The sequence below is a fragment of the Lactuca serriola genome, chromosome 1, assembly GCF_051521515.1.
Source record: "Lactuca serriola cultivar US96UC23 chromosome 1, Lser_US96UC23_V15, whole genome shotgun sequence".
In the NCBI taxonomy this organism is placed as follows: Eukaryota; Viridiplantae; Streptophyta; class Magnoliopsida; order Asterales; family Asteraceae; genus Lactuca; species Lactuca serriola.
The window spans coordinates 19376280-19520458 of NC_136408.1; the positions used below are offsets into that span (position 1 = coordinate 19376280).

The 144179-nt window shown below is 37.0% G+C and overlaps 4 protein-coding genes, 1 long non-coding RNA gene and 1 pseudogene across 5 annotated transcripts; 2 read left to right on the forward strand and 4 right to left on the reverse strand.

Moving 5' to 3' along the window:
- Window positions 1–2563: 2563 nt before the first annotated feature.
- On the reverse strand, window positions 2564–4708 carry LOC145052216 (uncharacterized). Its single transcript, XM_079000013.1, has 4 exons — window positions 3791–4708; window positions 3455–3635; window positions 2960–3375; window positions 2564–2743 (listed from the first exon to the last, which is right to left on the reverse strand). The coding sequence occupies exons 1-4, from the start codon at window positions 4706–4708 to the stop codon at window positions 2564–2566; spliced, it is 1695 nt and encodes a 564-aa protein (XP_078856139.1).
- A 7458-nt stretch (window positions 4709–12166) lies between these two features.
- LOC145067706 (uncharacterized) lies at window positions 12167–13303 on the forward strand. The gene is made up of 2 exons (XR_013688872.1): window positions 12167–12562; window positions 12884–13303. It is a non-coding gene; the product is annotated as an uncharacterized LOC145067706 (long non-coding RNA).
- A 22358-nt stretch (window positions 13304–35661) lies between these two features.
- Window positions 35662–37994, forward strand: LOC145064474 (Adenine nucleotide alpha hydrolases-like superfamily protein). The gene is made up of 4 exons (XM_079011932.1): window positions 35662–36071; window positions 36164–36285; window positions 37174–37326; window positions 37767–37994. The coding sequence occupies exons 1-4, from the start codon at window positions 35826–35828 to the stop codon at window positions 37858–37860; spliced, it is 615 nt and encodes a 204-aa protein (XP_078868058.1). The 5' UTR covers window positions 35662–35825; the 3' UTR covers window positions 37861–37994.
- Window positions 37995–41578: 3584 nt separating this feature from the next.
- LOC145052226 (uncharacterized) lies at window positions 41579–42259 on the reverse strand. Its single transcript, XM_079000022.1, has one exon. It carries the CDS (start codon window positions 42257–42259, stop codon window positions 41579–41581), a length of 681 nt encoding a protein of 226 aa, XP_078856148.1.
- Window positions 42260–57051: 14792 nt separating this feature from the next.
- Window positions 57052–57519, reverse strand: LOC145052238 (uncharacterized). The gene has a single exon (XM_079000027.1). The coding sequence runs from the start codon at window positions 57517–57519 to the stop codon at window positions 57052–57054; it is 468 nt and encodes a 155-aa protein (XP_078856153.1).
- A 1495-nt stretch (window positions 57520–59014) lies between these two features.
- LOC145080627 (U6 spliceosomal RNA) lies at window positions 59015–59104 on the reverse strand (annotated as a pseudogene).
- Window positions 59105–144179: the final 85075 nt, after the last annotated feature.

Below are 144179 nucleotides of genomic sequence, written 5' to 3' on the forward strand. Positions count from 1 at the left end.
CACATGAACCTAACTATATATATATATATATATATATATATATATATATATATATATATATATATATATATATATATATATATATATATATATATATATAGGGTTAGGTTCATGTGAGACGGCCTAAATTTTTTTATTTAATTCAAGTTCCGAAAATAATATTTAAAAATAGTATGTTTGGATTTTTCCATTTATTTTGCATTTTAAAATTATTTTTTTAGAATATGTACAGTGTAATATTCTATTAGAATATTTTACGTATTTTTCAAAAAAATGGATTTTTTTTTAATTTTTTTTGGTTAATTAAAGTTCCGAAAATAATATTTAAAAAAATAATTTTTAGATTTTTCCATTTATTTTGCATCTTAAAATTATTTTTTAGAATATGTCAATATAATATTCTATTAGAATATTTCACGTATTTAAAAAAAAATGGAATTTTTTTTTATTTTTTTTATTTTTTTTAGTTAATTCAAGTTCCGAAAATAATATTTAAAAAACGAATTTTTGGATGTTTCCATTTATTTTGTATTTTAAAGTTATTTTTAGATTTGGTCTCACGGTCTCACAAAACTAAAATGGTCTCAAATGAACCTGAACCTATATATATATATATATATATATATATATATATATATATATATATATATATATATATATATTAAAATTCATTGTTTTTAATTCCCTATAAATAATGTATAATATTGATATATTATTTATATATATTTGAATATTAAAAGATATGAATGGAGTGAAAGATGATCATTTCCTATTAGAAATGTTTGTAAAAATCGTTCAACTTTAGCTAGTCAGTGGACTGAGGTTAAGAGATTAATCGTCTAGATGGAGATTAATCGGGGACCATTAATTGCTAATTTATTTAATTTTTAAAAATTAATTATGACTAATACCATATAAAAGTTCATAAATACCACTAATATCATAACAAAATAGGTTAATATAATTAATACAATATTAATCATTCCTTAAATAATTTTTATTGAGATAAAACTTCTTCAAAATAGGTTAATATATATATATATATATATATATATATATATATATATATATATATATATACACACACACACACACGTATTAAAATTCATTGTTTTTAATTCCCTATAAATAATGTATAATATTGATATATTATTTATATATATATTTGAATATTAAAAGATATGAATGAAGTGAAAGATGATCATTTCCTATTAGAAATGCTGTAAAAATCGTTCAACTTTAGCTAGTCAGTGGACTGAGGTTAAGAGATTAATCATCTAGATGGAGATTAATCGGGGACCATTAATGGCTAATTTATTTAATTTTTAAAAATTAATTATGACTAATATCATATAAAAGTTCATAAATACCACTAATATCATAACAAAATAGGTTAATATAATTAATACAAGAAAAAACATCATAAATGGTCCCTGTGTTTTCCCAGATTCTGAAGTTTAGTCCCTGTGGTTTAAATATCTCATATATGGTCCCTGTGCTTTCAAAACTTTTAACAGATGGTCCTTATCCCTCATACCGTTAGAAACCCACTGTTAACCCTTATTTCATTAAAATAATATAAGGGTAAATCGGTCTTTTCACTTGTGCCCTCTTCTTTATAACCAAATGCATGTATGCATTTAGAAAACCCTTCTCGCACCCACCCTCTTCTACTCTCACTCTACTGTCCATCCAATTGCAAAACGATTTCTGCGAGTGTACAAGATGGCGATTTGTAGATGTGGAATGGAAACAACGAAGTTGACCTCATGGACGGATCGTAACCCAAGAAGGCAATTTTTGAATTGTTCAAGATGTGGCTTCGTAAGGTGGTTTGACCCTCCGATGTGTGCAAGGGCATTGGTGGTGATTCCAGGTTTGATAAGATCAATGAATCGATTGGAAGAGAGGGTTGCGATTGCAAGTGCAGAACTGTGGAACTACCGGCTGATGTTGTTCTGTTCATGGATGTTTTTTTTTTGGTTTTATTTTAACCAGTAAGGATTTGGATGGTAACAGGATGGGGGTTTTTGGTTTCGTTTGTACGCATCTAACTAGTTTAGGGGGTTTTGGATTGTGATGGAATGGGTATTTTTGGTTTAATTTTTTGTATGAAGTGTAACACATTAAGTTAATGGAAATGATGATTATCTATTTTGTTATAAATCAGTGGTGTTGATGTGCATTTTCGTATGATACATTGTTATAACTACATCTTGCAAATGGTTAGGAATGGTATTTCAAATCTACATTGTTATACATGCATTTTTTGAGAAAGGTTTGGAGAGGGTAATACATAAGAAAAATGTTGATAAAATCATTACAAGTCTGTGTTTAACCCATACAAACATGAGACTTACTTTCAACATACTTACTGATGGAAGGCCTTAACCCATACAAACATTACAAAAGACCTAATTACCATAATTTAAACAACTAAACCACAATTTAAGTTTCAAAAGACCTAACTACCCAAACATCCAACTAACTACTTAACAAAATTTCCTAAATTACCCTTTCCCTTTCCTTGTGTCTTCCCCTTTGCCTGTGTATTCCCTTTTCCCTATGTCTTCCCCTTTGATCCAGCTTCACCAATGCCTCCCGGCCCTTTACATGTTTTGGAATTGTGCCCCTTGTTACGACACTTTGAACAAGTGACTGTAAGAAATTTCCTGCTCAATTTAGTTGTTTGGCTATTGGGCTCATCAAAACCTCTCCTTCTCTTCTTTTTTGGCCTCCCAACCTACACATATGCATTTATTATATTTAAAACATTAACATACATGGTGGGATTAAAAGTACATATCTAGCCTAGTTGACATAACAACCTGTGTGTGATGTTTTGGTGGAGTTAAAGTGAATGGACAATCACTTTTTGGCCACATTGAACGACCATTTATTGGATCAATTTTGTTCAGATACATGGCCTCCATGTTGATAACTTATAGCAAGGATGGACCCAATCCTCAACATCAGGGGCATATTCTCCATTTTCAATTTTGTTCCATATAGCAGAAACAGCATGCCTACATGGAAAACCTGTAATCTCCCAGAACCTACAAGTGCAACTTCTTTCATTTAGGTTCACCACATACTGATCCTGCCATGTGCTTGCAACTTGGTACTTTCCTGCCCTATTATACTTAGCTACATACATTGCTGCTTGGGTCTTAATCTCCTCTAAAATTATAGTTGCAGTAGTACTTAGTTCCCCTTGACACTTATCTATTTCCTTTTGCACAACACACAATCTCTTCATGAGATACTCTCTAATAAACTCTAAGCAGGTGATGATTGGTTTATCCCTACCTTCCTCTATCTTAGCATTGAATACCTCACAAAGATTATTCAACAAACAATCAGTGTGTGCCCTACCTGTGAAAAGCATATTCAAAAAGAGAAATTACAAATTTTATATTAAAACATAAAACTCAACAACTTCTAAATGAAATACCACTGAAGTGAGATTTAGACCATGTCTCTGCATGAATCTTACACAACCAAGCATGAGCTTCATCATTCATTTTCTTCAACTCATCCATTGCATATTTAAAGTGATTTAATGTTGTTGCTCTACCATATTCCCAAACCAAGTCACTCAACTCTTTTACTTTCCATTGTTTCTTCAAATTCTCCTAAATATGCCTCAAACAAAACCTATGTTCTGCATTGGGGAATACCTTTGCAACTGCTGGTATTATCCCCATAACAAATGCAAATACAGTCAGTTTCATTTATAAAAATAGAAAGTAAGCTACACTATCATGAGAAATAATTAGGTAAAACATACCTTTTGTCTATCACAAATGAAGGTAAATTTTGAATTTGCTCCCAAATCCAGGTCTTCTCCTAACAGTTCCTTGAACCAGGTCCAAGAACTAGTTGTCTTAGCCTCTACCACTGCATATGCTACAGGGTATATTCCATTATTTGAGTCTAGACTCACAACAGTTAGTACCTGCCCAGGATATGGGCCTTTCAAGAATGTACCATCAACTCCCAGGAAATCCCTTAACCCAGCTTTGAATCCCAACTTCAATGCACCTAAACATACATATATTCTTCTAAAAGTTCTTGTAGTAGTCGACAAGCATGGTTCAGGATACACATCTATCCTAACAGTTGAACCAGGATTAGTGTTTAGCAGTTCCAAAGCATAATCCCTCAGATACCCATATTGAAGTTGGTAGTCCCCACTAATCACACGTTCAGCCATTTGCTTTGCCCTACCAACCTTTTGAACTGACATACCAAGCTCCAGCTTCTTACACAGCTCCTCGTGTAAAGCTTTGATTGGAATTTTAGGGTTACTCTGAATTTGTGGAACAATTAAGTTTGCTAAATATTTGGAAGTACAAGCTTTAACTGATCTTGTCTGCAAATATTTATGGACATCATGTACTCTTTTCACCAACCAATCCTTATTCTCATATGGCCTCGAGATTTGGACTGCCCAAGGACATTTTCCTTTTTTACTAATCACATTTTTGCCCTTGCACTTTACCTTACTTCTAGTTGATGGCCCACCACATTCAACTTTTTCAGTAGATTGTCCCTTGCACTTTACCTTACTTCTAGTTGATGGCCCACCACATTGAACTGTTTCACTAGATTGGCCCACAACACCTCCACATTTGAACCTTATCCTGATTTTATCATTTTTTGCTAAGTATAGGGACCTCCTTGTATTTACAGCATGTGCATGCATGTAGTCCACAACTTCCTTCTTTGTTTTGAAACACTGTCCCACCCTATATGGTTTTAAATGGATCTCCCCATGTGAGCATGGAGTTGACCTACTCAACTCCTTAAGCATTTTGTCCTTTCATCTTCATAAAATCCTGCATACTGATAATCATCACTTTGAATAACTTCCAACTCTTCATCAACTATGTCATTACCTATAATTTCGGTTTGCTTGTTTAAAATTCCATGTTCATCTACATCCACGACAATTTGGAATTCACTCATGTCTACATCCACATCAAATTACAAGTTAGACTCATGTACAATGTAGTCACTATCATCAGAATCATCTCCACTAAAATCAAAATCATCTTCATTCTGACTATAGAAAGCATCTCCACTGTCATTACTTACCATGCCCTCTAGAATTTCCATTTCTACTTGATTGTCTTCACCGTTTGGTACACTGTACTCAACATCAAAGTCAGCATAAGTTGAATAATCATCTGTAAATGCATCAAATTCATCGATTCTTACACTTTGTTGTCCATCAATATCTTCACAAATTGGTTCCTCTGCAAGATTGCCTAAATTACCCTTACACACTTCTTCTATGTGGCCCATGATCAATCCTTCATTCCCATCAATGACATTACTTCGTTGGCTAACTTGAGACATAACACATGGAACAATAGTCTTTAAATGATCCTGACTTTCATCCATATCTATTACCTGTGACTGGTCAACAACATGGTTGGCAGGGTGGTCTAACTCAAGCTTTTTACTACACGATCCTACTTCTCTTCTACAAGGTTTTTTTCTATTAAGTTCCGATGACACACTCTCAGGTTCCAGTTCCTCAATAACAACTTTGGAAGGAGACTTAAAATAACTAGCTACCCTAGTCTGACCAATTTCAATATAGACCTTTACAAGTCTGTGCTTAGGGACATAGGAAACCAATTTAAGAACATTTTGGTCATTACCTAAAGGCAATAACCTGTAGTCTAAGGGAAATTCAGGGATACATAAATGGTAGTAAAGAGTTTGTTCACCTTTGTACCCTAATTCTCGAACCATGTCATCGAGTTCATGGACTGAAAATAAATTAGTGTCAACGTCATCTACGTATGATACAGTACCATCGACGTATTTCCTTCCAGGTGACTTGGTGAAGACACCACTATAATGTATCTTCAACGTGAAATAGTTATCATATCCCTCTGCAAACACAAAAATAGAAAGGGTAAAGAAGATGATTTATCTTCACGAATACATTCAAGGAAAACAAAAACTTAAGTTTTTTTTTTTATGAAAAATCGTACCGTATCTCGATTTCAAGTCCTTCAAGCACGCATTTTTTCACGCAAACACCATATTGACAGAACCATTGCCCTTTGGTGCTGTGTAAACCCTAAACCCCAATTCCGTTTCTTGGATGAGAGTGATCTGGTGAAGACGAAGTCACTGTACTCTTGGGAAATGAAGAGTGTTTGGGAGTTGACATGAAGAAGACAGTGGCATAATCATTTCCCTCAATAAAGAAGAAGGGCACAGGTGAAAAGACCGATTTACCCTTATATTATTTTAATGAAATAAGGGTTAGCGGTGGGTTTCTAACGGTATGAGGGATAAGGACCATCTGTCAAAAGTTTTGAAAGCATATATGAGATTTTTAAACCACAGGGACTAAACTTCAGAATCTGGGAAAACACAGGGACCATTTATGATGTTTTTTCTTAATACAGTATTAATCATTCCTTAAATAGTTTCTATTGAGATAAAACTTCTTCAAAGCGTTAAAATTTCATTAGGTTCTACTGCTTCAATCATTGTGTATGCAGAGATTAATCGCTAGACGTCATCTAATCGGTCGAGTAACGCCTAGGGATTAATCGAACATTAATCGGGTCCTAGTCGGGATGTTTACAACATTGCCTATTAGTGACAAAGTGAAGAGAAAATAAGGTGGCGATATGGTGACAGCAATAAGATGGCAAGCAAAAAGTGAAAATGTAATGAAAAGGTACACTCTTCAACCTTAATAGTTGGACTCGAAGACTATGTTGTAAGTATCATTAACTCAAATTTTCCCTTTGTTTTAAGTTTATTAATCATAAAAAAATGTATGGGGATTCAAAATTCCACTAAAATTAATAGGTTGTCCTGTAATATTATGTTATTTTACTGCTTTCATAATTTTTTTTAACTTTGTCATCATTTAAATGTTAAAAAATGACCATTATGTTTATGTCCATAGGGTTTCTTTTGTCGGAGGAAACTATAGTTTTTTGTAGAATCGATGGAATTAATGCAAGAAGTTGAAATGAAGGCATTTTATCAACTTCAATTTTTTTTTTCAATTTACATTTTTTGTTCAATTTTCATACAAATGGAACCGAATCGATCATCTTCTAAGCTGAAATAATATTGATCATCTTTTAAAAGTCATAAATTATGACTTTTAAAACCATAACTTTTACTTCTTGCCAAAAAATCATTTTAAAAAGACTTTTATAATTGACAACCAACTTTTCAAACTTTTAGTTTTTTGATCATCTAACTGAAATATCTTTCTTTATCTACCCCCTACCCCCCCCCCCCCCCTTCTTTTTTTTCTATATCAGCTAAATGCAATAAATAGCAACATATTTTTATTTACTTTTATTTTATTGTATCCTACTTTTCTTTATTTATATCAAAACCTTTTATTTTAATTTTTATTAAAACTTTCTACTTTGAAAGTACAATGTTATAACTGGGTAACAATAACTTGAAAGAACAATGCTATAATTGCCATGCTAAGAAACACGATGTGGCAGCCATATTTAAAATTTGTGCTCTTTGCCAAACAAAAGAGATATATGGTTGTAAACTTGTAATCACCAAGAACTCCTCAAAAAAAATAATAAATAAATCCAAATTCCCATCAAACGCAAAACACAAGTGAATTCTACATGGTTTCCTTGTATTTCATTTTGAAAATTGATTAGTTTTTTTTTACCATTACTTCATAATTAATGATTTGGTTTTGTATTCTTATTTGTTCGTTATTTATGACAGTTGAAAACTAGATGAATGCATGCATTCTTGATGTGATCTCCGGAGATGATACTTTATGGATTTGGAAGCCTTCTTACTATTGATATGGTTGTGCAGGTTAATCACTTCTTGATGTTTATTGATTCTCTTATCCTCTAATCCATCATGTTGCATCCTCTTTTCTTGCTTACGCCTTACCCTGACGGAAATTTTTCTTTTTTCTTTTATTAAACTTGGTGTTTTCTTTTGATTTTCATAGGTTGATTAAGTTTTGACTATTGTTATTTGATTTATGCATTTTTGAAAAATAGAATAAAATTAATGCATGTATAATACTCTCCAGACATGTGAAGATGGAGTAGTTTTCCTTTAATGATTGTGGGATCTTGATCCTGGATTCAAACACATGTAGAGAGAGTGGTTTTTGCGCAATGATATTGTTATATGATGGGTCCGATTTTAAAGATTAATGTGTATTGTTTCCTGAAAAACCACATTATAATTTGGTTTGAGGATCTAAACTATAGGTTATATTGGAAAATGATTTATCTAGGGAGCTAGAAAAGCAAAATTGTTTTGATTAGATATGGCCGGATATAAATTTAGAGGGTGTTTGACTAAACTTATTAAAACAACTTATTAACTTATTAGTGTTTCCACACTACTATAAATTAAAAAAATGTTTGGATGAAAATAACTTATTCTATTGGGAAACCTCTAATAAGTTATTTTTTCATAAGTTATGTAACACTTACTTATTAGCTTATAAGCTAATAAGTTATAAAGTAATAAGCAATAATTATTTTTTTGCCAAACACCCCCTTAATTGAGAAAGTTTGTATTATTCTAACAAATTGACGATATGATCATTCCAAATAGTTCATGTTTTACTTTTGTGCGTCAAAATAAATGTATGTTTGTTAGTAACATTCCATGAGATTAAGTATGAATATTAAAAAAGAAAAGAAAAATATATAATTATTTGTCGTTTCAAAAAAAATCATCTCTTCTTTCTATTATGAAATTACACAAACTACAAATTAAAATCAAAACCTAAACACTCATCCACCAAACCCAACCCACAAACAAATCATACATATTTATCATTTTCTTTACATCTTTTTATTTCTTTTCTATATTACACAAATACAAAAACTATAATAATAGAATCAAACCCCAACACCCATCCACAAAGACGGATTAAAAAAGAAAAAGATGTTACTATGCAAACTTCGTCACTCACATAAATTGACACCCTTTAGACACATTTATTTAAAATTCAAACATCTTTTAACATTAAAATCTATTTAACCCCTTATAAATTATTTTAGTCAAAGTAACTTTTTTATATGATATCTAACATTTAAATTATTATACATTTTTTTATTTCTTTTATTTTTTTAGGTTTATTACAGATTAATTAGATGATAATTTTTTTAAATCATGTAATCTAAATATTTTAAAATCATATTATTATTATTATTATTATTATTATTATTATTATTATTATTTGCTTTTCACTTATCTTATTTATATGGTAGAAATAATAAAGTTTTGCAAAATCATTATAGTTTTTTTTTTCAAAATAAAAATTATTTAGTTTATTGTATTTACACCAAAAAGTTTATAGGTTTTATTGGCTAAAAAGGAAATAATATGCAATATGGAAGGAAACATAACTCGGTCACAAGGTTTGCAGTAGGAAAAGAGTGAGTGAAAGGTTTCCCCATCGTGGAAGACCGTGGGTGGTGAGGGAGTCTATTCCTCACTCTCTCTCCTCGTGTGATTAGTCATTTTTTTTTCAATTTTTTTAATATTTATCAAAATTATATACTTATTAAAAAATTATAAAAAAATATCAAAATTTATGGTTTTTAATTTCCTACAAAATAAGTATAATATTTGTATGAAATATATATATTAAAAAAATGAAAGATTTTTCTCATATACACCTTGTGTTTTGGTGAGAAGAAATTCAAGTAAGGGAAAGGCTGACATGACACACAAAAAGTGAGGGATCTTTCTCGCACACACCCTCAGGTCTTAGGCTAAAAAAAGTGATAACACTTTTAGCATGTTGTCACATAGGATTTTTAAGTTTTTTCATGACACATAAGCTTAGCATGTCTAGCACAAAAAAAGTAGGGAGTGGAAGTGTGACAATTTAATAGGTTTAATTGTGGAGAAAAAAATTAAAATATATAAGAACAAATCAACCAATCACAACACACTTTCATGCTTTCTTTCTCCTCTCTCCTCTCTACCTTAAGTGGTGTAACACCTTTAGCACTTTCCTTAACACCTCCCTTGACACTTCCACTCCTTTTAACCTTAGCATTCTACTGTTGACATTTTTTATAAGCTTAAAAAACAAAAATCATAATTATCAGTATATCTGAAATTAAAAAGAAAACTGTAAGTATCAATATATGAAATTAAAAAGAAAATCGTGAATAACTCAAAATTAGGAAGAAAAACCCATTCATACTTTTGTTTTCCATTTATTAATATTGTTGGTATACACATCATGTTTGTATTTGTCATTTTTCATTATTAAAAAATATAAAATATATACGTGTTTATTAATATTTATAAATTATCGTTACTTGATTAGTAGGATGTTTTTAGTAAAATGTAAATATAAAAGTAATGTTAATCATTTTATATATATATATATATATATATATATATATATATATATATATATATATATATATATATATATATATATATATATATATATATTAAAGCGCATGGATGTAACATTAGAACTTTAGGTTTTTGACATCATTCTATGGGGTTTCATAATTTTGGTCCCTTCAATATTTTAACCATGCAATCTCCACCCAAAAGTATATCCAATTGTGCAGTCTTCACCCAGAAGTATATCCATTTGTCAAATTGATCCCTGGCTTTTGTAACATTATTCTATTTCAATACTTTTTTTCGCGTTATTACAAATTTGTACATTCCTCGGTCAATGAATAGTAAACCCTACTATACACTTTTAGAGTTAGTCTTCGCTATTACATGTTTTTGAAAACTTTGAAACTGTCGCTTTTTGGCCAATTTTATTTTTAGAAAACACTAAATTATTTCTAACTCATGCAACGCATGGGCTCTTTCCTAGTTATAAATTAAATGTAAACAAATAATATCTTGAAAAAAAATTAAAAGTAATAAATAATTATTATGTAATCATTATTTAAAAGATATTAAAAATCATTTAATTATTAAAAGAAATGATTAGTTGTTTATTTAGCCAAATGAAATGTTATCTTATTTAGCCGACCCCTAAATATTTATCTTTTATTGTTATCTTATTCTTTTCCTTTTCGATATATATTGTAATGAAAAAAGCATAGGATTCTTGTCCAGTATCCATGCGACAAATAATTAGCATTTTTATAAGGAACCTTCTTAAATCTTATAAAATTGTCATTCTTTATTATATTTAGGACGTACTATACTTGTGATTTTTGTTACTAACTAGAATTATCAGGGTCGTGATTTTCTATTTGTGTAGTCAGCCTCTTTTCTCATCCGTTCGTAAGAAACATTTATTTTAATTCCTCACCGATTGTTTTTTTATTGACGTCCTTTAATTTTAACTTTCAGTTTCACTTGTATAAACTATAAAAATGATTGGTGTGTAAGAAAGTTAAACCATGTTAGAATAAAAAAATCATAAAACAAAAAATAAATTAGTTTAGAAAAAAGAAAGTGTGCGAATATTATAAAACTAAAAGAATAAAGTGGTAGAAGAAGAAATAAAAAAAAAAAAGGCAAAAAGCGAGAAGACAGTGCATGAAGATCCAAGAAATACGCAAAGAACCACGCTTGCAACTCTGACCCTTATTCCCTCGTCACTCGTCACTTATCCCTATTTTAAAACCGTTTTCGTGACTCCCTCAAAACCACTGCACCAAACTTCCTTCTACATTTTATGTTTTTTTCTTTTATTGTTATTAATTTATTTGATTTTTTAGTATATATGTAACAGAAAAGATATCAAATACTATATCAACATTCTATTTGATTTGGTTGGATCAAAATTTAATAATTTTATTATTTAAGATTATTATGATTTCTAGAGAAAATAAAAACTCTTTTCTTTCTATGATAACTTTCGAGTTCATATTTATCTTAGTCAATGATAATTACTATTAAAAATAACAAAAAATCAAATTCGTTCGTAAGTTTACATTTTTTTTTTTGACTAAACTGTACAAATGGTCCCTGTGGTTTGTTCAAAATTGCCACTTTGGTCCAAAAAAGTTTGGACTAGCACTAGAGGTCCAAACTTTTCATTTTATTGCAGGTTTGGTTTGTTTCAAAATTGGAAGAGGATAAAATGACTTTTTTGCCCTTGTTATTTGTTTTTTATTTTCTTTTTATTTATTGCACTAGTTTTTAACTGAAAAATAGAAAAAAAATTAATTAAAAATAAAAAACAAATACATCTCTCTCTCTCTCTCTGTGATACATCATCTTCTTCAAAACCCACCATCAGGTCCTCACCATTGTTCTTCCTTCCAGCCACCACAAATCAACCAACAAAAAATACAACCCAACACCAGGTATGTTATTGTCCTCATATCCCTTTATTCTTCTTCTTTCTCTTCTCCCTTTCTGTTTCTCTCTTAATTTAAAAAAACCCAGATTTGGGGACACTCCAAACCTCTGTTATGTCGATGATGAGGCAACGATGGCACACCCATTCTTTCTCACCGGAGAAGATGAACAAAAACCAAACCAGATCCTAGCCTCAAGGTCGTTGTAAAATAACGATGATCAATCAGCGATGGTTACAAACGATGCCATACAAATCCAAGTAACATATTTCTCTCTCTCTCTCTCTCTCTATATATATATATATATATATATATATATATATATATATATATATATATATATATATATATATATATATATATATCATGCCCATTGCCTTCTTCCCATAGAATATCAAACACACACATTCTCTTTGAGAATTAAACACACACACACACACACTATCGTTTGCATTTATTTCCAGAAGTAATTTTAGGGCTTTTAGCCCTAGAAATTAGATACAAGTTCACTTACTATCCTTTTCATTTATTTCAGATGTTCAATTGTTCATAATAATCGATTTTGGTGTTGATTGTGTTAGATTGCAGAGGAGGTGATTGGATATCAGTGCTTCACTGGAAACCTCTTTTTGGATTCAATCGGTTTTTTGTGAGTTTTATTTATGTTTGGGTTCTGCTCTAATGTGAATCGCTATATCAGACTGTATAATGTAAAGGTGAAGAACAATAATTATAGATTTAGGGCTTCTCCTTTGAACTCGAAAATCAGGAATAAAAAGATGAAATCAAAGAAATCTTGATGCCTGTAACTTCAATAAACTCAGAAGCAGATAAAGGACCGATACCGATGAAGAGATCTGATCAGCCGTTTGTGTTTGTGTGTGTGTGTGAGAAAGAGAGAGAGAGAGAGAGAGAGAGAGAGAGAGAGAGAGTTTTTGCATTTTTATTTTCTATTTTATTTCTGTTATAAAAAAATATAGAAGGAAAATTTTCTTTTTTTATTTTTCTTTTAATCAGAAAAATCTTTAAATAATAAAAAAACCGAAAAAGAAAAAGGTAAGGGCAAATTCGTCTTTATGAAAAAGTTTATAGCAAATAGGACCAAACTCGCAACAAAATGAAAAATTTGGACCTCTAGTGCTAGTCCAAACATTTTTGGACCAAAGTGGCAATTTTCGACAAACCACAGGGACCATTTGTGCAGTTTAGTCTTTTTTTTTTACTTTTCTTACTATACATCATATTAAAATTTAGACAAAACTATAAAAATGGTCCTTGTGCTATGCATTTTTCATAAGTTTTGGTCCAAATCTCGATTTTTTTGATTTCGTGGTCTTTTTAAGCTAGTTTCGTTGTGAATTTGATATTTCGGTAAACTAAAATGACTTTAATACCTTATGTATTTATTTTCTATTTTTCTTTCATGTTTTTAAATCTAATATTTATTTATTTATTTAAATAATAAAAAAACAACTCTCTCTCTCTCTCTCTCTCTCTCTCTCTCTCTCAGGATGAATAAACACAAGAACATGAATATGATATGGGTTGAATTATACAAAAAAATGTGTGCTTGAGCAAAGAACATGAAACCATCAACCACAAATCCAATCTAAAAAATGATCTGTTGTTGAGTTTTTCATTGTGGATTTAGTCTTGGATCTAGTCGATTTTCCAGATCTCAATAACACTCATAATTTCCTGATTTCAAAGACAGGAACAACTTGTTTTTTCGAATCTGATGAACTACCCTCATCATCTTCTGCTTTAATTTTGAACCCGTAAACCATTCACAAACTACCCCTTCTAGTCTTACTTTGAATTAATTGAACATCTTCTTCATCATACGAACCCCAGATAACACACATCTGCAATCATAAGATTAATCTCTTGAATTCGTTACTAGTGAAAATTTTGGTAATTTATAGATAATTGCATTACTAATTTGATCTTTTCCCCTTGTTCATTGAGTAGGGTTCACCAACAATCACTCGATATGCATGTACATAACTTTGATCTCCGGGAGTGGCAGCAGTGGTGGTGATGAACCAAGTATAGACCGAAACTGCAACATGCCAACACCGGGTGGTAGAGCACCATCGCAGCCACTTTAGAGAATGACAGCTAGATGATTTTGACCCATGTTTTTTATTTTTCTTGTAAACTTCATATTACGTTTTCTTCAAAATCTTGTTCTTATTCCGGAGAGGATGAAGGCTATGCAAGAACTCATCCCAAATGTCAACAAGGTAAGGGAATTTGACAGTTACCCCAACCTCGATCTAACAATTTCAGCAACAAAGTCAAGAAGCAAGCACTAGAGAAGAAATAAAGAACCACAAGTCAAGAATCATGAAGAAATAACAAAATCAATAGCCAAAAGTTCAATAACTGAGTAACAAACAGAGGTATGAGTAAAGAAGTCGTCGACTAGCAAGATAAGGTATGTTTGAGAAAAGGAAGATGAGAGATAGGGGGAGGGAGGAGGATAGGTCCTCTTTTGCTTTTTAATTAATAAAATATAAAAATAAGTATTAATATATATATATATATATATATATATATATATATATATATAAAGGCATTTTAGTCTTTTCAATTTTCAGAGGAACCAAATACCTAAGGAAACTAGCTCAAATGGACCACCAATCCAAAAAAGTTAGGGTTTAGACCAAAACCCTGAAAAAATACATACCACAAGGACCATTTTTGCAATTTTTCTAAAAATTAAAAGATAAATAGATAACTTGAAAATGAAATTTTACCTAAAAGATAATTTATACATTTTTTTGTAAAACTTCACATAAAGCAAATTACTGTAAATTGTGTACCATACCCTTTCTCATGGGCAACCCTGATTGAAGCCCCCCTCTAGGTTTGAACTTGGGTCACCTACCGATGTTTATCAAGCCTTATCTAGTTGAGCCATCAGGTGATGGTTATATACATACATACATACATATATGATCTGAATCATGTAGGAACCCTAAATTTTCATGAGAGCCACAAGGAAAATTATTGGCCGATCGTTTCCTTAAAGACATAAATGTTATTGTGGTAACTTCGAAGAAGTCTCAGTTACTGTTTTATTTCTTGCATTTGCTCAAACCTTTACATGTGATCACCTCCTTGTTGCCTTCATCTTCATCACCACACTTGCGATTCATTTTCCTATATTTGATTGAACCCATAGCCAATCATCTAGTCATCTAATCTAGTAATTAGTTGTTGTGATTGTATAATTTTCACTTATTCATCCCATGGATTTTCTAAAGCATCACAAATGGGTATCAATACATTCAAGTTTGATGATGTCAAATGGTGGTCATTTGTAAATAGTAATACCTCTAAATATTATAGTTTGGTAGACCAATAATAGAAAGAGGATAAAGTTGTGACTTAAGGGAGTCAACCATTAAGCCAAAAGTCAACGTTTTAAAAGGAAAATACATTACTACGACATTTAGTAAATTCACAACAAGGTTCACAATTTTATGATCCTTAAGGGTCAAGTTGGGTCAAATGATCAAGTAAAGGGCTCTACATCAAGTTTAGGAGGTTGAGCTACTTTTTAAGCTTATGGGGATGGATTCTATTAATCTGATAGTAATTTTGTTTAATTATAAGTAGTGGGTAATTATTATCTTTTGGGTTTAGGTTATTCTAGATTATATAAAGGTGAAAGTCAACCAATTGCTAGTTTTTTGGTTGTATGGATGATTTCATGAATACATTACCTTTGTTTGTTAGTACTAATGTATGGATTGTAATTGTTTGATTATTGATTAGAATTAATCTGGAATTAGTTTGGGATTAATTGGAATTAATTAAAGGTGCTGGGGTGAATTGTAATTGTTTAATAGTGTAATACAATGAACAATTCTAGAATGGTCTATCATGTGGACGGTTTTGGAGTGTTATGGAAGGGTCTAGAAGCCTCCTGGTTACTGATATGGTAAAGATTTGAATATGATAAAATCTGATTATTTTATTATTCAAATCAAGGCTTATCTTAGATATTAACCAACTAGAAATAGGACCCTTTGACATGCAAGTTTCGTTCATATGCCTTTAAGGAAGATGTTATCCGATTTTCATCTTGTATCCTCTATCTAAGTTGATTTCAAGTGTTCTAGGGTTTGGGTGTGAACCATAAGAGACATCCATACTATTGGATGTTAGCTTTCCATGGAGCATTTGAGATTCTAGAGTTAGTATTTTTTAAGTATACAAAAATGTATGTATTCTCCTTCTATTTTCGATTTTAGTAAGTTAATGTTGTTTCATAAAGTAGGTTGATATAATACTGAAAAACTAAAAATGCCATAGAGTTCTAGGTTTCATGTGCCCATAAGAGCTTATGAGTAAAATCCGTTGTGCAAATCTTTTTATTGTAACCTAGAAAACCCATCAATAAACACTAAAACCCAATAGAACCCTAAAAGACCACTATATAAACCCTAAAACTATTTAATAGATAAATAAAGAAGAAAACCTAGCTACCATATAACATGAATTCGTATCATTTTGAAGTCGTCGGTTAAAGCTTTAAGATCGTTATTGATCACGATCCAAACCTTTGACAACTTCATAATCGTCTCTTTGGTTTGAGGTTCGTCCACAATGTGACCATGATTGTTGGGCTCCACATTGGCACATCACCATTTACTGAGGGGTTGATCGAGTGTGGTTAATTTGTATAGAGAAGCAACAGATGGATAAGACAATGTGAGTAACTGTTGAAGTGACAGATGGTTAATCGTCTCTCTGGTTTGAGGTTCGTCCACAATGTGACCATGATTGTTGGGCTCCACATTGACAAATCACCATTTACTGAGGGGTTGATCGAATGTGGTTAATTTGTATAGAGAAGTGACATGTGAATAAGACAATGTGAGTAACCGATGAAGAAGACTTTTTAATGTTTTTGTAACACCCAAAGTTTTGAAGGCCAAGAAAAGAAAGAAAACCCTAACTTTAAGGGGAGACTCGGCGAGTCCAAGGAGGAACTCGGCGAGCCCGAGCGGGATCCGGGTCGAGGAGTAAGTGACCGACTCGGCGAGTCAGCCAAGGGGACTCAGCGAGTCTGGTCTGTGCGAGGAAAACCCTAAATTTGGGACTTGGAGCCTATTTAAACGTCTCATTCTCTCCCCTAGGGTTCCTTTACTGCCTCTTTCACCCAGAACATCGAACCCTAAGCCCCATTGTTGCCCATTCAAGTTTCCAAGCCATTTTTGAGTGATTTGAAGGAAGAAGAAAGAGGGGAATCATTGAAGCTTCAAGGATTGGCCATAGATCTGAAGATTGGGGAAACTTTCTGAGTTATTGAAGGTATTAAGTCGTTTCCCTCCTTTAGATTTATTATGGTTGTGAGTTTTGGGGGCTTTTAGCCATGATTAGCTACCCCTTTTGAGTTAGAAGCCAGATCTGAAGTTGCTACTTCGGATCTAAGCATATTATGGTCTTGAGAAGCATTAAGTATCTACCCTTGAGTTGATTATGGAGCCTCTTTGCCTTAAACCCTAGTTTATGGTGTATTTTGCCTAGATCTCCTTCTCTACACATAAAGTTTGCAACTTTACGTGAGGAATAGGCTTGGGAAGGGTAGATCTACAGTTTGGAGTCCATGCATGACTCAAAAGTCCTCTGCATGTATGGAGATCTGAATGGACTCGGCGAGTAGCATGAAGATTTGGATGAACTCGACGAGTGGGATGAACAACTCGTCGAGTCAGATGAAGTTGGGCAGGAACTCGGCGAGTTGGATGAACAACTCGGCGAGTCTGTTAAAGGTTGTCTTGGATTCGGCGAGCCTGTTCTTGGACTCGGCGAGTCAGGTCGCGAAACCCCAAACCCTTCGAGTTAAGACTCGAATCAGTGAGTCGAATGGAGACTCGGTGAGTTGGACAGGTCAGCACTCGGAAATCGGTAGACTCGGCGAGACATGGACTGACTCGACGAGTCGAGTCGCGAATAGAAGGACTCTGAACATATGAACTCAGCGAGTCAATAGGGTGACTCGGCGAGTAGGGTTGACCTAGAAGGTTGACTTTGACCAGGACTTTGACTTTGACCAGAGTTGACTTGGTTGTCTTTCGGGGGTCAGTTAGACTTAGTGTTGCATTGATATTGGTAGCTCGGGGAGCGAGTGGAGCAGGAGTTCAGATGTCACACCCCCGAACCAGACGGCGGAAACGTCCGGGGGCTGTCGTGACTCAATTGAATACCATCACAATGAATATACATGAAACATAACATCATACAATACCAAGCATTGGAATATTACAACTGGTAGCGTTTACATTCAGTACATAGTTTCAAAATATTACATTCCCAAAAGTAAATTGTTCGATATTAATTAAACAACAGCAAAACGTCATAGTGTACAATTCTTCCTTCACTTTATCTGTTACCTGAGAATACAAGTATTTTGAAAAACGTCAACATATGAAATGTTGGTGAGTTCATAAGTAATGTTTGAAATCCAATGTTTTGTATCGTTTTGAAAACCACCAGAAAATCCGATATTTTCTGAAAATTGTATAGTATAAAAGGTGTGAAGATCCGAAAGTATGCTTGTTTGTTTCTATAAATGTAAGAGTACGATTTGTAAAAACTCGGTATGTAATTCGTAGGTGTAATAATTGAAAATCCTAGGAAAACCCGACGTTTTCCCATTACTTTGCATTAAATAATTTTATGTTTCGTTATTTCGTTACGACATGTGTATTCGTTGAGCTCCGGGGACGTTGGATTAATTGTGGATTGTGAATTGTTGTAAACGTACATTAATGAAAATGACCAGTTGACAACCGTACAAACGATTCCCTTAGGCGTCGCTCCCACTATTCACTTAACCCAACCACCCGGACTCATGTAGCCCCACGACCGAGGGGAAAAAGTGAGTGCGAAGCCCCAGGTAATTCCCTACGTCGTTCAAGGCTATAGTGAATGCGAAGGGCCCTTAGCCCAACTCACATTGGTGAATTCTCGACTTTGCTAGCAGTACCGAAGGACCCTTGGGGACCAGCAGCACGTTGCCATTGAAAGTCCTTTTACGCTGTGTTGGATCATGTAAGACCCAACAACTCGTAAGGTTGATGTCTTCGGGCCTAAAGATCAGGTCATTGGGCTAGCTAGGCCCAACAAACAAGATTTTACACTTTTGGGCCCAAAGATGGTGTATCGACGTCTGTGCACTCTCACGTGTGTATTGAATTCCCAAATTTTCCGTGTATGAATCGAGTTGTCGTCGTGTTAGTAGTTTCGGATTTGTTATTGATTCGAGACCGAATCAATTCGTTTGATAACGATTTTTGGTGTTGTTGTGTATTGTAATTCGTCGTTAGTCGCAGTGTCAATATTTGATCACAACGGATGTATTGAATTAACATTGAAATTTTTCTGTTTACAGCCCCTCTTTATTTTGTAAACTTAATTTTTCAACCCTTTGAATAAATTAATTTCCGGTTTAGTCCTTAAACCATTTTTCTTGGCATTCTAACACCAAAACTTATTGAAATTGATATTTTTCAGCACATTTTTAGTTGAAAACAGTTTTAGTCCCTCAAAATACAGTTTTCTCGGCTGTAACCTCTCTTTTTCGCAATTTTTACACTTTTGGCCCAAATTGGAAATTTTTTGCAACTTTGGTCCTTTTTAATTATGAAAAGCATTTTTAACCTTTGAAAAGGACTTGGAACACTAGTAGTCCACTGTTTTACGGAAAAACACAGTTTCAGCCCCTCAAATTGGAAAATTTCGCATATTGGGCCCTATTGGGCCGAAAAGTTCATTTTTAGCCCATTAAGTTTAGAAATTTACATTTTAAACATTCTAAAGTGTATATTTCTGGAAAAATTCCTTTATGAAACTGTTTTGACACTTCTTAACCTCCAGAATTTGTATTTTGACATTTTGGGCCCTTAAACTTCATATTCTTAGCATTTTAAGTCTAAAAATATGATTTTTAGCCCAAGATGTTCATCTAAACCAACTTGGTTATTTTTCTAGTAATGACTTATGTATAATGATATGTTTTAGCACTTGTTTCATGCATCATAACACAAATCTCGATTTTTAGGTCCTTTTGACTAGTTTCAACACCATAAACACACAAAAGTATGTAAATAAACATAGAAATCATACAAGGCATACACATAATGATAGATCTACACATTTGCTTGTATTCCCCCCCCCCCCCCACAAAACTTACAAAAACCGAAAATAAGGGGGTATGAAGCTCACCTTAGGGTGTGGTTTCGGTTTTGGAGGAGAAATGGAAGAAAGTTTGGTGATTTTCGGCCGTAGCACCCCTTGATGAAGATCTCGGCCTTGAGGTGTTTCTAAGATACAAGATCATGATTTCTCATGAGTTAAGAAGAGATTTTTGATAGATCAAGGAACCTAGATCATAGAATTTAGTATAACCTTACCTTGGAGGGTGATTTTTGGTGAAAAATCTCCTTGGAATGCCTTTAAATCTCGAAAATTTTAGGAGAGGGAGGGAGGAATGCTCTTCAAGACTTAGAGAGGTTTGGAATGAATTTTTTTTGATGAGTGTAGGAGGGTGTTCGGCCGAGAATGAGAGAGGGGAAGAAGAAGAGACGGTTGAGTTGACATACATAGATGTATGTTGGTCCATGCATGGAAGTATGGTGGACATAAATGAGGTGGCATGAAGAAGTCAACTCCTTTCTTCTTGGGCTTGTCTTGGGCCGAATTTTGGAAAGAAAAAGAGAGTATTGGGCTTTAATGCCCCTAAGCCCAATATTAGAGTTAGGTTGGATGATTTTTGGGCCAAATAAAAATATAATATGATTTTTACACTTTGTTGGGCTAGTTTGAGTTAATTATGATTCATAATATTTAATTTATTTCATTCTAGGCCCAATATGGCCCAAAATGTTGAAATAAATAAACGTGGGTCCAATTAGAGCCCATTTAAAGGTTCTAATTCCGTGATAGTCAAATTGGAAGCTTATTGGCCCATTGAGTCCAATAAGGAAATCCTAGTCCAAAATGGACCTAAACAAGAACTTCTAGGGTTTCCAATTGCTTATTGACTATTTGTAGCACTTGTATGGTGTATTTGATTGAAATTCTGTTGTCATAGAGTAAGCATCATACATGCTCTTTGAGTTTTTGATTTTACATTTTACTTGAGTGTAGTGATTACAAGACACAAAATTTCTAGTTGTGACATCATCCCCCCGTTAGAGGGAATTTCGTCCCGAAATTCTTTTTGAAAGCTAGATATGAGAATGCTAAAATAGGTGAGGGTACTTTTGCTTCATTTGACCCTCGCGTTCCCACGTGAATTCTGGCCCACGCTTCGCGTTCCACCGTACTTTCACGATCGGGATGCGACTTTGCTTAGTAGGCTTCACCTCCCTGTCCGTGATTTCAACCGGCTCTTCAACGAACAGGAGATTCTCATTGATTTCGATCTCGTCAAGGGGAATGACGAGTGTTTCATCCGATAGGCACTTCTTTAGATTAGAGACATGGAACACGGGGTGAACATTGTTTAGCTCTGCGGGTAGCTGCAGCTTATACGCCACTGGACCTATTCGGGCGACGATCTCAAAAGGTCCAATGTATCGTGGGTTCAGTTTTCCCCGTTTTCCAAAATGAATAACCCCTTTCCAGGGTGAGACTTTCAACAGTACTCGATCCCCGACCTGAAAGTCTAAGGGCTTTCGTCGTTTATCGGCGTAGCTCTTTTGTCGGTCGCGCGATGCTTGTAATCGAGCTCTGATTTGGACGATCTTTTCCGTGGTTTCACGAATGATCTCCGGTCCTGTTAGTGCCTTGTCTGATGTATGCGTTTTTGCTAGTTGGGTATCACCTACCTCAGCCCAACATAACGGTGATCTACACTTACGCCCGTATAGTGCTTCGAAAGGAGCGACCTTGATGCTCGAATGATAACTATTGTTATACGAGAATTCGATTAAAGGTAAGTGGGTATCCCAAGACTTCCCAAAGTCTATCACGCATGCGCGGAGCATGTCTTCGAGCGTTTGGATGGTTCGTTCGCTTTGACCATCCGTTTGCGGATGATAAGCGGTGCTCATGTCGAGATGAGTTCCCATTGCCTTATGGAGTGATTGCCAAAAACGTGACGTGAACCTACTGTCCCTATCCGAGATAATAGACACTGGTACTCCGTGGAGTCTCATGATTTCTTGAATGTATAAACGCGTCAATCTCTCCATCTTGTAGGATTCTTTGATTGGCAGGAAACGGGCAGACTTCGTCAGTCAGTCGATTATTACCCATATGGTGTCTAGTCCATCCGACGTTTTGGGTAGCTTGGTCATGAAATCCATAGAAATCCTCTCCCATTTCCACTCAGGAATTACCGGTTGCTGTAATAACCCTGAGGGCTTCTGGTATTCCACCTTTACCTTGGCACACGTAAGGCACCTACTAACATATGTAGCAATTTCTGCCTTCATGTTAGGCCACCAGTAGTGTTGTTTAATATCCAAATACATCTTGTCTGAACCAGGATGAACGGAGTATCGCGTCTTATGGGCTTCCTTCATAACTACCTCCCTAAATCCTCCGATTTTAGGGACCCAAATACGGTTCATGAAGTAGTATACTCCATTCTCCTTTGCCTCTAGGTTCTTCTCCATCCTGCGCAATGCTTCGCTTGCCCTGTTTTCCGCTTTCATGGCCTCCGACTGGGCCACCGCAATTTGAGTGACTAGGTGAGATTGAATGGTTATAGAGAGAGTTTTCGTACGACGATTTGAGTACTCCTTCCGACTTAATGCGTCGGCTACCACGTTGGCCTTGCCTGGGTGGTACTTGATCTCACACTCGTAATCGTTTAATAATTCAACCTATCTTCGTTGCCTCATGTTCAACTCTTTCTGGTTCAAGATGTGTTGGAGACTTTTGTGGTCCGTGAAGATGGTGCACTTCGTACCATACAGGTAGTGCCTCCAAATTTTCAAAGCGAAGACCACGGCTCCCAATTCCAGGTCATGGGTCGTATAATTTACTTCGTGCGTCTTTAGTTGGCGAGATGCGTAAGCTATCACCCTTCCATGCTGCATGAGAACACAACCTAAGCCCTGATTCGACGCATCACAGTAGACCACGAAATCTTCCGTTCCCTCCGGTAGCGATAGTACTGGGGCGCTACAGAGAGCTTGTTTCAGGGTTCGGAATGCGGCTTCTTGTTTGTCCGTCCATTTGAATGGTACGCCCTTTTGTGTAAGCGAGGTAAGTGGCTTGGCGATCTTAGAGAAGTTTTGAATGAATCTCCTATAGTAGCATGCTAGACCCAAGAACTGACGGATTTCCGTAGGTGTTGTCGGGATTGCCCATCCTTCAACCGCTTTGACTTTAGAGGGATTTCACATGAATTCCATCTTGGCTAACTACATGACCTAGGAAGTTCACACTCCGGAGCCAGAACTCACACTTGGAGAGTTTTGCGTATAGCTTCTCCGATCGCAGCGTCTCTAGGATTTGTCGGAGATGTTGGCCATGCTCTTCTTCGCTTTGGGAATAGACGAGGATGTCGTCGATGAAAACAATGACAAAGTTGTCGAGGAATGGTCGACAGATTCGGTTCATTAGATCCATAAATGCAGCAGGGGCATTTGTCAGACCGAAGGGCATTACGACAAATTCATAATGTCCGTAGCGAGTTCGGAAAGCGGTTTTTGGAACATCCTCTTCCCGGACTTTGAGTTGGTGGTATCCGGACCGTAGATCTATCTTAGAAAAATAACTAGCTCCTTAGAGTTGGTCAAATAGATCATCGATTCATGGGAGTGGGTAGCGATTTTTAACAGTGAGTTTATTTAACTCTCTGTAATTGATGCACATTCTAAAAGATCCGTCCTTCTTTTTAACAAAGAGGACTGGAGCTCCCCATGGCGAGTAACTAGGGCGGATGAATCCCTTGTCCAAGAGTTCGCTGAGTTGGCTGGATAATTCCTGCATCTCAGCAGGAGCTAACCGATAGGGTGATTTAGCGAGAGGAGTTGCTCCTGGAACGAGGTTGATTCGAAATTCCACTTGTCTCTCCGGGGGTACTCCTGGAAGATCTTCAGGAAACACGTCTGGGAACTCACATGCTACGGGAATGTCTTGAACGTTAACCTCTTCCTTGGTCTTATCAACTATGTGAGCCAGGAACGCCAAGTTGTTCTTTCGTAGATGTTTTTGTGCCTTGATGCACGAGATGAGGCGAAGGTTCATGCTAGGTTTGTCTCCGTAAATTACTAGGGTTTCGTGATTGGGAAGGCGAAGGCGAACGGCCTTCTCGTGACACATAATTTCAGCATGGTGGGGGCTTAACCAGTCCATGCCAATAATCACATCGAAACTCCTAATTGATACATGCATCAAGTCTATTCGAAAGACGTGTTGATTGAGGGTTAGGGTACATCCGATGTAGATTTCCCCGGTAGATTCGGTTTTCCCATTGGCCATTTCCACCGTAAAGGTTTCATTTAGCTTCTGGGGCTGTTGTTTTAATAAATGCTTAAACTTATTGCTTACGAAACTTTGCTCAGCTCCGGTGTCAAATAGGATGCATGCATAAGTGTGATTTAGGGGAAACGTACCGGTAACAACAGCGGGGTCCTGAATCGCCTCTCCCAGACCCATGGTCAGCATCCTTCCTGTTCCTCCGTTTCCTGGATTGTTGTTGTTAGGGCAGTCTCGACGGAAATGCCCAGTCCTTCCACACCCATAGCAGGTGTGGCTAGGCCCTGCATTGTTGTCGCCGGTGGTGACGTTGTTGTTGTTGCGATTGTTGTTGTGGTTGTTGTTTCCCTATTGTTGGTTCTGGGGAGGGTAAGCCCTGCAGTACTTCGCCGTGTGTCCCCTTCGGTTGCAACTAGTGCACTGTAACTCCTTGCATTCTCCATGGTGATGGAAACCGCACTTGTTGCACTTGGGAAGATTATCGGAATAAGGTCTTGAAGCATTTGAAGCAGCTGAGGCTGGAGCATGTGGTGCGGCTGGAACCGGTGCGGTGATAGCGTTAACCGCCACTGTCTGCTGCTTTTTAGAGGTCTCGGGGCCCTGGCGCCCCTTCCTCTTATTATTCTTCCCCTTCTTGCCATCACCTTCCTTCTTTCCTTCAGCCTCCGCTGGCTTCTCACACTTTTTGTTGTTATGGTCATATAGCTTCTTTGCCAATCTTTTTGCACTGTCATATGTTTCGGGGTTTGCAGCTATCACATTTCCTTGAATTGGTGATGTTAGTCCCCAGATGAATCGCTCAATCTTCTTTCCTTCCGAGGTGATCATACCCGGGCACAACAAAGATAGTTCACTAAATCTTGATATGTAGGCATCGATATTCGCATTCTGCACAATGAGGTTCCACAGCTCTTGCTCCATTTTCTGAATCTCACCTCGTGGGCAGTATTCAGCCATCATCATTTCTTTCATCTCCGCCCATGGCATAGAGTTGGCTACAGGAAGTGTCATGGATTCCACATGTCCGTTCCACCAGGTGAGCGCTTGATCGACAAAAGTGCAGGCCGTGAACTTCACTTTCATCTGCTCAGGACAATCGCATATCTCGAATTCCGACTCCACCTTCTCGATCCATCGCTTCAGAGTGATCACTCCTCCAGTGCCGTTAAAAGTTCGTGGTTTGGCATTTGTAAAGTCCTTGTAGGTACATGTTTTAGTAGGTCCTTGATTCATCTCGTTGTTCGAACTCCCTGCCCCTTGCCCGTTGCCTCCTCCGTTATTCCCTTGGTGGAGTTGTGCCATAGCTGCGGTGACCGCAGCAGACACGGCTGCCTGGAATGCAGTGGAGTCAACTTCGGGTGGGGTTGGTCCAGGGTTTCCGCGAGTAGGTCGGCGAGGCATCTTTCTGTCATGAAACGGAAAGATGTTGAGTGTTTGGGGTTTCTGGAAGGTTGTGACCCTACTGACTAGGTGCAATGTACGTACTAAAACATTCCTACCATTCAACATACAATCATAGATTCTCAACACATAGCAATTTGTAATATCATAACAAAGCACGTAATAGTTTACTAATATTATCCGCATTTGATATATGAAAAATTTGCTCGTAAGAGCATACATGAGTGACACAAGTTCGACAGCATAACGGCTCTATGAGTAGTGTAGTCACTTAAACATAGAGTCGGGGGTACATAGCATAGTTCCTAACGACCTACTAAGATATGTCTATCCCTAACCACGACGATCTGCGTCCTACGTATTGGCGGGGTCATATGCCGAAATGTTGCGCCAGTAACTGAGCCATCTCCGTCATGTCTCCAATAACCTCATCCCTCTCATGCTCAGCTCGCACTGCCCGAGCCTCCATAGCATACAGCTGTTGTCGCAGTGCGGCGATCTCAACTTCGGGGGAACGGTTCTTGTAACGCCCGGGTTTCAGGGCTAAGCATTTTTGTCAATGTAATAGTCTAGGTCAACTCTTGTAACTCTTTTTGAAGTAATAAAGATGAAATATTTGAGTATTATGTGAATTATATGTGTTTATTATTTAATTATAAATGTATATTAATAAAGAATAAAAATGAGCGTCAAAATTAAAGTGTGAGATAATCCCGATATCTCTACATAAAGTTGTAGAATATGTCTCAAGGTTTCCGTGCATATAAGGAACGCCGAAATCCGAGTTATAACGAAGAAGTTATGACCCGTCGAAGTTTCACGACAGAACCGGCACGATACCGGGAAGCGTGAATAGTGAATTTACGATAGAGCGAGATTTAGCCTTAGTGATCTAAATGAAAGTCGTAGAATATGTTAAACTAAGAACATCGATAAAAAGAACGCCCAAATCTGACTTCGTATGAAGAAGTTATGAGATTTTAAACAGACCAATCCTGTCCCGGCTTGTTAAAAATATAACTTTAAAAATAAAGTCAAAATTAGCCGACGGAGTCTAAACGAAAGTTGTAGAGTACGTCTTCACCTACGCGTGGATATAAAGAACGTCAAAAACGGAGTTCGTATGAACGAGTTACAAATTATAATAGCATATTTACGTATTAAAATAAAGTATAAATCATGTATATGTACACATATATATACATATGTATATATCATCAGAAAGGTATCGACGATGCGGTCATTATAAGACTAATGTTGAGTTCTTTCGACATTAGCTTAGTACAAATATCATTAAATCCATTTATAATAGTATTATAGAGGGGTGTTTAGTTGTTTATATAACTAAAAGGTCATTAAGTAATTATGGAGGGTAGTTTTTGAAAATTCAATTAATATAAATAAGAGCCTTGGGCTCTCATATTTCTTGCACCATTCTCTTGATTCAAGAGTCTTTCTCTCCTTATCCCCCGAGCATTTCGGTCCCTCGTGATTCGACTTCTCTTTCTGTAGCTTAGTATAGTAAGGTGAGCGCTGAAGCGCTGCACGAATCGTTCTTAGAAAGATTCAGCGACGAAGTTCTGCTCCTGCAGAGCCCGACTCCTAGCTAAAACCCCCTTGTAAGTAAGTTATGCTTACCTTATTTTAATATAGCTTATATTTAAAATTAATATTGTTATTATGAACTTATAATAAATATTTGAGCTATTATTATAACTTATATAAGTGTCGTTATAATATTTTTTTTTAACTACTCGCGGTACGGGGAATCTGGTTTAAAGGGCCGCATAGGGTTGTTGGATTTCAGAAGTGCTATATGCCAAAATGGTCCTGCCCTCCGGTGTTTTATGTCTGGCCCCTGTCTGTACATAGTGGTTGGAAAATATTGTTTTACGCTTATATAATAATAATAATACTAAGACTAATAGTTGGTCACGGTAAATATTAGACTAAAATTTAGCGATAATAATGCTAGGTTTCGTCGAAGGAAAATAGAATCGTTAGAAGCAAGCGCTGCCCGATTTTGGAATCATCACCTTAACAAGTGAGTGCATAGTTACTTTCAACTTACACATAGATATGAAGTATTTTATATAAATTACATGCTATGTGTGCATATTATCTGAATACTTGCTATCTATGCTAGATGAACGTTGTTATACATGTTTTCAATGATTTAAACTGTATATGTATTTTATATCTACGAAAATGTTGGGGTAAAACATGGGTAGATGCAATAGGTGATGTGTGATAAAATGATGAGAGGCCTCGATGTTGATGTTGTTGATTCTGTCATCTAGCGGAGTATGGATGACGACCACGGACTCTTCTAGACAGTCCAGTGGAACACTAGCAGGCTCGCAACCTGTAGGTGTTTGTGAACGATATGTTCACCGGTGTACTCCATCCCCCACATGGTTGCCTTTAGGACATTTATTACTGAGGAATCCCCTTAGCAGTAGTGTCCGTCCCAATGATGATCCTTAGGCTAGGTCCCTTATGATAGGTGTTTAGGGACGTAAAGTGAGGATAACGGGAACGGGTAATCGGGTTATTGTTGATCGATGAAATTAATAAACTTATTTATTGTGGGTTGAAAACCCTATGTGCTCACCAGGCTCCCAAGCCTGACCCACTCAGTTTTATGTATTACAGGTAGTGGCGCATGAGCATAGGTGTGATGTTTTGGACGAGGGATTACAGATATAGGCCTGTAGATATGAAATAATGTAGTAAAGCTTATATTGTATTGTTTATGCTTTTGATCTGTACGAACATGACATCCCGAGTCTTTTAATGAAATACATTTCTATGGAAATGCTTTTGATAAATCTTTATCATATTTTTGTTTTGGGACAAATTCCGCAACACTTTCATTTAAAATGTAACTCTGATTTTTAAACAAAGCATAAACAAACCGGTCTTTTCTGGCCGTGATTTTGGGGATGTCACAGTTGGTATCAGAGCATTAGTTTAAGCGAACTAGGAATTTGTAGGATTTCTAGACTTAAACTTAGAATGTTAAGCGATGATTGTGAGGTGTGAGCACTAGCTTATTTTAGGAATTGTGCCTAAAATGCTTTTATGTGCTAAATGCTTTGTGCATAATATGTTGTTAATTGTTCGGATCTATGGTCTGTTGCCGACCGGATCTGGAAACCTTATGTGTTTAGGATTCTAAACGTACGACTACGATATTAGAACTAGCATGTAAACGTTTCGAAGTGATAAGGACGATTTAAAACGTCTATCCTAAATAAAGATCTAAATTCACCTTATTCGGTGTATAGATCAAGATGGCAAGGACCCGTAGCGGAAACGTGAACGCAAATGGAGGTAGGAACCAACCCCCAGTGGTTCAGCAAATACTTGTTGTTGAAGAAATTGCACCTGAGCCAGTCACCATGGCTGGAGTTCAAGCCATGATTCAGGCTATGCTAGCTGAACAAAGGGAAGAAATGAGACGGATGCTCCACGAAAATAGGGACGAACCTACCATACATGTTGAACCGACGGAGCCAGTTCCCGAGCCATCTGAGGAAGGGAACTATAGCCGCCAAGTGAGTCAAGTAGGGACTCAAGGTGAGCAAAAGGATGGCCCAGAAGGGAGAAACAACAAGGATGGGCGGATGTACAAAAATTTCTTGGGTGCGAAACCACCAAGTCTCTCAGGAAGCCCAAAGCCTGTTGAGATTATGGACTGGATCTCCGAGATGGAGATGGTGTTTGAGAGCTGCGACTGCAGCGAGAAGCAGAAGACTGTCTTCGCTGTGAGACAATTGAAAACTGGAGTCTTGAGCTGGTGGAAGCTATTGGCAGATACAATGTCACGGGGAGAAGCTCTGAAAATGTCATGGGATGAGTTCTTGGAACAACTGAAGGCGCAGTACTGTTCAGAGATAGACCTGATTGATCTGAACAATGAGTTCCAAAATTTGAAGAAGGGGAGAATGAGCATCGATGACTATGATGCTGCATTTACGGAAAAGATGAAGTTGTTTCCATACCTAGTGCCAACCGAACTTTCCAAAATTGAGAAATTCGCAAACGGACTGCCGGCTGACTTTGGCCCAACAGTCAAGATGGCAACCACTCTGAAATCAGTTGTTCGAGCAGCTAAGAACGTGGAGACCCAACAAAAGGAAAGAGGTCTGGAGAGGGCTGAGGTTGGTGAGAAACGGAAGTTCAATGGATCCTCGAAGTCCAACAAGAAGAGTAGATTCTCGAAGTCTGGTTCGAGGGGAGGAGGATCAGAAGCGAAGTGGTGTGACAAGTGTAAGAAGAAGCACTCTGGGAAGTTTGACGGAGGGGTCACTTGTTACAAGTGCGGAAAGCCTGGGCACTACGCCAATGAATGCACCCTCAACCAGAAAGCCTGTTATGGGTGCAATGAAGAAGGGCACATTTTGAAGGACTGCCCGAAGAAGAAGGAGACAGGAAGACCCAACATACCACCAAAGCCGAAGGCGAGAGCCTTCCAGATGACGCTCGAGGCTGCAAAGGAGGCAGCAGACGTCGCTTCAGGTACCTTTCTTGTAAATGGTTTGCCTGCAAATATACTATTTGATTCCGGAGCCAACTACTCCTTTGTGTCGCATAAATTTGGTGGGAAATTAGAATTGCCTGTAGAAAAACTAGATAATGCCCTGATTGTAGAAGTTGCCAGTGGCAAATTCGTACCTGTTAGTAATCGTATTAGGAACATCGTCATTGACCTAAACGGAAACGAATTCCACGAAGAGCTATTACCCATAGAGTTAAACGGTTTCGACATCGTTTTGGGTATGGATTGGCTTAGCGCCAACGATGCTGAGATTCAATGCCGAAAGAAGATAGTAAAGGTAAACCCACCCGGAAAAGAATCATTTATGGTGTATGGGGACAAACGCAGAGTGAATTCTGGAATCATCTCCCTGATGAAAGCCAGGAAATGTTTGTCCAAAGGATGTGCATCATACTTGGCATTCGTAATCGATGTCAAGAAGGAGAAGAAAGAGGTGCAGAATATACCGGTTGTGTGTGATTATTCGGAAGTCTTTCCCGAAGATCTTTCCGGATTACCACCTGATAGGCAAGTGGAGTTTCGTATAGACTTGTTACCAGGAACAACACCGATAGCAAAGGCACCTTACCGATTAGCACCGACGGAGATGAAGGAGCTCATGACGCAACTTCAGGAGCTGTTGGACAACGGTTTTATTCGACATATGAAATGTTGGTGAGTTCATAAGTAATGTTTGAAATCCAATGTTTTGTATCGTTTTGAAAACCACCAGAAAATCCGATATTTTCTGAAAATTGTATAGTATAAAAGGTGTGAAGATCCGAAAGTATGCTTGTTTGTTTCTATAAATGTAAGAGTACGATTTGTAAAAACTCGGTATGTAATTCGTAGGTGTAATAATTGAAAATCCTAGGAAAACCCGACGTTTTCCCATTACTTTGCATTAAATAATTTTATGTTTCGTTATTTCGTTACGACATGTGTATTCGTTGAGCTCCGGGGACGTTGGATTAATTGTGGATTGTGAATTGTTGTAAACGTACATTAATGAAAATGACCAGTTGACAACCGTACAAACGATTCCCTTAGGCGTCGCTCCCACTATTCACTTAACCCAACCACCCGGACTCATGTAGCCCCACGACCGAGGGGAAAAAGTGAGTGCGAAGCCCCAGGTAATTCCCTACGTCGTTCAAGGCTATAGTGAATGCGAAGGGCCCTTAGCCCAACTCACATTGGTGAATTCTCGACTTTGCTAGCAGTACCGAAGGACCCTTGGGGACCAGCAGCACGTTGCCATTGAAAGTCCTTTTACGCTGTGTTGGATCATGTAAGACCCAACAACTCGTAAGGTTGATGTCTTCGGGCCTAAAGATCAGGTCATTGGGCTAGCTAGGCCCAACAAACAAGATTTTACACTTTTGGGCCCAAAGATGGTGTATCGACGTCTGTGCACTCTCACGTGTGTATTGAATTCCCAAATTTTCCGTGTATGAATCGAGTTGTCGTCGTGTTAGTAGTTTCGGATTTGTTATTGATTCGAGACCGAATCAATTCGTTTGATAACGATTTTTGGTGTTGTTGTGTATTGTAATTCGTCGTTAGTCGCAGTGTCAATATTTGATCACAACGGATGTATTGAATTAACATTGAAATTTTTCTGTTTACAGCCCCTCTTTATTTTGTAAACTTAATTTTTCAACCCTTTGAATAAATTAATTTCCGGTTTAGTCCTTAAACCATTTTTCTTGGCATTCTAACACCAAAACTTATTGAAATTGATATTTTTCAGCACATTTTTAGTTGAAAACAGTTTTAGTCCCTCAAAATACAGTTTTCTCGGCTGTAACCTCTCTTTTTCGCAATTTTTACACTTTTGGCCCAAATTGGAAATTTTTTGCAACTTTGGTCCTTTTTAATTATGAAAAGCATTTTTAACCTTTGAAAAGGACTTGGAACACTAGTAGTCCACTGTTTTACGGAAAAACACAGTTTCAGCCCCTCAAATTGGAAAATTTCGCATATTGGGCCCTATTGGGCCGAAAAGTTCATTTTTAGCCCATTAAGTTTAGAAATTTACATTTTAAACATTCTAAAGTGTATATTTCTGGAAAATTTCCTTTATGAAACTGTTTTGACACTTCTTAACCTCCAGAATTTGTATTTTGACATTTTGGGCCCTTAAACTTCATATTCTTAGCATTTTAAGTCTAAAAATATGATTTTTAGCCCAAGATGTTCATCTAAACCAACTTGGTTATTTTTCTAGTAATGACTTAAGTATAATGATATGTTTTAGCACTTGTTTCATGCATCATAACACAAATCTCGATTTTTAGGTCCTTTTGACTAGTTTCAACACCATAAACACACAAAAGTATGTAAATAAACATAGAAATCATACAAGGCATACACATAATGATAGATCTACACATTTGCTTGTATTCCCCCCCCCCCCCCCCACAAAACTTACAAAAACCGAAAATAAGGGGGTATGAAGCTCACCTTAGGGTGTGGTTTCGGTTTTGGAGGAGAAATGGAAGAAAGTTTGGTGATTTTCGGCCGTAGCACCCCTTGATGAAGATCTCGGCCTTGAGGTGTTTCTAAGATACAAGATCATGATTTCTCATGAGTTAAGAAGAGATTTTTGATAGATCAAGGAACCTAGATCATAGAATTTAGTATAACCTTACCTTGGAGGGTGATTTTTGGTGAAAAATCTCCTTGGAATGCCTTTAAATCTCGAAAATTTTAGGAGAGGGAGGGAGGAATGCTCTTCAAGACTTAGAGAGGTTTGGAATGAATTTTTTTTTGATGAGTGTAGGAGGGTGTTCGGCCGAGAATGAGAGAGGGGAAGAAGAAGAGACGGTTGAGTTGACATACATAGATGTATGTTGGTCCATGCATGGAAGTATGGTGGACATAAATGAGGTGGCATGAAGAAGTCAACTCCTTTCTTCTTGGGCTTGTCTTGGGCCGAATTTTGGAAAGAAAAAGAGAGTATTGGGCTTTAATGCCCCTAAGCCCAATATTAGAGTTAGGTTGGATGATTTTTGGGCCAAATAAAAATATAATATGATTTTTACACTTTGTTGGGCTAGTTTGAGTTAATTATGATTCATAATATTTAATTTATTTCATTCTAGGCCCAATATGGCCCAAAATGTTGAAATAAATAAACGTGGGTCCAATTAGAGCCCATTTAAAGGTTCTAATCCCATGATAGTCAAATTGGAAGCTTATTGGCCCATTGAGTCCAATAAGGAAATCCTAGTTCAAAATGGACCTAAACAAGAACTTCTAGGGTTTCCAATTGCTTATTGACTATTTGTAGCGCTTGTATGGTGTATTTGATTGAAATTCTGTTGTCATAGAGTAAGCATCATACATGCTCTTTGAGTTTTTTATTCTACATTTTACTTGAGTGTAGTGATTACAAGACACAAAATTTCTAGTTGTGACATCAGAGAGTTGCCGGGCAGCAGCTAGTGGGTTCATCAGCCAGTTCAGCCAGTGCATGTGAGTTTCCCTTTGTATGAATGGGTCTACGGCCACAATGCCGACCCATGTAGTTATGAGTAGAAGACCCGGGGGTTAGCCCTAGGCATAGTATGCTAGTATGATATTCGGGACAAGGTCCAATGATAGAGGGCGGGTGCCCAAGGAATGGTTTATGTGATAGTTTATACTTGTTGTCTGTATGATACTTGTATGTGCCTGGTAGGGAGGTGAGTGTGGGCGAGGTCCTATATCTCACCAATAGCAGAGTGTGGATGGTGTTCCACATCTCAGTAGCAGCAAATCAGGGGCGAGGCCCAAGTTAGGGAAGGAGTGAGGGTGGGCTGGGCCCGTACCTCACCATCAACAGGAGTATGGACGGGGTTCCATGACTCATTAGTACCAGGACAAGGGCGGGGCCCAGAGATAGGCGAGGCCTTAGGACAAGATTCGTTAGTATGTGTTTAGCTTATGTGATGTGATGTGATATGTTTATGTGCTATTATATGTTAGTGGGCGAGGCCCTGTGTCAGGCGAGGCCTAAGTGAAACAGATCTGTATCCGAGCGGGGCTCGAAGCCAGGCGGGGCCTGGAGCGGCGGGGCCGTTGTAGCGGGCGAGGCCCGAGGTAGGGGGCGAGGCCCAGGATAGCAGACGTGGCCCAGTATATGCAGTATGTGGTTATGCATGGTATGTGGTAGGGTGGGGAACTCACTAAGCTTCGTGCTTACAATTTTCAGTTTTGGTTTCAGGTACTTCCGGTAGCGGAGGGAAGGGCTCAGGGTGATCGCATGACACACACCATAGATTAGACAGCATGAGAATGTTTTACTCTGATAATGAACATGTGTTTTGGAAATTAATACTCTGATTATATTTGGATTGATGATTTTGCTTTAAGTAGTGTTTTATTAAAAGAAAATTTTTAGTCTTGAATTTTTGGATGTTACAGTTTTAATTTAAATATAGAGTAAATTATTGAAATCGTCCCTATGGTTTGGTAAAAATTGCACGTTTGGTGCCTAACATTATTTTTGCACTCTGATCATCCTCGTGATTTGATTTTCTTGCGTTTTTCGTCTCTTACATACATAAAGTTAGGGACCAAACTTGTAATTTTGACCAAACCATAGGGACGAAAAATACAACAAAATTAAACCACATGGACGATCCGAGTGCAAAAAAAAAATTAAGTACCAAACGTGTAATTTTGATCAAACCATAGAGACGATTTCAATAATTTTCTTTAAATATATATGTTAGAAGGATATGTGGAAAGACGAATCCCAAGGCACGTGAGGGATTTCTAATGGATTCCAGGTGGCGGTAATAGGGTACGAGCCAAATATGCTTGATTTTGAAACCATAAGGATGCTCTGCATCAATCTCCAAAATTTAGACTATACCTGCACACTAAGGTAAACCGTAGGGGCCATTTATGTATTTTAATCTAAAATAATATTATAAAGAATACCCGGGATATATTTTGGTCCACATAGTAAGTTAGACAATCGGCACCCACAAGACCAAGCCGATGCCCCGGCCAACAAGCAGACGGGAATACTCCAATTAATTTCGTCGACTTTGAACATAGTGGCAGCGGATTAAAAGGATTTTGGGGGAGTTTTTCTGTAAATAATTCTCGGAAGACAATCGAGAGGGGTGATGGAAATGGAGGTGAGGAGGATCGTTGTGGTGGTAGAAGAAGTGGAAGTAGCAAGAACAGCTATGGTATGGGCTCTTCATAATGTTCTCCGATATGGCGATTTAGTAACTCTTCTTCATGTATTTCCGGCGACCACCACCGCCGGTAGTAAATCGCGTAACAGAAAGAAGCTCAGGTTGCTCCGACTGAAAGGCTTTCAGTTGGCTCTTTCATTCAAGGACATCTGCATTCATAGTTTCCCAAACGTAAGCACATAACTCCTGATTTAAATCGAATAATTTGTTCGTCTTTTGCTTAATTGCTTAAATTGTAATTACGCAATTGGAATCGCTAACAGACGAAGATAGAGATCGTTGTGACGGAAGGCGATGAAGAAGGCAGTAGGATCACGGATTTGGTCCGGCAGATTGGGGCTTCAACTCTCGTTGCCGGCCTCCATGATCAGAGCTTTCTCTACAGGTAAATTTCCTTTACACTTATTCTATTCTTATTATCCATTAATCATTCGTCTTTTATCACTTCTTCAACAATCGATTCTTCATACGAAAACTCAATTTTCAATTTTCTCATCGTCCGAACACGTTGTTTGGTCAACGCAATTCATCTCTGCTTCAACACCGACCATGGAGTTTTCTTTTCTAAATTTTGAACGCATTAAATTAGTTTAAAAAAATTGACAGGTAATTCCAAATTGGGATTTCTTTTCATATAATATGAACAAAATCTGTAAAAAGTTAAAGAAGATGATTGATTCATGTCCAAATCATGTCATAAATATGACACATGGATGATTAAAATATACATTCTAGGATGAATGGCAGATTGTTCAAACATTTCCCACTATTTTTATCATTCATTTAGCGTCTGATAGCAATCGTTCAGATTTCTATGCTTACTGATCTTGTAAATGCCTGTTTCGCACAAAGAAATAATAACAACCGGTTATGGGTGGAGAGTGGTGGTGGACATTGAACACTATTGGTCACTACATAACATGTCCTGTTTTTGTGCAATTATTTTTTTTAATAATAGAAATCAAAGTAAATTACAACTTTACCCCTTTGGTACACCATAAGTTATGGTTTTGTCTCCATGTTTCATTTGTTGTATATTTTAAGTAAATTATTCTGTTGTGATTTAATTTGCATTTAAATGGAATATTCTCAAATTAATGAAACGCGATAAGGATGAAATGCAAATTAATTGTTGCACATTAATGCAACAATAAATTACTTTGCCTCCCATTTTATTAATTTATAGTAATGTCGAATTAAATTTGTTCATAACAGAAAACCAGTACAATATTTAAACAAAATTGTGATAATTTTGTTATGATTTATGGAATAGGTTAGCAATGGCCCACAAGAACATTGGTAACAATTTTAATTGCAAAGTTCTTGCCATCAAACAACCTACTTCACCATTAACATCAAGTGGGCCCACTTTGTCAGATAGTTCAACCAGCATGGACTTTTCTCAGATTGAAATTTCCTCATTAAGGTATTATTTCTTACTTACTTGATAACTTCTTACATATTGTTGTAATATATAATTTTTAGGATATACGTATTCTAATTTATTTTTATTATATCACAACATATGACATATGCATTGGTTCATGGTTCATTTATGTATATGAAAATCACATAAATGGACCAGTTTGTACATATTTGTCTCTTTTTAAAAATAAGATAGGTATGGTAGGAAAAATAGTACAGAAAAATAGGATAGGTTGTTCAAATTTCAAAACCACATAAATGATGAATGTACAGTTTATTTTATAGCAATTTGAAAGTAAGATAGTTTCACAATTTTGTTTTTTCTTTCATTTTATTATTTCTTTTAGTTTTTGGAGTGAAAATTTAGAAGAAAAATATTTTAACTGGTTGTGTGTAATTTTTGGATAAATGACAAAACCACCCTTTGTTGATTTGTTGCAGTGTACCGGAAATTCCTCCACCAAAAATTCCGTATCAAGTATGTCCAGATCCATCAGCCATTATATGGAGATCAAGGAGAAGAAGAAAGCAATGAATAACAAAGCCGGATTAATACTTTAGTTAGGGCCTAGGGGTGTGCATCGTTTAGACTCAAAACCATTGTGCAAAATTCGGCCCATTTGCTTTTAAAAAAGTCCACATAACACCACACAAAAAGTTGAAATTTTACTCTTCTTCTCAATTACAAGTTTTCTTCTCTCAAAGTTAGACAAGATTGTTGGGATGTGACTCAACAAGATTTTTAGGATTATTTTTTAGTGATAGGATATAAGGATGTCATTCCCATCTTATAAGACATGCGAGAAATTGAGAGCAAGTCATATCCTACCTTTTTGCTTTTTGGGTCTGACAAAAAAAAAAAAAAAGACAAATTTTTGTTTCATTGACATCTGGTCTGTATACCAGCGTCTATTCAGACACAAGCTAACACAGACATTTCTCTTGCACCAAAGGAAGCACATGTTGCAAGAATAAACCAAACAACGAGATTAAAATCAATATTAATAAATAAATAAAAGTAATATTATTGACATTCTAGGTCGAGGGTAACTCTATTTTTCTGGAATTTAGCGCTTAATGTGTTGGTGTTAGACTTCTTCAAGTTTTGGAATGTTTGCATGTTCAATCTGTAAGTTACTACTTGCATCATAGTTGCATCGTACATATTATGTTACTCGTGAAATATTGAGTATTAAGAGTGAGTAGAATAGTAGATAATGAGAATTAATCATGGAAAACGACTTGTTAATATCATGTTATAATTAAAAGAATTCAACACTATGATTCTATTTCCTAAACTTCTACCAACACCACCAAACTCTAGATGAAGTTATAGTGTATTATAAATCATGATGGAAATACTCCTCTGAATATTAACATAAAATTGGTACAAGATATGATGTTATTAGGCACTTTTTGGACTGTTCTTTGTCATGCAATTCGACTTATTATGTGTGTAACTGTTTGATCTCATCACTTTGTAGCTTCTGGTTTGACATCATAATTAAACAACCATATTACATGAAACAAAGTACAAGTTGTGATTTTAATTGATAGTTTTTGTGTTGAATATGTTTTTGGTTGTTATTTTGTGTTTTGACGTATATGTCAAAGTACAGCTGAGTATTATCTCTAATATTTTACTATTGTTATATTAAAATAATAGCAATTGTATTTGGGTGAAAAATGAAAAATGTTACATTTTAAGTCTAAAAATGAAATACTTTTGCAAGTAAAAACATAATAAAGGCTTCATTTTAGTGTAAAAAAAGGTAGTTTTTTTTTTTGTAACTATAAGAAAAAAAAAATTTGATTTCGAGTGTAAACAAGGTTGTAAAATTGGTAACTAAAAGCATGATATATAAAGGTTAAATTTGCAACTCTTTATGATAACCAACTGGTTGCTTTAGGTGCGTCGTTAAAGCCCCCATTGTGAAAATATTGGTTTAGGCGTAATGCATTAACCCAAAGAAGAACTCTGTTGGGCTAAATAGGCTTGGAGATGTAATCTTCAGCGGAGAGATGTTGGTTTCTAGATGTCCAAAAGTAAGGGATGTCAGAAATCCCTGTGGCTTTCCGTTTTCTTACGGGGTATTTTTAACGGACTACACTATAAGAGTCGTTACACCTATGGTAAAATTTTGAGATAAGGTGTTTACTATTTAGTGGATTAGAGTTTGTTACAGTGTATGATATTGTAGTTTATATATTTATGAACATGTTTTTTTTGGTTGAAAATTCATATGCTTTGCGAAAGTTAAAATAAAACAAAAATAATATTGAAATCCCAGTTTCTACTTATAAGGAGGAGATATCCTTGTCATAGACACCGAACTAAAATTTGCACGATTGCCTATAGGACCACATATCATCACTATAACTCTATAAATATTAAAAATAAAGATAAAACTATCTACGGATAACTTTTCGATGTAGGTATATAAAGAACTTTCTTTTTAAATAGTCTTTTGTAATGTTTATGAGAAAACTATAAATCTATCCATCTTATCTAATGATTTTTCGTTAATAACCAAAAATAATCTACCAAACAGTAGACGATTAAGGAACATATGATTTCGACTAAAAACCTATAACTTGGAGAGTTTCAGAGGTAACCTATGGTTTAGGGCTAGGGGTGTAAACGAGCCGAGCCGAGCCCGAGCCTGACCAAGCTCGAGCTCGGCTCGTTTAATTTTGAGGAAGCTCGATTCGAGCCTTAAAATGAAACTCGAGCTCGGCTCGTGAACAATTTAGTGGGCTCGTGAGCCTAAACGAGCCTATATATATATATATATATATATATATATATATATATATATATATATATATATATATATATATACTCGTTTACTAAATGAGCCTCATATTTAGGCTCGAGCTCGGCTCAGATTCGTTTAATTCGATCTCGAGTCAAGCTTCAAATGAGTTAATCCCGAGTAGCTCACAAATAGCTCAAATCATTTACACCCCTATTTAGGGCTAATGGGCTACAATTTTGGAACTCGTCTACAATTTGGGTACCCATTACCTAGAATATATGAAGTTAGAAAATCTCATTTAAGTCATTTTTAGGTGTTTGAAGTTATTAAAACGCCCTACAAGGCGACTCCGAAAAAATGTCTTCTTTATATAACGGTTTTGGAACTCATAGTATGATATTTGAGAGAAAAAAAAACAACACCAAATTTTATATTCCAAAAGAATACATTTTTTTATATATACTAATAAAAATATCTATGATATAATAGTCAAATCAATCCGAAATAGTAGTAAACTTCAACCAAACAACAGCCAACACCAAAAAAGAATGAAATAGTAGGTGATGGAGGGAAACAATAGGTTTGTAAGGCTCACCTACGGTTTTATTCATAACGAGCATGACTTTCATCTAAACCCGAAACAATACTAGTAGCTTTGTTGAAAGTATGTTGTATCTTAGTAACTTTACTTACGGTTTTGTACAATTTTTATTATTTATTTATTTATTGTAACAGGAGGTCAAACAGGAGTATAGTGACGAAACCGTAGACATCTTAGTCTAGGCTATAGTTTGGTTGGCTACTTTTAGGTATTGGCAAATTTTTGATGAAAATTAGTTAATGTCTTTATTAGATTAGTCATTTTCTCATGTTTTTTTTCCGGTGGGCTACCTTTTTGTTAGTTTCGGCTTAATAAAGTCGGTTGGTTGTAAATTATAAGACCATCCGTTATATTCATCACATACCACATATATGGTGGGTGCCACATCAACACCACATTCCACTACCACTAACACACCACTCCACATCATTATTTTTATTTTTTTAAATTCAAAAATACAATAAAATTACTTTTTTTTTTAATTTAAAAATTACAATAAAATTACATTTTTTATAATTAATCATATTATGCATTATAATACATGCTAGGACCATTCGTTTAATTTTTTCTTTATCCCAGAGTCGTGTAGCATATTTCACTACATGCCGTGTTTGCTTAAGGACTCCAAATGCCCTCTCGATATCCTTTCTCGCCGATTCCTGTTTTTTTGTAAAAAATTTTGCTTTTTCACTTCGAGGAACCGAGTATGCATTCATCAATGTAGAATAATCCGGGTATATCCCATCAACAAGGTAGTAACCGTATTTGTACGCGTGCCCGTTTACCGTGAACGTCATATCAGGTGCTTTGCCGGTCCAAATATCTTTGAAAAGTGGAGACTGACCAAGAACATTAAGGTTGTTGTTAGACCCCACTACTCCAAAAAAGGCATGTCATATCCACAAATCTTGAGATGCAACAGCTTCTAGGATGATAGTTGGTTCACCTATATCTCCTCGAGTGAACTGACTACGCCATGCAGTTGGACATTTTTCCCAAGCCACATGCGTACAATCTAGATTGCCAAGCATACCAGGAAATCCATGCCTCTCTTCATGAGCTGAATATAATCTCTCAATATCACGTTGAGTAGGTTTACGCAAATATTCTTCATGAAAAACCTCATAAACACATGCAAAAAACCAATCTACGCATTCAACTGCGGTCCTCTCGGATACTTTCAAGTATTCGTCAAATGCATCAAATGTTATACCGTATCCCAAATACCTAAGAGCAGCCGCACATTTTTGTATACTACTAAAACCCATTCTTCCTCTAGCGTCGGGTTTTTGTTTGAAAAAATCATAACGAGATTCTAAAACATTACTAATACGTAAAAATATAGCCTTATACAGACGGAAACGACGTTCGAACGAGTCGTCATTATAAAGACAATTATCGGCAAAGTAATCATGTACCAATAAGTCGTGTGCGACTTGGCGATCACGATTGATGACCGCCCTTGTACGCGCTGCATTCGAACTTTCTTCGGCGTGAACGTGTTGCACAACATTGAAGAATGTCTCGACGAATTCTACGTCGTCATCCGAGTCAAAACTTTTTAAAAATTCCATATGTATTGTGGGATCCATGTGTATGTGTTTTGTGGTTTTAGAGAATAGAATGGGGTGTAAATTTTGGTATAATAGAAGTGTTATTTATAATTAGTAAATTGTGTTTGAAAAAAAAACGGCCAAAATAGCCGTTCAACGGCCAAAAAATCGAACACCAATCAGCTTTCTCGTTTTAATCCGTCGTCAGGAACACGGAGAACCACGACCACGCCCGAACACGGAACGCGGGGGTGGTGTGCAGGATCCGTGCTCGTTGCCACATAGACCACGAGTGCCTTCGTGGTATGTATACCACAAGACCTAATAAATAAAAGGATGAACACGGCTTAAGAATCAATTAAATAGAATGTTTTTATGTTTTCTGTTTAGAAAGATGTTTTAAAATTATCTTGTTGGGTTTTACATATATACATAGTTGAGATATATATTCTCCATATTTAACAATCAAATGACATACATATCATAAAAAAAAATTTATTCTCGTTATCTAACATTAAAATGGCATACATGCAATAAAATGACTTATTCTCCATGTTAAATCCATATTTAACATGTAAGATGATTAGATTATCATCTCTAATAAATGAATGTTTTTTTGCGACATGTCATATTTTCACTTAATTTGCCAAATGTTATTTTTTTATTATTTTGAATTAATTTTTTTTCCACATGTCATTTTATGAGTTTTTTATTTTATTAAATTCCACATAATATTTTAATATAATAATTACAATAAATGTAGTAATAAATAGATATCAATTTTATTAATAGACTTACCTTCTAATTTCAAAATTCTCAAATTAAAGCTTATTAATTTCTTTTGTTTATTTATTAAAATTATTTGTTTAAATTTAAAATATATTAAAAAAAACATTTCAATTTTAATAGTCCATTATTTTTCTTATTTTCTTATAAATTTAAAATTCTCAAATATTTAAACTTTTATATCTAACGTTTTTTTTTTTTTTTAAAATTAACCCATGTAATAAATGGGTCTCACAACTAATTTTTATATTTTAACTAAGTGATTATTGTAAGAATTTTTATGAAGAAATTATGAGGAAAGGCTTTAAGAAATAACTAACTTTTTTTCTTTTTCAAACGTAGAAATAGATGTATATTGTCACAAGTCACAACCAAATGTTGACTGTGAAACGGTCTATAGCAGGTTGGTCAACCCTTTTTTTTTGGTTTCTTGGAACGACATCGTCAACCCTTTTAAACATTTGATATTTTAATAGTCGTCGTCACTGGTCAATTCTAACATTTCCAATGAGAGTATTTAAAAGACAAGAGTAAGAAATTTTGTCCACATGAAGTGGAGAAAGTCTAGGCTTTTTGATCAATAAACATGAACAACAAATAGTGATGATGAGGTTTTGTTTAAAACGTGTGGTGTATGTCCGAAAGTTCGATGTATTGTTACTTCCTTATTTTGAGCCATTTCCAAACATGACCAATAAGTAAAGATTTCTTTAAATTATTGTAAAACAAAATTGTTGTAAAGTATGAGGAATTATTTTATATTATAATATGAGTAATTTAGATAACTTTAAAATAATGAATGACACTGATACATGTTAGAATTTATCTAGAATCTTGAAAAACAATTGGAAACGGTCTATTGTAAAGTCATTGGTCCTTGGCTATCGGATTTGATTCAAAACTTATAGAAGACTTGATTTTGATCTTATATCATTCCTTGATGAATATTTGATGTTCATGGACTCGGTTTTTTAAAATATCTTTTACATATTTGAGTAAGAAAGTTATTAACAGTATAAAATTAAAATAGGTGATCAAATTTACTCTAATAAATAAAGAGTTTTTTTTTTTTTTTTTTTTTTTTTTTTTTTTTTTTTTTTTTTTTTTTTGACAAATATCATTTTGTGGTTATTTTGAATTAATTTCATTTTCACATGTCATTTTATGAGTTTTTCCATTTTAATAAATTTCACATAATACTTTAATGAAATAATTACAATAAATGTAGTAATAAATTAATACTAATTTCATCAATAGACTTACTTTTTTTTTTTTTCAAAATTCCTATACTAAAGTTCATTAGTTTATTTTGTTTATTTATTTAAATTTAAAAGATAAAAAAATCAATTTTAATAAGTCATTATTTTTTTTATTTTCTTATAAATAAAAAGTTCTTAAATATTTAGACAATTATATTTAATTTTTTTTAATTAACTCATGTAATACATGGATCTTACATCTAGTTATCCAATGTATATATAGTCCGAAGAAATAGCAAGATATAATAAAAAACATTATACACACACACACACACCCCATTATTAACAAGGAACCAATGAACTAATCATAAGCGTCGAAAATCATATTGATCAACAGCCAATGGAATGGATGTATACTTGTACATTGGACGCACATACACCGGATTATACCATAAACTCACCTAATTACCAAAAAAGTCACATCTTTTTTTGGTTTAATTTTTTCAAGCTACGTCATTTATCGAAAACAAACTTTTTTTTCCGAAAAAAACACACTTTATTTTGTTGTTTTTTTTTCAATATTTAAGTTTATTTTTATCCAAAAAAACTAATTATTCAAAAAATCTCAATTTTTTTCATCTATAATAAACATCAACATCAATTAAAAAAATTCAATTAATTTAAATTCACACTGTGAATTTAACATTTACAATGTGAATCTGATTTACTATTTTAATTCTTTGATCATTCACGTCAATATTGATATATAAAAAGCAAACTTTAAAAAAAAACCCACTTTGTTTTGTTGTTTTTTTCTCAATATTTAAGTTTATTTTTATTCAAAAAAAAACTAATTATTCTAAAAATCTCAATTTTTTGTCATCTATTAATAGACATCAACATCAATTAAAAAAACTCGATCAATTTAAATTCACATTGTGAATTTCACATTCACAATGTGAATCTGACTTACTATTTCAACTCTTTGATCATTCACAAATTAAGTGAAATTAATCTATGAATCGAAATATATTTCGATGTAATTTAATAATATTTTAACGTTTTGATTACTCATAAATTAGTTTTTTAAAATCAACAAAATTGATGTATTTACATTGTGAATTTGAACGGTATATAATTTAGTTTTCAGAACTCATAATGTAAATCTGATTTACTATTATTCACACTGTGAATTTAAACTGAAGTTTTTTTCTTTCTTAAACATCAATATGCATCTATGTTTAAAGAGTACCAAAAAATATGAATTTTGATATATTTTTAATTTTTTTCGATAAAAAATAGACCTTATCTTTTTAAAATATAAAATGGGTTTTTTTTTTTTTTGAAAAAAAAGCTCATTTTTTGTATATCAATATAGATCTTTATGGAAAGAGGACAAAAAGCATAAACAACGATATATTCGTTTTTTTTTTGATAAAAAACATGACCTAAAAAAGAAAGTAAGTTTGTTATAATCCGATGCATGTGCGTTAATTGTAAATAAAAGAGTAATTTTTGAGATCATCTAGACAACTATTTCACTGTCTCATTTTAGTACTTACTTTTTTTAGTTCGCATATCATCAACATAGCTTTTTATTTACATGTCCGTTGTTATCATTATTTTTTATTGTTCTTTTTGTTCAATTTTAGTCCTTATTATCAGCTTTCCATTTCCCAATCAATCAATTTTAGCTTCTGAACAACAGTACCAATATTTTTAATTGAAGTTCTATTTTTTCTTTAGAAAAAGCTCCTAAAATACAATGTCATCCTCATCGACCCCAATAAGCAACAACAATAAAACTTGATTTCAATGCAACTATCCACATTGGTATGATTGTGGGAGAAAATAAACACTTTAGATGGTTAGTTACAGAGAAGATAACCAAGTTGAAGTTTTAGTGATGCCCTAATTGAATGGTAATGTCGTCTTCTTATGTTTTTCATGGAATTTGTTAATTTATTACAAACTATGCAAGATCCAAAGAAGAAATGCAAGTTCTTTCATTGGATTGATTTCGAACTTCCAAATGTTGTATTTGAAGCTAGAAGTTACACAAAACAAAATTAATTTAAACAAAACTAAGGTTGACAATGTATTTAAAGAAATGATTGTGCACAGTTACAATACTAATATTAATCCTCAAAAATAAAAAAAGGGATTTAGAAGGAATTACGTTTAAAATAATTAGTAGTAGATGGATTGTATTTGGGAGTCTGGTTGTAATGATGTTCATTTACTTGTTTGTATAAGCAATTCATGTAAAGATGTAAATAATCCTGCAAAACCTTTTAGCCACATATACTACAAAATATATCCAAACATTAAATGATAACAAAATGTTAGTTTGTTTACTATGGAAATATTATTTATTTTAACATCCTCTCAAACTAACCATTTTGAAAACAACTATTTATAAGAAAAATGATCAAACAAACACAGTTTGTCACTAAGAATCTCATGCTGTGTAGACACTAGAGACTTAGTGAATATGCCTGCAACCTAATTAGAAGAACTAATATTAATCAATTTAACAACTCCTTTTATAATTTTTTCTCTTATGAAATGAACATCAATTTCGAAATGTTTGGTTTTATCATGAAAAACAGGATTCATAGCCAATTTAATGGCTGAATCATTGTCACAAAACATATTTACTGGAACAAGACTCTTAGAACCAATATCAAATAAAAAATTTCAAAACCCAAATTAATTTACAAGATAATGAACCTAAAGCCCGATATTCAGACTTTGTGGACGAACGAGATATAATAGATTGCTTCTTGCTTCTCCAAGAAATAAGAGAACCATAAAAATAAACCACATAACCACTAATAAACTTTCTAGAGAAAAGTCTCTTAGCCCAATCGGCATCTGAATAGCCTTTTAACAAAAGAGAATTAGACCGAGACTTTAGATAACTAACACCTATACCAGGGCTGAGTTTAAGATACCTTAATAGCCTCATTGCAACTTGTAAATGAGCTTTAGTGGGTTTGTTCATATACTGGCTTAAGACTTGAACAGAATATGCAATATCTGGTCTAATAATAGTAGGTAAATAAGTTTTCCAACAAGTTTTTGAAAATCAGTTATATTTTCCAATAAAACATCATTGTCATTATCAAATACAATATTTGACTTAAGAGGAGTCTTAACAGGTTTGCAACCTAGCTACCAAAATCATGATGTAGCTCCAAACAATATTCCCTTTGAGGCAAACAAACACCATTTGGAATATCCACAACTTCAATACCTAAAAATATTTTAATTTTCCCAAATATTTTATAAGAAACTGAGATTTCAAAAAATCTTTTACTTTGGTTATTTCAGACTCACAATTTCTAGTAACAATTATATCATCAACATATACCGACAATATTATAACCATCTTTCTAGAAACTTTAACAAACATAGAGTAATCATTATAACCTTGTTTAAAACCAACACTAACTAAAGAATTACTCAACTTTTCATTCCACTTATGTGGAGCCTGCTTTAAACCATACATTGAATTTGACAACTTACAAACTCTGTTGTCATTTCCATTATGATATCCAGGAGGTAAAACCATATAGACATCCTCTTCAAGAGAACCATATAAAAAGGCATTGTTAATGTCAAACTGATATAAATTCCAACCATAGTTAACAGCTAAGGTAATAACCACACAAATAATAACAATTTTGGCTACAGGAGCAAAAGTCTCTTCATAGTCAATGCCAACCCTTTGACTATAACCTTTAGCTACAAGACAAGCTTTATACCTCTCTATTTCACCATTGGCCTTATATTTAACTTTGTAAATCCGACGACAACCTATAGGCTTTGTATTTTTAGGAAAATCAATTATTATCTGTAACGTCTCATTTTTTTTACAACCAAAATTTTTTATTTTTACTAAGGTAAAACTTCACAATTTATAAATTTATTATTAAGAAAAATGTTTAATCCAAATTACATTTATTAAAAATCAGAGTATCATAGAAAACACGGAATCATCAATGCTGCTGATGAGTGTGTACAGTCTCGCCTTCGCCTTCCCAAAGCCACTGATGATACCTGAAACAATAAATAACATGGTAAGCATAAAGCTTAGTGAGTTTCCCCCAAAATACCCCATATGATAAACATACAAGCATGCATCGGGTCCACTCAGCCATCAGGATGGAATACCCAAGGTTTATTGGTCTACCACCTCAACCTAATCGCTTTTCTATAGCCTCCGTGCCTACATCTTACCGCCGACCCGTGCCGGGTATCTTGGCCTACAACACATAGCAGGACCGCCTCAACCCACTACTAAAATATGTCGACATATAATCAAATAAGGATCAAGTAGGCACATAATACAGACAAACAACAATCATACAACTCACTACCGCCTACTAGTCCTCTCACAACACACAATCTCGCTACCAGCTAACCTCTATGAAATGCGTAACCATAAGTACTCAGAGGTAAGATAGCCACCCAAACATATGACCTTACTTTAGAGCCACAACCAAACAAGGAACATGTAATAAAGCCTAGATCAAGAGTTCTCAGGCTATCCTACATTACTACATACAGTCCCTAGGGCACTCCACTAGATGATAACCAACAAGTACAAGTAGACATGTAGTTCTACAGATCACTACCAAATAAAAACATTCTATATACCAGGATACAAATCTAACAGACCACTACAGAACAGTAACATACTCGATACCAAGATGCAAATCTAACAGATCACTACAACATAACAACATACTAAATATAAGCATACTAAATATCGACATACCAGAAATGCATAATCATATATACTCAGAGGTGAGATAGCCACCCAGACAGGTGATCCTACTCTAGAGCCACAACCAAAAAAGGAACATGTAAAAGAGTCTAGACAAATAGTCATCAGTCTATCCTACATGACTATAAACAACCCCTAAGGCATCCCTCTACTAATAGATAACCACAACTAGTGGGTCGACATTGGTGCGTATATTAGGTCAAAAGGGCGAAATGTGATTTTCGTAACATCCCTAATGTATTATCGAATATTATAATGCTACGCATACGATTTTGAAATCCATTATCGAGTAAACGCTTTTATTGCGATCAATAGACTACGGTAATGTAGTAATTCGATAAAACACACGATTATTAGCAGGAATTGGGTAATGTTAATAACACAAGGTTTACATGTTCAAAAATCCATAAGCACGTTTTAAACATCATATGACCTAGTATTTTGTTGATACTCTGGTGGTTATTCTGGGAAAAGGTCATACATCAAGAAAACAAAATGTCATCGTGTTTAACGCTCATATTTTATATAACGAATTGAGAAATAGTGAAATTGTAAGGTTTTAATATAATTATTAATAGTATTAAATAACAATATTTTTGTTAGTTATTAAACCTTACCAATTTCTCAAATCCCACTACAATTTTATAGAAATGACAAACTTTTATAAAAAGGGCTAGGTTTTTATAAAAACTATATGAGACAAATTATGTCTCTTCTCTCCCAACATATCTCCCCATATCCAACATCATCATATCGTCTATATAATAAAGAAATCAAGAAACCATACCATGAATATAATAATCCAAATGCCTTACTTGATTATTTTAATCAAAGGACCTTACATGAATAAAAAAATAAAGAAAGCTTACCCTAAATTAAATATTCACAACACCTTACCTCTTCCTTTCCCCATGTAAACCACCACCACTCTTCTCTCTCCCTCTCCTTCTATAAATTCGGCCAAGAGGCCTCCCTCCCCACCATTTCGTCTTCAATCTCACTTCTATACTCTCTAAACTCTCCAAGAATTCTCTAGTTGATTCAAGGCTTTTGACAAGTGTTTTTGCAAGTCTTTTAGTAAGTGTTCCTCCTAATTTTTGAGATTCACCACCATCCATCATCATCTTTTGGTTATTTTCACTCATAATCTTGAATCAAAAATCCTAGGCAAGATCTTGAAGTTCAACGAAGTTTTGTCTTTCAAAGCTCGAATTCTACCTCATCTTTCTCACCATTTCTTGCCATCTTCTGGGGAAAGCACAAAAGGTCAGTTCATACCCCCTTTTATACTAGTTTTCACTCATTTTACACTTTATGGGGAGGTTACATGCCATGCAAACAAACTAGATTTTTGACAACATCTTTACACAAAGGTCCTAGATCTAATATATGTTGGATAAAACTTTTAACCTTTGGGTGATACTATATCATGCAAGTTTATGTTCTATTTATGAAAATATATACATATATACTTATTTTCAAAGAAAACCACAAGTATCGTTCCCTTATATGCACAAGTTTCTAGTATTAGATCTATTGTATGATGGATAATACATTTATACATTAGATAATATTATTACACATTGGATAACCACAAACCAACATTTTTACCAAAAGTCTAGTTTTGAAAGATTAAAACTTTACGTTTACACATTGGATAAAACTAATACCCCTCGGATAGTACTATTATCTATTGGGTAATGCCATTACACACTGGGTAACTAGCACACATTTGGAACTATACATTGAACATGGAAAAGCTCTGATTTCATTTACAACTAGAATTACATACTTTTGACGGGTTATGTGATACATTTCTTCAAGCACTACGCTAAGTCCCGGACCTTATAATCGTTAAATCTTAAGTGAGCGAGAGAATTGTGTATAGATCTATATGGGTTTGACAACCTGCACCTAAGCTGCTAGCTACAACAGACCGACATGTCTGGGGTGACAATTGTCTTAACATTTCACAACGTCCGAAGAAGCGTCGTGATGGGCAGCATTACAGTCGATAACTTGATTATATGGGCTCACTATAACATTGAATAGTAAATTCTAGTGCAAGATACAGTATAAGTATGGTTATTTACGTATAAAGAACATTTATAAGTATTTTTATTTACTTATACATAACATTTATAAGTATTGTTGTTTACTTATACACAACATTTATAAGTACGGTTATTTACTTATATACTACATTTATAAGTATGGTTATATACTTATATACTCGATTTTTGGATAATAAAAATCACATGACAAGTCACACTTTTATAAGTTTAGATGTTATGGGGACTTTTATTTTATCAATACTTTTGGATACATACTACACACATACATTCCTCTTTTACGCTAAAGGCGTACAAATACAAAACTCTTTCAAGACGAAGATACGATTTTCATCTACGGAAAAATATCGGATTTTTATACAACTGAACTCTTATGAACTCACCAACTTTATGTTGACTTTTAAAACGGCATGTAATCTCAGGAAAAAATTAAACTCGGATCAGTGGAGCTACTTTTGAAGACAAGACACCAAATATCATTACGAGAACTACTTTATTTGATAACATGCAAACCTTGTAATGTATTTTGATACTAAGTAACATTTAGTTCATGTAACTGATATAATCATATGGTATGATGGTTGTTTATGTTCTTGTTTTTCAATGTATACAATTATTGTGATACCGTATTCTCGTTCCACCTCCGGACGTTTTCGCCATCCGGTCTGGGGGTGTGATAGGTGCAAAACCCTTAAAACTAGGGTTTTGGTCTAAACAATGTACACGCGACGTACCTACTTAGTACACCCAACGTACGCGCCCAAGACCCGTCTCCTCAAGCATGCGTACGCCATGTGTACACCTCGAGTACGTACGACGTACATACCAAAATGCCAAACTTTTAAAATTCTAGGGTTAAATATACACCTTCTCGGATCGAGTGTTACATTGTCCATGTATTATTTCTATATAAAACTTCCATTTATTGATTCATAGCCTTAATCCATTCATGCTTAAGAGAAGCCTCATAATAAGATTGAGGTTCAACATGTTTTATTAAGGTTGGAAACAAAACACTTATTATAAGAAGTTAGATTGGAGTAATTAAGTGTTTTTTCAATGCCATATTCATATTTACCTTCTATAATATAATCACTAAACCTAGATGGTAGACAAGTTTCTCTCCTAGTACGTGTGAGACCAATAGATTGAGTATAAAGAGATTCATAATCTAATTGACTACTTTCCCCAGTCCTGACAGGAGAACCAGGAGAGTTAGAAGAATCAGCAGAACTAGGACCAGACCTATTAGATAAAGGCACATTAGACCCTTTAAACCCTAACCTAGTATCTGTATCTCCTTCTGTAGGACCTGTTTTATTAAGGTTCAAAGGAGAGCTAGAACCATCTAACTGATGATCCAGTCTCTGAATTCAATTAGAAAAACCATCATCAACAAAGTTTTCAGAAAGTAAAGGTTCATCATAGGAAAATGGATCAACCCCACTAGAACCATCAACATGCTTACTAAAAACAGGACTTTGCATTCTAAACGGAAACACAAACTCATAGAATTTAACATCCCTGGAAACAAGCACATAATTAGAATCAATACTTAAAACTTTATACCCTTTCTTTTCTATAGAGTAACCCATAAAAACACACTTTTCAAAACGAGCAGAAAATTTATCATTATTATTTAAGTTAGTAGAAAAACACAAACAACCAAAAACATGAAGATTATCAAAATTAAGAGAATTTTTATAAACCAAATCATATGGAGATGATCCTTTCAAGACAGAAGAAGCGGTTCTATTAATCAAAAACACTGATGTAAGAATAGCATCGCCCAATATTTTAATGGAACTCCTGATCGAAACATCATAGATTTTGCAACATTAAGAATGTGCCTATGTTTCCTCTCAAGAACTCCATTATGTTGTGGAGTGTAGACACAAGAAGTCTGATGAATAATCCCGTTATTATCATTAAAAGTTTTAAAACAAAAATTTATAAACTTAGTTCCATTATCAGTCCTTATGGTTTTAATAACAACTTGAAATTGATTTTTTAACATGTTAAAAAACGTAACATAATTTTGAAACACTTCTTCTTTAGACTTAAGGAGAAAAACCCAAGTAGCCTTAGTGAAATCATCCACAATAGTCAAGAAGAACCCGAAACCTCCTACACATTCAATCCGATATGGTCCCCACACGTCTAGATGAATGAGCTCACCAAGAGCCTTAGTAACATGAAGACTATTATGAAAAACATCCCTAGTCAGCTTAGATTTATGACAACCCTCGCAAGGAGGTAAATAAACATTATTAAAATTACGTTTATTTTTTATAATATTTAAATCTTGATAAGCAGGATGACCAAGTCTACTATGCTAAGTAAACCAACCTAGAGACACAACAATAATTTTTTGAAATAGAGGATTTATTACCTGAAATATAGGGATTAAGATAATAAAGTCCCCCAGATTGATTACTAGTCTCCACCGTCCCCTTGGACTATGAATCTTGAATATGAAAGTTATGTTCATTAAAAACAACTTCACATTTGTTGTCTTTACACAGCTTATGAACAGATAGCAAATTAACATTGAAATCAGGAACAACAAATACATGAAACAGAGTAAGAGAATTTGACAATTACATGTTTCCAATTCTATTAATTTGAGCAGATGAAACATTTGGATGACTAACCCTTAGGTTTAATCTAGACACATCAATAGAATCTTACAGATGTAACTCATAACTAATCATATGTTGACTAGCTACAGAGTGAACAACCCACTTATGACAACTAGTATTAAGAAAAGAGTTACATGAAATATCTTTCATATTGGCATTGACAGATGTCTCATCCAACCCTTACTTATTTTCACCAATAAGATTGAGAAACTTAACATATTACTCATTAGTCAAAAAATGACAATCATTACTGTTATCATTAGTTCTAGACCCAGGGGATTCAGTCGGAAAAACAAAAGTTAAATTACTAGAGAAACATTTTTTTTATTGTTAGCTTTAGACCTTGGCTTATAGTTCTTTGGATATCCTATTATTTTGAAACATTTGTCTATAAGACCACAATTTTTACACTGTGGTATTTGACCTTTAGATTTAGACCTTTAATGATCAATAAGTTTAGACATAAAATCGGAAGACATGGTTTTAGAACTCAAGTTCAAAGAACTAGAACTATGTCTTTTATTGGATTCTTCACGAGACACTAAAGAGAAAGCAATTTTAACTGAGGGAAGAGGTTCCATTAATAAAATGTGACTTTTAACTTGGTTATAATACTCATCTAACCCACTCAAAAACTACATTAGTTTCATAAGATTTGAATGATTCTTAAAACTAATAGCAACTTCACAAGTACACTCAATAGGTTTAGTTAATCTATCAAACTCTTTCCAGTAAGAATCAAGTTTGCTAAAATAATCAGACAAGGACTGACTACCCTGAGTGAGAGAATTAATCTTTTGATGAACATTGAAAATAACAGAACCATCCATTTTATGATAAGTTTCGGAAAAATCGTTCCATAAATGATGCGCACTTTCAGAGCAAGCATGATTAACATACAAATTTTCAGAAATAGATCCAAGAATCCAAGAGCAAGTGATATCATTATCACATTCCCATTTAGACTCTTTAACAGAATCATTAACAGGTTTCGGAACAGTTCCATTAGTAAAACCAAGTTTGTTACGAGCTTTTAAAGCTCTAACCATAGAACTGCACCATATCCAAAAATTTCAGTCCCTAATAGCTTGAAAATAATGACACTAGTTACAATATTATCAGAAGGATAAACATATAAGATGATCATCAAAGTTCACAACAGGATTAGGTTAGGATCTTTGCCCACTAGGGGTTTCAGTCATATTAAGAAGTAATTAGTAAAGAAAGAATCACTAAAAAAACACAGACTACCGTGAAAGCCTTAGAGTCCAGTTGGTCACCATGGTACGTAGGGGCCCAAGACAAGCAATCACAGTGTCAAGAAAAAAACCAATAACAAACAACTAGAAAGTAACTGGCGTACCCAAGCCAGTCAGGATCTCCTAGAATAATAATAAGAAAATAGGGTACAAGAAAACCTCAGAGTGAGTCCAGAAGAAACAGATAGCAAATCAGAGAACCGATCACTCTCAGATCCGTTCCCTACTAAGGTTTATCGGTGATGAACTTCGACCCTTAAAGAGTTATTTCAGATCAGAAAGATTAATTGACCGATTCGGTAGAAGAGAACAATCTCTACCGGTCCAAATAGAAGAAACAAAAAAACGGTCTTCTAGGTTTGTAAGATATACACAGAACACTTGCAGTAACCAAGATCAAAGAACATATCGATCAAGAACAAACGATTGCAACAAAGGCGAACAGAAACCCTAGATTTTCACACGAATCGAAGAGGATCTAGTTTTCAATAGGAAAACTAGATTGAAACAGTTTGTGAAGACTACAAAAATCAGACAAAAATAAAGAACAAACAAAAGCAACCGAAACAGTTACCTTGATTATCGAAGAAGACAAAGCGTCTACGAATGAACATTGACAAGAATCGGAGTCTTACAACTCTAATACCATGTAAAAACTTGTAAAAACACGATTTCAAAATATCACTGTCTATTATATCACTTGAGGATTAATAGACCGGTGGTTTTCACGTACTTACACAGAAAACCTCACTACAACAATCCTATACTACTCTCAAAATGAAACCCTCAACCTAATCTAACACATCTACAAGAACAAATGAAAGCTTGTTACAAACCCTAAAACAAACCCTAATCTATATACATGAACTAAGACAGAAAGAGAGTGAAAGTGAAACTGTTCGAGTGAATAATGACCCACCATCAGTCGTCCAATCCTTATGTACATGGGTGACACAGGATCTTAAGATCCGCGTGCAAACTCGGATGAACTTGGGATATATATATTCTGCCCCCTCAACATTCCATAAATAAACCTTCAAAACCTTTTAACCACATATACTACAAAATATATCAAAACACTAAAAGATAATAAAATGTTAGTTTGTTTATTATGAAAATATTATTTATTTTAACAAGATGTTTGATCATAATATAACATGTTGTTTTGGATCTGGTTTTCCGTTAGGTTTATATAAAAGTACAATGTTGAATAAGTCTTAAATGCCAACACACTACCATAAGTTGAAAAGGGTGATATATTACATCATAAAGATCCAATACTTTACCATAAGTCACAAAAATTATAAGTTTGAAAAGTAAGGCATATTACACACAAACATATTCATCAACATTCTAAAGTTAAGATTGTAGGGTCTACATAGGTTAGGATGTTGGAACAAAAAGACATTCATAAAGTACGTCAATTGTCAAAGACTATGAATCGCTAGCAAGCAATGTCGGTGGAAGTTGTCATCCTACATGCATCAAACCTTACGGTTAAAATTAACACTTCAAATTCCAAACATTATACAAAATTGAAGTAGTATATACCTTAAAATCGATTTCATTTAGAGTTTCTCGAAGTTTTTGGACGAAAAAATATGGCTTTCCCACAAAAACGATGTTGCATGACTTAGATGACCATACAAGAACATTTTAAGAATATAGAAGACATTAAAAATATGAATAAAGACGAACGTATTACAAATGCAACACATGGTTTTCATATCGTTAACGTTTTGTCTTAAATTGTGATGTTACCGTGAAACTAATACTAACCAGTAATAAAGACTAAAAGTGGACAATTATTTTTAACTACAAAATAAAAATAAAAGACTGAAATTGGAATAAGAGAATAGTTACAAAGAGTATTTCACTTCCGATAATTTAAAAGTTAAATACAATATTTTTAGGCAATCTAAAGAGTTCTTTTTTTTTTTTCAATATTAGGGAATGACATTGATAATTCCCAAATAAAGAGGAGAACATAATTTGGGATTTGACCCTATGAAATTCTCACCGGAAAACAAAAGAAAGATTTTTACAGAACAGAATTAACATCACTGAGACGACAATTCTCGCCGCGGCGTTGAGGTCCAGCTGGACCTCGCCGGAGTACAGACATAGCCCGGCAACGGACTTGCACGGGGCGATCGAATGGGCAACTCACTCAGAAGGTTCCCGTCTTTATCGTAATAGATTACACCGGAGAAATCCAGGGGCTGACATTTATCCCCCATCAGTATCTCCTTCCGCCACAGCCCGTCGCTTCCGTGCTCACCGCCTTCTTCTCCCGTTCTCTTCATCCGGTGGCGCAACTTGATCGCTTTGTTGCTTATGGAGGAAATTAGTTTCTTCGGCGTCCCCGATGAGATCTTTGTATTGTTTTTCAACTTTTTTGAAGCTATAATCGTTTGCTTGGCGCAGAGAAGCAGAAGAGATGTTATCGATTGCAAAACGCCGGCGGAAATACGCTTAGACTTGACGTCGCTGGAGCTACCGCCGTCGTTACCGAGTTTACTAGCCATGTCGGAGGAAGGGCCGTGATTCCATTACTTGGAGGATGAGGGTATATATATAGGTAAGAGAACAACGAAGGTGACCGGCAATACCCGGTTATTCTAAAGGGTTTGACCGGAGTAGAACATTGAATTTATTTCCTTTTTTCTTCTATAAACATTTTAGGAAATAATAAAATATATATTTTCCTTTTTAAATAATGATTATGACTTTTATGCTCTTTCTATAAAAACTAAAAAGTATTAATTACATTTGTACCTAGTATATAAAAGATATAACGTGGCAAGTATACTTATATGTATTATACATATTAGCCTATAAGAAATAATATATAATAAACAAAGATATAAGCAGTTAAATGATAGAAAAACCTCGAACAACAGGAATCTATAAACGTGTATATAGAATGTTGTTTATATTGTATTTTTAGCATGCACATAAAAGGTTCTAATTAAACTAAAAATAAAGATAAGTAGATAACCCACCATTTTGGGTCATTAGTTTTTTTTCATTAGACTGAATATTATGGGAGGAGTGCGTATTTTATCAATTTAAATTTCAACAACACATTATTAAAACGAGAAATTAAATATTATCTTACTTTTTGTTCCTACAAATCTTCATATCTATTTAAATAATGACACGTGTCATATTAGTATCCTAAAATATCTTTAAATTTTATTAAATAAACATTAAATGTTACACATACCACAATTTAATTGGTTAGGATGAGGTAAGAGGATATTTAATTTCTCTATTAAAATATAGAAGAAAAAGTTTGTGTTTGCTACTTTGCTTCCTCGTTCCTCCTTTTCATTTTCAAATGGGGATGAATAAATATAAAATAATGAAAAGATAACTTAGAAATGTGATTAAAAAATAATCAACACTTTTGAAAATTAGGTCAACTTCACTTGAATCAAATTGCCACAACTTCTATGGTGGTGGGTATCTCTATAATATTCCACAAACCTCAGCCTTCCAATATATTATAGGTGTCACATACCTAGTTTTTTTTGGTCTATTTTTGTTATTAATTAAGTAAATAAAATAATTTCCGAAGTTAAGCTATTATCTTATTTATAATTTAATAAAAAAAGAAAAGATAAAAATAAAATATTACTTAAAAAAATATAACTTTTAAAGAAATATATAATTAACTACATATTTTATGGTGGACTTCACTGTGAGTCTATGAATACAAAAAATTTAGACAAAATCTTACAAATGATGCTAATTCTTTTCATTTTTTTTCTTATATGGTACTTGTGAAACATTTTTTTTTCGCATGTATACTCCATTTGGAGCAAAGATGTATGTAAATATTTTATCATGAATGTCCATTAGATGGATCCTTTGAGATGAAATAATTTTAGATAACTATTACTTTTATCATTTTATGAAACCCGCCTAAGGGACCGTTTGTGAAAATTTATCCAATAAACATTTGTGAAATTTTAAATAAATCTATTAAATTTTGTATTTTCTTGAATGACAAAATTAAAAATTTTGAATCATTTCTCGATTTATATGTGTCATTTTTGCGCAAAGGTCATGTTAATCTTCTTTGTATCGTTCCAATTTTATCGTATGTATTAATTATCATGAATCAAATTTTGTATTAATTACCATAAATCAAATAAAAAGGCAAAAAAACTAAAATATAGAAAATATAATTTTTATATAAATAAAAAAATTACCTTACAAGGTTTAATCATCATACAAATATATTTTATTTTATATATAAATATTTTTTGTCTAGACTTTATCATAAATTAACACTTATACAAATATATTTATTTTTATAAACAAACAATAGGATTCGTTATTATTTATGAAACACAAACCTTTTAAACATATAAAATATTTTTATTTTCCTTTAAATAAAATGAATTTGTTACGACTCAATTTTCATAACAAAATTTTTATTTTTGTTTATTCAATTAAATTAGAGTGTAATTAAGTTTTGTGGAAAACATGATGTCAATGCATGTGTAGAGTCACATCTTGCCTTTCTCACGATCCGGAGAAGTATTTGAAAACATTTGTAATCAACTGGGTAAACATAAACCTTCGTGAGTTCCCTAAAATACCATACACCACAATACATATACATGCATATACATAATGGCCTTCAGCATAAAGCTGGTATGTCCCTTTTTCGCCTTCAACGTAAAGTTGGTCCATCCCTTTTACCTTCAACATAGGCTCACCCTTTGTGAATATATAGGCTCACAACACTTAATGTTGATCTTTCCATCAACTCACCCATTGGCCTTCAGTACAAAGCTGGTCCGCCCACATATTGGCCTTCCGCACAAAGCGAGAAAGCCTTAGCCCTTAACAAATCATATTAACATATAAACAAATAGCATTACAAGCAACAACCTAACAAGTATATCGGTCTCATATCATATCATAACCTAATGGTATACCTCATCTAAATAACTTAAGTATAATGGAATTCAACATATAAAGACTATACTTTCTAATCTAGCAAATATTATATCCTAACATACATGGATATATATATTGTAATCTAAGCAGTTATCACGGTCGAATTTTCAATAGCGGTCACATGCCGCTATTTGAAATCGCGGTTATTGTTGTGGTATATCGGTAATATAACAATTTTTTTAACATTATGTATAATTTATATTATATATTTATACAAAATTTATATATTAGAGTATTAATACTATATAGAATTAATATCATAAAAAGTCATATAAAAACATAACATAAACCATATATATATATATATATATATATATATATATATATATATATATATATATAATATAATATAATATAATATTCTAATATAGTGGAAACTAAAAAGCGTTAAAGTGTCATCACAACTCAAGTCGTTCGTGGTTTCTAAGTACAACAAGAGACGAGAAAAAGAAATTGTCATTCGTTGCTTTGTAGTTTGTAACTAATTAGATTTATTATTTGGAATTATTGAAACAAAAAGTGTAGTGGACGAATTAAAAAAAATATAGATTTAATATTGAAATAGCTCACAATCGGTTTATTCTTTGTCAATGTAGCCCAATGTATACGGAATTGTAAAAGCGGGTGTAGCGTTGCTATAGTGCTGATGGGGTTCGCGGTAAATAGCGATCAATAGCGTCACTATTGTTCGTAAACACTATTTCAAAACAACGGTCCAGTACCACCGTAAGATGCAATAGCAACTCTATAGTATCGCTATAGCACGCTATTGATAACATAGATTGTAATACATAGTATAGTGATATAACTCACACGGACAATTAATCCGACGACTATCAGTTATCCAATTGTTGATCCAACTAAGCGGATAATGTGTCTAACAAGTATTAACCTATAATACTAGAATTTATTAATCTCTATGGCATGATGGTAATAAATACTAGAATTTTCACTAATCCCAATGACTACCGAATGTTCTATCAAATAAGGAACAACCATGTAAGATCATATCGGCGGTCGGGTCTGTTTTGTATACAGAGTATACTGTTTGGGAATCTCACTTTAAACAACTCACTAAATCTAGCCAAGTTATCATTCCCGTAAGTAGATGAATCAGTATTACGATTGGAATCATTGATAATTCTTATTTATAGATTCATAATAATGACTATGAATGTAAATATAAGTTACACTTAAAGTGTAGTAAGAGCAGCTTAACTTATAAAAATTTCTAGCGAAAACCGGAAAAGTCGTGGGCGGGACCTCGATATCAAGCACTTCTTTTTGCCCAAATCTCTTCCGCCTCAGAGCCTTATTGTGAATACTTCGGAACTATAAAAACTCATAAATCTAAAGGGAGGAAAGGTTTCTAGAGAAAGAAACCTAAATGTGAAGGTGAGAAATGAAGGGGCCTTTGATTGCTATTTATAGAGGCTCTACAGGGTAGGCGTGTCGCGCAACTAGACTAGGGCACACTGCTCCTATGGGTAGGTAGTAGGTGTCGAGTATGGTGGTGCCACATGTCAGTTTCTAGCTGGTGTTGCGTCACTCAAGCTGGGTAAAATCGTGAATCTTCAAAAATTCATATATTTCGCATACGAGCTCCGATTTTGACGTTCTTTATATCCACGTGTAGTTATTGATGAGTACTATAACTTTCGTTTAGACTCTATCGAATAGTTCTTATCCTATTTTAAATTTAATAATCTATGAAAATTACACTGCAACACCGTGTAAAATTCATAACTCCTTTACACAAACTCAGTTCTCGATGTTCTTTATATCGACAAATTAGTATTTACGAGATCTTTGACTCTCTTTTACATTGTTTTGGCTAACACGCAACCGATTTTAATATCAATTTACGTGTCACACACTGTTGCACCAAAACTTCAAAAAATCATAACTTCTTCAAAGAAAGTCAAATTTAAGTGTTCTTTATATGCACGATCTCGAAATTACGATTACTACGAATTTCATTTAGATCACTTAGACTAATAAGTAATATATCGCTACTTTTAATTATATAAACAAACTTTTATATTTAATTCTACTATAGAGTGAAAAGGGGGTGTTACAACTCTTCCTCACTTACAAAGATTTCGTCCCCGGAATTCTACTCCCAACGCACCTTAAGAAAATTCCCAAACACCATCTTACTGTGGTACTTGAGGTCAATTTGGTACCTAACCAACACTTCCGCATTGAATTCACTTATCTACACTTATTTAATTATAGAACTTCGTTTTCTACCTTAAATCTATCCCCATACTCCTTGCAAAGTCTCCCAACATCGGGAACTCATCAGCCTGGACTTCCATAATTTATACTTTATGACTGACAATCGCTCTCAGACGTAAATGTTGATCCATTCCTTAGACGAGTATTAATACGAACCTACTATATAATGAGTACTTTAAGGAACTCTATCCTTATAACAACACGACGAAAATATGCATTCCGTAATCATGCCCTTGTAAAGGCTTATAGTATACTGTTCCGACTTTGTGTCCCACGAGCCACGATATTATGGTATACCCTTAAAACACACACACACAACCCTAAATTGCAAGGGGTTTTCCTGTTTAGTTCAGGTGTTCCAACATCATGAAATCTAACCACGGTTACTAAAGTGAGCTTACTGGTTTGAAAACTTCTAGAAATAATACTCTAGTACCGGTAACGGGCTCATTATAAAGCTCACTCATCTTTCAAACTACTAGATTATAATGAACACTAGGTCACAAATAGCCTTCTCACAATGCTTTAACTACTTTACCAGTATCCAGATACAATTGCTGCTCGAGCAATTCGTTCCTATGCCTACTCACGACACATCGTGATATTATCCAACTATTGGGATTACGATGCTAGATCGCTCTTGTCATCATCCCCATTGGGTCTGAACACTCATGATCAATCCTCTGGTGGTCTTGAAGACTCACAACCATTATCCCACTGTTCCTGAAAGAAACCAGACATCATCCTTCCTTGATATGCATTAATCACAACAGATCTTTGCTACTTAAACTTCTGACGCTACAACCGATCTGAGGTACTACACTGTATAAATGCTAAAATCTGATTGTCGTCCTATGTCAACCTACAAATGCTAAAGTTCTATCCTATTTTTATATTAACTCTTTTGTTTATCAACAAAAGTAATAACTAAACCAAACATGTAGCTTACCCCAAAAATTTATGATAGTAATGATGCATTAACATATGATTACATGGTAATACGAATTCTAAAGTCTAACTTGTTGCCCTAAAATAATCTATGATTTATATCGTTAAACTATAGTCTTTTATCAACTCACACTCCCTCCTATAAGAAAACACTGAAGTAGGAGCATAGCATATCTTGAAGTCTAAGATAGTACTAACGCATTACTAGACACGTTCGTTGTCTTATTCGACGATCTATCTAATGTAACTCTGAATTGAACAAATGTATCTATGAAATTTACACTAGTCACTTATTATCCTTTTGTGTTCTCTTTAAAGCTAAATCTCCCGCAACTACCAGTGTTTACGTCAGTTTTAACAAGGAGTCACTCCTATAATTGAACTCTCGCCAATTCATGCTAAGGACTTTTAGTTAATCTCAACTGCTACCAATAACATCAATATCGTCTGGTCGAACTTGGATCAACAACTCGATCCACCAATCTTATCATATATACTGTTGATACATCTGGAACCCTTGGAAAGTATTACCGCCTCTCTTAACTGACCTATTCCATCCCTAATGATCCTCTTATAGGCATCTCTTATTTTAGCTATACACACATCAGATGATAACTTAAAACAATTATACCTAAAAACACTTTCTTCTTAACAGTGATCCTATTGTTGTAAATCTTTGGCATGGGATCACGAAATCCTTACTATGAGCTTAACTAAACTTTCGAATTTTGATGTATTCCTTTTGTGGTCCATCCTTTTTCTACACGAAAGCACTCGACGCTCCTTATGGCGATTTATGTGACCTACTAAATTTCTTGTCTAGTAGCTTCTCCGTTATGAGGATAAATCCCATGTCCTAGATGACAAGAACCTGTTTGGCTCTCTTGGATATATGTGCCGCACTCGAGAATTTGGTCAATTCCTAAAGCCTATCAGATGCTTGGGAGGAAAGGTCAACCTCTCCTTGAGAAGTACTCCAAAAAACTTATAGTCAATGGGTATTCTAGAAAACTTCCTTCTTCTTTAACCTAAAACCAAAACTAACAACCTCCACCTACTTGTGTCGTAATTCTCTGGGACCTTAACGTAGAAACCGAAAGTCGAACTGCTTTTTGCACTTTCACTCTAAGGGTTGGTTCTTCCCTACTTAAGTTCGAACCATCCTCTTTTGCAACTCGTGACTGACCAAAGTCCAAGCAAGCTTTTCCTATGTGATTTGTAGCTCCTTTTTTAGTTTGAAGAAACTCATGTTTGTCATATCTAATGACTTTGATGTTCCCAACATAGTAATATTGCTTATGCCCCATGTAAGTGAAAAATAATGGACACGACAACATACTTGAGAACATATCAAACATTTCCACTGGCACAACTCATTCTTCCATGATGGAAAACAACAAATCTACTTTATTGATTATGGGTTCCCTTTCCCCAGACATCCATTACATAATTGCAAAAACCTTAGGTGTTGAAAGAAAAATCGTTCCCTATGTTTCTTGCGGAACCACAAGTGTTGGGGTCTAAATCACCCCCATTGCTAAATACGTGCACTTAGCCCTAATGTGATGAGGCTCATGACAACAATGAGATAACTCTACTTCCAACGTATAGTTTGATGATTATGTCCCTTCTATCCGCACTTGCCGCATTTGATCTTGCGGAAAAGATACTCGTGGATACCTCCACTTTCATTGTGACATCCCCATTTTTATGGCCATTTTAATTTTTTCATATATGCTTATTTAAAATGGAGTTTATTTATAAATGCAAAATTTTGTCCGATTAAAAGTATTCTGAAGAAATGTTTTCCATTAATTACTTAAAACTTGGGATGTCATAATTGATACAAAATATAAGCATAAACAAGCCTTACAATGTCTTAGACTAATAGTCTACATCTTCTTGAATCTCTCATCATGCATGTACCTTTGTACTGCTACCTATGATGCAAAAAAGCTGAGTGGGTCAGGTTAGAAAACTTGGTGAGTACATAGGGATTTCAATCTCACAATGTTATATATATACATACATACATACATACATACATACATACATACATATATATATATATATATATATATATATATATCGTAAAACCTGCCAGATGCAAAAAGACCTCATATAGGCAATCTACAATATTGCATTGATCCTTACATTTTAATCCTACATAACGACATGATCCATACAATTGGATTCGGAAATGAATGGCTTTAACTAATCCATTGCGACATCCCAAATTTACAGCCATTTTAAAACTTTTATTTATGCTTATTTAAAACCAGAGTTTGTTTTTTGATGCAAAATTTGGTCCGTAAAAGTATTTCCGAAGAAATGTTTTTCATTGATTATTAAACCTTGGGATGCCATAACTGATACCGAAACACAAGCGTAAATAGGCCTTACATTAATATTATTATCAGTATACGAACTCCTTTAATTCTCTTATATGATAATTATCTATCAGTACCTTCGTATCGTTACATGTGATACAAAGAAACTGAGTGGGTCAGGTTGGGACACCTGGGGAGATACATATAGTTTTCAACCCATAATATTATAATCTTTAATTGTATATTCATCATCATTCAAATAAAATCTCAAGGGATCTTTCTTAAAGGATCTTTATTAGTAGAAAACTAAAATTCCTAGATGATTTGGCACGACAGTATGATAATACTTTGGGTAGACACGACATCACGATAATACATTAGTACTTTGGATAGTCATGGTAGTCATGATAGTACAATTGTACGTGGGATAAGCACAATGGTAAAAAAGTACTTGGGATAAGCACGGTAACATAAAAGTACCTTGGATAAGCACGATAATACAAAAGTACTTGGGATAGACACAACATACATGACTTATTATTTCGCACAAATTTCACTAACCTATCATAACCACTATCTCACACATCCATATCATAACCTCTCATTTTTTATTTCACACAACCCTTCACTACCCAATTATATTAATAAGCATGATAAATATACGATTAAATCAAGTAACAATAATATTGTACAACTACATTAAACACATCAAAGACAACACACATAGCAATTAAGAATTTAGAATACTTGTATTTATGTGCAAGCAGTAAGTAACTATGCACTTGCAAGTTAAAAGCAGATTACTTGTGATTTCGGTAGCACTTCCCCTTGATACTTCTCAAAGACCTAAGCGTATAACACTAAGTCTTAGTATTGTCTCATAATCTTGGTGACTACATTAATAGTCTAGATTCCTCAATAATTCCAATTAATACAAAGTTCTATCAAATAAGGATAAGCCAGGCTGGACACAGTTGGGAGACAAGATCATTTCGGCATATAACCTTTTTGAAATCTAACAACCAAGCCAATGTGACCATTCCAGACATCTCTCTCGTAAGTACATGAATCAACATTATGACTTGGAATTACTGATAAATCTTATTTATAGGTTCATAATAATGACTATGACTTATAAATATAAATTACACTGAAATAAGGATGGGTGTAATTTAACTTACAAAGATTTCCTAGACTAAAGTCCAAAAATTGCACTGGCAGAGCTTCTACTTGCTAGCTACTACTACTTTAGGAATCACAGGACTTTTCCGTAGAATAAAACTAAGGGAAAATAGGCTAAAACCGAAATCAACTCAAGAGAGAAGAACTTGGGAGGTGTGGGAAGAGAATGAGCCATTAGATGCCATTTATAGGCAGTTTTGGGGGTTCGCGGCGTGCAAATGGGGTGCACATCATGCATTTTAAGGCGACGTCTCCCCAGATGCTTTGTGCAACATGTCATTCTCTTTGTGGTCCACATTTTCACCTTCTAGAAGCGCACATTGCGCGCCTGGCGCTCACTGCGCACATCGCAAAACACAGATTTTTTAAATTCCATAACTTCTTCATACGAGCTTCGTTTTTGACGTTCTTTATATCTCCAGAAAGCTATCGGCGAGATCTACAACTTTACTTTAGACTCCATTGGCTAATTTTAAATTTATTTTTTGTCCCTATTTTTGTATGATTAAGTGATTTTACTAAAATCATAACTCTCTCATACGGACTCCGTTTTTTGTATTCCTTTTCTCAAAATTCTTATATTTAGCTAAAGGTCAACCATTTTATTCATAGCATTTTATGTCATACATTCCTTATGCGTGGCTGAGTTTTATATCTTATAAAAGTTATATGTAATTCATAAGGAGTTGGATTTCTACGAAAGTTATATTTTCGGGGATGGGACAACGTGTAATTTCTCTCTCTCTCTCTCTCTCTATATATATATATATATCTCTCTCTCTTTCTCTCTCTCTCTCTCTATATATATATATATATATATATATATATATGTTTTGGAGCACTCATTTTTACGATTTACGGACGATTCAGTTTATTTTTCTTATTTTTCTTAATACGGAACTTATATTATATATTCAGTAGTGCGCATGACTATAAATTATCCTATTCAAGGGTTTTAACTTTAAAAATTATTACTTACTATGTGCAGCCCGAATCTGCGGGTGTTACAATTATCTCCCCCTTAGAATGATTACGTCCCTAAATCATCAACAAAACATGGCTTGTATAATGACTCTGCATGTTACATTTCAATCCTAGGTGATAACCATAACTCTTATATCTTTTCTATTGAGTTTCTAACTCTTAAACTTCTTCTCTGTCGACGATGATAAATTCTACATTTTCTCTTTCTTATAAATTCGATCTTCATTGGAGATTACCGCTAGACTTAACCTATATTTAAGGTCCTTACTTCGACTACCATAACAGATCGATGGGTCATGTTTAAATGACGTCTCGTCATATGCTGCAACGGTTAGAATTAGGTCTCTTTGTGTCAGAATCTAACACGAAGGATGCCTTCCTTCATGTTCTAATGTGATATATTCTCATTATAGCAGGTAGCAATCTATAGCTATCGAGTGTTAAAATCAAATGATGATTTATGTGACATCCCAATTGTCATGGCCAGAAAAGACCAGTTTATGCTTATTTTAAAATTGGAGTTTTAATTTACAAATTCAGAAATTGTCCCGTTAAATATTCCCGAAGTAATGTTTATCAATGATTTATTAAAAACTCGGGATGTCATTGTCGATACAAGAAACATAAGCATAAGTGAAGACTTACAACATCTCTTTATACTAATGGTCTACATCTCCTTGAATCTATTATCTGATGCATATATCATCATATATGTAATTACCTATTATACAATCAACTGAGTGGGTCAGGTTGGCAAACTTGGTGAGTACATTAGGTTTTCAGCCCACAATAATATAATTTATCTCTTTTAAAATTCACACCAAACAGTTAACCCAATTACCTATTCCCGTTACTCTCTATCTCGCTCTCTCTCTCTCTCTCTCTCTCTCTCTCTCTCTCTCTTTCTCTCTTTATACTATAGGATTTATCTAAAGTGTTCTACCCCAAGGATTACTGGCAATTTTGCTTACAGGATTAACATTATATGTCAAAATGGAAGAATTGAGTACTCAAATGAATTCCACAATCCATACTCTCGGTTTGTGTGATATCATTAACACCTACAAATTGTAAGTATGCTAGTGTTCCACTGGACTATCTACAGTAGTCTGTGGTCATCATCAATACTCTGCTTGATGACTGATCTATTTCGAGCATGCTCACTTTATCCTAACTCTGGCATGATCTCTCACCACTATTCTATCTCTGGTATGGTTTCTCACTGTTATCTCTTTTCTCTCATGGTCTCTCACCAATATCTCTCCTCTTATATGCCCTAACTAATATCTCATTTACGTTATCTCTTTCTATCCGTCCTACAAAATACATTATGAGTACGGTAAAAATACATACACACACACACACACACACATATATATATATATATATATATATATATATATCTATATATATGATATTTTAGGAAAAAACATTATATCATATAATACAAATATCAGGAACTCAGATAATAAGCACATGTAGCATTTAGTCAAACTAAATACTTGATATCTATGTGTAAGCTAAAAGTAACTATGCACTCACTTGACAGAGGTAGGTGACTCAAAGTTAAGATAGCGCTTCACTTTAACACCCTAGATGTTCCCTTGACCTGACCTAAGTATGATCAATCCATAGTTTTAATATAATGATCTTGGTGACTTAACTATAGTCTAGATCCTCACTAATCCCAATGTCTACATCAAGATCTAACTAGCAAGGATTAGCCAAACAGGACAGTTGGGACGCAAAATCATTTCAACATATAACTTTTCTGAAATCCAACAACCAAGCCAACGTGACCATTCTCGACACCTTTCCCATAAGTAGATCAATCAGTATATGACTTGGAATCACTGATAAATCTTAATTATAGGTTCATAACAATGACTATGACTATAATTATAAATTACAAGAGAGCAGAGTATGTGTAGCTCACTAACAGAGTACTATAGATGAGAATTGGGATGTAAACAGGAAGAATATTGACTCAGGGCCTTCCTAATTGAAGATTACAACAAGATGAGCACACAAGAGTGTCACAGGGCTTCGCCATGGGCTAGAACGAAGGAAAAATAGGTTTACAGGAGGGATAATCAAGAGAGAGTGGCTGTAAGACCGTGTAGAATAGATGAGGGACTGTTGGCTATTTATACGCCCAAAAACGCATATGTGAAACGTGCCTAAGGGGTGCATGCCGCTCATTTCAAACACATCGATCCATCGGTTAGCTGACACGTGTCACTCGTCGGCTGGAGAAGTGTGACTGATTTGGCGCGCAACCTATACGGGGCATGCTGCGCGTGCTGATTTTCAGAATTTAGAAATTGCATATCTCCTTCATACGAGCTTCGTTTTTATGTTCTTTCTATCCACTTTAAGCTCTCGGCAATATCTACAACTTTCCTTTAGACTCCGTCAGCTAGTTTTGACTCATTTTATTTACATAGGCTTAGCCCACTAAAGCCCATATAAAGTGCATATCTCTCACATCCGGCATCCGTTATTGATGGTTTTTATATATTTGGAATCCTATTAATGAGACGTTCAATCCTCGTGTAGATTGTTTTGGCCAAAAATCAACCGATCTAAAACTCGATTTCTGTGTGCACACTACTATGTTGAAATCTTAGCAAAATCATAACTTCCTCTATTGAAGTCAGGTTTGGACGTTCCCTGTATGCACAAATTTACTTTTCCAAATACAACGACTTTCATTTAGATCACCAGGGATAATAAGTAACCTATCTCCAACTCACTATTTACAACATATATTATAACTCGGTTAAGATTATTTATGTAACACCCATAAAATTCAGGCCAATTTAAAACATTTAAAACCATTAAATTATTACAATTTATTTTCAAAATAGTTTAAACATCAGAGTATCTCTAGAATCAAATCATGAAAAATATAAGGAGGTGCATTATTACGCCTTCTCCTTCCCGCGATCATCAGAAGTACCTTAAACATACTCAACAACTGTAAGCCCAAAGTTTAGTGAGTTCCCCTAAAATACCAACGCCATACAATCATAATCTAATCATATAAACAAATACAACATGTATAATGAGCTATCAGCCTGATTGGACCTCCGCGAAGGGACATCAGTCTATCTAGACCAATCTACGAGCCATCGGCATGTCTGGACCGCCTCTTAGGGCCTTCAGCCTATCTGGACCGCTCCCCGAGCCTTCGGCCTGACTAGTATGACCTAACTGGGTCTGCAGTCTATCCGGTCCGCGCTAGGTATCGTGGCCTACAAAACAAAGCAGGACCTGCCTCAACCCAATCCCCCAATCAACAACATGTGCACATAAATATCATATGCTAGCTAGCATGTACAGATAGTCATACAGATCTAACAGATCACTAACATGGCAACCATCCTATAACCAGGATACCGATCTAACCGATCACTAACATAGTAACCATCTTATAACCAGGATACCGATCTAACAGATCACTAACATGTCAACCATCCTATAACCAGGATACAAATCATAAAGCATATTATACAATAAACATGGATACAAATCCGAAAAGGGTCGGCATTGGTGCTTTAGACCCTATTGATATAGAGAAGAACTCATCTCACAAGTAGCTTGAAGTGATAAAGTCAAACTCCACCAAATGCAACTCCAAGTCCAACACCTACATCCACCAATGGTTCACTTCCATAAATTCCCAAATTACCAAAATACCCCCAGAATTCAAATTTGTCAACCCTTGGTCAAAGTTAAAGTCAACAGTGTATGTTGACTCGACTCGTCGAGTGCAACTAGCAACCCGTCGAGTTCCTTAAGAACTCTGAAATCACCAAAACCCTAATTGACTCGCCGAGTTTCCAACCAACTTGTCGAGTCTTTGCATGTCCAGATGTTGGGGGAAAAACCTAACTGACTCGTCAAGTTCTCTTACTGACTCGCCGAGTCTATGCACAATCAACTACGGGAAATCTTCATCCGACTTGCCAAGTCGGCTATGCAACTCGTCGAGTTCATGCTGTCCATTTCTTATCCAGACATTTTTAAGCCATCCCCAAGCTCCATATTTTAGATCCAGCTTCCTAAGGCACAAATTCCATGTAAAGTTGCAAACTTTACGTGCATGGAAGGTCTTAAAGGCTTATAATCACTAAAACCAAGACTAGAATGAGGTTTAGGGCATGGTGAGGGGTTCCAATGAGATAAAGTTGATATCTTTATGAGTTTGAGACCTGGAGGAGTCTAGATCTGAAGTTGTAATTTCAGATCATGGCTAATACTCGAAATGGCTCACATAAATGCTAAAGATGGCCTCAAACCTAACCATGAAAAGATCTAGCTAAAGATAAGCCAAGGTAACGACTTGTTACCTTCAAAATGATACCAAGATGAAGTAGAGTCAGATTCACCAGCTCCTCTTTGCTTCAAGCTTCTTATACTTCACACCTTCTTCACAAAATGCACCAAAATCATTCTTTAAGCCTCACAAACACTTAAGAACAAGGTTAATAGCGATTAGGGTTTCTTTTGGCCATCAAGAGGTGATAAGGGACTGGAGGTAAGGACTTAAGGTCCTTTAAATAGGATGAAAACCCTAAAAATTAGGGTTTCATCTCCAGCTCCTACTCGTCGAGTCGGGGTCCTCCGACTCGTCGAGTAGATCCATTAATCCACGCGGGCTGTCCCGCCTCAACACGACGAGTCTGGGCAACCAACTCGTCGAGTAGGTCTATATCACACACACACACACACACATATATATATATATATATATATATATATATATATATATATAACCTTAAAACTTATACATGGGAGTCGGGGTGTTAAATTCTCCCCCACTTGAACCAGACTTCGTCCTCGAAGTCTACTGCGGCAAACAAGTCTGGGTAGTGCTCCTGCATCTCTGCCTCCGACTCCCATCTCCACTCAGATCCCCTCATGTGCCGCTACTATACCTTTACCAGAGGCAGTTCCTTGTTCCATAGAACCTTCACTTTCCTCTTAAGAACAACCAATGGCATTTCCAAATAAGTCAGGAGTTCGTCGATCTGAATATCGTCTAATGATACCACTGCCCTTTCATCTGCTATGCACTTTCGCAACTGTGACACATTGAAAGTGCTGTGGACCCGACTAAGCTGCTCCGGAAGATCGAGTTGATAAGCCACCTTACCAACCTTGGCGATGATCCTCAACGATCCGATGTATCGAGGACCTAGATTCCCCCTCTTCCTGAAGCGAATCACACCCTTCTAGGGTGAGACCATCAGGAGTACCATGCCACCGACCTAAAATTCCAACTCGAATCGACGCCGATTGGCATAACTCTTCTGTCGACTTTGTGCGGTTTGCAACCGCTGTCTGATCTGCTGAATCATCTCGGTAGTCTGTAGAACTACCTCGGTCCTACCCATCACCCTGTGACCGACCTCGCCCCAAAAAACCAAGGTGCGACATCTCCGCCCATACAATAGCTCAAATGGTGGGGCACCAATACTGGAATGAAAGCAGTTGTTGTATGAGAACGTTACAAGGGGTTGGTAGGATTCCCAGCTCCTACCAAAGTCAATAACGCATGCTCTCAGCATTTCCTCAAGAGTTTGTATGGTCCACTCACTCTGACCGTCTGTCTTCAAATGATAGGTTGTGCTGAAGTGTAGCCACGTGCCTAGTTCCTCGTGGAACTTCTGCCAGAAACGGGAGGTGAAACGAACATCACGGTCTAAGACAATAGAGGCCGACATCCCATGGCGAGCAACGACCTCGCGGATATATAAGTCGGCCAGCTTCTCGGCCGATGAACTCTCCCGTATCACTAAAAAGTGGTCACTCTTGGTCAATCGATCCACGATGACCCAAATAGCGTCGAAGCCCTTCACCGTCCTTGGCAGCTTGGTAATAAAATCCATCATGATATGTTTCCACTTCCACATGGGAGCCTGTAGAGGCTGCAGCTTACCATGCAACCTTTGGTGCTCGGCCTTGACCATCCTGCAAGTCAAGCACCTCTCCACGTACCAATTGATTTCTCGCTTCATGCACAACCACCAGTAACTCAATCGCAAATCCCGGTACATCTTGGTGGCTCCTGGGTGAATAGAGAAGCGAGACTTATGAGCCTGCTCCAAAATAATCTATCTGAATCCAACAGACATCAGAAACCAGATCCGCCCTCAACGGGTCAATAATCCCCGGCTGTCCTACACAAACCGGGTGTTCTCCCCTCTAATCCTCTCAAGCTTCCAATTCTCCTGCCGCATACCCTCAGCCTGAGCTTCCCTAATCAAACCCACTAGTGGAGAATCCACTGATATCCTCATACATGTCGCTGGAGTAGAAGATCCAGCTGACTTGCGGCTCAGAGTGTCCGCAACCACGTTTGCTTTACCTGGGTGGTAAAGGATCTCACAGTCGTAGTCCTTGACTACATCCATCCACCTGCGCTGCCTCATGTTCAGGTTCGGCTGATCCATAATGTGTCTCAGGCTCTTATGGTCCGTGTATATGGTACATCGGACCCCATAGAGGTTGTGTCTCCAAATCTTGAGAGCGAATACCACCGCTCCCAACTCCAGATCATGTGTAGGGTATCTCGTCTTATGCGACTTCAACTGCTGCGATGCGTAGGCTATCACCCGTCCTCTTTGCATGAGGACCACTCCCAGTCCGTGATGGATGCATCACAGACCACAACAAAATCCTCAACTTCCTCTGGAAGAGTCAAGACTGGAGCCTCGCAAAGTCGCTGTTGGAGGGTCTCAAATGCCCTCTGCTGCTCAAGGCCCTACTGGAAATCCACTCCCTTCCTCGTCAGACGAGTGAGGGGTACTGCAATCTTGGAGAAATCTAGTATACATCTTCGGTGGTACCCAGCTAATCCCAAGAAGCTCCTGATATGCGAAGGAGATTTCGGAACCTCCCACTGCATAACCACCTCGATTTTGGCCGGATCGACCAAAATCCCCTCCTGGTTAACGAGATGCCCAAGGAACTAAACCTCTCATAACCAAAACTCGCACTTCAAGAACTTGTCATATAGCCGTTCTTGTCTCAAAACTCCTAATAGCTCACGTAGATGCTCCTCATGCTGCTCACGGGTCTTAGAGTACACCAAGATATCGTCTATGAAGACGATGACCGAGCGATCGAGCATCGGTTTGCAAACCTGATTCATCAGGTCCATAAATATCGACGACATGTTGGTGAGCCCGAACGACATCACCACGAACTCGTAGTGTCCATAACGAGTCCGGAACGCGGTCTTCTCCACATCCTCCTCCCTAACCCTGACCTGATGGTACCCGAACCTCAAGTCTATCTTAGAGAACCAAGATGCCCCCTACAAATGATCAAAAAGATCATCTATCCTCGGGAGTGAATAACGGTTCTTCATCGTCAACTTGTTCAACTCACGGTAGTCAATGCACATCCACTATGAACCATCATTCTTGCTGATGAAGAGGATCGACGCTCCCCACGGAGAACTGCTTGGACGAATGAAATACTTGCCCAATAGTTCCTTCAGCTTTGATGACAACTCCTGCATATCTGATGGTGCCAAACGGTATGGTGCCTTAGCTATAGGGGCCGCACCTAGCACTAGGTCGATCGTAAACGCGACGTGCCTCTCCAGAGACACTCCGAGTAACTCATCCAGGAACATGTTAGCAAACTCCCTGACTACTGAAAATGTCTAAAACTGAAATTTGATCCCTGAACCGCATATCCACCACATACACTAGATAACCCACACACCCATGCTGAATGTATTGCCAAGCCTTGGCAACTGAACAAAACCTTGATCCCAATCCCGTGCCCTCACCATAGACAATCAGTTCTCCCCCACTTGGGGTTCAAACTACCACCTGCTGACCCCCGCAGTCAATCATGGCACCGAAGCGACTAAGCTGATGGCAGTGGTAGCAAATCCTCATATCCTGAACTGGGGCTAACTACCGACAATCCCTCGCAAAGTGCCCCTCTTTGCCACATTTGCGGCACGCGCTACTTGATCGGCAAAATCCTGAGTGACCCTTCCCGTACTTGCCACAAGTGTGGCCCTTTTGTCCCCCTGACATGGAATCATCGGTTTTAGACCGCTTTGTCACCGACTGCGACTGTGTCGGGGCCTACGGCTGCACCCTCAACTGCAGCTCAATCTCAAACTCACGCTGCCTAGCGGCCTCCTGTAAATCCAGAAGCGTATCACAATGCTGGGTCGCCACAAACTGTGTTGGGGTGCAAAGTTATTCATTCATGACTTTGTAAATGTTTGACTTTTGTAAAACCCACTTGCATGTGGTGCTTTAGCCTTTAGACCCATTTGTTAGAGAGTGAGAGAGAGAGACATGTAAGCACCTCTATAAATAGTGGGTTCATACCACTTGTAGAGGTGTGCTTGAGAGATGTAGAAATGAGTGTGTAAGTGTGTGTTAATTATGTAGTCTAGATCTAGTCCTTTTTTGTAACACCGTATACATTCAATATATCTCTTAAACACCCAAATCACCATGTTCAATTGTGCAAGCTTTAATTCCGCATGCCAAACCATGTTCTTTGTCACTACAATTGGTATCAGAGCTTGGTTTTCACGATCAACGTGACTTTTGAAGAACGATTCTCAGTTTGGCAATTTTTGTCACAATTTGATCAATTTTGGTGAGTCTCTCTCTATGATATCTCGTAATATTTGGATTTGTGCTTTGCGTTCTTGATTTTTGATCGTTTTGATTCATTGGATCTAATTCGTTTCAAACCTCATTGTTGATCCAATCAATTTTTGTTTAGATCAAATTCAAACCAAAAACAAAATAAAATTTACTAAATCAATGATCGATATATGATCCATAACTTTGAGCCCAAAATCTCGATCCATTACTATTCATTCAACCAGATTGAAGCCCAAACTTGTATTCCAACTGATAGATTCGATGTATCTGATTGTATTCACATATCCGACATCTATTTTCTTCTTCTAGCAAATCGATAATCACGATCTTGTATGTTGAATCGAAAGTCGATTGTATCAAATCAGTTTCGTTGATGGATATTAATCATTGTTTTTCTCTCGATTTATCTAGTCTTGAATCGATCCGATTGCCTTTGATATTGATACTTTATCGATCATTCATAATCAGTTGTTCTTCAGCTCTTAATCTCGACTTCTCATTGTATTTTTCTCGATCGATGTTGAATGTATATCTGATAATGAGTGTCGATTTCTTATGATTTGGAATATGATGAACTCGATTTTATACAAGTTCCAGTGAAGAAGTCGGAAATTGATCTTTTGATTTTGATGAAATTGTTGATCAAGAACACCTGAATGTGTGAAGAACTGTTGAAGGAACACATTTTGATCTGAAATTGTTCTGAAAAGTTATCAATTTGTTGTTTGTTGACTGAAGAACTGAAAGTCAAAACAAAAAGTCCAAATTGTTGTTCTTGGTTCAACTTGTACACACGATTCACTGAGTTGTACAATTGGATTATCATCGTGTGATTCTGGGATTTGGTTTGTTGGTTTGAAATCGAGATCTGATTGTTCGTATGGGAAGATGATTTCGATTGTTGATGAACGAAGGGCTATCATATGGTTTAATGGATATGTGATAATCAAGTGGTTGATCTGGAAATGCGAATTTGATTTTGAAAATCGATTAATTGGTTTGAATGCCAAGAATATTTGCATTTGGGTCTCAAAAATTAATGTTCGTATTTGATGATTAGGTTCGCATATGACATCAATTGAGTTCACATATGAGGTTAATTGATTTTGATTTCGTAAGCTTGGAGTCGGAGATCTAGATCGTGTTCGCATCTATAGAATGCGAAGAGAATTTAATGGTGATATTCAGTTCGCGTTTGGTGAGACAAGTATGTGGTTGATGATTTTTGGTTGGTTCGCATTTGAAATAAGTGGGTTTCGCATCTGGGTTCGCATCTGAGTTTCTCAAACAAACTGAATGATGTTGATGGTTTGGTTTCGCACGTTTGGAGTGCAAGATCTGTATCAAGTTCGCATCTGATCTCAAGAATAATGTTCGCATTTGAAATCTTGAGTTCGCATCTGGATCTTCATTGGATTTGCATTTGATCTTGTTTGGGTTCGCATCTGAAATGTTTGTTCAATTCGCATTTGTGTGAATGGAGTTTGAATTTGGTAATTTTGAGTTCGCATTTGGTTAACCAATCATGTGAGTTCGCATTTTGTTCAATTTTGGAGTTAAGATGCGAAGTATTTTCTTATCCATGGTTCGCATATCTAGAAGTTGTTCATTCACATTTGGTTCATTTGATTAATTGGGTGAAAGATGCGAAGGGTGAGTGAAAGATGCGAAGGGTGTGCGAAGCATTCCCTGTTAATCGTTCAATGAAGAAGAAAACAAATATGTTTGCATTTGGTCCCTGCTCTTTTCAAGAAATAATATAAGTGTTCCAACTTCGCAAATGGGGTCATAAAATGATGAAATTACAGAATTTTCAAATCTGGTCCCTGCAGTTTGTGCGAATTTACACATTCTACCCAGTTTCGCAAATGGGGGTGTGTTTCGTATATTTGGCTGTTTTGGGCGCAACGGGTCACTGCAGAATTTTGAAATTGACAATTTCTACCCATTTTTGAGAAATTTTGTCAAAGGCGATCCGTGAACGAAGCTAAAAATTGAATATTTTTTGGGTTTTTCGGATTGAAGCACAATGTTTATGCCACATGTTAAGGGGGAGTTTTGATACGAAAAATTCCGAATAAAGCACGTTCTTTTTCCTTTGGAGTTTTATAATCAAATTTCGATTATAAAAAGGGGGAGAAGTTTAATATGGAAATTCGAACTTGAATTTTTCATATTACGCGGATTTGAAGACCGAAGTGATCTTGAAGTTTTGAAGATTACGAGATGATGCAATTGGAAGTTCGGAAGTGATGTATTCGAAATGGGGTTGGAATTATTGAAGATTTTTGGGGTGTGTTTTTATGCGCAACTTTGGGTGATTATTTGGAGTTTGGAATACTCTTGATCATTCGTTGCTGCTCGGTTTGTATGGTCTCACATCCTAGAGCCCAAATTGAAGAGTCATGGAAGAATTGAAGATTGAAGTTCGTTTCGACATGTGTCACCTTTGAGGATCGAACCGCGTAGTGCTTGATTTTGGAAGATTTGAAGTGGGTCATTCATTCCTAACTTTGAGGGGGAGAATGTTGGGGTGCAAAGTTATTCATTCATGACTTTGTAAATGTTTGACTTTTGTAAAACCCACTTGCATGTGGTGCTTTAGCCTTTAGACCCATTTGTTAGAGAGTGAGAGAGAGACATGTAAACACCTCTATAAATAGTGGGTTCATACCACTTGTAGAGGTGTGCTTGGGAGATGTAGAAGTGAGTGTGTAAGTGTGTGTTAATTATGTAGTCTAGATCTAGTCCTTTTTTGTAACACCATATACATTCAATATATCTCTTAAACACCCAAATCACCATGTTCAATTGTGCAAGCTTTAATTCCGCATGCCAAACCATGTTCTTTGTCACTACAAACTGTCGAATGTTAGTCTTGAGCATGCTTAGATAACGTGTCATCGGAGCCTGCTCAGAAGCAAACTCCGGGCAGAATATCGCCCTCTCCGTGAACATACGGGTAATCTTTGTCACCGTCTCACCATCCTGTCTCATGTCCATAAACTCTTGAGCTAGCCGCTCTCGCTTGACCAGTGGAATCTAGCGAGCATAGAACATATCCTTGAACTTCTCCCGAGTAACTGCAGCTCTCTGATCATCAGAATACAATCCAGTCATCAATCTCCACCAGTCCTTTGCCTTAGACCTCAGCAGGTTCAGGGCACATCTGACGTTTTGGTCAGTGGGAAATGAACACGTGAAGAAACACCCCTCCACGTCAGATAGCCACCTTATAGCTTTGATGGGGTCCTGAGTCCCATCAAAGGTAGGGGTTTCGTGTTATCGAAGTCCCTATACTGAAAAGCCCGACCGGATCCTCCCTGCCACCGTTACAGCTGAAGTATCTGCCGCGACATCCGTCTCCGCAAGGGCTGCATAGCGCTCATCGAAATACTCAACCATGTCGGTCTTAATAGACCCAAACATCTCAGACAGTTGTGCCCGGAACAGAGTAGTAACCTCATCATATAGGATCTCTCGAATCCTGGCATCTGGCTCATCCGCCCTGATCTGACCAACAACCTCAGGCATTGTCGGTCCCTCCTGACTGCCATTTCCTGATCCTGATCTTGATCCGGATCCAGTTACAAAGTGCCTCGTAACCACCATACTAAAAATATACCAGGAAAATATCAGATGACCTGTATAAATAACGGGAAACCAACTCCCAACAAAACCCTAGGGGTTGTGACATCCTTTCTACGCTTATGGGTCATGTGCATTCAGTAGTACGGACCTATACTACCTTCCACACCTACCCATATTTGTCTCAAGTATCATCACAACGCCCTGACAATATACATAAGATAGCGAGCGCTCAATCCTCACTCCTAGAGGAATGCTAAATATCTCATACTGGCCCATTGACCTTGCACAACCCAGCCATGGAACTTCCACTAAGCCTACAACACTCGTGTATGCTAACCCTACAGAACACTGGATCCTATAGACAGTCAAATACCCGGTCCTACTTTAAGCCTACAACCAAACAAGGAATAGGAAATAAAGCCAAACGAAATATTCATAGGCTATAGAATCTTAGTTATGTACAACAATGATGCATACACTAAGCAACTACAATAATGATGTCAATTTCATGTAAGCAAAACCCTAGGCTATCAGGCATCATACAATCAGAAAATTTTATCATGCAATTCTTGAAGATCCCTAGCCTAGTACTAACATGTTGTTCTATCATATCACAAAACCAAATAATTTGTAAGGTAGTTTGGGGTCTATTCGCGAACTCCGGCTGATTGCACACTTGCATCCTCCTTTAGTATTTTGAAAACCATTTGAAAAATCATTTTAAAATCTTGTCCTTAGTTTGATACTGGAGACACACGGGTGTTTCCTCCAATTCACTCAAACCAAGGCTCTAATACCAATTTGTAACACCCATAAAATTCGGGCTAATTTAAAACATTTAAAACCATTAAGTTATTAAAATTTATTTTTAAAATAGTTTAAACATCAGAGTATCCCTAGAATCAAATCATTAAAAATATAAGGAGGTGCACGATCATGTCTTCGCCTTCCCGTGATCATCAGAAGTACCTGAAACATAATCAACAACTGTAAGCCCGAAGCTTAGTGAGTTCCCCTAAAATACCAACGCCATACAATCATAATCAAATCATATAAACAAATACAACATGCATAATGCGCCATCGGCTTGACTAGACCACCTCGCAGGGCCATCAGTCTACCTAGACCGTTCTCCGAGCCATGGACATGTCTGGACCGCCTCTTAGGGCCTTCAGCCTATCCGGACCGGTCGTCGGGCCATCGGCCTGACTAGTATTCCCTAACCGGGTCGGCAGTCTATCCGGTCCGCCCAAGGTATCTTGGCCTACAACACAAAGCAGGACCCGCCTCATCCCAATCCCCCAATCAACAACATTTGCACATAAATATCATAAGTTAGCTAGCATGTACATATAGTCATATAGATCTAACATATCACTAACATGGCAACCATCCTATAACCAGGATACCGATCTAACCGATCACTAACATATCAACCACCCTATACCCAGGATACCGATCTAACAGATCACTAACATGGCAACCATCCTATAACCAGGATACAAATCATAAAGCATATCATGCAATAAACCTAGATACAAATCCGAAAAGGGTCGGCATTGGTGCCTTAGACCCTGTTGAAATAGTGAGAATAACTCACCTCACAAGTAGCTCGAAGTGATAAAGTCAAACTCCACCAAATGCAACTCCAAGTCCAACACCTACATAAACCAATGGTTCACTTCCATAAATTCCCAAAGTACCAAAATACCCCCCAGAATTCAAATTGGCCAACCCTTGGTCAAAGTGAAAGTCAACAGTCCATGTTGAGCCGACTCGTCAAGTGCAACTAGCAACTCGCCGAGTTCCTTAAGAACTTAGAAATCACCAAAACCCTAATTGACTCGCCACGTTTCCAACCTACTCGTTGAGTCTTTGCGTGTCCAGATGTCGAGGGAAAACCCTAACTGACTCTTCGAGTTCTCTTACTGTAACACTTGTGATTCTAGCCTAGGCATTTATATTGAGTTGATAGTCTAGGTTAACCTTTGTAACTCATTTTGAAGAAATGAAAAGGAATTATGTGAATATTATGTGAATTATGTGTTTTATGCTTAATTATTAGGGCTTAATTAATTAAGAATAAAAATAAGCATCAAAATTAAAGTGTAAGATAAGCCTGATATCTTTACATAAAGTTGTAGTGGTCGAAACAAGGATTTCGGGGATATAAAGAATACCAAAATCCGAGTTATAACGAAGAAGTTATGACCTGTCGAAGTTTCGCGACAAAACCGGCACGGTGCTGAATGTCGTAAAAAGTGAGTTTTTGATAAACTACTTTTTAGCCTTAGTGATCTAAACGAAAGTCGTATTATTCGTTAAACCGAGAAGTTCGATAAAAAGAACGCCCAAATCTGAGTTCGTATGAGGAAGTTATGATTTTTCGAAGTTTCAGCTTAGCAATAGACAGCTAAAAACTCGAATTTTAGATCGAGCAATTTTTAGCCGACACAACCTAAACGAGAATTCAAGGTCTCGTCATTAGGAGCACAACGGTAAAAAGTCTAACGAAAACGGACGTCAGATGAAGAAGTTATGAATTTTTAACGGATTTCCTGTCCCGGTCTGTTAAAAATAATAATATAAAATTTAAAGTCAAAATTAGCCGACGAAGTCTAAACGGAAGTTGTAGAGCGTAATTTTAGCTACGCGTGCATATAAAGAACGTCAAAAACGGAGCTCGTATGCGAAAGTTATGGATTTTAGAAGTTTTGGCGCGAAAATTGAAAAAATTCGCATAGTCACGAGTTGCCACGTCACCCTCGCTGAAAAAGTGCCACGTGTCCTGCTAAGTCACCAAGCTACTGAGTCACCGAAGCTGCTAAGTCATGCGAAGCCACGTGTCAGATTCTAATTTGACCGAAGGGAGGTCCAATTCAAGGCTAGCATTTGGACCGAACCTCGCACCCTAGTTCCGAGCCTCGCATGTGTGATACGGCGCCGCGGTCCAATCAGCGAGTGCCACCAAGTCCTTCGCACATGCTGACCACCTGCACATCGGACACACGCCTCGGTCCACTTAGAAGCTGCCAGCGAGCCCTCACAGGTGCGACCCATGTGCGAGCCATGCGCAACCACGTGCGTGCGACCTCCCCTGCGAGCTTCGGATCTGCGACGCGTGTCTTCCCTCCTGACCATCCGATCAGAAGCCTCGCCCCTATAAATAGAAGGGTGCGAGACCTCCCGGGTAACTTTGAAAATTTGTCAATTTTTACCCCTAAACCCATATTTTCTTCATCTTAACATCCTGCAAAGCCCCGGTATCGATTGTAATGCCCGGAATACGCCACGAAGTGCCCGAGAAGCCCGGAAAATTTATCTTTTCGGTTTCGAAGCCCGACTTTTACAAAGCCTGGTTTCTCAATAAAAATCCTGGTTTTATTAGAAACGATCGTTTTAGGAAACGAATTGCTGCTCGATTATCACCAAATCATGTGAGTGTATAGTCACTATCATTTTACACATAGATATGAAGTATTTACCTTATAATACATGCTATGTGTAAATATATTAATTGTTTATTTGAGGTGACTGTTGAGTTGACGTTTTATACAAGTTTTAAACTGTATAAGTATTTTATCTACAAATATGTTTGGTAGAACATGGGTAGATAGTGATGTGTGATAAAATAAAATTGAGGAGAGGCCTCGATGTGTTTTGAGATCTAGTCATCTAGCGGTGTTTGGATGACGACCACGGACTTTCTAGACAGTTCAGTGGGAAACATTAGCAGGTCCGCAACCTGTAGGTGTTAATGAACTGAGATTGTTCATTCGCTGTACTCCATCCCCCTCATGGTTGCCTTTAGGACATGTATGGCTGGGGAAACCCCTTAGCAGTAGTGTCCATCCCGATGATATTCTTTAGGCTAGGTCCCTTGTGATAAGTGTTTAGGGACATAAAGTAAGGATAACAGGAACGGGTAATCAGAGTTATTGTTGATTGATGAACTTAGTAAGTTTATTATTATTGTGGGTTGAAAACCCTATATGCTCACCAGGCTCCCAAGCCTGACCCACTCAGCTTTTTATGTTACAGGAAGTGGACCCCGAGCATAGTCGGAGGACGACGAGGGATTTTTGGATTATAGGCCAGTAGTTGTAAATAACTGTTGAAAGGCTTATAATGTCTTGTTTATGCTTTTGGTCTGTATCGGAACATGACATCCCGAGGTTTTGATATATATGGAAAATATATACCTTCTTAATGAAGGATTTTGATAACCTTTTATCATATGTTGTTTGGGGACCAATTCCGCAACATCTTTTAAAAAGATTTCTCTGATTTTATTTGAAAAAGCATAAATTAAATCGGTCTTTTCTAACCGAGAAATTAGGGGATGTCACAGTTGGTATCAGAGCATTAGTTTAAGCGAACTAAGAAATTGTAGAATTTCTAGACTTGAACTTAGAATGCTAAGTGATGATTGTGAGATGAGTGTCTACCATATTTTAGACACGAGAACTAGTTTATTTTAGGGAAGATGCCTAAAATGCCCATATGTGCTAAATGCTATGTGTTTGCCATGTGTGCCATTATTTGTTCGGATCTATGGTCTGTTGCCGACCGAATCTGGAAACCTTATGTGTGTAGGATTCTAAACATATGATTACGAGATTAGAACTAACATGTAAACGTTTCGGAGTGATAAGGGGATTGACATGTCTAACAAGGAAAAAGACCTAAATTTGCCTTATTCGTTATATAGATTGTAATGGCCAGAACTCGTAGCGGAGCTGCAAATGCAAACGGAAATAGGGATCAACAACCTCAACCTCAAGTAGTTGAGCAAGTACATGTTGTAGGAGCTGCACCTGTGTGACAACCATCAAATTCTGGTCAATTCAAAGTCAAATAAAGTCAACAAGTCAAACCGATCAACCCAACTAACCCTTGTGTACTAGGGCTTACGTTATGTAATTACTAAACAACTCGCTATTCTAATGAGAGATCATAAATCGAAAAGTACGTACGACTAGATCTCCTTAACCTAAAACAGTGGTAAGTGACGAGCCAAACCGATAAAACAATGTTGCATACTCATCGGGAGAGTGTAAGATCCTTAAATAAGGCTTAATAGGGTTTACGGACCTTGCATTGCGAAGCCGGACACTCAAAAAGGTCACCAATCAAACCTCTCTCAATCGTTTTTACTCTATCTCTCTCTATAAGAAATCTCTCCCAAATCTCTCTAAGTATGTGAAATTTCTCTAAGTATGTGAAATCTCTCCCAAATATCTCTTTGTATGAGAAATCTCTCCAAGCATATCAAATCTCTCCCAAATCTCTCTAAGTATGTGAAATCTCTCCCAAATCTCTCTAAGTATGCAGAATCTCTCCCAAATATCTCTTTGTATGAGAAATCTCTCCAAGCATGTCAAATCTCTCCCAAATCTCTCTAAGTATGTGAAATCTCTCCCAAATATCTCTTTGTATGAGAAATCTCTCCAAGCATGTCAAATCTTTCCCAAATCTCTCTAAGTATGTGAAATCTCTCCCAAATATCTCTTTGTATGAGAAATCTCTCCAAGCATGTCAAATCTCTCCCAAATCTCTATAAGTATGTGAAATCTCTCCCTAATATCTCTTTGTATGAGAAATCTCTCCAAGCATGTCAAATCTCTCCCAAATCTCTCTCAAAAGTTTCCGTAGCTTTTTGAAGTCATTCGGGTCATTCCGACCCTTAACCGGGTCAAAAACGGCTTAAAACGGAGCAAAAACGGACAAAAAGGGCTTAAGGACCCGAAACCTCTCTTAGGACCCGAAAGTCCTCTTAGGGACCGAAACCAAGAAGACCCGAACCCGAAGGTCCTCTCAGGGCCGAACCTCGCTCAAGGGAACCGAACCCGAAGGGTCCTCTCGGGCCCGAACCTCACATGCCACACCCGAACCCGAACCCGAACCTTCGGTCCATTTCGGATTCTGATGCCTTTGACCGAGCCTTCGCTCCTTGCTGATTTCGCCTCCCTTCGCTTCGGACCCAGCCTCAGGAGGACCGAACCTCCGACCCCTTTTCGAGAAGCCTCGCTGGAAGTGCTTTTCTTCCCGGTTTTCGACTACGATTTCATTTTAGCTTCGTTTTTAATTGTTTTAATGCAGGATTTTCACCCAAAACTTTATTTTAACATATAAGGACCCATACTTATTAAATTATCACGTTTTTAAGGATAAAACCTTATCCACAAGAGTGGGTGAAGTACAAAGGTGGAGTGTTGACTTTCCTTTATTTTATGACACCAGCAACCTCCCATACCCACTCCATGTCACTATTCCCCATCAGCCCTTACCTAGTCACTTCATTGTACTTTTCCCACATTTTTCCAACCACACAATTGGTCAAAGGCTAGAAAAGTCTCCTCTCTCCTCACTTCTCTCATTTTCTCTCTTTTCACCAAAAAGATCAAACTCTTTTCTCTCTCACTTCCTCTCTCTAGAATTCGAGATTCAAGGGCTGATCTTCGGTTTTTCCTCCACATTTGGTAAGCAAAATCCATTCTCCTTATGATTATTTCACTTCTTTCTACTCAAATCATGGATATCTTACACAAACTCCATCATAATTGTGTTAGATCTTCGAATCTTCAAGTGATTCTTCAAGTGTTCTTGGGTTGAACACTTCTCTTCTTCAACACTCATCTTCTGAAATCACTCAAGGTGAGTTCATACCCCTACATTTTCATGTTTTCTCAAGTTTTTAGGGGGGGGGGGGGGGAATACAAGTTAAAACACCAAGAACAAAACTAAACTTTTCTAACAGCCTTCATCAGAAAAGTTGGACTCCATTCACGGACTGTTTTGGACAACTTAAACATTTTTGTTTACAAAACTGTTTTAGGTGTAAGTAGCTCCAGTTCTTAGCTTTAAAATGACTACTTGCACATCTCCATACGATTTTTCTACAATTTATGGTGATTTTTACAAAACTGCCTATCATTTCAAACATCAATCCGGACCAGTCTGTGATTATGGACTTTTTCACACAAGTAAGAGGTCATTAAAAATTATAATAGAAATTATGAACAAACTAGACTCATTTTCCAAACTCTCATAATTTACGGATTCGGATTTGAACCTTTAGTTATTTTTCTATGAATTTTCTAAAAACAGAATAGAAATGGCAATACTAGAAAAATGTTTTCAATTTCATATACACCTTGTAACTTGTTGAGCAAGGTGTGTATCAAATGAAAGATACAGCTAGCAAGGTCGAAACAGAGACTATAGACCCCAGACAGTATCAAATGAAAGATACAGCTAGCAAGGTCGAAACAGAGACTATAGACCCCAGACAGTATCAAATGAAAGATAAAGCTAGCAAGGTCGAAACAGAGACTATAGACCCCAGACAGTATCAAATGAAAGATACAGCTAGCAAGGTCGAAACAATGTGACTCTGAAAAGTGACATCAGCATACAATGTAAATTGCTGACGAAATACCGTTACCTTAAAGCCATGAATTATAAGGCAACCCAGGATACTCGTAACCATACTGACTAGAGTTCCAGACGCCCTACAAGCATCTATAGAATGTGACATTTGTCACCCCTTGGCTTGGTGGGCCGTGGACTGTATCTAGCAGTCAGTGTGCGGGGTTGTCAATCCCGTATAGGCCTATACACATAATGTCCGCTCTCCCTACAGGAGACTCTGGTTACCAACTAGACGACGGAGAAGGCCGCGTCCCGAAGATGCATCCCAAATAGAGGATAGTGTTTTTCTAGAGGGGAGTGGGTTTCTAATGTAAGTGATATGCTAGAGGTAAAGTCTTTCAAACAGTGGGTAGTGTGTTTCTAAAGTAAGTGTAGAATGGAGGTAGAGATTCTTAACTGACTTGACTAGAGAATTTTCCAGTATGTCCATACTCATATACATAGTATTTAACTAATGAACCAAACGACCTTCGGACGGCTACCCGATCCCACCAGACCACATCTCAACGAAGAAAAGGAAATAGGGCCGACGAGCCTTCCTAAGTCTTTCAATCATTACTTATATATATACTTATATAAGCACGGACATACATCTAATTATGACTAAGTGCGTTTTAAGTAGAAGTGATCCTTGTGAAGTAGTAGCGCCTAATAAGTGAAATAAAAGCGTTCGCAAGTGAAGTAGAAGTGTCGCACAAGTATAAGCGTATCATGAAGTGGAGGCGACAATAAGTGAAGCGAAAGCGTATCAAGTATAAGTGAAATAGAGTTGTTATCAAGTATAAGCGAAGAAGGATCGTATCACTAAGTAAGAGGGTGAATAAGTATAAGCGTTATCAGGTATAAGTGACTTCATGTATAAGCGAAAGCATTACAGAGTAGGAGTATAAAATAAGTATAAGCGAAGCAGTGGTATCTAACAATTAAAAGTATTCATGAAAACCCTTGAAGACTTTATTACTCAGGAAAAATCGCATTTGTATTCTTTGATAAAATAGGTGTGAAAACCTTTAGAAATCTTTTATAAATCAGTTTGAAAATGAATCTTTGATAAGCTATGAAAGTAAGAACTTGAACAATTTAAAAACCCTTTTTGAAAGCCATTTACAGTGTCCTACTCGGTAAAACAGTGTATGGTGGTAAAATCTTGTGCATGCGGGTTATCAGTCACATGTGATTCATATGATAACTGGCATGTTTAACTTGTAATCCCCCCTATAAAACATTTAAAAGCATTTAAAAGGTTCATTCAGGGGTATGAACTCACCTGGTGTAAGTAGGTCCGACGGTAGTGACGTTTAGGCGTTCGGGGTCACGCAAGGACTTGAACACACACAAGGACCTATTTTAACATATGATAACATATGTTCACATACAATTAGCATATAATATACTAATTAAACAATTATACACATTCATAGGAGTGGAAAACACTTTTGGTTGAGTGTTTGGGGTCCCGGGTAGCGTTTAAGGGTGCTAAGGGTCTCCTATCAGTTGTGGGACTTTGCTATACTCACATATCTAGTGTGTAAAGGGGTTTAAAGCATCAATATGGACCAAAAAAGGAGTTTACGGCCCAACCTAAGGGAGTTTACGGCCGTAAACTCCCAAGGTCAATTTCTTGGGTGTTTGATGCTTCTAGCTTGTTCATAGGATTATTCTAAGCACTTTTCCTCAAAGGCATGATTGGATTTGAGGCTTCTAAGGGTACTTTGTAGGAGTTTACGGCCTAGGAACTCTCCCAAGGGAGTTTACGGCCGTAAACTCTCAATCTTTGAGTTTAGTGAAGTTTTAAGCCCCTAATGCCTTTCTAGTGATTTCTAATGAAGTGTGATGCCATTTTGGGTGATTAAAACCAACATTTGAGGGGGTTTTTGGGGAGTTTACGGCCTAGATAAAGCTTGGGCCGTAAACTCCAAGAAATTCCTCATTTTTCTTGTGTTTAAGCCCTTAATTCCTTTCTAGCATTTTATAGAATTAGCCTTTGGTCATTTGGGGGGCAAAAACTACTATTTTGGGCATGAATTAGGGTATTTACGGCCTTGACCAAGTCTGGGTCGTAAACTCCTTTCTTTAATTCATTTTGGAGTGTTTCAAGGGTCTAAACTCAAGAGGATATGTCCCTAATTTATGTAATAAGCCCTAGGATGAGTTTGGGAGAGTTTTGGGCACTTTTGACATGATTTTTGAGGAGTTTACGGCCTAAGCTTGTGCTTGGGCCGTAAACTCTCCTTTACCCCCCCTAAAACCATGAGTTTTGTGTTAAAACACTCCTAGGCTATTACCTCAATTTATTTCCTAGCCAAAAGGGACAAGTTTGGGTCGTTTTGGCCTTGTTTTAGGTGTTTACGGCCTAAGAAAAAGCTTAGGCTGTAAACTCCTTTTCCATTGCTTCTAAGTCCGTATTTTGGTCCATAAACATGAATCAATATGTTTAGAATAGGCTAGGGTAAGCGGACTTACAATATGGAAGCGTTTGGTTACGAATTCGGGGCGAAAACGGGTCTAGAGAGAGAGTTTAGAGAGAGAGTGTAAAAAGTCTCCAATGGACTCCACTCACCCATATATAGGTTTCACAGTCGGGGATCAGTGGAATTTTACCCGATACTGCCGTTAAACGGGGCTTTTGGTCGCACCCGATTTAGTGGTCGTAATAATAAAACTTGACATTTTCCAAATGAATGAAAATGTGTGTCCTGTGTTTTTATTTCCTTTTATCACGACTTAACGGCATGTTAAAGGTAATCAAATGGAATGTTTATTAAATCGATGCCCTCTAATTAACGGAACTTTTATACAGTGGAATATTCCGTTAACGGTAACGGGGAAATGTAACGGGACAACTTGGGTTGTCACACATATATACATTACAAACAAAGTGATAAACTATAATAGGTATAGTTATGTTCCATCTACACTACAAACTTAATTACAAGAAAGGAATTCACCATCACCACCACTTTTGATAAGCTATAATATGCATAGTTCATGTTCACTACCACTATCACTATTTGATGAACTATGATATGTATAGGTTATATTCACCATCACCACCACTTTTGGTAAACTATAATATGCATAGTTCATGTTCACTAGTCACTATCACTATCCGATGAACTATGATATGTATAGTTTATGTTCACAGTCACTATTACTATTTCGTACACTACACTAGGGTTTGGTTCCGATTTTTGGATTTAAGTCCACATTCAATTTTCGCATTGTTAGACTTCAACTATAATCGTTGAGCGTATATGCTTGAGTCATATAAGAATTTAGTCTTGATTGGCTTAGAATTGGTGGTGCCCGCCTCATCTCTTGTTCCTCGTTGGGTTGTGGACCTAGGGCAGACCCACTATATTCAACGTTTTATCGAACCTAAATCTTATATAACTCATATACGCTGGACGATTATATGGGAAATCTACGGGTCATTCTAGGGTTCATTAACGCATCATATAGAAATATTCTATCCATACTTAACTAAGAAAATATTGGATTTTCTGGAAATCAAACTCTATCGATTTTACAAGGAAAATGGTTTCTACTTCAAACAAAACTCTTATGAACTCACCAACTTAATTGTTGACACTTTTTCAAAACTACTTGTATTCTCAGGAAATCAGTGAAACAGGAAAACTTCAGCGCTTTGAGGATGGGACGTTAAACCGTCAACAATTTATTTTTGTCATCATAATGTAATTGATTTTGAAACATGTAAACATATACTTTGGTGTAACTTTTTCAATTATATTTATGATGGTTGTATCTACTTTGAGCACTATTATACACGTTGTTGTGATATTGTACATGAAGTCCTCCACCCCCGGACGTTTCCGCCATCCTTGGTTTTGGGGTGTGACAACCTGAGCCAATGACGATGGATGGGGTACAAGCAATGATCCAAATGATGTTAGATCGCCAGATGGAGGAGACAAGGCGATTACTACAACAACATAGGGAAGAGACTACGATGCTTGTTAAACAGCCCGTATTGAATGAAGGGCAATCAGTAGGAGGGAACTACAGTGGGACTCTTGGACAAGCCAACCCACCGATAGTTAGAAAAACAACCAGGATGGAGGAGTTGATGGACGCGGGTGCAAATACAAAGATTTCATGGCATCTAAGCCGCCATGTCTATCTGGGAGTCCGACCCCGGTGGAAGTCATGAATTGGATCTCCAAAATGGAGACGATGTTTTAAAGTTGCGAGTGCAGCAACAAAAAAAAGACCGCACTTGCAATTCCTCTATTAAAGTCGGATACTATGTCAAACGTTCCTCGTAGATTCGTCGTACTTGATTTGATATGACCACTAGGGTTAAAACATGAATCATCACCGAAACAAAGGTAATGATGGAAATGAACAAAACAACTCAACTACCAGATTTTAGCTACCTTGCGACTTTCCTTGATTCAAGTGCGAATCATGTGCTTCCGGTATTATAGTCCTCTACTAGTTTTCACACCTACTCATAATTATCCCAAGTATTGTCTTGCAGTCCACTAAGTTATGGCAAAAAGGAATTCACACGGAAAACACGTAACATAATTTTGGAAATTATATTATTTCTTGAAAACAATTACAACATTTATTTGAGTTTTCCATACTTATTAGCTTATATTGGATAATCCTAATAATTTATCTCCCTCCCTCAATTACTCTAAATAAGCAGCTCCAAACTCTCGCCCTCTTGTTGCTTCATCAAGTCCCATAAAATATGCCCTCCCTCTTGCCTTTGGCGGGGCATTCAGCCTTGCAGTTCCTTCCTTCTTCGGGAAGTCTTGTTTGAATTTTCCTTCACCACACTTGAAGCATAATTCCTTCTTGGTCGTGCATTATTCGCATAGTGACCTGTTTTCCCAGACTTGTAACAAGTTTCTCCTTCAATATATTCTCCAAAGTGCTTCTTTTTTGCACTTTTCACACCACCTCGTCGTGTCACTTCCAGGCTTCTAATCTCTATACTTTGAGGACTTACCCTTTTTATCGGGTCTGAAGGATCCCTCTAACTTTCTCTTCTCTCCAACCTCCACCTTCTCCAGAACCTTTTCTCTAATTTGGGTCTCTACATTCTTAGTTGCTCTAATAGTTTTCTTCAGAGTGGTTTCCATCTTCACCGTTGGACCAAAGTCCGCTGGTAATCTGCTAGTAAATCTCTCAATTGGAGAGTTCAATGGGCGCCAAGTAGGGAAATAGTTTCATCTTCTCTGTGAATGCAACGACGTACTTAGTGATGCTTAATTTTCCATTCCTTAAGTTCTGGAACTCATTTTTCATCTCCAATAGTTCTGTTTCTGATTAGTACTGCCTTTTCAACTGCTCCAAAATTTTTCCCATGACATCTTGCTAGTCTCTCCTTTGGGCATCGTATCAACCAATAGCTTCCACCAACTCAACACCCCAGTATTTAGTTGGCTGACAGAGAAGATCCTCTTTTGTCTATCATTGCATTCGCAACTATCAAACACCAGCTCCATCTCAGAGATCCAATCTATAACTTCTATTGGTTTTGGGCTTCCTAAAAGACTCGGTGGTTTGACACTCATGAAGTCCTTATACTCACAACCATGCTTTCCACTTCCTCCATTAGGATGGTTTCTCCCTACTACCTTGGGTTCAACATGACTATCAGTTCTATTGTAGTTTCCTTCTTCCGATGGCTATTCTTCAAGCTCATGATGTACAACTGGTGCACTAGGCTCTCTCCCATTCTCCCTAATCAACTGCCTTATCTCCTCTCTTTGCTCGACTAACAGATCCCTAAGCATTTCCATTTGTTATAGGTTCAGCTACTGGCACCGCTTCAAGCGCACGCTCAACTGCTTGGGGCTCAGGCTGATGACTCTCGTTATCGTTTCCTAGTCTAATACGTTTCCTCACCATGATGTTCTATACACCGAAGCAGGTGTTCAATGTATAGTGATGAGAATATAGATAGGGAAGATAGACGTATAAACCTCCATATTACTTCGAAAAGTTATATGCTAGTTCCAATACCGTAATTAAACGTTTTGAAAACTGAACACATAAAATTTCCAGATCTGCTCGACAATAGACCATAGATACGGACATCCTAAAGCATCTAAAGGCATAATATAGCATCCTAAGGCAGATTATAACTATAACATGTACATATCATTTTGAACATAGAAGCAAATTAGGCATCTGTCCTAAAGAAAGCTAGTGCTTCTGTCTATTCAGGTTTACTGCCTAAAATATACTAGACACTCTTCTCACGATCATTGCTTAGCATTCTAAGTTTAAGTCTAAAAGTAAATCCATACTCCTAGTTCGCTTAAACTAATGCTTTGATAGCAACTATGACATCCCCATTTTCACGTCCACAAAAGACCAGGTTATGCTTATTATAAAATCAGAGTTTTAATTTACAAATGTGGAATTTGTCCCATAAAATATTCCCTAAGGAATGATTTTCATTGATTTATTAAAAACTTGAGATGTTATCATCGATAAAAGAAACATAAGCATAAGAGAAGACTTACAACATCTCTTTATACTATTGGTCTACATCTCCTTGAATCTCTTATCGGATGCATTTATCATCATATATGTAATTACAAGTGATACAATCAACTGAGTGGGTTAGGTTGGGAAACCTAGTGAGTATATAGGGTTTTCAGCCTACAATAATATAATTTATCTCTTTTATAATTCACACCAAACAGTTAACCCAATTACCCATTCTCGTTACTCTCTCTCTCTCTCTCACTCACACACACATACACACACACACACACCCTCTCTCTCTATCTCTCTCTCTTTATCCTATAGGATTTATCGCAAGTGTTCTACCCTAAGTATTATTAACAGTTCCACTTACGGGATTAGCATTATATGTCAAAAATGGAAGAATAGAGTTCTCAAATGAATTCCACAATCCGTACTCTCAATTTGTATGATTTCATTAACACTTGTAGATTGTAATTCTGTTAGTGTTCCACTGGACTGTCTAGAATAGTCTGTGGTTGTCATCAATACTCTGCTTGATGACTGATCTCTTTCATGCACGATCTCTTTGCCCTAACTCAGGCATGATCTCTCACCACTATTCTATCTTTGGTATGGTTTCTCACCATTATTTCTTTTCTCTCATGGTCTCTCACCAATATTTCTTCTCTTATAGTCCCTAACTATTATCTCATTTCTCTTATCTCTTTCTACTCATCCTATCCAATACATTATGAGTACGGTAAAAATACATATACATTATTTTAGGAAAAATCATTATCTCATATGACACATATATCAGGCACTCAAATAATAAGCACATATAGCCTTTAGGCAAATTAAATACTTGATATCTATGTGTAAGCTAAAAGTAACTATGCACTCACATGACAGAGGTAAGTGACTCAAAGTTAAGATAAATCTTTTCTTTAACACCCTAGATATTCCCTTAACGTGACCAAAGTATGATCAATACAGAGTTTTAGTTTAATGATCCTTGTGAATTAACTATAGTATGGATCCTCACTAATCCCAATGTCTACATGAAGATCTAACATGCAAGGATCAACCAAGCAGGACATTTGGGAGCCAGGATCATTTCAACATATAGCGTTTCTAAATCCAACAACCAAGCCAACATGGCCATTCTAGACACTTCTCTCATAAGTAGATCAATCAGTATATGACTTGGAATCACTGATAAATCTTAATTATAGGTTCATAACAACGACTATGACTATAATTATAAATTACGAGAGATCAGAGTAACTGTAGCTCACTTATAGAGCACTATAGATGAGAACCGGGATCTAAATGGGCAGAATACTGACTCAGGGCCTTCCTACTTGAAGATTACAACAAGCTGAACACACAAGAGTGTCATAGGGCTTCACCGCAGGCTAGAACGAAGGAAAGATAGGTTTATCGGAGGGATAATCAAGAGAGGGTGGCTATAAGAGTGTGTGGAATGAACAAGGGACTATTAGCTATTTATAGGGCCAAAAATGAATATGCGCGTTGTGCACTTCAAACACGTCGATCCATCGGGTAGCTGACACATGTCACTCGTCGGCTGTAACAACGTGGCTGACTTTTCATGCAAGCTATGCGTGTCGCGTTGTGCCTGCCAATTTTCAAAATTTAGAAATTGCGTATCTCCTTCATACGAGCTCTGTTTTGACGTTCTTTATATCCATCAAAAGTTCTCAGCTTGATCTACAAATTTCCTTTAGACTCCATCATATAGTTTTGAATTTATTTTATTTATATAGGATTAGCCTATTTAATCCTGTATAAAATGCATATCTCTCACATTTGGCATCCCTTTTCGATGGTTTTCATATTTTTGGAATCCTATTAATGAGACCTTCAATTATCGTTTAGATTGTTTTTGCCAAAAATCAACTAATCTAAAACTTGATTTCTGTGTGCATACTGCTATGATGAAATCTTAGAAAGTCGATTTTCTAATACTATGACTTTCATTTAGATCACTAGGGTTAATAAATAACCTATCTCCAACTCACTACTTATGAAATATACTATAGCTCGGTTAAGATTATTTATCCTAAACAATCTCTTATTTAAAAGTCATTATTATGGCTTATAATAACTTTATTGCCTAGCCCAAATTTATGGGTGTTATAATTTGCAATCTGTCTATTGATTGCCTCAATCCTTTCCTTCTTCGATCTTTAACTAAAGTTGGACACTACATCAAATATGGTTTCCAGAACCAAGTTTGTTACTTTACAAATATATCTTAGTCGGACTCAATTTGACATGAGCCCTATGGTCGGAATATTTATTTTCGTAGTCATTACCAAAACAAAGGTAATGATGGAAATGAACAAAATAGCTCAACTACTAGTGTCTTAGTAACTTTGTGACTTTCCCTAATCATGGTGTGAGTCATGTTCTTTCCGTAGTATAGAACTCTACTACCTTTCACACCTACTCATACTCTCATCCCAAGTAATGTATCTTAGTCCCCAAGTCACTGTACAAGAAGATCATACAACAACTTAACACATTGAGTCATATAACATAATTAGGAATTATATTACTTCTTGAAAACGATTTCAAGATTTATTTATACTACGTTCCTATTACATCATGCCTCACACCCTAATACTACTCATCTTCTTCTTCATATCCTATACTTGAATAAGTCGTTCTCTCTTCCCGACCTATTGTTGTCTCATCAAGGATCATATGATATGCTCTTGCTTTCGGCTTTTGGCAGAATATTTGGCCTTGCAACTGTAAGTCCCTAATTTGCCTGTGTATCAATCAGATCCGTTTGATGGTGCGGAATCCCAATCAAACGGATGATGTCAGATCAAATAGAAGAGAAGGAGAAGAAGATTAATATGAATCTTGTATGATATGATTAGAATGAAGATCCGGACAAAGACTCACACACACTAACACACACTTGTTCTCTCTCTCTAGAACACCTTAGAATACACACACTTAAGCTCCTTGGTGTTCATCACTCTTTTCCTCACACCCCTCACCCCTATATATACATGAGAATATGGGTTGTAAACACCCATTGGGCCGTAAACATCTATATAATATTACATAACAAATCAATTTCCTAGAAAAGCAAAGTATAAACCAAAATATTGACCCAACAATCTCCCCCTTGGTTTATAGATTTCTTTTCTTTTCTTAAATGACCCAACAAGCTCCCCCTAAAAAGTAGCTGGCTTTCTTGATAATCTTCATTGGGAGCTTTGGCTTCAAATTTAATCTTCGAATTCTTCACGACTTCAAGATGAACTTGATGAATCTTCAATAATTGACTTCATCTTGAGCAGTTGGGCATTTCTTCAGAATTTGACATTGAACGCACGTTGGGTGAGGAGGCTTGACGTACTGATTCTTGAAAGATAGTGCTTTCAGCTTGAGAATCTTCATAGAGAACATCAGAGAGAACAAATCTTCTGGATCACTTCAACAGGTACAAAGATAGCAACAGACTTATTGAGGAGGCTTCAATGCAATCCGTCATATAATCTTCAATTGCAGCTTCACCTTGCTTCTAGGGTTGAAGGATTGAATGTTGAAAGAATAATCTTCATTTCTTGCTCCTTCGAATGCGAATTCTGCGATGCTCACGGACGAGGCTTTGGCTCAGAAATCTTCAACACAAACTCCATGAGTCTTATCTATACCTGAAATCACCTTTCAAGACAAAACAAAACTGAAAGAAAACTTAGCACACAAATTAAAATAGAAACAAAAATATTTTTGGATTTTTGATTTTTCTGAACAAGAAATAAAACAGAAATAACACTATTTTTAAATTTTTTTTTTGATTTTTCTTTATGACAAATTTAACAAAAATAAAAATGATATCTAACTTTAAGAGTGATTTGGGATCAAAGTTTTTAGACAGCCTTTATCCACTTGTCGGTACCTTCTATCTTCACGTCTTTGTCTGGTCGATCGTCGGTATTGTTGTCCACTTAAACACAAAAAATTATAACAGATTTAGGACACACTATTTGATACAAGAAAAAGTGAACTTAAGTTCCTAAAAATTATATCTGATCCTAATTCCTTAGATACTATATCTTAAGGACCATTCATCTGACGACGACCAGGGATATTGTTGTCCACCTAAATTGAGCAGCGAGATCTATAGACAATCTTTGAGTGTTCAATTTTAATTGTACTGGAACGTGTTTCCCGCTTCCTGATATGCCCCAGCCAATAAGAACTTCCAGAGTACTCCTTACACCGGGTGAGCAGACAACCATTCAGAGAGAGGATAGATTTAGAATTCTATTACTTATTACTTATTACTTCAGAGGAGTTGAGAAGTAGAAGGTTGCATATGCTGTGTACCAGGTCGGATTAGATGTCACGCAGAGGAGACAACATATGGATAACAGATAAGAAGTCTTTCACATATATAACATGCAGAGAAATAGAGTTGCATATGTTGTGTACCAGGTCGGATTGGAAGTCACGCAAAGGAGACAACATATGACTAATAGACGGAAAGAAAGAAAATGATATTCTACAGACCTAATTTATCGGAATTTACCAGTCGCCCCATCCAACCGGAATTAAGGACAGAATCTGCACATCGAGGAAAAGTTTAACCACGATTCCAAGTACGGGTTCAATTAATGTGACGAGTAGATTCCCATATATATCTCTCTGCTCAACCTATCCAAGTGTCGTATTGTCAGGCTGAACGGATCTAACTAGGTCAAGATTTGTCAAGTCTATAAATTTCCTAAGTTCAACTCTGCCTAGGCAAGTCCATTTAAAATTTTTCGTGCCTACCGACGCATCAAACCAGCGCATAGACCCTTCAACTTCGGGTACGTTACGAAGACTCAGGTTGCCTGTTATCACTTGATAATATCACTTCCCAGAACATCTCCCTCAAGCAGCACATTTCATAACCAACAATTTTTTTTTATTTTTTGATTTTCTAATGTTTTTGGATTTTTAAAATTTTCTAATTTTTGTTTTGTTTTTATTTCTCCCCCTAAATTTGTGCATAGGAGAGAAACGAAAGTAAATGCGCAAATTTAAACTATCATAAAACAAAAATTAGTCTTTAAAGCGAATCAGGTTAAGAAAAACTCAGGAGTATAGAGAAGAAAACGCAAACCGTAAGTCACCGATTGAATTTGCATCCAGAAGGTCTGAGAACAGCACGCATAATCTCAGAACAGATCGGAAAATTCTTCATGTCATTAAGCACTGACCCCGTTTGTGATCTCTTCCTTTCTTCCTTTCCCGCCAAAGACACATACTCTCAAATATTGTTCTGAGTGTTGTACAGTTGAGAGATGCCTCCTATCATGTGCGTGGAACAACTACTACCAACAAACCGAAGTCTGATGATATGCCTCCATAGCTACTCCGACACAGAGCGGGATCAGTTGGTCTTTGGAACCCAGTCCATTTTGAAACTGGGTCGACCTTTGTCATCCTTGCACGGTACTGTCTCCCATGACATGTCCTGCTTATCACAAGCAGAAGATGTAGAAATATTAGAGTCGTTAGAAGATTTGGGAGATTAAGCCTATGAAACCCATTTGTAGTTGGGTTTAACCCATTTCTTTTTCGATCTGATGGGTGGCTCAGTACTTGCTTTTGATCTTGATGTCGGCCGTTGAGATGGCTTTGACTTAGCCGGTCTTTGTTTCACTAGAGCATCTCTTGGATTGGACTTCTTGGCCGACATTCCCTTCTTGCCCGTGGGATTCAGATTCTTTGCTTTATGGGTTTGATTCTTGACCTTCTGTGCGTTCCAGTCCCCATGGTCTGAACGTGACCTGGAAGGGTTTCTTTTGAAGTATTTCCCACTTGGCGCGTTCTGCCAGCCTTGTGCGTAGTAAGGAACGTATGCGCGATTAGAACAATTTCTGGCAATGTGTCCTGGTGTTCCACAGTGAAAACATGTCTTTTGTTCACTGTGAAGTTGTTTCTTCCTGCCCCTGGTGGCGTATCTTTACCTTGTCTCTTGTTGTTCCCACATGCACACTTGCCACAATAACTCTGTTGCGTTGGAATTGGTGGCCTGTATTTCTCAATGGCAGGTTGATCAGAAGTAGTTGAGTTCGAAGCAACAGATTAAGAGTTCAAGGAGATATTGGTTTGTTCAGTGGTGTTCTCTTTGTTCTCATCTTATGCTACTTTACCTGCATATGAAGTAGATGTACTAGAAACAGGAACATCAGTATTTTCAAACAAATAATCAAATATGTCAAAAAAATTTAACTCAACATGATCCGATGCAAAAGCATCAAAGGCATCACAAGATATATCATCAACTTTATCATCAGAAACAGTAGGTTGTTCATTGGAAACAGAAACATCAACAGGTCCTTCGACTCCATGCTTTGCCTGGTCTAAGGGTTGATCTGTAGGGGAAGTAGAAATGTTAGTACTTTCAACATTAATAAATCCGCCTGAAACGAAACCAGATGGCTTTCCATAAACCATAAATGGTTCGTTGGCAATCTCCTCCTTGGATAGGGGTTGATACAGATATGTATGATTATAAGGAGCAGGTACACTATCATATCCTAAACCCTTTGACTGATTTCGTTTGAAATCCATGTAATGATCGATCATGTTAGCAACTACCTCGCTTGATCCATCAAATTTTTGAAAAACAAAGTTTGCAGAATCAAATCTTTTCTTCAATGTATTAAGCTCGGCAGTCAGCGCATCATTTTGCCTTTTAACATAATTGTACAGTTCACATTTCTCACTGTACTCTGCCTGAATTCTTCTAAAATCCTTTATTTTTGTTTCTAACTGGGCCTTCAGGGGTTTCTGTCCTTTCTTGAGTTGATATCCTTCATGTCTCAGGTCCTCAACTTCTCTTTTTAATAAATCAATTTGGTCCCGAAGAAATTTAATCGTAGTTTCACAAGATTGAGAACATGAAACTTTATTGACTAGAACGTTTGAAGAACTCATTTTTTTTTTTTATTTTTTAAAATATGCCCTTTGACTAAAAACTCAAAAGTCAAATTTAAAAAGGCAAACTTAAAAGTCAAACTTGAAAAGTCAAACCGAAAATCTAAATTTGAAAATTTAAAAGTTAAACAAAAAAAAGTCAAAGCTTAAGGTCAAAGGTCAAATTTTAAAAGTCAAAGTCAAAAATAAAATTCAAAAATTCAAAACTAGAATTTTTGGTTTGAAAAAGGAATTTAAAATTAATGGAAAATCAATTTTGGGCTGAAAATGACAAGAATGCGAAAGTTGGAAGCGCTAGGAAGTGTTTAAGTTTAAAATATCGGATTGAAATTAACAAGTGATCTGTTGTTGGAGTTGGCAAGGCGCGCTGACTGAGAACTAGAGGTCCCGGGTTCTATCCCCGGCAACCCCAAAATCCGCTTCTATTTTTTTATGAAGGCGCTGATGCGAGGCTGCAAGGCTCTGATGCGAGGACGAGGCCGATGCGAGGCGAGGTGAGGATCCGTGGCGCGAAGGCGAAGACCTGTTGCGAGGATGCGAGACCGTAAATTCTGCTGACCGTAAACGCGAGCCGTAAACTCCGAGGCCTCGGACCGTAAGCTTCGGGCCGTGAACTCCGGACCGCAAGCCCTTCAACAGCCGTAAACACCTCGCAGATCTCGTGAAAAACAGCGTTTTTCACCCTTTTTTGCTCCAAAACTCGATCAAAAACTCGTTCTTACAAAAAACGCGAAGAAGAAACCCCCCTTATTTTTGCGAGATCAATCCAAAAACGCTATTCTCTTTTCAAAATCGGATCAAATAAGCTCCAGATCTGAAAAAATTGATTGATACAACCTTGCTCTGATACCAATTGTAAGTCCCTAATTTGCCTGTGTATCAATCAGATCCGTTTGATGGTGCGGAATCCCAATCAAACAGATGATGTCAGATCAAAGAGAAGAGAAGGAGAAGAAGATTAATATGAATCTTGTTTGATATGATTAGAATGAAGATCCGGATACAAAGACTCACACACACTAACACACACTTGTTCTCTCTCTCTCTAGAACACCTTAGAATACACACACTTAAGCTCCTTGGTGTTCATCACTCTTTTCCTCACACCCCTCACCCCTATATATACATGAGAATATGGACCGTAAACAGGGTTTACGGCCGTAAACCTGTTTACGACCGTAAACACCCATTGGGCCGTAAACATCTATATAATATTACATAACAAATCAATTTCCTAGAAAAGCAAAGTATAAACCAAAATATTGACCCAAAAACAACTTCTTTCTTCTTTAGGAAGTCCTTCATGACATGTATGTCCTCCTTACATTTGAAGCACACCCTTCCTTCATACTGGCACTCATCAAAATTGTGACTAGGTCTTCCACACCTATAGTAGGTCATTTCTCTTTTGCATTGCCCAACATGCTTCTTTTTTCATTTATTGCACCATTCGGCTTCGTTGACACCCATAGACCTCTTGTCATTGGGGTCAGACTTTGAAAATTTTCTTTTCTTTTCCTACCTTGAAGATCCCTTAAGCTTCCTCTTCTTTCCTACCTCAGCTTTTTCTAGACCCCTTTCCCTTATTTGGGTCTCTACATTCCTAGCCGCCCAAATGGTTGCTTTCGGAGTAGTTGCTAGCTTCACCGTTGGACCAAAGTCTGTTGGTATTCCATTAGCAAATTTTTTTACCTTGGAAAGTTTAGTATGAACTAGGTATGGAACTAGCTTCATCTTATCCTTAAAAGTTGTAACATAATCGTTGACACTCATCTTACCCTTCTTCAGATTATTGAATTCATTGTTGATCTCCAGAAGATCTTATTTAGAGCAGTATTGCTCCTTTATCTCCTCCATAAAGTTTTCCCATGACATATCCTCTATTTCTCCCTTTGGCATGGAGTCAGCTAATAACTTCCACCAACTTAATACTTCGGTCTTCAGTTGTCTGACCGCTAAGATGGTCTTCTATAGGTCGCTGTAGTCGCCATTCTTAAACACCATTTCAATCTCAGAGATATAGTCTAAAACTTCTATTGTTGTTGGGCTTCCAAAAATACTTGGTGGCTTGTCACTCATGAAATCTTTGTACTTGCATCCATTCCTTTCAGTTTCCTAATTAGGGTTATTCCTTCTAACCCTCTGAGGTTCAACTTTGCTAAGAGTCCAACTACAATTTCCTTTCTTGGGTTGTTCTTCTTTCAACACACGTTTCATGATGGGTTCAATGGGTTCATCTCTATTACCCTGAAGTAAAAGCAATGTCTCTTCCATTTGGTATCTAACATTGTCTGTATCATTGCTATTGTGACAAGTTCGGGTGCAGGTGCGATGACCGGAGCATGGCCTAACACTAGCTCAGGCAGTTGGTTTCGATTACTATTTCCTAGTCCACTATATGTCCTTACCATGACGTTCTGCATACTAAAGTAGTTATTCGAGACGATAAATTTAGGATAGAGAAGGTTTTAGATGAATAGTTCTCCTTATCACGCCGAAAAGTTATATGCCAGTTCTAATTTTGTAGTTAAACGTTTAGAAACCTGAACACATAAAATTTCCTAATTCTAGGTCGGCAATAGACTTTAAATCCTATTCCATAATAGCATTCTAGATAAATAATCCTAGAGCATACTATAACACATTTCATTTAGCACATAATAGCAAGTTAGGCGTCTTATCCTAAAGTGTGCTAGTGTTTGTGTCAATTTAGGTGTACTACCTAAAATATAATAGACACACATCTCATGATCATTGCTTAGCATTCTTAGTTTAAGTCTAGAAGTTTTAAAAATTCCTAGTTTGCTTAAACTAATGCACTGAAACCAACTATTACATCCCCAAATTTACGGCCGTTTTAAAACTTTTATTTATGCTTATTTAAAACTAGAGTTTATTTATTGATGCATAATTCGGTCTTGTAAAAATATTTCCAAAGACATGTTTTTCATTGACTATTAAACCTTGGCATGTCATAACTGATACAGAAACATAAGCATAAACAGGCCTTACATCAACATTCTTACCAGTCTACGAACTCCTTTAATTTTCTCAACTGATAGTTATCTATCAGTACCTTTGTATCGTTACATGTGATACAAAGAAACTGAATGTGTCAGGTTGGGAAAACTGGAGAGATACATAGGGTTTTCAAACCATAATATTATAATCTTTAATTATATATTCATAAGCATTCAAATACCAAAATTAACCCACTCCCGTTCTTCTTACTTACTAATCCTATTATGACAATCTCAAGGGATCTTTCCTAAAGGATTTTTATCAGCAGACAGCTAAAATTCCTAGATGATTAGGCACGGCGGTATGATAATATTTTTGGTAAACATGGCAACATGACTTTAAATTAGTACTTTGGATAGTCACAATAGTCACGACAATACCATAATACTTGGGTTAAGCACAACAGTACCATGATACTTGGGATAAGCACGTCAATACAAAATTACGTTGGATAAGCACGACAATACAAAAGTACTTGAGATAGACACTGCAGACATGGCTTATTATTTCGCACGGCTTTCACTAACCTATCATAATCACCATCTCAGAAATCCCTATCATAACCTCTCATTTTTATTTCATACAGCCCTTAACTACCTAATTATATTATTAAGTATGATAAATATATGATTAAATCAAGTAACAATGATATTGTACAACGATATCAAACACATCAAAGACTGCACACATAGCAATTAAGCATTTAGAATACTTGTATTTATGTGTAAGAAGACAGTAGATATGCACTCACAAGTTAAAAGCAAATAACTTGTGAGTTCGGCAAAGCTTTGCCTTGATGCTTCTTAAATACCTAGATGTATAACACTAAGTCTTAGTCTAGTCTCATAATCCTGGAGACTATATTAATACTCTATATTCCTCAATAATCGCAATGAATACTGAGAGTTCTATTAAATAGGGATCAACCAATCAGAAGAGTTGGATTGAAAGATCATTTTGGCATATAGCCTTTCTGGAATCCAACAACCAAGCTAACATGACCATTCTAGACACCTCTGCCATAAGTAGATCAATCAACATTATGATTTGAAATTACTGATAAATCTTATTTATAGGTTCATAATAATGACTATGAATTATAAATATAAATTACACTGAAATAAGGATGAGTGTAATTTAACCAACAAAGATTTCCTAGACAAATGTCCGAAAATTGTACTAGTAGAGCTTCTACTTGCTAGCTACTACTACTTCAAGGGTTACATGGCTTCATTGCAGACAAAAACTAAGGGGAAATAGGCTAAAATCGATAGAAACTCGAGAGAGAGAAGAACTTGGGGTGTGGGAAGAGAATGAGGCATCGGAGGCTATTTATAGGCAATTTTTTGGGTGCACGATGTGCAAATAGGGTGCACGCCATGCATTTTAAGATAATGTCTCCCCATCCACTTTGTGCGACATGTTGGCCTCTCTGTGGTCTGTGTTTTCACCTTCTAGAAGCGCACGTCGCACACCTGGCGTGCACTACGCACGATTTAAAATGCTAATTTTGTAAATTCTACAGCTTCATCATAAGAGCTTCGTTTTCGACGTTCTTTATATCCACGGAAAGCTCTCGATGAGATCTACAACTTTCGTTTAGACTGCATCGGCTAATTCAACATTTATTTTTTGTCATTATTTTTATATGATTAAATGATTTTGCTAAAATCATAACTCTCTCGTACGGAGTTCGTTTTTGGCATTCTTTCTCTCTAAAATCCTATCTGAAAGAGTACTATGATTTTCCTTTTGGTGACTTTAGCTAATGGTCAACCATTTTCATTGTAGCATCTTACGTCACACATTCCATGTGTGTGGCTGACTTTAATATATCTAACCTATACTCTTGGACTAGGGACGAATGACTATGTCTAATCCATATTTTCGGACTAGGGACGAATGACTATGCCTAATCCATACTCTTAGACTAGAGACAAATGAGTACGCCAAATCCATACTCTCAGACCAGGGAAGAATGACTATGCTTAATGCATACTCTGGGACTAGTGACAAATGAATATGTCCAATCTATACTCTCGAACCAGGAACGAATGACTATGCCTAATCCATACTTTCGGACTAGGGATGTCAGAATTATACTCTTTATTCGTGTATCGCATGTACTCTTAATAAGATGCTAAACATTTCCCAACTTAATTAAACTTAAGCCTCTTTTGCAAGTCTTATATTATCTCTTGGTAAGACTACATTTATCAATTCCTAATACTAGCTCTGTTTAGACAACACTATACTAATTCAATGTATATAGAGTATTTAGGTACTAACAAACCTTTATCCTTCTCTCTAATGATAATTCTATTATTATTACCACCATGAACTAATATATATATATATATATATATATATATATATATATATATATATATATATCATAGCATATATTGAACCATACTTGGTTTGCATATCATATATTATCAAATATGTTCTTAACACATATTCTAGGCAATAAGCGTATATATCACATATAAAATCTTTAATATATAATTAATACTTCAATTAACACTTGTAGTAAAATCATGTTCATGAAAGGGACTACACACTTACTTGTTAAAGTGATGACTGGAAAGTTGGGCAACACTTTGCTTTAGCAGTTAGTCTTTCCTTTGATGCGACCAAGGTTCTGTTATCATTAAGTCTTATTTTAATGTTCCTGACTAATCAATATTCTAGATTTCTGAATAATCACAATGTATACCGAGAATTCTATCAAATAAGGATCAGTCAAACAGGAAAGTTGGGAGGCAGGACCATTTCGGCATATAACCTTTCTGAAACCCAACAACCAAGCCAACGCGACCATTCTAGACATCTCTCCCATAAGTAGATCAATCAGTATAACGACATAGAATTACTGATAAATCTCATTTATAGATTCATATAAGTGACTATGAATATAAATAGATATATATTACACTAAAGTGAAGTTGAGTGTAATTTAACTTATAGTGATTTCCTAGACAAAAGTCCAGAAATTGCATTGGCAGAATTCTGGCATGCTAACTACTAGATGTCGGACTCTTAGGGCCTTAGGGATTGATCAAAATACCCTAAATACTAAGAAAATTTGGGCTAAAATCAAGAGAAACTCAATTGATAAATATGATTCAATATGGATTATTTTTGAATAAATAAAACAAAACGATATACTTAGTCAACGATACACAACTAATGTTACGAAACGAAAACGATATATCTATTCAACGAGTACAACTATTGTTATTTATTAGATAAATAACGGATTTCAACGATTTGCACAAAAACTGTCAATATTTTATTCAGACGCATCTCCAATGTGTGTGTGTGTGTCTATATATATATATATATATATATATATATATATATATATATATATATATATATATATATATATATATATATATATATATATATGACTAATATTATAAAAGCCCTAAATTTCTTAACGCGTAATTGGAAAAAGCCATAATATTTTTTTTATTATTGCTATAGCCACAACTTTCTCGCAGAATTATTGTTCTAGCCCACTTAACGAGTTTCATGGTTAACTTGGTTAATTTTTTTTGCAAAATCAGTCGTAAAAAGTTCAAATTTGGTTCCTGAGGTTTGCAATAAATTACACCACATGGTTTTCTAACATTATTTTTTGTTTTTTGTATATTTTATTTATTTTTGGGTTTTTTATAAATATATATACATTTTTTATTTTCTTTTTTATTTATTTTCATTTGTCACTTTATTTTTCAACAATTTGAACTTTTTTTTTTTTTTTTTACCTTTTTACCTTTTGTTATATATATATATATATATATATATATATATATATATATATATATATATATATATATATATATATATATATTGTTGGATAAGGTGTCTAAGTCCATAACTTATTTGGTACATACTTGACCCGGCCCGGCATGGTTCATTTGGGTTGCACTTCACCCAAACGATTTATGGATAATTTTATGAGAATTGTATACTTACGATTTATTAATATATTATAAGTTATAATATATTAATATGAAGTCATGTTATTTAATTAGTTTTAGTCTTAAATTAATTATGAATTAATTTAGAGATTAAAAAGAAGACTGATTAAATTATGGGCTATTATATTTTATATAGTGTGGGCTAATACTCATTTGTTAATGGGCTAAGCTAATATGAAAGTCCATGGATGATCCATGGAGCTTTTAACCCATGGATCCTTGGAAAGGAAAAGACATGGGTTATTAGGGTTTCACCCTAACCATGCACACTATATAAAGAAGCATATGATGCAAGAAATGACACTAGGAGTGTGAGACTTAGTGGTGGCCGATTCCACAAGAAAGTATACTACTCTCTCAAAGTTTTCCAAGTGTTTGTGGTGATTTGTGATTCCATTTGAGGCATTCACACTATTGGTGCTTGGCTCTCAAACTCCAAACAATCAACCATCATCAAAAGGTATGTATTTCTACTAGTACTTTTACGATTCATAATCCTTATGCTATGTGTAGCACCTGGTTCCTGGTATGTAAATCTTATTGAGAATTTTCCTTCTTTTTAGCCTTGGACTCGGCGAGTCATAGGTCCGACTCGCCGAGTAAGGACGGGACCCGAGACATGTTTAAGTTGGCGACTCGGCGAGTCCATATTCCGGACTCGGCGAGTCACCGCTGTTGGATGAAACCCTAATTTTCAGGGGTTGCACCCTATTTAAACGACGTTTTGTGCCTCATATCAGCCCCCATTGCGTCCAGAACACTCTCTCTCGAAGCTCTAACCCCTCTTTTAGTAATTTGGGTGATTTTGGTGCATTTCTTTGAAGTTTTGGAGAGAAGAAGAAGGTAGATCAAGAGGAGAGGAAGAAAATCCAGAATCTTTGTGCCATTTCAGAACTTCTAGAGGTATTGGACTCGAAACCCTCTCTATCCCTTCATTATTATCTTGTTGAGAGCTTGTGATAGCCATTTCAAGGCTTCTTCTAGTCTTGACCTTTGTGTAATGAGCTTATAGTGTTGAGGGACTTCGGATCTAGGCATGTTTGGGCTCTAAGGGCTCGGATCTGTAGCCTTTATGGACCCTCATTGCTTGAAGACCTTGGATCTACCATTTTAAATACATTTTGAACCCTAAAATCTGTATTGGTGAATATCTACACGTAAAGTTAGAAACTTTACGTGTGATTCGTGTTCTAGGAGTCCAGATCTGTGGATGGCATGGACTGGAATCGAGCAAATCTGTTTATTTAGTGGGTTCATGGCAACGACTTGGGGAGTCGTTCATGTGACTCGGTGAGTCTGTTCGCGAGTCTCCGAGTTTGTCCCCTTTTCGTAGTGTCGAGTGAACAGTGAGTCACGGGGTGTGACTCAGTGAGTCGGAAGCTAAACTCATCTATGGAGGAACTCGGCGAGTCAATGCCCTGACACGGCGAGTTCAAGGCAATCTACTTAGATCAAGAATAGACTCGGCGAGTTGTTCATACAACTCGGCGAGTCGCAGCAGCAAGTGTTCTTCGGATGAATATGAACTCGACGAGTTGTTCATACAACTCGGCGAGTAGGATGAAGGACTTGAATATCAGTTTAGAAGGAGAACTCGTCGAGTCGTCGCCTAACTCGACGAGTAGAAACGGGATTCAGGACAATTATTTGGGTAGGGACTCGACGAGTTGGGAAGCCAACTCGGCGAGTCGGGTCAACTGAAAGTTGACTCTGACTTTGACTTAGGGCATGATCAGGGGTAAAATGGTCATTTTACCCAAAGGTCAGTTAGCAGTGTTTGATTGAGTATGTTGTGGGAATTGCAGCCGGAGGATTTCCGGAGCAGCAGCAACAGCATTAGACAGTCAGTTCCCGATCAGATCAGCAGCTACTTCGACGTGAGTTACCTTCCAGTAGCGGTGGGTCTACGGCTTCAATGCCGGCCCACCAGTAGGAGTCGTATGTCAGATGATTGTCTTTGTGATATCATCTAGGTTTGCTACTACCTGATATGTTATGTGCTAGCATGATATGTTATATGAAATAGAAGTAGAGATCGGTTGATAGGACCGAAGGGTAGTTCAGACACCCCAGAAATGTCTGACAGTACGTGATGATATGTTTGCATGCTGGCTTGTTATGTTATATGCGATAAAGGTAGTAGGAGGGGACTAGTCCCCGAGGATCGGTTGTTAGGACCGATGGGTAGTCAGCACCCCAGAATGGCTTGACACGGGTAGTCAGCACCCCAGAATGGCTTGACACGGGTAGGACGGCACCCCAGAATGGCCGTACCGGGTAGTCAGGCACCCCAGAATAGCCTGGCAGCATGTATGTTATGTGTTTGTATGGTATGTGGTACGATGGGGGAACTCACTAAGCTTCGTGCTTACGGTTTTCAGTTTTGGTTTCAGGTACCTCCTCAGCTAGGGGAAAGGAGCCGGCGCGGTAGCAGCATGTCACACACACACTCTCTGGTTTCCGCACTTACGAGATTCTCTGGGATTTATACTTTGATATTTTGGTTGGTTGTATGATTTGGCTTTTAGACATGATTTATGTTGTGTTATGGTTTGATCAAACAATGTTTTTAATTATTAATGTTTTCTAAAGTAATGTTTTAAAACGAAATTTTTGGACGTGAAAATTGGGTCGTTACAAGTTGGTATCAGAGCCCTGGTTTGAGGGATTCGGACACACCTTCGGGGGTGTCTGAACTCAAATTGAGGGATTAAAGGATTTTCTAAAAGAAAATGTTTTCTAAAAACTGAGAAAAGAGTTTCAAGAAAGAACGAAGTGTGTGATGTGCGCGACCGGCCGAGCTCAAGTAAGTATTCCCCAAAGTACCCATACAAGTTTATGTTATGTTATCAGCTTTTGTAGAACAGCATGCTAGAATAGGACTAAGGATCTAGGAGTGATGCCTTATGTGCCTGCTTTATGTGTTTCAGTTGTATGAGAATTGCATGCTAGTATCGAGTAGACAGCTGTAGGGTAGCCTGTTTAGGTTATGCATGATAGTGCAAGTTTAGCGCTGTGTGCTAGTTCAGTTTCTCTCTATGAGAGCGGAGTTGCTTGAGGTTGTTTCCCTTGTCTGAATGCTGCTTGCTTCGTGCTATGTGGGACTCTGAATAATGGGAATTAGCCATTAGGCGAATACGTCACGTCACATGTGATCAGGGTTGAATAATCTTAGAGTACCGGGTTTGATCCTACTGCGCAGCTCTTGTTTGAGTCCAACCGTTGTAGGGACGAGTCGGGTACTCGGAGGATTATCTGAGCCTCGTCACGTGTGATGGTATTCGAGTGATGGCTAATTGGCATTACAAGGAGGTCTGCAGCAGCTGAGGACTGGATCGAGTAGAGTCGGAGATTTCCCTAGGGTGAGCCTAGGATGAGTATAGAAGTGATCAGCAGTAGTGAAAGGGAACTGGTGGAGTCGAGGCATTCCTTGAAGAAGGTACGGATAGATGTGGAATGTAGTATGGGTCCGTACTACTGAAAACAGAGGATCCGTACCCGAACCAAGGAAGGCCAAGATAAGACCAGGGAACTTGTAAGTAGTTGTGGTCCCTCAGGAAGTATCAGTATCTCTAATGTTTGTTGTGATGTATTGCAGAATGGTGGTACTTCGATCGAGGCCGTTAGATGGCGGTTCAGGAGAGGGGTCAGGTTCGGGATTAGGTTCCGAGCCGGTAGATGAGGGACTACGCGAGTTCATCGCGTCAGAGATCACCAGAGGCATCCTTGAGTCGACCCCCATCCTCTTTGGGTCGATCAAGGAAGGGATCATGGAGTTGATGGAGGATCGCCTTCGGGCATTCAGGAGTGATATGGCATCTAGCCAGTCGGGATCTCGCACACTGTCCTTCAAGGACTTCAGGGGCAGTGGTGCGCCAGATTTCCACGGGGTGAAAGACCCCATTGCTGCCAGGCGATGGATTGCAGACATTGAGTCTGCACAGTTGACTAGCTTCTGCCCCGAGGGGTCGAAGGTGAGGTATGCAACAGGGTGTTTATGGGACCGAGCCCGTGATTGGTGGGAGTCAGTGAGTGACTCGTTGGGAGCTGTAGCTATCGAGGCTATGACCTGGTCGGACTTTGTGACCAGGTTCAGGGCAGAGTTTGCACCGGCTTTCGAGCTTCAGCAGCTGGCCACGGAGTTTCTAGACATGAGACAGACGACGGAGACTGTGGTGGAGATCACCGCCAAGTTCCGGGAGAGGGCTTTGTTGGTGCCCCAGTATGCTGGTGGCGAGGATATGAGGAGGACCCGTTATCATGATATGCTACGAGCTGACATCCGGGAGCATGTTAGCTTTTCGGCTTGCCCTACCTTGGACTCTATGATTGCCAGGGCGAGGGAGAGGGATATAGATTTGGAGCACATCTGGAAACGGAAATCAGAGGAGGGACAGACAGGAGGGGCTTCGGGGAAGAAGCCCAAGGGATCAGATGGTAGGCCGAAAGGCCAGTCAGGACCGAGCCGCTGCAGGAAATGCGGCAGGCCGCACGAGGGGGCGTGCAAGATGGGATCATCAGGCTGCTACAAGTGCGGCAAGTCTGGGCACATCAACAAGGATTGCACTGCTCCGATAGCAGTTATTCAGACATCAGAGTTGCTGTGTTTCCACTGCAACCAGAGGGGCCACAAGAAGGCCAATTGCCCCCAGTTGTCAGTCTCAGCGCCGGTGAAGGCGCCAGCTCCAGCGACCCTGCGGATCACGGATGGCCGGCAGGGCAAGGCAGAGGCTCCAGTGGTGAGGAGCCGAGCATTTCAGCTGACTACCGAGGAGGCACGCGCCGCACCTGATGTGGTGACGGGTATGCTTCTTTCCCTCTATCTTATTCTTATGATGTTATGTTATTGATATGTGCTCTGTATGTATATGTATGCATTAGGATCGTTCCATGTGAACGGCCTTCCAGTTCAGGTGTTGTTCGACTCGGGTGCATCCCGATCATTTGTTTCTCTTGCGCTTAGCAAGAAGTTTCATGAGTCATCGGGCGAGTTAGACTGCCCTTTCGAGGTGGAGATTGCTGATGATCGATCGGTGCGAGCATCGATGGTATTGCGAGATTGCGTGCTGCGTTTGTTTGAGGAGCGCTACTTGGTAGACTTGGTTCCCATTCCGTTGCGCAGGAACAAGGTGATTATAGGCATGGATTGGTTGAGCCCTAATGGGGCGGTGATAGATTGCGCGCAGCAGCTAGTGCGGGTCAGGATCCCAAGCGGGGGAGAGTTAGTGATTCATGGCGAGAGGCCGCAGTGTGGACCCACTGTATATTCAGCAGCGAGGGCTAGGCGCTATCTTCAGCAGGGATGCGCAGGATATGTCGCGTATGTGATGGATACCCGGGAGGCGGGTAAGGCGACAGTGAGCGAGGTTCCGGTGGTTCGAGATTTTGCAGATGTTTTCCCAGAGGAGCTACCTGGGATACCTCCGGAGCGACAGGTGGAGTTCAGGATTGACCTTGTTCCTGGTGCGGCTCCGATAGCCAAGGCACCGTATCGGTTGGCTCTTCCCGAGATGCAGGAGTTGTCTACGCAGCTGCAGGAGCTGCTAGACAAGGGATTTATTCGTCCGAGCAGTTCACCCTGGGGAGCCCCGATTCTGTTTGTGAAAAAGAAGGACGGGTCGTATCGGATGTGTATAGATTACCGGGAGCTGAATAAGGTAACGGTGAAGAACCGTTACCCGCTTCCAAGGATTGATGGCCTCTTTGATCAGCTTCAGGGAGCATCTTGGTTCTCCAAGATTGATTTGCGTTCGGGCTATCATCAGATGAGGGTCAGGGAGGAGGATACGCAGAAGACCGTGTTTCGGACGCGCTATGGCCACTACGAGTTTGTGGTGATGCCGTTTGTTTGGGCTCACCAATGCTCCTGCCGCGTTCATGGACCTCATGAAACCGCGTATGCAGACCGATGCTGGATCGGTCTGTGATAGTCTTTATCGATGAGATCTTGGTTTATTCCAATACTCAGGAGGAGCATGAGGAGCATCTGAGAGAGGTGTTGGAGACCCTGAGGAGGGAGAGCTTGTATGCCAAGTTCTCTAAGTGTGAGTTTTGGTTGCGTGAGGTGCAATTTCTCGGACACCTTGTCAACCAGAACGGGATTCTGGTCGATCCGGCCAAGGTCGAGGCCATGATGAGATGGGAGGTTCCAAAGTCTCCATCTGAGATTCGGAATTTCCTGGGATTAGCAGGCTACTATCGGAGATTTATTCAGGATTTCTCCAAGATAGCCGTACCCCTGACGCGGCTGACGAAGAAAGCCGTGGTCTTTCGGTGGGGACCCGAGCAGCAGGCTGCGTTTGAGACGTTGAGACAGAGACTGTGCGAGGCGCCGATCTTAGCCCTGCCAGAGGGCGTAGAGGATTTTGTGGTATACTGTGACGCATCCATTTCAGGGTTGGGTGCGGTACTGATGCAGAGGGGGCATGTTATTGCCTACGCTTCGAGGCAGCTCAAGCCTCACGAGGCGAACTACCCGACGCATGATTTGGAGTTGGGGGCGGTGGTTTTTGCCCTCAAGATTTGGCGGCATTACCTCTACGGGGTTCGATGTACCATCTACACGGACCACAAGAGTTTGAGGTACCTCATGGATCAGCCGAATCTGAACATGAGGCAACGTCGGTGGTTGGACGTGGTAAAGGATTATGATTGTGAGATCCTTTACCACCCGGGGAAGGCCAACGTGGTGGCCGATGCGCTTAGCCGCAAGGCGGCACCAATCAGGGATATGTGCATGAGGATGACCGTAGTGACTCCCTTGTTGGAGCAGATTCGGGAGGCCCAATAGGAGGCTATCAAGGAGGAACATCGGAAGAGCGAGCGTGTGGTGGGTCAGGTTTCCTCCTTTGATTATGATAGCCGAGGACTTTTGACACTACACCGTAGGGTGTGAGTGCCGTATCACGGAGGCCTGCGCCAGATTTTGATGGAGGAGGCGCACAAGTCCCGATTCTCCATTCACCTCGGGGCGACGAAGATGTATAGGGATCTCCGTCTGGATTATTGTTGGCCCTGCATGAAGCGGGATGTGGCATGGTACGTTGAGCGGTGCTTGACCTGCAGGAAGGTCAAGGCCGAACATCAGAGACCGCATGGCAAGATGCAGCCGTTGGACATTCCACTGTGGAAATGGGAAGATATCACGATGGATTTTATCACGAAGCTTCCCAGGACCGCGCGTGGAGTGGATTCGATTTGGGTCATCGTGGATCGATTGACCAAGAGTGCTCACTTTATTCCAATTCAGGAGAGCATATTGGCCAAGAAATTGGCCGACATCTATATCAGGGAGATCGTGGCGCGGCACGGGGTGCCAGCATCGGTGATCTCGGATAGGGATGTGCGTTTTACTTCCAGATTTTGGAAGAGATTTCATGACGAGTTGGGCACTCGTTTGCATTTTAGCACCGCCTTTCACCCGCAGACGGATGGTCAAAGCGAGCGGACCATCCAGACTTTGGAGGATATGTTGCGGACATGCGTGTTGGATTTTGGTGGTAGCTGGGATACCTATCTTCCCCTGGCCGAGTTCTCATACAACAACAGCTACCACGCGAGTATTGACCGTCCCCCATATGTTGGGGTGAGGTTGGCCAGAGAGTCATGGGGAGCACCGAAGTGGTACTCAAGACGACCGAGAGGATCCAGCAGGTCCGGAGCAGGCTTCAGACTGCTCAGAGCCGGCAGAAAAGTTATGCCGACAAGCGTCGATCCGACTTGGAATTCCAAGTCGGGGATATGGTTCTCCTGAAGGTGTCGCCTTGGAAAGGCGTCATTCGATTCAGGAAGCGAGGCAAGTTAGGTCCGAGGTTCATCGGACCATTCCGAGTCATGGCCCAGGTGGGCAAGGTGGCGTATAGACTGGATCTACCAGTCGAGCTCAGCCAAATCCACAACACTTTCCACGTTTCCCAGCTGCGGAAGTGCCTGGTGGATGATTCAGCAGTAGTGCCTTTGGAGGATATCCAGGTGGATGACAGCCTGAATTATATTGAGCGCCCAGTCGCAATCCTTGACAGGAAGTCGAAGGATTTGAGGAACAAGAGGGTGGAGCTAGTGAAGGTGCAATGGAAGCACCGCAAGGGTTCGGAATGGACTTGGGAGCCGGTGACGAGATGTTGGAGCATTATCCCGAGCTGTTTTAGGATCGAGCAGCAGACTTCGAGGGCGAAGTCTAAAATAAGTGGGGGAGATTTGTAGCACTTGGTTCCTGGTATGTAAATCTTATTGAGAATTTTCCTTCTTTTTAGCCTTGGACTCGGCGAGTCATAGGTCTGACTCGCCGAGTAAGGACGGGACCCGGGACATGTTTAAGTTGGCGACTCGGCGAATCCATATTCCGGACTCGGCGAGTCACCGCTGTTGGATGAAACCCTAATTTTTAGGGGTTGCACCCTATTTAAACGACGTTTTGTGCCTCATATCAGCCCCCATTGCGTCCAGAACACTCCCTCTTGAAGCTCTAACCCCTCTTTTAGTAATTTGGGTGATTTTGGTGCATTTCTTTGAAGTTTTGGAAAGAAGAAGAAGGTAGATCAAGAGGAGAGGAAGAAGATCCAGAATCTTTGTGCCATTTCAGAACTTCTAGAGGTATTGGACTCGAAACCCTCTCTGTCCCTTCATTATTATCTTGTTGAGAGCTTGTGATAGCCATTTCAAGGCTTCTTCTAGTCTTGACCTTTGTGTAATGAGCTTATAGTGTTGAGGGACTTCGGATCTAGGCATGTTTGGGCTCTAAGGGCTCGGATCTGTAGCCTTTATGGACCCTCATTGCTTGAAGACCTTGGATCTACCATTTTAAGTACATTTTGAACCCTAAAATCTGTATTGGTGAAGATCTACACGTAAAGTTGGAAACTTTACGTGTGATTCGTGTTCTAGGAGTCCAGATCTGTGGATGGCATGGACTGGAATCGAGAAAATCTGTTTATTTAGTGGGTTCATGGCAACGACTCGGGGAGTCGTTCATGTGACTCGGCGAGTCTGTTCGCGAGTCTCCGAGTTTGTCCCCTTTTCAAAGTGTCGAGTGAACAGTGAGTCACGGGGTGTGACTCAGTGAGTCGGAAGCTGAACTCATCAATGGAGGAACTCGACGAGTCAATGCCCTGACACGGCGAGTTCAAGGCAATCTCCTTAGATCAAGAATAGACTCGGCGAGTTGTTCATACAACTCGGCGAGTCGCAGCAGCAAGTGTTCTTCGGATGAAGATGAACTCGACGAGTTATTCATGCAACTCGGCGAGTAGGATGAAGGACTTGAATATTAGTTTAGAAGGAGAACTCTTCGAGTCGTCGCCTAACTCGACGAGTAGAAACGAGATTCAGGACAATTGTTTGGGTAGGGACTCGACGAGTTGGGAAGCCAACTCGGCGAGTCGGGTCAACTGAAAGTTGACTTTGACTTTGACTTAGGGCATGATCAGGGGTAAGATGGTCATTTTACCCAAAGGTCAGTTAGCAGTGTTTGATTGAGTATGTTGTGGGAATTGCAGCCGGAGGATTTCCGGAGCAGCAGCAGCAGCATTAGACAGTCAGTTCCCAATCAGATCAGCAGCTACTTCGACGGGAGTTACCTTCTAGTAGCGGAGGGTCTACGGCTTCAATGCCGGCCCACCAGTAGGAGTCGTATGTCAGATGATTGTCTTTGTGATATCATCTAGGTTTGCTACTACCTGATATGTTATGTGCTAGCATGATATGTTATATGAAATAGAAGTAGAGATCGGTTGATAGGACCGAAGGGTAGTTCAGACACCCCAGAAATGTCTGACAGTACGTGATGATATGTTTGTATGCTGGCTTGTTATGTTATATACGATAAAGGTAGTAGGAGGGGACTAGTCCCCGAGGATCGGTTGTTAGGACCGATGGGTAGTCAGCACCCCAGAATGGCTTGACACGGGTAGTCAGCACCCCAGAATGGCTTGACACGGGTAGGATGGCGCCCCAGAATGGCCGTACCGGGTAGTCAGGCACCCCAGAATAGCCTAGCAGCATGTATGTTATGTGTTTGTATGGTATGTGGTACGATGGGGGAACTCACTAAGCTTCGTGCTTACGGTTTTCAGTTTTGGTTTTAGGTACCTCCTCAGCTAGGGGAAAGGAGCCGGCGCGGTAGCAGCATGTCACACACACACTCTCTGGTTTCCGCACTTACGAGATTCTCTGGGATTTATACTCTGATATTTTGATTGGTTGTATGATTTGGCTTTTAGACATGGTTTACGTTGTGTTATGGTTTGATCAAACAATGTTTTTAATTATTAATGTTTTCTAAAGTAATGTTTTAAAACGAAATTTTTGGATGTGAAAATTGGGTCGTTACACTATGCTAGTTAGGAAGAAGCCTTGGAAGTTATTATTTGCATGTATTTTAGAAGAAAACATAGATCCAAGGTTTATTAGGGTTGCATGTACACTTAGGAAGTGTTAGATTGCTCAAAACCCATCAGTGGTATTAGAGCCTAGGCTTGTTTTCTTGAATACTTGATGCAGATTGCTGAAAATCAAAGTTTATGTGCTGTCTGCACAGCAGACTCGCCGAGTCCATGAAGGGACTCGACGAGTCCAAGACAAAATTCATCCAACTCGGCGAGTTGGTTCATGCACTCAACGAGTTGGAACCCCAGACAACATATCTTCGAGTTTTGGTGCTGGAATTGGTCTAGAATCATTACCTTAAACTGTTTTGGACTCATAAAACCTGTTTTTGATGTGGTAATGATGATGGTGGACCAATTTCAAAGTTAAAATCAAAATTTCAAGTTAAATGTGTTCATGTGATTCTTGAAATTGTTGATGTGGATGTTCATGTTCATATGAGTTTTGTTAGATCATAGGAATTATTTTCAAGTTGTTTGTTAGTTAATTCTTGATCTTAATGTGTTTTAATGGAATTCATAATTTGTCCTCAAGTTATGGAATTCCAAAAGTTTTTTCTTTTAAATGTTTTTTTTAAGAAGTCATAAGTTACACTTTAGAAGAGTTTTTCTAATAAATGCTTTTATGGACGTCATAACTTGTCCTCAAGTTATGGATTTCCAAGAGACTCTTCATTAAAAGTATTAAACACTTAATTAAAACTCATAAGTTATGAATATCCAAAAGTTTATGAATTGTTCAAAACTTGCCCTCAAGTTTTGGAATTTGTAAAGTCTCACACAAACTTTAATTCCATACCCTAGAAGTTTTAAAAGTTAAAATTCTACACTTATACTATTTATAACATTAATGGTTAATTATATATATGTATAAGAACAAGTCGTTTTACCGTTAGTAGGCCTCATTCACGAAGCCGGTCTATAAGGTGGGTATAAGGTTGTTGCCTATAAAATGGCGACTTAATGGGTGTCCACTCTCACCCACCGCTTGCGTGACTGGTGGAGGGTCGTTAGCCGAACGGGTAAGACAAGGGACTTATAAATTAACATTAAGTATGATGAATATTATAAAGTAACTAAATGTTTTATTTAATTCCCAATCTTAGTTACTTTAGGAAAAATGTGAATTTGGTGCTAGCCCATCGAATTCACACTTTGTACCTTACCAAGTCGTTGGTGGAGTGTGTGTGGTTAACCGACACACTAACTTGGACTAGTAAGGATCACGAAGGGTGACTTAATATTTGTCATAGATCAATGGAGCGTGTGGTTAACCGGCACATTGATTGGGTGATAATATTAAGGGTACCAAGTGAATTGGTATGGTTATTCACACCTTGTTTTGTGATCCTCGGCATCCCAGTCACAAAATTTGAGAGGGCACACTCGAGATTGAAACATGCCATCGAAAAGTTCAATGAATCTCAAAAGATCTAGGAATTTCAAATCCAATTAAAACCTAATAAATTATTTCATTTTTTCATGGCGGAAATTGGTGAATCGTCATTCGCCTACCTTCAAATATTTTATAGCTTGGATTACGACATCCCTCTTCCAAATTATAAAATATTGTGTTGGGTCCTAGCCTTAATATTTCATATTGGGTGTTATATTAAGGATTTTGAATCAACTAACTTCATTTTCTCCCATTATAGATGTCTGGTTCAGACAACTATGATCTTCCCAAATCTCTTGAAGATGGTGTCCCTCAACATCATGCTTCACTTCCTCCACCTCCTCCAATTATTCTCCCTCACCCACAAGTTCTTGAAAAGTTTAAAGTCACTCAATCCCTATTGGCAAGCATAGTCTATGTGTGCTCACATCTTGGAGATAAAGTCACATATTGACAAGCCGGGAGAGTTGGGTGTCAAAGTCCCGTGAAAGTTGGATGTTCAATCACTTTCTTAGTAACATAGTGAGTCTCTTTGGGACTACTATGAGACGGACTATGACATGACCCTTAATGATGTTATCTATTTGCTTGGTGTTGTGGAATCAGCAATGATTTGGAACACCAGTAAAGCAAATTTGATTAAAAGAACAACTTCCCAAGTCTACATGGACATTGACAATGGTAACATTGGATATCTAGAAAAGGATTTCTCTTCCCAATGGAAAGGGATCGGCTATAGTCAACTCGGTTGACCAAATAGTAAAGATAAAGGAAAATTCTGAGATAGTCTCATGTGCCATTACTGTAACAACCCGAAATTTCATATCACATCTGGTAACTCAAATTGTAATCCAATTCGATCAACCAAACGCTGTTTCCAAATACGTTTCCGATTTCATCATTAAATTAAGTCATTAACATATATCGATCTAAAATGACTTAATGGGTGTCTTAATGCCATTAGGAATCATTCTAACACCCCATTATAGTTATCAAAATAATTCTAGAATCGACCATATCGGGTTACGACAAATTGGTCGGGTATGACCAAAAGCCCCACTTAACGCCGATATCGGGTAGAATTTCGTCGTGTCCAATTCCCGAACACTATATAAGTGATTCAAAGCTTTCATTTGAAGCTTTTGGCCATTTCTTCCATAAACACTTCCAACCTCTCTCCGCATCTATAATTAAAGGTCCAAAAACAAAGATTTAAGGCTCCAAATCAAAGAGGTAACATCCCTAACTTGTTATCTAAATCCGTTTCCGATTTCATCATTAAATTAAGTCATTAACATATATCGATCTAAAATGACTTAATGGGTGTCTTAATGCCATTAGGAATCATTCTAACACCCCATTATAGTTATTAGAATAATTCTAGAATCGACCATATCGGGTTACGACAAATTGGTCGGGTATGACCAAAAGCCCCACTTAACGCCGGTATCGGGTAGAATTTCGTCGTGTCCAATTTCCGAACACTATATAAGTGATTCAAAGCTTTCATTTGAAGCTTTTGGCCATTTCTTCCATAAACACTTCCAACCTCTCTCCGCATCTATAATTAAAGGTCCAAAAACAAAGATTTAAGGCTCCAAATCAAAGAGGTAACATCCCTAACTTGTTATCTAACCTCTTTAGCCTTCAATTTGATGTTTAAATTGAGTTTTAGGACTTAGAACATGTGTTTACGGCCAAGGATCAAGCTTGGTCCGTAAACACCTAAAAATGGGGTTTTTAAGCCAATTAACCCTTCCAAATCATTGTTGGGACTTAGATACGACCTTAAGGCTTGCAAATTGGGACTTAAAACATTTAAAACATAAATTTTGAGGGACAAACAAGAGTTTACGGCCAAGACATGTGCTTGGGCCGTAAACTCCTCAAATATGGGGGATAAACTCATATTTACATGTTATAATGCCTTGAAACTTAACCAATAGCCTTGTGATAAATCCTAGAACCATCTAAAAATAGTTTAGAGACCTTAAACACATCAAAATACCACATATAGGAGTTTACGGCCTAGGAACATACCCTTTGGCCGTAAACTCATGAAACTATGTCAAAAGATGCATCTAATTCACTCCAAAGGCTTGCATAAATTTCTAGAATCACATGTGATTGTTTTAAGTGTCAAAAACTAATTTTTCATGAGCATAGAAGAGTTTACGGCCATAGAACATGCTTCTAGGCTGTAAACTCCTAAAAATATGTTAAATGGTGCCCTAAATTCATAACAAGGCTTGGAAAATTAACTAGAATCACATGTGATTGCTCCTTGTGCCTCAAATCAATTTTTATTCACCCAAGGAGAGTTTACGGCCGTAAACTCCAAGTTTAAGGCCGTAAACTCCCTTTTAAATAGTATAAATTCAAACAAATTAATCCAAGGCATTTTAGAAGTCCATTCCAACAATCCCCATGTCCATTCAAGCCATTAAACCCTCAAAATCACACCAACATGAGTTTACGGCCGTAAAATCATGTGTGTGTGTGTGTTTTGTGGCTGTGAACTCCCTAATATGTTTACTCTTGGGGAGTAAACTCAAGTCCTAAGTCCCTAGTGTCAATATACGTCTGTAGATGTCACCCGGGTCACTCTAAACGCTCGTTTTGAGGTGTTTAACCTCGTTGGAGTGTAATGCTCCATATGATTAGTAATTGTAAATCTAATTAGTTATATATGGACATTATTACATTTTACATAGGGACATCGCGAGTAATCAAGCCCCGAACCAACGTCTAATAGCCAAAACCATCGCATTTCCGAGTCTGGTGAGTTCATACCCCTACCTTTTTCACTGTTTTCAGGGGGAACACAAGCAAAGTACAAGGGTTTTCTTGTACTCAAAACTTATTTTCGTGTGTGTGTGTGTTTCACATTTCATATTCTTTTAATACTGATATACACAACTAATAACCAGTAGAACATGCATATCATGTAAACATTTATTTGTGAAATGGGTTTTATAAACTGTTATGTTTTATATATTTCACAAATGGTTTTCCACATTTTATCAGTTAAAAGCATGATATTAGAACACATGAACAATATAATTTGTACATTGTCTTGTCCTCGGTAACATTCCACAGAGATACGCGAATGGAGGATTATCATATTATTACTAGTAAATTTGTTATTCCTGTATGATTGGAGACACGTCCTCGGCAAACACTCCACAGAGATACGCGAGTGGAGGACTACACCCGTAACCAGAATCTCTGGGATTTAGAGAGCATGACTTGAGTGTATAGATCTATACGGGGCTAACTACCCCACACCTGGCTGCTAGCTACAGCCGAACCGAAATGGTTCAAGGGTGACGAAAGTCATAAGTTTGTGGACTATTTATTGCCACAGGTTCAGTCTTTAGTATGGTTATGGAACTCGCAATTAGGATAACAGAGATTTACTTATAGTAATAATGAATAACTTATACATCTTTTACATTGATAACCAACATTCAGGAAAATATGAGACTTTCCTGGGAAACCTTGTACATAACCAGGTCTAACAGAATACATCTTTACAATGAAAACCAACATTTAGGAAAGCATGGGGCTTTCCTGGGGAACATATACTTAACTAGAAAAGTGTAACAAAACAGATAACATTACATCTTTTACAAATGATAACTCTCAATCAGGAATGTATGGGACTTTCCTGGGGATACATTGGAACTCAAGCAGAACAGTTTAACAAACCGGATAATCAAACTATACATTTTTCACATGAGTAACATGTTTTCAGTGTACAAACCTACTATACTTTGTAATTGTGAAACAACAATCAACTTTTAAGAAAATGTGGGATTTTCTTGGCATGTGTTACATTTTTCAGAAACAGAAAGGAAGCATGAACATTTTCACAAAACAAAACTACTTATGAACTCACCAGCGTTATGCTGATTTTCAAAACCGCTTGTGTTCTCAGGTCAACGTTAGAACAGGTACCGAAGATCCTTTTTGCTCGAAGTTGGAGTTCTCAGAAGACCCGTTTTATTTTGTTTATATATATATATATATATATATATATATATATATATATATATATATATATATACTATGTATCACAATTGTACAACTTTACTTTTGAAAACAATTGTAAAACTTTTATATGTAATGTAATGGTTGTTCTACTTTACTTACTATGTACATTGGATTTGATACTCAACGTGGAGTCAACCCCGGAAATGTTTCCGCCTTCGGTTTTCGGGTTGTGACAGATTGGTATCAGAGCCCTTGTTTATAGTGAATAAAGTATACCAAACCTTACATGGTATAAAACTATAAACACTAAAGGGCCTAAGTGCTCTGAAATAAAAGTATCTTCAAACTATAAGTATTTTCATAAGTATACAAGTATACCGAACCGTCGAGATCCGTAACTACAAGTAGAACAAAACATAAGTAAATGGGTGTTGTGTACTACGGTTAAACATGGGCAGTTATGTAGTCATGTCTAGGATCAATATAGCCTGACCAACTATATTCATTCGAGACACGGCCAACATGTGCTTGGGAGTGACTGTGGTATGTGGCATGCCTAAAACTTACCCTAATACCACAAACATCGCGCCAGTGTAGTAACGAATCATGAAATACTATGGGAGTATTTCTCGAGCCAATCTGTTGTAAGAATCCTCATTCACATATAGATCCTTGATCATTCCATTAGTGATAGTTTACTTGCTTCGATAACTCTTCTCCATTTTATCGCTTACTTGGAATTAATATTTGGCATATCTCTCGATTCAATTCAGAGGACTTATCATCCTCTCTTTCTTGATCTTATTAGATCAAGATGCCTCCCAGAAAGAGACCCAGCTCAAAGACCAACAACTCTCCGCCACTACCTCCTCCTGAAATTGATCCTGTGTTATTCCAAACAGCTGTTACCGCCGCGGTGGCAGCTGCCATGTCCCAATTAAACACCGGTGGTTCAAGAGGTGGTACTCAAGATCAAGAAAGCAATCAGGGACATCGAAGTTCCTACAAGGATTTCATGAATGCAAAACCAACATCCTTCGATGGCACTGGAGGTGTCATTTCCTTGTCCCGGTGGTTCGAGAAAATCGAATCCATCTTCGAAATTTGTGCCTGTGCTGAGTCCGATAAAGTCAAATTTGCAGCCTGTACCTTCAGTAATAAAGCCCTGACTTGGTGGAATGACCGAGTCAAATCCTTGACCCTACCCGTAGCCAATGCCATGGGCTAGAACGCCATGAAAGAACTCCTCCTTGCCGAATACTGTCCCTGCGGTGAGATGCAGAAGCTAGAGCATGAGCTCTGGAACCTGAAGATGAAAGGTTCCGACATTGCTGCATACACTTCCCGATTTGATGATCTTGCCCTTCTCTGCCCTGGTTTGGTCACACCTGAAAGCAAAAAGATCGAGGGGTTTATTTGGGGGCTAACCAATCCAACAAAAGGTCATGTCTTAGCTGCTCGCCCAGACACATATGATAGTGCTAAAACTTTAGCCCAAGCCATAATTGATCATAGTGATGGTGTCGAGGAAGCCACCACTGCCCCTGAGTCGACTAAAAGTAGTGGTGAGAAAAGAAAATTCTGGAAGAAGAAGAAGGGTCAATCTTCCCAAGGATCCTCCAAAAGACAGCAAACAGTAGCAGTCCATGCTGCTACTACCCCCGTTACTGCTGCTTCTGTTGTGGGATCCACAGCTCCAACTCCTACCAGCCGGTATGCTGGTAATCTCCCTCTCTGTGAAAAGTGCAAGTATCACCACAATCCTGGCCCCTGTAGAGAACTTTCCTGTACTAATTGTGGTAAGAAGGGGCACACAGTTCGATTCTGCAAGGCTCCAGCTCAATCGGCCAATCAATCTTCTGGAACAGGTGTCAGTCAAGCCTGTTACAACTGTGGTGAAGCTGGGCACTTTAAAAGAAACTGCCCCAAAAAGTCTACTGCTGATAACACCGGAAGGGTCCTCGCCATGGGACGGGAGGAAGCGGTCGCTGATCCCACTATTGTCTCGGGTACGTTCCTTCTCGACAACTCATATGCTAATATTCTTTTCGATTCGGGTGCTGAGAGGAGCTTTATTAGTCATGCATTCAAACATAACCTAAAACATAATTCCCAACCTTTAACTGAAATATTTACCGTCGAGATGGCGAACGGAGAGAAGGAAAGTGCTAGTGAGGTGTTCGTAGGTTGTACCCTTACCCTAAACGACCATTCGTTTCCTATCGATCTTATGCCGGTATCCATAAAGAGCTTTGATGTCATCATTGGCATGGATTGGTTGAGTCCCAATCATGCGGATATCCTTTGTTTCGAAAAAGCCATATGTCTCAACCTTCCTTCGGGTCAAACTCTAGTAATCTATGGCGATAAACTCGGTTCCAATCTTCGTATAATTTCCTGCATCAAAGCTCAGAAACTCCTGCGAAAGGAGTGTATTGCATTCTTGGCCCACGTAATCAACGAGAAACAGGAAGTTAAAGACCTCGCGAGCATCCCTGAAGTCTGTAACTTTCCTGATGTGTTTCCCGAAGAGCTTCCAGGAATCCCTCCCGAGCGTCAGGTCGAGTTCCGTATTGACCTAATTCCTGGAGCTACTCCCGTAGCGAAGTCTCCGTATCGCTTAGCTCCAGCAGAAATGCAGGAGTTATCCAGTCAACTTAACGAATTGCTTAGCAAAGGATTCATTAGACCGAGTTCCTCACCTTGGGGAGCTCCGGTTTTGTTTGTCAAGAAGAAAGATGGATCCTTTCGTATGTGTATCGATTATCGCGAACTGAACAAGTTGACTGTTAAAAACCGATATCCCCTTCTGCGAATAGACGACCTCTTCAATCAGCTCCAGGGAGCCAGTTACTTCTCCAAGATAGACCTTCGATCAGGGTACCATCAGCTACGAGTTCATGAAAGTGATGTGTCCAAGATAGCTTTCAGGACTCGATATAGACACTACGAGTTCGTAGTGATGCCCTTTGGTCTAACCAACGCACCGGCGGTGTTCATGGATCTGATGAACCGGGTGTGTCGTCCTTATCTAGACAAGTTTTTCATTGTGTTCATTAATGACATACTTGTCTACTCCAGAAGTGAAGAAGACCACTAACAACACTTGAAGCTAGTGTTGGAGACCCTGCGATCCGAGAAGTTGTATGAAAAATTTTCCAAATGCGAGTTCTGGATTCGGAAGGTAACTTTCCTCGGCCGTGTGGTAAGCGAGGAGGGTATTCATGTAGATCCTTCCAAGATAAAGGCGATAGAGAATTGGTCAGCACCGAAGACACCCACAGAAATCCGACAATTCTTGGGTCTCGCTGGCTATTATCGGAGATTCATCCAGAACTTTTCCAGAATCGCCAAACCTCTAACCACTCTAACACAGAAAGGTGTACCCTTTTGTTGGAGTGATAAACAAGAAACTGCATTTCAGACGCTGAAGAAAGCCTTGTGCAGCTCGCCTGTTCTGTCCCTACCCGAAGGGACAGAGGACTTTGTTGTCTACTGTGATGCGTCTAATCAAGGCCTGGGATGTGTGCTTATGCAAAGAGGAAAAGTAATTGCCTATGCTTCTAGACAGTTGAAAGCACACGAGGCCAACTATACCACACACGACTTGGAGCTAGGAGCAGTGGTCTTTGCGTTGAAGATTTGGAGACATTATCTTTACGGAACCAAGTGCACGATCTTTACTTATCACAAGAGCCTGCAACACATCTTTGATCAAAAAGACTTGAACATGAGGCAAAGACGATGGGTAGACCTACTCAGTGACTATGAGTGTGAAATCTGTTACCATCCCGGCAAGGCCAATGTGGTAGCAGATGCCCTTAGCCGAAAGGAGAGTGCAGGCCGTAAAGTGAAGAACCAGACGATGACCATCCATTCCAATCTACCCATACAAATCCGAGAATCCCAATTAGAAGCCCTCAAACCTGAGAATGTGTCGAATGAAGCTTTGAGAGGAATGGAAAAGAAACTTGAGATCAGAGGTGACGGAGTCCATTGTTTCATGGATCGGATCTGGATTCCCAAGTTCGGAGGATTCAGAGAGATAGTTATGGAGGAAGCGCACAGAACCAGATACTCTGTTCACCCGAGCTCTGACAAGATGTACTTAGATATCAAGAAACAATATTGGTGGCCAAACATGAAGGCTGAGATAGCTACGTTTGTGGGCAAGTGTCTGACTTGCGCCAAGGTAAAAGTTGAGCACCAGAAACCCTCGGGTCTGCTCCAGCAACCTGCAATACCCGAATGGAAATGGGAGATGATCACCATGGATTTCATCACCAAACTACCCAGGTGTCCGAGTGAATATGATACCATATGGGTAATTGTTGACCGTTTAACCAAGTCAGCTCACTTCTTTCCAATCAAAGAATCATACAAGATGGAAAGACTCGCGCGGATTTATATCCAAGAGGTAGTCCGACTACACGGTGTACCTACGTCCATTATCTCTGATAGAGATAGCAGGTTTACCTCCCGATTTTGGCAGTCTCTCCAGAAAGCTCTTGGAAGCAAACTAGATATGAGCACGACGTATCATCCTCAGACAGATGGAAAGAGTGAGAGAACAATCCAAACTCTGGAAGACATGCTTAGGGCATGTGTCATTGACTTTGGAAAGTCGTGGGATGCACATCTACCTTTGATCAAATTCTCGTACAACAATCGTTATCACACCAGCATTAGGGCTGCCCCGTTCGAAGCCCTATACGGTCGTAAGTGCAGATCCCCTCTGTGCTGGGCCGAGGTGGGGGATACACAGCTAGCCAAGAGTTGAGTCCCCGACAGTGCTCTCACTGGTCCTGAGATCATCTGTGAAACCACCGAGAAGATCATCCAAATCCAAGAACGACTGAAAGCTTCACGTGATCGCCAGAAGAGTTACGCTGATAACCGTCGGAAACCACTGGAATTCCAGGTTGGAGATCGTGTCCTATTGAAGGTCTCGCCCTGGAAAGGCACTGTACGCTTTGGTAAGCGTGGGAAACTTAATCCGAGGTACATTGGACCTTTCAAGATCCTCGCCAGGATCGGTCTGGTAGACTATAAACTTCTTCTACCTCACGAGCTCAATAACATCCATCCCGTCTTCCATGTTTCAAATCTCAAGAAGTGCCTATCCGATGAAACCCTAGTGATTCCGTTAGACGAGATCGAGATCGATGAAAACCTCAACTTTGTGGAGGAACCGATCGAAATCATGGATCGAGAAGTCAAACGTACAAAACAAATTCGCATCCCGTTAGTGAAGGTTCGCTGGAATGCCAAGCGGGGACCAGAGTTCACTTGGGAGCGGGAAGACTCGATGAAACAGAAGTATCCACAACTCTTTCTAGATCAATGATTTGTATTTTATCTTGTATCTTATCTTGAATTTCGAGACGAAATTCCCTCTAACGGGGGGATAATGTAACAACCCGAAATTTCATATCACATTTGGTAACTCAAATTGTAATCCAATTCGATCAACCAAACGCTATTTCCAAATCCGTTTCCGATTTCATCATTAAATTAAGTCATTAACATATATTGATCTAAAATGACTTAATGGGTGTCTTAATGCCATTAGGAATCATTCTAACACCCCATTATAGTTATTAGAATAATTCTAGAATCGACCATATCGGGTTACGACAAATTGGTCGGGTATGACCAAAAGCCCCACTTAACGCCGGTATCGGGTAGAATTTCGTCGTGTCCAATTTCCGAACACTATATAAGTGATTCAAAGCTTTCATTTGAAGCTTTTGGCCATTTCTTCCATAAACACTTCCAACCTCTCTCCGCATCTATAATTAAAGGTCCAAAAACAAAGATTTAAGGCTCCAAATCAAAGAGGTAACATCCCTAACTTGTTATCTAACCTCTTTAGCCTTCAATTTGATGTTTAAATTGAGTTTTAGGACTTAGAACATGTGTTTACGGCCAAGGATCAAGCTTGGTCCGTAAACACCTAAAAATGGGGTTTTTAAGCCAATTAACCCTTCCAAATCATTGTTGGGACTTAGATACGACCTTAAGGCTTGCAAATTGGGACTTAAAACATTTAAAACATAAATTTTGAGGGACAAACAAGAGTTTACGGCCAAGACATGTGCTTGGGCCGTAAACTCCTCAAATATGGGGGATAAACTCATATTTACATGTTATAATGCCTTGAAACTTAACCAATAGCCTTGTGATAAATCCTAGAACCATCTAAAAATAGTTTAGAGACCTTAAACACATCAAAATACCACATATAGGAGTTTACGGCCTAGGAACATACCCTTTGGCCGTAAACTCATGAAACTATGTCAAAAGATGCATCTAATTCACTCCAAAGGCTTGCATAAATTTCTAGAATCACATGTGATTGTTTTAAGTGTCAAAAACTAATTTTTCATGAGCATAGAAGAGTTTACGGCCATAGAACATGCTTCTAGGCTGTAAACTCCTAAAAATATGTTAAATGGTGCCCTAAATTCATAACAAGGCTTGGAAAATTAACTAGAATCACATGTGATTGCTCCTTGTGCCTCAAATCAATTTTTATTCACCCAAGGAGAGTTTACGGCCGTAAACTCCAAGTTTAAGGCCGTAAACTCCCTTTTAAATAGTATAAATTCAAACAAATTAATCCAAGGCATTTTAGAAATCCATTCCAACAATCCCCATGTCCATTCAAGCCATTAAACCCTCAAAATCACACCAACATGAGTTTACGGCCGTAAAATCATGTGTGTGTGTGTGTTTTGTGGCTGTGAACTCCCTAATATGTTTACTCTTGGGGAGTAAACTCAAGTCCTAAGTCCCTAGTGTCAATATACGTCTGTAGATGTCACCCGGGTCACTCTAAACGCTCGTTTTGAGGTGTTTAACCTCGTTGGAGTGTAATGCTCCATATGATTAGTAATTGTAAATCTAATTAGTTATATATGGACATTATTACATTTTACATAGGGACATCGCGAGTAATCAAGCCCCGAACCAACGTCTAATAGCCAAAACCATCGCATTTCCGAGTCTGGTGAGTTCATACCCCTACCTTTTTCACTGTTTTCAGGGGGAACACAAGCAAAGTACAAGGGTTTTCTTGTACTCAAAACTTATTTTCGTGTGTGTGTGTGTTTCACATTTCATATTCTTTTAATACTGATATACACAACTGATAACCAGTAGAACATGCAGATCACGTAAACATTTAGTTGTGAAATGGGTTTTATAAACTGTTATGTTTTATATATTTCACAAATGGTTTTCCACATTTTATCAGTTAAAATCATGATATTAGAACACATGAACAATATAATTTGTACACTGTCTTGTCCTCGGTAACATTCCACAGAGATACACGAATGGAGGATTATCATATTATTACTAGTAAATTTGTTATTCCTGTATGATTGGAGACACGTCCTCGACAAACACTCCACAGAGATACGCGAGTGGAGTACTACACCCGTAACCAGAATCTATGGGATTTAGAGAGCTTGACTTGAGTGTATAGATCTATACGGGGCTGACTACCCCACACCTGGCTGCTAGCTACAGCCGAACCGAAATGGTTCAAGGGTGACGAAAGTCATAAGTTTGTGGACTATTTATTTCCACAGGTTTAGTCTTTAGTATGGTTATGGAACTCACAATTAGGATAACAGAGATTTACTTATAGTAATAATGAATAACTTATACATCTTTTACATTGATAACCAACATTCAGGAAAATATGAGACTTTCCTGGGAAACCTTGTACATAACCAGGTCTAACAGAATACATCTTTACAATGAAAACCAACATTCAGGAAAGCATGGGGCTTTCCTGGGGAACATATACTTAACTAGAAAAGTGTAACAAAACAGATAACATTACATCTTTTACAAATGATAACTCTCAATCAGGAATGTATGGGAGTTTCCTGGGGATATATTGGAACTCAAGCAGAACAGTTTACCAAACCGGATAATCAAACTATACATTTTTCACATGAGTAACATGTTTTCAGTGTACAAACCTACTATACTTTGTAATTGTGAAACAACAATCAACTTTTAAGAAAATGTGGGATTTTCTTGGCGTGTGTTACATTTTTCAGAAACAGAAAGGAAGCATGAACATTTTCACAAAACAAAACTACTTATGAACTCACCAACGTTATGCTGATTTTCAAAACCGCTTGTGTTCTCAGGTCAACGTTAGAACGGGTACCGAAGATCCTTTTTGCTCGAAGTTGGAGTTCTCAGAAGACCCGTTTTATTTTGTTTATATATATACTATGTATCACAACTGTACAACTTTACTTTTGAAAACAATTGTAAAACTTTTATATGTAATGTAATGGTTGTTCTACATTGGATTTGATACTCAACGTGGAGTCAACCCCGGAAATGTTTCCGCCTTCGGTTTTCGGGTTGTGACAATTACCAAAGGGTCCATGTGTTTTGTTGCCAAAGGAAGGGGCATTGGTTGCGAAGCTGCCCTATTCACCTGAAAGGTCATAAGGTTGATCAAGTCAAGAGGTTTGACTCTACTTCGGGTAAAGTCGACTGTCTAACTCTATTAAGTTCCTATTTGGAGATTCTTATTACATAATGTGAATGGGTCACATGCTGATGTTTTAAGAATCAAAGAAAAGATAGGAAGCTTAAAGTAAGTATATGTTGATTCTGATTGCAAAGGTAGGTTTCGATCGCATGATTCGGTAATTAGAATTTTGAGCTGTTGCTTAAGAGTTATAATATATTGCTTATGAATAGATAACAACAAGGTTTTCATGTGGATTGTAAGGATAAGTTTTTCCGCAAAGTTTTAAAATAAAAGAAAAAAGGGTTTTAATTTTATTTATTTTAAAAATATCCTTACAATGGCATCTGTGGAAAATTGTTGCTTATATGTTTCCAGTAATAGCAATATTGGAAAATGGATTTGATTCTTTCATTTGTGGTAGTGTCTGAATTTACCGAATGAAGAAAGTTTTTCATCACCCAAGTTTCAATTGGACAGAAACTTGGAATCATACAAGTTGTATTGTATGATGAATGAGAATTTTCATCTTTGAAAATTAAGACTAATTCTTTGATCACATGTATATGTGAGTCAATTGAAGGACTAAGGAATTAGGTACACTGGGTGTGCGCTGGTCAAGGTCCACCACAAAGATTGATTTGTCATGATTTACTAAAGATTAGTAAATATGATTATACTTATGAGGTTAAGTATAATTCTGTAACATTGGAAAGGTTACAATGTATGACAAAACAAATGAGAAGAATCAAATTAGGCAGAAAGATAAAAGTTTCTCAAATCTGAAAGGATGGGAGAGTACTTTAGTATCATATGTCATGATCATCTTAATGATTATGAAACCATATCACAAATTCATACTCTAAGGACGTCTTAGTGCATTGTTATGGCTAAGAAGAGAGGTGATGAATTGTTGGATTGGTTAAAATCAAGAAGATGAGTCATATTTCGTTCCAAAACAATTCTTAGAGTCATACTCCAAGATTGTAACCTGGAGTGATATAAAGGAAGATTTATTAACACTAGTCAAATGTAAGAGTAAAATGTTTTCTACTCTTGTACATTTGAGATTGGTAAGTTGTGATGTCTTGGATGAGACAAAGACCAACTAAGACCAATTGTGTGAAGTGTTAGTCTTGATAAGAATCCGCACTATCCCTTGAATATTTGTTTTGTCAAGGAATGGTTCTTGACTGGGGAAACTTATATATCAAGGGGACAGTGGGAGCCTTAAAGATCCCGGAAGAGTTTCAAGATTTAATCAAGAGTAAAATCTGTAATTTATCACTAGCACACGACTTAAGGTTTGCAACCTATCGTGTTGACATAATTCTTATTTCTGTACCTACTTCAAATAAGTTGAATTTTCATGTGAGTTATCAGAGTTCAACTTGGAAGCATTGGTGGGCCTTGTGCTACCAAGGTGACAAGAAACTAATATTGAACAAGTTTAATCCATGTAAGGCTGAATTTGTCACTAACCTTATCTTGTGATTATGGTTTTGACAAATTCACATGGATAGGAACTCATACACTATAAAATCTAAGTGTCATAAGGTTTCTCTCCGATTCATGAAAATGATGGTGAGGAAACGCTTTCACTAAGTAGATTTTATGTTGACATCAATTGTGTTATTTGCATTTTCAAAAGTCGTTAGTGGAGCGTGTGTGGTTAACCGGCACACTAATATGGACTTGTGAGAAATGGCAAAGGTCTAAGAAATTGAGACTATGATTACGGCATCCCTTTCATAGTTCTTGAAATTGCTTAGACACACATGTGAGCTATCTAAGAAAGGGTGTATGAATCTAAATTTCAGAAGTCCAGTAGATTTCTGGAAATATGTCAGAGCTAGTGGGAGCATAAGTGTTTTGCTAATAATCATCATGTTAGTGGGAGCATGATAATTATGATTAGTATTACAAGCTAGCAATGTTAATTATAGAAAAACAAAAGTTTCAATTGATGAAGTTGCAGGGGTTGAAAAAGTCGTTTTGCTATAATTAAGGGAGAGGAAATTATACTTCATTTCAATTCTAGAAGCTTAGATTGAGATTTTAATCATCTTTAGTCAAGGACATATATATGAATTTTATGTCTGAATGGTTCGACTTAAGGAAATTCTATATATATTGCGTTCTCAAAATTCAATTATGACTACGACATCCCTCTTCATAGTTAAATTTTGAAAACATGGCAAATAAAAAAATATATTAGCAAAAGACTGGTCTAGTATCATGTCTTTATGTCAAACATCATGAATCGTGTCCCATATGCTTCGGATATAGGATCGATTGCATGTGCTATAATATTCATCTTTTCTAAATTTTCCAAATGCTTAAGGCATTGAGAAGGGAAAAGTCTAGAACTGGATATGACTAAAGTGATTAAGCAATTGTCGAGGACAAATCTGAGGTTCGCCAAAGATTGGTTGCTCAGGGAAAGTTGGAAGTATGATGTAAGTTGTCGGAAAGGACCGTATTGACATGTTCTGAAAAGAAGTAACTCTTGTTCGGAAGTGATAGTCAAAATGGGACTATGGAAATGTCTCCATAGGTGGAAGTTATTCAATCTATGTAAGATTAGAAAACCTTAATGCAAGAAGGATGTTCAAAGCAATGTACTTTGAATATGAGACTTCCGTTCCATAGAAGTTGACCTTCTTTGGAATACTCTGTAATGACTGGTGACAAGGTTTTGGTGACTTTGTGAATAATCATTACAAGATGAACATTGCATAAAAGTTTAAAATCTAACAATTTTTTTGGTAAATGATAGGAATCGGGGATTCTCACATTTACAATAAGGATTTGGGATTGTGAAATGAGTATCAATGGAATCATGTTCAATTGATCTACATCACAATGTAAGGATCATAGACAAACATAGTGTGCATACTTTGAGTATGGCATAACTATTGTTTAGAAAACAAAGTGTACATGCTAGGAGCATGGGACGACTGTTGTTTTTTATTCAAGTCTTAAGTTGATTGTTTGAAACATTATACAATGAATAATGTGTAATCAATATGGTGATAAATAAAAAGTGGTTCTATTTATATTCAAAAGGGTTCTAAGACCATATTGGATTCAATTATTATTGTGTTTCACTTTGCATGTTTTGACTTCCAAAATAGCTAGGTTATTCTTTCCGAATGACTAAGTTATTTAAACACTACACAGTCGTTCATATGTTGGAAGTAGGTATGAATCAAGACTGTCATGAATCGAGTTTGTAGATGGCTAAATGGGTTTAGTCATAGCAATGGTTGCTACAACATTCATGAGTGCTCATAAGTTATGAGTATTGGAATAAACCCACGCTCACTTGTATCACTTCATGGAATTTATCTCGAGTGATCGTGAGACGGTAATATCATATAAATCTTCAAACCTAGATATGAGTTGTTACCGTTGGTTGTGCATTGATTGCACGTAAACGCATCAGTAACTTGATGTTATAAAACGTGCCTTTGTGTACAATTCAACAAGTAGTAGAACAAGCATATGAGTCGAAGTTTATCTGTTCCTTCTAGAAATAGAAGCGATATCTGGGCCCCTCGATGATTTTGTTGTGACCTATGTACCGGCCGGTCAGAACTAAATTGATGTGTTCGATTAAGTTCTTTGTCAAACAAATCGAAAATCGGGAAACAAACTGCTGGACAATAAGTACGACGTTGTTCCATGTATTTGTCTGGCTGATATCATGAGAACAGAGGCTTATATGATCACTTATCTAAAATGGTGCTTCATAGTTCAACAGAGTTTTCGAGAGCTACGATTGCTGGTTGGTTCCTGAAGTAACATACGAAAATATAGTTATTAGACTTATCCAAGTGGGAGTCTGTTAGATAAGGTGTCTAAGTCCATAACTTATTTGGTACATACTTGACCCGACCCGACATGGTCCATTTGGGTTGCACTTCAGCCAAACGATTTATGGATAATTTTATGAGAATTGTATACTTATGATTTATTAATATATTATAAGTTATAATATATTAATATGAAGTCATGTTATTTAATTAGTTTTAGTCTTAAATTAATTATGAATTAATTTAGAGATTAAAAAGAAGACTGATTAAATTATGGACTATTATATTTTATATAGTGTGGGCTAATACTCATTTGTTAATGGGCTAAGCTAATATGGAAGTCCATGGAGCTTTTAACCCATGGATCCTTGGAAAGGAAAAGACATGGGTTATTAGGGTTTCACCCTAACCATGCACACTATATAAAGAAGCATATGATGCAAGAAATGACACTAGTAGTGTGAGACTTAGTGGTGGCCGATTCCACAAGAAAGTATACTACTCTCTCAAAGTTTTCCAAGTGTTTGTGGTGATTTGTGATTCCATTTGAGGCATTCACACTATTGGTGCTTGGCTCTCAAACTCCAAACAATCAACCATCACCAAAAGGTATGTATTTCTACTAGTACTTTTATGATTCATAATCCTTATGCTATGCTAGTTAGGAAGAAACCTTGGAAGTTATTATTTGCATGTATTTTAGAAGAAAACATAGATCCAAGGTTTATTAGGGTTGCATGCACACTTAGGAAGTGTTAGATTGCTCAAAACCCAACAATTCGTACTACACTTATAATTTCAGTTGTTTACTCAAAATTTTGTGTTCTCTTGCCTTGCTTCAACCACATGGAAGTGAAAATCAGGTTTCATTTTGAGTTTGATGCAATTTTTTGTACATTCTCCAAACTTTTTTCCATTTTCCTTTTGTATGTCAGTTTTGATGCACCGAAAGAAATGCATATAAATATTTTTTCCATTCGACCTATCTTGCACACCATACGAAGCCTCTACGATTATTCTCAAAATGGTTTAATATTAGTAAACGGTTCGAGAAGATTCATTGGCTTTTAATCGAACACTTGGTGTTCGATGAAATTACTCAACGGGGTAACAAATGTTTCCTTCACATTTGATCCATTTATCTTTTCTGTCATAAATCTTGTTTTTTTCAACCTATGGATTGTAAATGTATGTTTTTAGCTTAATAAAATGTATGGTTTTTGGCTTTACGCATTGAGTTCATGTTCAAGGATATGTCTGTATAAGATATTACCAGTGAACTATGAAAAGAACTTTTAAAAATTGAACCTTTTTTTTCTATATGTTTCTAAAGAAAAAATGAAGATGGGATTTTGATCCTGCTTTACCTTCTAAAGATTTATTCAGGAGGTATTGTGTCTTTCAATTTTCAAACTCCCATAAGACTGGAATAGTAGGGGTATTTTTTGTCATTTGCTTTTTGGGTTTTGCAGATGAATGGAAAAACTTCCTTGCATGTATTGGACGCGTCGAAAATACTCACTTATCAAGAATGAAGAAGATAATCTTGAACTCCGGTTTTGGGCATCGATGGCAAACATTGGTAGTTTTAGTATGTTTTACTTAAATTTCATAAATTTCAAGCTTTGTTGAGTTTTGTATGCTGCATCATTTACCTTTTGTTTAAGCATATACGGTGCGGGGAATTATGTACTACAGAAAATTTTTAATGCTACAAGCTTATCCGGAGAGGATGACAGTTGAATTTCGGGTTTTGAAAATATATATTTTTTATTTTTTTCTTAATGTATTTTCTAATACTTATATTAGGCCAGATATGGAAACTGTTGTTCCAACAACTGATCCTAAAGCACAAGAGTACAAGCTGATCTAAAATTCACATACGTTGTCATATGTCAAATTTATGGAAACAAAAAGAACAAAAACCAGAGGCTGTTGATATTGCATTGTTATTACAAAAGTTAGATATATAAATGTTTCTGTTATGATTCTATATTACTTACTGATATTTTATAATATTACTAAATGTTTGATTTCATTGATGAGGTGGAGAGTTTGACTAATGGTAAACTGCACAAAGAGTTTTCTCTAAACTTGTGAAGTGTGACATAAATGGGAAATACAAGGTCCATATTTTTCAATGGTTATTAAGGTGTAATAAGATATTACATACATATTTGTGATTTCACGTGGGTATTGCTGATTTAGTTTTTTCTTTTGCTTCATTGAGGCTTAAGTTGACTTGAACTTTCATAGGTGCTGGTACAACAACCACATCGGTTCTTGCACGTGAAATCATCAAACTTTGTCTCTTAAGTGTAACTTCTAGTGCGAATTGGGTCTTAGTAAAGAAAGGAATCAACAAAACTGTAGATGGTTAGGTTGACGAGCCGGTGTCTTTGTCATTCTCTCATCTACTTGTTTATTTTGACTATTATGCTAAGAAAAATGCAAGTACAGTATTATCATTATCAGTAATGTATCTATTTTTTGCCCATAATAGGAATGTACTTAATGCGTTTTATATTTAATAGTTAATAGCTTGATGATATATGTAGACAATAAAAATAACAATTTAAAAGTTTATGCAATAAAGCAATATCTTACTATCTTTTCTTATACTTGCTACTTTCAAAGCTTTTATTAATAAGACATTGTCTTTGAAAAGTCTGCCTAGTTACAACATTGTACCTTTAATGTTCTTTTTTTTTTTGCGTTTGTTGGATAGGTAATTTTTTTAGAGGATAAAAACCGGTTGGCAGTCCATGCATAATTTATATTCCACACTAGTTCTAAAAAAAACTAATTTAGGAAAAAATAGAGATCTTAAGATTTTATTTATTCATATATGATTACTCGATAATCATATATGGATAATTTAAAGATCATATATGAATAATTTAAAGGGAATATACATATTTGAATAACAATATATGATTTAATCAAAACGGAATAGAAATACTCATATATAAATCATATATGATTACACTTTTCTTTATGATTATTCATAAATGATTAATATCGGGTAATTGACTATAGATAGCCTTTGGTATCTCTCTTTTTAAAAAATCTTATTATTGAAGACACAAAGTTGATGACTATTTAGAGGTGACTATTCATACATGAATATCTAGAGTTCATTGCTATTTTAGTGGGTGATGTCTTTCAGGTTTGGAGCATGTCGTGTCATTCATCTGGACCAGTTTTGTCGCATCCCATAATGATTTTCAACTTCAGTTGGTTGGCTACAATTTGAAGAGATTATGGTCGTTGGTCTTGTCCTACTTCCAACACGCCCCCATCCAAACCATTTTTACCCTTATAATGATATTTTTCCTGTGAAGTCTCTATATGGATTTAAAACTACTTATCGAAGTGCATGGAAGTGCATTGTTGTTTGCTGGTATTTTGATTCTTTCGGTGTTCTATGTGCTGCTTATATAATATTGTGTTGTTTTGGCATCTTCTGTATTTTCTTTCCTTTCAATTTACTTTTTTAGTCCGCCTATTTCGTTTTTTTTCACAAAAAAGTATTTGTTATGAAAAAAAAAACGCTTGAATTTTTCATATCCTAAGATATATATATATATATATATATATATATATATATATATATATATATATATATATATTACCAAAGACGTAAATGCCCTCCCTATGACATACTTTTTTTTTGTCTTGGTTCAAATGTAATTTGGTTTTTTTAAACAAATAATTGACAACTATGCATTTAGATATTGTGATTCCGGAACTAAAATCATTATGAAAAGAACAAAATGAGGAAAAAAAACTACAATCTTTTGCTACAAAATTGGAAAAGCATTGTTCTATGGTTTGCTTAAAACAATAATTTAAAATTTAGATATAAAAACTTAACCAAAATCTGAAAGGGAATTATTTTAGAATACTTTTTATTTTAAAGAACATAGTTTAAAAAAGCAAAATATTTGATGTGCATCATTATGGATTATCATTCATTATCCATTTTCTCTTAAATCATTGTAATCCAAGTAAAGACATAAGTGAGTGTTATCCAACTCTAATCACACAAGGAGTACCGTCTTCACATTGTTGCTACGAATTAGATCACCATATGCAATGCTTCTCTAAATACATTGACCCCAATTACTCTCTACATCCACCAAACTATCCATATCTTCAGAAGATTAGCGAAATATGTGACATCTACTTCCCCATTAGTCCTTCATAGTAATTTGGGACTATTATTCGTATATTGATTAACACTTACATGTGATAAAGTAATAAAAAGTATTCTAGATGGCTTTGCATTTATGTCTTTTATTTCTTTATCGTTGTTAAAATTAATTTATGATTTGAGAATACTTGTGTCAAAATTAAACACGGCCTATATAATCGTGTTGAATGATTGGTATGCATGTCCTTTTAATTAAAACTTTTATCGTGTACCTCTCTTTAGTTGGTCTTGCTTCTAGCTAAGCTTGGTATACATGTTCTTTTAATTAAAACTTGTATCGTGTACCTCTCTTTAGTAGGTCTTGCTTCTAGCTAAGCTTGGTTTCTATATATATATATATATATATATATATATATATATATATATATATATATATATATGTATATATATATATATATATATATATATATATATATATATATATCTTCTCTTCTAATAAAATAGTACCACAAACGACACGTGGCAATTGCTAAGCCCCTCCCAAGCTAATTTTCCCACTCAAAGTTTCCAAGTCAAGTTCCCAAATTACCTTTTGCTACTATAAATTTGGAAAATCAACATTAAAACTTATCTTGAAAAATTCTTCAACCTAAAATCGGGAATGAAATCAACAAGAATCTCATCTAAGTTTTCTCATCTTTCTTCCACCATTCCAATTATATTGTTAAGTGTTTACGTTTTTATTTTCGCCTCAACTACAAATCCCACGTATCTGCATCGTATAAAATCCCAAGAAACCAGGAAATTACAGAATATCAGGAACTGTTTCCTTCTAAAATCACAACAACTCATCAAACGGATCTTATACAAAATTGAAGGTATATGTTTTTTTTCACAGATCCTTTCTACATTGCTCCAGCACCTTCTACCACCTTCGCCACCTCCAAATTTTGTATTGATATAGGTTTCTCTCTATGTGTTTAAATCTTAGATTATTAAAAGTGGAGATTCGTACTGCACTTATAATTTCAGTTGTTTACTCAAAATTTTGTGTTCTGTTGCCTTGCTTCAACCACATGGAAGTGAAAATCAGGTTTCATTTTGTAGTTTCATGCAATTTTTTGAACATTCTCCAAACTTTTTTCCATTTTCCTTTTGTCTGTCGGTTTTGATGCACCGAAAGAAATGCATAAAAATGTTTTTTCCATTCGACCTATCTTGCACACCATACGAAGCCTCAACAATTGTTCTCAAAATGGTTTGAATATTAGTAAACGGTTCGAGAAGATTCATTGGCTTTTAATCGAACACTTGGTGTTCGATGAAATTACTCAACGGGGTAACAAATGTTTCCTTCACACTTGATCCATTTATCTTTTCAGTCACAAATCTTGCTTTTTTCCATATATGGATTGTAAATGTATGTTTTTAGCTTAATAAAATGTATGGTTTTTGGCTTTACGCATTGAGTTCATGTTCAAGGATATGTCTGTATAAGATATTACCAGTGAACTATGAAAAGAACTTTTAAAATTTGAACCTTTTTCTTTCTATATGTTTCTAAAGAAAAATGAAGATGGGATTTTGATCCTGTTTTACCTTCTAAAGATTTATTCAGAGGTATTGTGTCTTTCAATTTTCAAACTCCCATAAGACTGGAATAGTAGGGGTATTTTTTGTCATTTCCTTTTTGGGTTTTGAAGATGAATGGAAAAACTTCCTTGCATGTATTGGACGTGTCGAAAATACTCACTTATCACGAATGAAGAAGATAATCTTGAACTCCGGTTTTGGGCATCGATGGCAAACATTGGTATCTTTTATCTGTTTTACTTAAATTTAATAAATTTCAAGCTTTGTTGAGTTTTGTATGATGTATCATTTACCTTTTGTTTAAGCATATACGGTGCGGGGAATTATGTACTACATAAAATTTTTAATGCTACAAGCTTATCCGGAGAGGATGACAGTTGAATTTCGGGTTTTGAAAATATATATTTTTTATTTTTTTCTTAATGTATTTTCTAATACTTATATTAGGACAGATATGGAAACTGTTGTTCCAACAACCGATCCTAAAGCACAAGAGCACAAGCTGATCTAAAATTCACATACGTTGTCATATGTCAAATTTATGGAAACAAAAAGAACAAAAACCAGAGGCTGTTGATATTGCATTGTTATTATAAAAGTTAGATATATAAACGTTTCTGTTATGATTCTATATTCCTTACTGATATTTTATAATATTACTAATTGTTTGATTTCATTGATGAGGTGGAGAGTTTGACTAATGGTAAACTGCACAAAGAGTTTTCTCTAAACTTGTGAAGTGTGACATAAATGGGAAATACAAGGTCCATATTTTTCAATAGTTATTAAGGTGTAATAAGATATTACATACATATTTGTGATTTCACGTGGGTATTGTTGATTTAGTTTTTTCTTTTGCTTCATTGAGGCTTAAGTAGACTTGAACTTTCATAGGTGCTGGTACAACAACCACATCGGTTCTTGCACGTGAAATCATCAAACTTTGTCTCTTAAGTGTAACTTCTGGTGCTAATTCGGTCTTAGTAAAGAAAGGAATCAACAAAACTGTAGATGGTTAGTTTGACGAGCCGGTGTCTTTTTCATTCTCTCATCTACTTGTTTATTTTGACTATTATGATAAGAAAAATGCAAGTACAGTATTATTAGTAATGTATCTATTTTTTTTGCCCATAATAGGAATGTACTTAATGCGTTTTATATTTAATAGTTAGTAGCTTGATGATATATGTAGACAATAAAAATAACAATTTAAAAGTTTATGCAATAAAGCAATATCTTACTATCTTTTCTTTACTTGCTACTTTCGAAGCTTTTATTAATAAGACATTGTCTTTGAAAAGTCTGCCCTAGTTACAATATTCTACTTTTAATGTTCTTTTTTTTTTTTTGCATTTGTTGGATAGGTAAATTTTTTTAGAGGTTAACCACCGGTTGGCAGTCCATGCATAATTTATATTCCACATTAGTTCTACAAAACTATTTTAGGAAAAAAAAATAGAGATCTTAAGATTTTATTTATTCATATATGATTACTCGATAATCATATATGGATAATTTAAAGTGAATATATGAATAATTTAAAGTGAATATACATATTTGAGTAACAATATATGATTTAATCAAAACGGAATAGAAATACTCATATATAAATCATATATGATTACACTTTCCTTTATGATTATACATAAATGATTAATATCGGGTAATTGACTATCGATAGCCTTTGGTATCTCTCTTTTTAAAAAATCTCATTATTGAAGACACAAAGTTGATGACTATTTAGAGGTGACTATTCATACATGAATATCTAGAGTTCATTGCTATTTTAGTGGGTGATGTCTTTCAGGTTTGGAGCATGTCGTGTCATTCATCTGGACCAGTTTTGTCGCATCCCATAATGATTTTCAACTTCAGTTGGTTGGCTACAATTTGAAGAGATTCTGGTCTTTGGTCTTGTCCTACTTCCAACACGTCCCATCCAAACCATTTTTACCCTTATAATGATATTTTTCCTGTGAAGTCTCTACATGGATTTAAAACTACTTATCGAAGTGCATGGAAGTGCACGGTTGTTTGCTGGTATTTTGATTCTTTCGGTGTTCTATGTGCTGCTTATATAATATTGTGTTGTTTTGGCATCTTCTGTATTTTCTTTCCTTTCTATTTACTTTTTTAGTCCGTGTATTTCTTTTTTTTTTTTCACAAAAAAGTATTTGTTATGAAAAAAAAAACGCTTGAATTTTTCATATCCTAAGGTTATATATATATATATATATATATATATATATATATATATATATATATATATATATTACCAAAGACGTAAATGCCCTCCCTATGGCATACTTTTTTTTTGTCTTGGTTCAAAGGTAATTTGGTTTTTTTAAACAAAAAATTGACAGCTATGTACTTAGATGTTGTGATTCCGGAACTAAAATCATTATGAAAACAACAAAATGAGGAAAAAAAACTACAACCTTTTGCTACAAAATTGGAAAAGCGTAGTTCTACTGTTTGCTTAAAACAATAATTTAAAATTTAGATATAAAAACTTAACCAAAATTTGAAAGGGAATTATTTTAGAAT

Coding starts and splice junctions, on each gene's coding strand:
- LOC145052238 (XM_079000027.1), bottom strand. CDS start 57,519: ATGGCTAGTAAACTCGGTAACGACGGCGGTAGCTCCAGCGACGTCAAG.
- LOC145052226 (XM_079000022.1), bottom strand. CDS start 42,259: ATGGAATTTTTAAAAAGTTTTGACTCGGATGACGACGTAGAATTCGTC.
- LOC145052216 (XM_079000013.1), bottom strand. CDS start 4,708: ATGCATGCACATGCTGTAAATACAAGGAGGTCCCTATACTTAGCAAAA. Junction 3,636..3,790: donor TCATTTGTGATAGACAAAAG/GTATGTTTTACC, acceptor AGGCATATTTAG/GAGAATTTGAAGAAACAATG. Junction 2,744..2,959: donor CCCCTGATGTTGAGGATTGG/GTCCATCCTTGC, acceptor GCATATGTGTAG/GTTGGGAGGCCAAAAAAGAA.
- LOC145064474 (XM_079011932.1), top strand. CDS start 35,826: ATGGAAATGGAGGTGAGGAGGATCGTTGTGGTGGTAGAAGAAGTGGAA. Junction 36,286..37,173: donor GATCAGAGCTTTCTCTACAG/GTAAATTTCCTT, acceptor TTTATGGAATAG/GTTAGCAATGGCCCACAAGA. Junction 37,327..37,766: donor ATTGAAATTTCCTCATTAAG/GTATTATTTCTT, acceptor GATTTGTTGCAG/TGTACCGGAAATTCCTCCAC.